At 37.5% G+C, this 134,485-nt stretch overlaps 1 protein-coding gene across 1 annotated transcript; it reads right to left on the bottom strand.

Moving 5' to 3' along the window:
- Positions 1 to 14,286: 14,286 nt before the first annotated feature.
- SP4 (Sp4 transcription factor) lies at positions 14,287 to 98,023 on the bottom strand. Its single transcript, XM_080818302.1, has 6 exons — positions 97,798 to 98,023; positions 97,255 to 97,382; positions 95,197 to 96,751; positions 49,282 to 49,510; positions 41,109 to 41,308; positions 14,287 to 15,204 (listed from the first exon to the last, which is right to left on the bottom strand). The coding sequence occupies exons 1-6, from the start codon at positions 97,802 to 97,804 to the stop codon at positions 14,957 to 14,959; spliced, it is 2,367 nt and encodes a 788-aa protein (XP_080674428.1). The 5' UTR covers positions 97,805 to 98,023; the 3' UTR covers positions 14,287 to 14,956.
- Between the last annotated feature and the right edge of the window lie 36,462 nt (positions 98,024 to 134,485).

Here is a 134,485-nt window from a genome sequence, read left to right as displayed (position 1 = left end):
AGTTTCTCCTCTGGGAAAGTGGGATTTCTGCTAAATACCACCAAGGATGAATTCAAACTTAGCCTTCAGGACCAGCCTCATAAGTAATAGTATATGACTGTTTTCAGTGTCCTAAAAAGGTCTCCTCTACTGTTTGCAAATGCCCGAAATCCCTTCAACCCATTTGCTCCAATCACAATTATTCTGTGAGGGTAAGTGATCCAATTTCACAACTTTTTTCAAGTGTAATGAATAGATTATTTAAAACAGCAGGAGGATACCCAACAAATGAAGGAGGAAGGAGTGCCTTGAGGAGAAGAGTGGAGGAGAACAACAGTGGAAATGAAAACTAACTTAACGATTCCATCACAAGGGACATCAGAAGGATGCTTCGCTTCTAACTGCAGCTCACCAAAACCCCAACTGATAGTGGCATCGAATGAGGACATTTATAACCTCCCAGAAGTCTCACTGTAGTGAAGTCATTGGTTCATTAGTTCAGTGACTCCGGGATGAGACTGTTCATCTCTCTTTTCTCTGGTCTCCAGTAGGTCAGTGATTCTTTGTATCACGGCTGCTCGGTGCAAACTGTGCTTTTAAGTGCTGCATGTAGGTGACAATGTCCAAAGGGAAGAAAAGAGAACATCCTCATTTCTCACTTTTTTTTTAAAGATCTTATTTATTTATTTGACAGAGATCACAAGTAGGCAGAGGCAGGCAGAGAGAGAGAGGGAAGCAGGCACCCCGCCGAGCAGAGAGCCCGATGTCAGGCTCCATCCCAGGACCCTGAGATCATGACCTGAGCCGAAGGCAGAGGCTTAACCCACTGACCTACCCAGGTGCCCAGGAATATCCTCATTTCTGAGTGGAGAAAACTTTACTTCCGCTTACATCAAATCAGCTAGAATTACATCTCATGCCCGGGTCTAATCCTTATATTTGTCAAAGGACATGAGAACTTCTCTGTTAGTTTACCTCATTAAGATCCACCTCCAGCCTCCTCTTAAAGACATGACCACTAGGAGGAGCTTGAGCAAAGTCTGGGTTCTGCTGGTGAGGAAAATGGGAAAAGTAAGTGTCCATTTGGTAGTTAGCCAAGAGACATATTGAAGGTGTTTTTTCCTCAGAAGCCACTGATAACCTAAAACATCATCGAAAATACCACCCTACACTAACACAGTTTCCCATGAATCACAGAGACGTTGTCACCTTATTCCTTCTTTAAGTGTAGCTACACATTTAAGGAAATTTATTCTTAGAGAATCCCTTGACTGAGGCCATCTTAAGATTTTGGAAGAAGAAAAGAAAAACAGGGTAAAACTGAGAAAACCATGCAATTTGAGGAATTTTATTACCTGGATTTTCAGAGATATCATGACATTAAAACAAATTGGTGAAAGACAACTATAACAGGGAGCTGCTGTCTCAGCCCTAATATATGTAACATAGGGGTTGAGAAGGGTGGAAACGCCAGCGAAGAGACATATGCAAATCAGACAGGAATGGAAACCCCTAAGGTCAAGATCATTCAAAGCAGATCTAAAGTAATACTTTAGTTCCGTTTTCTTAACCACTGTTGGGTTTGATTTAAAACAACAACAGCGGGGCGCCTGGGTGGCTCAATGGGTGGAAGCCTCTGCCTTCCGCTCAGGTTGTGATCTCAGGGTCCTGGGATTGAGCCCCGAATCAGTCTCTCTGCTCCGTGGAGAGCCTGCTTTCTCCTCTCTCCCTGCCTGCCTCTCTGCCTACTTGTGATCTCTGTCAAATAAATAAATAAAATCTTTAAAAATAAAAAATAAAAAATAAAAAAAAACAACAGCAACTTAAGTCAGCTTTCCAGAATATAAGCCTGAATGTAAGAGCTAATGGTGTAAATACAGTAGAAAACAAAAGGATTTACAGAAAGAATAATTTCATAATACTTAGAAAATACTGAGTTGTACTGGAAATGACTGACAAAAGCAAGTGAGGAAGCAAACAACCACATGACTCAGGAGAGGAAATCCTCACCCCGTACTTGGTGTAATCTCTTCCTGTTCCAGTGGTCATGTGCTCCACTCGACATTATCGTTACTGGTGGAGCTTTCTTATTTTTTTCTTATTGGCAACTAAGCCCTTTGAGGACAGGAACTATCAGGGATGGGGCCATTTATTAATTTATTTATCCCCTACAGTATCTAGGATAGACCTTCTAGCATTACTATTGTTCAAATATTTGTTGACTTGAAACAGGCCCTTCAAAAAAATGTCAGCAAAGGAAGGACTTCTGTTTTCTAAGAAATTTTAGCCAGAAAAAAGTCAGAGTCTTTGAAGAAGAAAAAAATAAACCTGTAAAAAGAGGTTAATTAAATTACAGGTGATCAGAACAAGAAAGCAGCTTTAAGTTAGGAGCACAAGTTCCAGAGGAGGAAGATTTAGAGATTAAATAAATTCATCAAAAGAATATGAAAGGTAGTCAAGTTGTAGGGGGTATAAACATAATTATTTCAGAATATCTTCTAAGTCACCTTAAACATTATTATTTCTATTCCTGTTTGATAAACCGTTCCTTGAGATCAGAAATAAGGAGAAAGCCTAGAGAAAGTGCTCAGCTCAGGGTGCAGGTGGGAATTAAATGAAGATTAGTGATCCCTCCCAGCGTGGAGGCAGCAGACACGTATGTAATTAAGCCTTATGCTCAAGTTTAGCACTCAACAGTTTACAAAGCCCTCTCATATAAGATATCCTATTTAGTGCAGAGAGATTTAAGGAGGAGAGCAATGTGCTTAGGTCAGATAAATCTCCTTATTCCTTTCATATTTACATTGCTAATGTGCCCACTATAATGTTGCTAAGGTTTTTTTCTGAACCAGTAAGCAATTATTTGCTTTTCTTCCTAAATATACATTTATATTCCTAATAGGTTGGTAGTGAATTGTTCCAGGAGATAGAAATCCTCATAAAACTAGAATATTCCCAAATCTCCAAGAATGGTCATGCTCTTTTTTTTAATGCCCAAACTTTGCCAGCACCAAAAAGCCCCTACCACTTCCCCAGCAATTCCTGCCTCCTACAAAAAGAGCATCCTCTGTGGCTCTCCAAGGGTTGCTTGGGCTGGGACAGGATAGAGTTCATAAAGCATTCTTTCAGTTCACACCAGCAGCCCCTTTCTCAGCCACCCAAGCCTCTCATTTCCCATGTAAACAACAGTGCAAATACAGCAATCCCCCCACCGTGAAGCTCAGTACTTGTCTCCTGAACTGGTCAATAAAACTGCCACTGGCAAGATTAAGGGCTTTGAGAAGAAAGGGGGTGGATGAGAGCAGAAGGGAAATCACAAACATAGTTTGAAGTGTATTTCATCAATTGTGTGGTGCACATGTTTTCACGTCTCTGAAATTGGGGTATGTCTTACATTTGAGGACTGACGAGAACTGTCTGTTATGAGTGTCCCCACCACACATCTATAGCAAAGCTTGCAGAGAAATTCCTGGAGAATAAAAGTAAAGCATTCTTTTATAAATGCTGCATCGTTAATGCTGTTAGTGTCACAGAAAGTGATATTGGTTGAAAATTCATGACTCCTGGTGTCTTAGTTACCTATGGCTGCAAAACAACTCCCCAAATGTAGTAGCCTGAAAGAACAGACATTTTGTTAGCTCACACAGTTCCTGTTGGTCAAGAATCTGAAAGGCATTTAGCTGGGTGCTGTGGCTCAGAGTCCCTCATGAGGTTGTGGTCACGGTGGCGTTGGGGGCCGTAGTCATCTGAATGCTTGAATGGGCTGGAAGATCCACTTCAAGCTCACGTATGTGGCGGCTGTCCAGAGGTCTCAGTTCCTTATCATGTGGGCCCCTCTCTCGGGCTGCTTACAACATGGCAGCTGGTTTCCTCTGAAGTGAATAGAATAATCCAAGAGAAGAACTAAGAAGGAAGCCACAGTGACTTTCTGTATCCCAGTCTTGAGTCTCACACCGTAACATCCACTTTATTCTGTTCATTAGAAGCAAGTCACAAAGTCAAGCCCACACTCAAGGGAGGGAATTAGGCTTCACTTATTGAAGGAAGGAATATCAAAGAATTTATGAACATAGTTTTTTTTTATCGTTTTTTTTTTAAGATTTTTTATTTATTTATTTGACAGACAGAGATCACAAGTAGGCAGAGAGGCAGGCAGAGAGAGAGAGAGGAGGAAGCAGGCTCCTTGCTGAGCAGAGAGCCCGATGCGGGGCTCGATCCCAGAACCCTGGGATCATGACCTGAGCCGAAGGCAGAGGCTTTAAGCCACTGAGCCACCCAGGTGCCCCTATGAACATAGTTTTAAAACTACTACTCTTAGGCACAAACATGATTGAAAAGTGAGTCACTGCATATGAAGAAACTTCTCTTTAGGGTCTTTATTTTTTTTTTAAGATCTTTTTTTAAGTAATTTCTATACCCAACGTGAGGCTCAAACTCACAACCCCAAGAACAAGAGTCACATGCTCCACAGACAGAGCCAGCCAGGAGCCCCTCACTGGGATTCTTAAAATATGCACAGGAGTGATATATGAGAAAATATCTGTCTAAATAGTCTATTAGAGCTCTTTCATAAGTGTAAAATAAAACTTCTAAGTAACATTAAGGCATTGTAGTGTTATTGGCAGAAATTTTTTGTAATATATAAATTAATACACGTAAAATAACCAATTGTGTCTCAGATTCAATAAATATAGTTAACAGGCTTTTAAAAACCAGTGAAAATAAAGTTTAGGAAGCCAACACCTTTGTTACTGTAACAAGCCCTTTCTCTGACTTCCCTTTTAAATTATTCATAACCCCCTGAAACTGGACTTACACAAATATTCCAGCAAGTTTTTAAATCAGTCTCATCTTTAAGTGAAATGGCTTTTCCACTTGCATTTTTCTTTGATTTTTGTGTGTCTTAGTAAAATGCTTATGTAACTGCCTGAGCTTTTTCTTGAACTCAGCAATTAAAAGGATAACTTTGGGACGGGGTTTTCTATCCAGATATTTATAGCTCAGAGTATCAATGCACTGTCCCTGGCTCATATTCAGCAGTATAGCATAATGGTTATTAAGATATTGAGATAATTCCATACCAAGAAGTATATGGGCACTGTGGTTCCTGATCCCTCTCTTACCATCCCATGACCTCCCCAGGATCCAGCAACTGAAGAGTACTGCCTGGCACAAGGGGTTGGGTAGGCGTGTGTGGGGATGGAGGGATAGGAGGGACTTTGGGACCTTCCTCCATTACTATGTCTAGTATCTTTTCTGACTGAGGCATGCTGTGCCATGACTGTTATTAATACTTTGACTATCAAACCTGTATCTACGGCAATGTGAACCAATAATGACTTTTATATTTTTGCCTAAGAGGAATGCACTGAACTTAGAACATGGTAACTCTTAGTTTGACATCTAAATATGTCTGAATTTTGATGGGATGTTGTAGATTCCTGAAGACAAAGCACTGTCCTCAGGATTCATGAGCTGGATGTCTTTTAGGTCGTTATAGCTCAGCTACAAAAAATTAAAGCAGGAGGGTTACTTGATGTGTTTACAGATCATAATTATTTTGGAAGTATTCTGAACAAAGCCAGAGTTAAAAAACATCTTATATTTTTCTAAGTAAGAGACTTAAGTACTTAAATCATAAATCTGACCAGTGTTTCTCTTAGAATGTGAAGCATAAACTGAAGACAAATAATTTCTTTAAATATATTCTTTGGTGATTCTTTGCTCTTTTCTCATACCAATAATTCTTTCAAGAATTTTTCAAGATCATGGATTTTATTAAATAATGGTAATACTTAAAGGAAAATAAATATTTTCTAAACATTTTATAAATAAGGTAACATTTTCCCTAAAAATACAGCAAATATATTTTATATCTGCAAAATGACCAATTTAATAAAAAATCTTTAGGTAGGTTTGCCCTCCCCTGCCCTTTAAGTGGATTTTATCCCTAAGTAATCTCTATATCCAATGTGGGGCTTGAACCCACAATGGTAAGATTAAGAGTTGCACACTCCACTGAATGAGTTGGCCAGATGCTTCCTTCTCCTTTTTTTATGTCAAAGTCTACTTTTACAATTTGATGCAAGAATAAAAGTAAAATAAAAGTACTTAGTGGACATACTTACGAAGACTTTTAATACAAACTGGCACCCCAGGTGTTCTGAAAAACAAAACAAACAAGAAAACAACATATCAAGAACTGAGGCTCTTTCTATAGGTCCCCAAACCCCTTTCTAGTCATAATCTATTCCACAAAAATGAGCATCAAAATAAGGTTAGATATTATCATCAGAATAGGGCTTATTTTTCTCACAATCTTTTTGTCCACATAATAAATTTATACATAATAAAATTATAGAAAGTGAGAGGAAGCAACTATAATACAAAACCACAGTAACTAGTAAATTTACTTCTGACTTCTGACTGTATTTGGAAAGAGACATGATGCTTCACGAAACACGCACACACACACATTTCATATATACATATCTATATTTGACAAAGAAGCAGCTGACATAGAGAGAGCTTCAAAGATGTCAAACAATTAAGTTAAAGTTGTAACCATTCACAATATTCCTGAACTGAGCTGGAATCTTTTTTCCAGTTAACTTATTGTTTGCCTTTAAATTACTTTCCTCAACAGTATTTCTCAAACTTGTTAGGGTGACCAAACTCTTGGAAGCCATGATACCCTCTCCATAGCACAATGAATTACTGATGTATTTAATTCTAGCATAAAATTTAATTCTAGCATAAAATTCAAGCTAGAAATGATTTTACCATAAGATATAACCTTTATTATGGCTCCCACATCTCAAAAATAATACTATCAATAAAATATTTATTACATCACATTTCATAGCAAGATAATAAATAACACAATTTGAGCCAAGCCAACCATCTAGAAATGCATGATTCAAAGACGGATGGGTGATTGAGACAACTGCTTACATTTAATTTCCTCCTCTTCTCTGTAATTTGCTGTTTTTCTGATCTTTGCTTCCAGGGTTTGATTTCTTGGCTGACTCTGACATGAAACCTGTTCATCCTAACTTAGCCTAACATGATCTAAGCCTTGGCTCCTCTCTGCAGATGCAGACTATTTTAATATACTCCCATCTCTGCAACTGCTGGCCAGCAGGTCCCTAGGATTGTGGCAAGAAGATCTTGAGGTGCTCTAGAAATCTAGCTGAGGTACAGATCCAAGGAATCAGGGTTAGTGCAGAAAAGAGGAATAGCACCCCTTGTGCCTGAACCTGGCATACAAGAGGTGCTCAATAAAGTATTGACTAATGGAAAAAAGCATCTCCAAAAATCAGCTTGAGAATGGAAGGGGCAAGTCAGAATTAAGAACAGGATCTGAAGTCAAAGTAAGAGAGTAAGAGGACAAGGCAGGGGAAGTGGAGAGCAGGAACTAGCCCGAGGTGCCCTTGAGCCTGGCAGGACACTAAGCCAGTTTGGACAATTTATTTACTTATATCCTATCTTATTCCACAAATAATCTGGACAGCTAAGTGAAAGTAGCTTAGAGCTCATAAGTGTAAAGCATCCTATTATTCTTTTTCTGAATCAAGTCTGAAAAGTAGTTGTCTAGGGTAGGAAAACCTTTGGACACAAAATTACACATTTTCTTTTTGTGGCTGGAATTTGGTAGGTAGCTGAAAACACAGGAGTACTTTTGCCCTGTAAGTTCGGATTCATTTCATCTATTTAATAAATATAGGGAATGATTTCAAATATAGAACATTTTCCAAACATGTCCAAAAAAAGGTTATTGAATACATGGGCGGCTGTTTCTGTTTTTCACTAATTGGTCTGCTTCTGTTCACTTGTTTGGTTGTCTGCTATTACTTTGGAGGTAGGCAAATTGTAGTTGGAATTAACATTTTAAAATTAGGAAAAAAAATAGGGGTGTCTAACTCTTATTAGGCTTAGGTCACAGTCTCAGGGTCATGGGATGGAACCTCACATCAGGCTCTGTGCTCAGCTGGGAGTCTGCATCTCTCTCTCTCTGCCCCTCCCACCCCCCGGCTCTTTTTATCTCAAATAAATAAAAAAATCTTAAAATTACAGGAAAAAAACGACTTGAAACTTCAATTTTGTTTACATTGGGGAAACAAGACTATCCTCTAATTTTGAGATAGAGCATCCCAAACTAGCTCATAAGCAGATAGTTTGAGAAAAATATACAATTGAATCGAATTCCAAGTTTTTTCCCTCTCTTTCCTTTATGGGATACTGAGAATTAACTTTTCAATGTATTATTATCCATTTCCAAAGCTTTTCAGCATTGGTCCAACTGAGAAATATTCCATGTCCCTTCCCTCACCTTTTGGATTAATTTATAATTAATGATAACTCCTACTGAACGCTATGGTCTTAGGAGCTCGGTAGTTACCTTATTTGATCCTTTAAGAGATCTGTGAGGTATTATCCCCATTGTGCAAAAGAGGAAGAGGGGATGTAGAAAGGTTAATTTGCCCAAGGTGGTGTGGCTAGTAAGTGGCCAAACCAGGAAGGAAGCCCACGCTCCTCTGGCTCCCAGTTTGTGATCTCTGGATCACAGGGCTTTGCTAGGACCAGGGAGATCAACTCACTTGATTGTCAACAGGTCTTCACACTCTGGTGGCAAAGATGGCAGGTCCTGTAGGACACTGCTGTACTGTTGTGTCTTATCTCCTGCTGCCTTCTGGCTCCTCTGGATATCATGCTTTAGCCACAGTCCAATCTTAGGGCTCATCCCTCCTGCTGGAGTCCTCTTCCTCCAACTTCTCAGATGCTCCTGTGCAAGGCTCGCTTCCTCACTCTGTTTTGCTCCGACATCACTTCAGGAATGCTTTCCTGATTACCCTAATTACAACTGCAGCCTTAGCTCTCCTCACCTTTATTCTGCTTGCCCTCCCTCACCCTTACCACTATGGAATATGTGTGATCTCTAGGAGGTCAGTGATAGGGCTTCTGGTCTTTCTTGGTCTCTCTCTGCCACCGGCATTAGTGCCTGGCACAAAGTAGGTAATAGGTGTTCGATGAGTGGAGACTCAAAACTCAACCCATTAGCCTTTGCTATTGTTAAGTCCTACAGCAAATTAATGCTCAGAAATAAAAAAGGTAGTTTCATGGAAACTACTGGTACAAATCTTCATATAGCATTCATTTTAGGCCATGTGTGCACATTTAAGCCTAACTATAATCTCTTATGGTTTTTCCTAAAGCATCTTTAAAAACAAAAGTTGTATTTTGAAGTTTTAACACTTTTTTTTCCTCGAGGATTTTATTTATTTATTTGTCAGAGAGTGAGTGAGCATGTGTGCACAGCAGGGGGAGCAGCAGGCAGAGGGAGAAGCAGGCTTGCTGCTAAACAGGGAGCCTGATGCCGGACTCGATCCCAGGACCTCGGGATCATGACTTGAGCCGAAGGCAGACACATAACAGACTAAGCCACACACACATTCCTTAAGTTTTAACTTCTTAATCCAATCCAAATGTTATGATATATATCTACAATGTTACACATAGCATATACATTATCTATATAAACCTATTTTTTATTAAAATATAGGGAACATCGGGGCACCTGGGTGGAGCAGTTAGCTCAGGTCATTCCCTCAGGGTTGTGGGACTAAACCCCAGGTTGGGCTCCATGTTCAGTGTGGAGTCTGCTTAAGTTTTTCTCTCCCTCTCTCTCTGCCCCTACTCTCAAATAAACAATCTTTTAAAACAGATATAGGGAACAAAAAACCCTATGAATTATGTTTACATTGAACAAAAATTTTAAACAGTGCCAGCTATGCAAAGGGAGTATTGTTAATTGTGGGTAACGCATCTATTGTTTCCCTGAATAAAATTTTTTACTATTTTTTTAATAGAATATTTCATATATAAGGTTACGTGAAAATTTTGTTGACGGTTACCCAATTTTCCTGGTTGACTTCGCTAGGCAATGTACAACGTACTTAAGGCTTCAGTATCTGCACTTGATTGTGGGCAGAATCATAAAACAGCTTTTCTGTTTAAAGAGAACAGATTTTTATGCCCGTATGGTCTAATACATGTACTGCTAATTCAAAACCTTATTGTAAATAGTTGACTATATGTGCATGCATACACAAATTGCTTTTCTGGGCCAGAGTATTATAAGCAGCATATACACATATTTTTTAAATATATGAAAACTTGGGAGTATTATTAAAATTCTGAAATCTAGTAACCTGATTAATTGGAATAGTTTTTCTTTCAGGAAAAATTATCCAAGCATTATCCAAACTATTACCTTAGACAAAAATAGAGGTTTACAAAATCTATCTTCTTTCCTCTCTTCCCCCTCCTTTTATTTGTACTTGAGATTACTTGCAGGTATCCAAAAATAATTACTTCATTGCCACCTGCTACTAGGAAAACATGGCCGAAGATGCGAATTAGCAAATCTGAAAAGAATGAAAATACATATCTTAAAAACCCTGCTACACAATTACAAGTTGGTTGTGTGTATATTAAACAGATATTATTGCTTGGGCAATTAAGACAGTTACCACGATTCATGTATTCAGGAATAAACTCCTTTGTGTTTCTTGCACACACCTTAAGTCTCTGCACCTCTTAAGCATTTGAACTTTTAAATAAATACTAAACAAATGATACTATCTTTTCCCTGCCTTGAGGTTGTCCTCACCAACAGCACTGTGAACCATAGCATATTATAGTACAGTCTTGTTCTTAGCACTGCTTCCACTTTCCCAGCTTATTATACCAATGGTTTCATGTCCACAATCTAGGAAAGCAAAAAGCATTACTTCATGGTCTTTTCTTCAGTTCAGTTTTGTTCATAGTTATGTGGTTGAAGTTCCTAGAAGGCCCAAGAATCAAACCAGTAATATATTAGTAATTTTTAAAAAAACAGTAAAATTTTAACTCTCTCCATTATCACCTCTTTTATGTAGTATTATCCAAGCTTCCAAATGTGAACTTTTCTGGTAATTCTATCATCTTTCATTTTGATACAAATTTTTTGAAAAATTTCTTACTGGTATTGTTTGGCAGAATAGCATACATTTAAGTTGATTCAGTCATTGTCATGAGTACATACTACACTACACAAAGTTGACATACACAAACCATTACCTTAGGGCTTTCCTGTACAAGGCAATCTCCCCATACACTATTTAGCTCTTGATTACTAGAGATGTAAAAAGACTATTTGTGGAGTCTTCTGTGAGTCGGGGTACTTCCCCTGCTGCCTAACATCCCTGGCCCCTCGTGTGGCTGTATCACCTAATCTGGCCTGGGCTTGGAAATCTGATAACTGAACTTGTTACAGTAATGTATTCACTATGTTAGCAAGGTTCTTCATGAGATTTGCTGGGCTCTCCCCTGAGGAAAAGACAACAGCTTTTGCTTACAGATTTTTGTGGCATTTATGTGGTACACTCTGCTTCTTAGTGTTTCTGTGAGCCTAAATAATATTTTAATTATCTTTTCATTTTTAGCTCTTCCTACAATTTCCTAACATTTATTGCTTAAAAATATTTAAGTAAAAAATGTCCCTAAATCAAATTTTAATTTCCATAAATGTCTAGAGCAATGGCTACAAATTAACATGAAATCTGCATTGGTGTTCTTTGGCAGTATGTTCAGAGAAATGGTGACCAGATCTTAATACCAGGAATTATGAAGAGTTGCCAATACGTTTTCTAGTGAGAAGCATTTACTTCCTAGTGTTCATCGTGATAAGAAGATTGATACTTCAAATAATTTATTGCTGCTTTATAGTATACATAATTAAATGAAGAAACATGTTAAACTCAAGGGAATTTTTAATAGTTACTTGCAATTGTTATTGCAGGCAACAACTTGTACATGATTTTATTTCCAAATCCACAAAAAAACAAATTTTATACAAATCAGCACTGTAAAAATGTCAATTACAGCCCCAGAGGCTTTGCTGGCAGAATAATTGTCTAAATTCTAGGATATGGGAAACAGGTTTTTTCTGGATTCATCTTTTTTTTTTTTTTCATTTTCTTTTTTTTTTTTTTACAAAAAAAATTTACAAGTGAAATGTTACTACAAAACTTTTTATAAGGAATTTTTGTAAAACATTTACATTTTACCATCAACTATTTCTGTTTTAAAATCATTATGTAGATTTAATACCCTATGCTGCACATCAATTTATGTGGGATGACAACTTAGTGACATGCATAAAAAAACACCACAAGGCATTAAAATGAAGACTTAAATACAAATATTGTTGCAATAAAACAGTTATAAAATTGAAAAATAGGACCTAAACATCATGCTTATCTAAGTTTGACAAATTAACTTTTTCTCCTAGATTACACACTTTTATTACTGCTCTCATGAGAGTGTGATAAATAATGACTTAACATCAAGTTCTAATGTAATCAGCAACACATACACAAACCTAACCAAAGAAAGTATACTTTAAGAAAAAACTATTCTAACACTGGAGTTCTACCATGATAAATACATAGCTTTGCACTGATAATTACAATAAAGAAAAGTTTTATAATGGTGGCAAAGGGAATGAACAGTGAAATGCCATTAAATATGACTCTACTGCACATCTGTGCCCTATTACTTATAACAGCTATATCCCACTGAGTCAAATAAAGGACATTGAAATTTACGATTCTTATAAGACAGAAAAGTGGATTCAGAATGGTATGCAGAACAGACTGTCAAAATATTTCTAATTTCAGTGGTGAAATGTGCACCTGCTAACACAAATTAATATATTTTATATGCTATAAAGCTATCCAGATTCAGTTTGTTAAATTTATAATAGGCCTCATTGTTGATTAAAAAATAACTTCCATTTTTGATGAGCATACACAGGTATGCATTAAAACTGGTTCTTGGAATAATGGTGCAGAGAGCTCATACTTGGTTTTAACAACAACAGAAAGTGTCACTTTGAGGAAACATGATTCAAACATTAGGAAAGTTTCTTTGCATAAAAAAATTTATAGCACTGATTGTGTAGCATAATGATAGATAAAATATATATTTGATGTTTCAGCTCCTATATAATAAAATTAAAATTAACACTACCAAATGCTCCTCTGTACCAAACAAAACAACAAACTGATTCTGATGTTTTAAAGCCAGATACATCAGTTGTTAAGAGTACATTAAATAAAATATACAAAACAATTTACAAAATCCAACTAAAATTTAAAGACTTTGTTACAAGTCTACAAAAGCTTTAAGAAACTTGAAATTTATAACCACAGTGTAAAAATTTTTTTTCCTTTAATCTCAAAGCTTTTTATACAAACTGAAAGCACAAAAGACCTTCAGTTTTATATAACGCTACAAAGGGCTGGCCTAAAGTGTACATAGTGTAAACAGTGATCATTACAGTATTTCTCCTTCATCAAAAATACAAGAAACATCACAATTTTGGAAGAGAATTCGCATGAGTAGTACTTTTCCTGAAATAATAGAGAATGCACAAGAAAACACGTACCTTTATTCAAACGGTCCCCAAACTACTAATGTTAATAAACCAGGCAGTTAAAAATTTTAGTTTTCAAATGGTCAATTCCAATTCCATTATGCTTCCACGTAAATACATTCTTAAAGTTAGAGATATCTTACTCATACTTAAGCTGTTGGTATAATCCAAATTTTTTTCACAAGACTTTTGGCCATCTTTCCTATAAGACCCTTGCATAAACAATACATTTTTTTCCTTTAGTCGCTTATTTGAACATTATTCTGATTTTCAAAAATTAACTTGCTTTGTAATATGATATTGTTATGTATTTGTTAGGCTGTCTTTTTAGGGAGAACTTAGTTATCAGCATAAAATAAATACATTTCTATGTTATAAATTAGTAACCAGCCTTCTAACACAGTTCTAGAAATAAATGAGGTTGGCTAAAGTTTAGTAGAGAGGAAAATGGAAATTGTAATGTAGTTAAAAGATAATTTTCTGCTGGCCTTAAAAAAAGGTGTGATAATTCCTTCTTTGGCTACCAAGTCAAAGCATAAAGAATTCTGCACATTGTCAACATAACTCATATTTACAGAATATGAAACTACAGAATGATTTATACTCTATGCAAATATTTCCAATATAAACATTTAAAATGAATTTTGTGGTTCAACCTAGGGTTAGGAATATAATCAATCCTAACTTCAAAACCTTACATGTTAAGTTGCCTCATTTTATTTTTCTGAAGCTATTATGAGTTTTGTTTTAACCACCCTCCCCACCCCAGTATTTTCCTAAGGTTTCAATCTAAAATTTAACCTAAAGTTTAGCTCTATCTTCTTCTTGTGTCTCCAAATGGAGAAATTAATTGGACTTCACTGATTGTCTGCATACACACTACTATAATGTAGTGGTAATAAAGATCTGAGCTGCATCTCAGATTACTTTTTTGGAACTTACCTAATTCAACTGTTGAAGAATTTCTAACATTTAGAAAAGACGGCCAAAACTATTTTCAGTTAATTTTCCAAAAACAAGCTAAGGAAATAAAGTATGATTCCTATCATCAGTTAGCTATCTGTTTTCTGTGCTATAGGAAAAAAAAATACATAAAATTATTACTGACCGAATTTGTAACAAAGTACTTCCAAAGAAAACAAGTCCAATTAAGGTCCAGCCTGCAAACTACTGAGGTCTTTTTTAAACATGTTAACACATGATGTTAAAAGAGGGGGAAGATTCAGTTTAAGGATTATGTGATCTATTTCCAAATAACTACAACTTATAGTATGGAGGAAATACTTTTCTATCTGTTTCCAGTACATCAGTTTGCTTTTTGTATTTTTAAAAATTCAACACTTCACATGTTGACCCAGAATCTTGGAATACTTAAAGAAGCCAAGAATGAAAACATGATTTCCTACTCTGTAATCCACTTGACCAGCCCATTTCCAGATTTTTCAAAGGTGTGTAAACTTAAGTGCAGCACTAGAGGTCTCTGTTATAAATAACTTTCTAGAATTCTTCCATGTTGGTTGAAACATTGGGAGTTGCTGGGTTTGAATCTTGAGAAATGGCTGCAACTGTGACAATTCTTGGGGAGCCAAGCACCTCTGTAACAGATGAGTCCAGTTCTCCCGAGGTAACAATGGCAAGAGCTGTCCCACCACCTTTCTTATTCTGGTGCGTTTTGACATGTTTGGAGAGATGATCACTCCGCATAAACCTTTTGGAACATTCTGGGCATTCAAATCTCTTTTCACCTAAACAACAACAAAAAAATAGTAAATGAAGTCATACACATTTTACTTAAATGAAAAAATTTTAAATAATTTCTCTTCAGAGCATACTATACTTTTAACTTTTGACTAATTGCGAAATACCTTCTTTCTGTTTTTATTTTAAAATGCCATCAAACAAGGGGCGCTTGGGTGGCACAGTCAGTTAAGCATCCACTTTTGGTTTTGGCTCAGGTTGTGAGATCAAGCACCTGATCTGGTTCTGGCTCAGCGTAGAGTCTGTTTAAGTTTCTCTCTCCCTCTCCCCACTCCACTCCCTGTTCTCTCTCTCTCTAATAAATAAGTCTTCAAAAAAATAAATAAATAAAATGCTATTGAACAAGCAGTGTGGTACAGGAGAATGAGCATGTGATTGGGAATAAATGACCTGAGTTAAAGTCCTGATTCTGCTAAGGCCTACAAGTAAAAGCTAGAGCAAGTTAAGTAACCACTCAGTTCCCCATCCATGAAATAAGAGGATTTCTAATAGACGATCCCAAAATCTCCTCCCGGTGTAACAATATATAATGTTCAAGGCTTAAGTCCACTTTTCCTTAAAAACTACTGTCTCACATGAAAAAATGCTCCACATCACTCGGCATCAGGGAAATACAAATCAAAATCACAATGAGATACCACCTCACAACAGTCAGAATGGCTAAAATTAACAAGTCAGGAAATGACAGATGCTGGCGAGGATGCGGAGAAAGGGGAACCCTCCTACACTGTTGGTGGGAATGCAAGCTGGTGCAGCCACTCTGGAAAACAGCATGGAGGTTCCTCAAAATGTTGAAAATAGAGCTACCCTACGACCCAGTAACTGCACTACTAGGTATTTACCCTAATGATACAAACATAGTGATCCGAAGGGGCAGCACGTGCACCTGAATGTTTATAGCAGCAATGTCCACAATAGCCAAATTATGGCAGGAACCTAGATGTCCATCAACAGATGAATGGATAAAGAAAATGTGGTATACACACACACACACACACACACACACACACACACACACACATAATGGAATACTATGCAGCCATCAAAAGAAAATGAAATCTTGCCATTTGCGACAACGTGGATGGAACTAGAGGGTATTATGCTTAGCGAAATAAGTCAATCGGAGAAAGACAACTATCATATGATCTCCCTGATATGAGGAAGTGGAGATGCAACATGGGGGGTTTGGGGGGTAGAAAAAGAATAAATGAAACAAGATGGGATCGGGAGGGAGACAAACCATAAGTGACTCTTAATCCCACAGAACAAACTGAGGGTTGCTGGGGGGAAGGGGGCCGGGAGAGGGGAGTGGGGTTATGGACATTGGGGAAGGTATGTGCTATGGTGAGTGCTGTGAAGTGCGTAAACCTGGTGATTCACAGACCTGCACCCCTGGGGATAAAAATACATTATACGTTTATAAAAAAATAAAAATTAAAAATAAATAAAAATTATATATATATATATATATATATATATATATATGGTTAGCAAAAAAAAAAAAAAACTGTCTCCATTTTAATTATAATGCCTAGAGGCATAAACTACCTTAGAACTACTTAAAATAAAATCAGTTAATAATTTAATAGTGTACTGAGTTTCTTTAGAAGGCAAATACTCTATTTCAGATTTAATAGAGTTTTGAGGTCTCACAGAATAAGGCTGTTAGGTTCTTGTATACAAAGTGATGCTTAAATATGCTCTCCTTAAGATGTAAGATAGTTCCACTGGAACTACTTCACTATTCTGGAATAAAAACTAAATGTTAACTATAAAGAAAAAAATGCATTTCACTTCTGTGTTTAATGGGTCGAGTGCACAAAAATTTGGTTAAGTGGTATACCATCATGTGCACAACGGATTAGCTTTAGTCCTTCCCTCTAAAACTTGTTATTTAAGGGAAAGAAATGTTTTCCAAGTCTGACACTAGAATTCCAATCATAAGAAAATTCAGTTTGGGGGCACCTGGGTGGCTCAGTGGTTTAAAGCCTCTGCCTTCGGCTCAGGTCATGATCTCAGGGTCCTGGGATCGAGCCCCGCATCGGGCTCTCTGCTTGGCGGGGAGCCTGCTTCCTCCTCTCTCCCTCTCTGCCTGCCTCTCTGACTACTTGTGATCTCTGTCTGTCAAATAAATGAATAAAATCTTTAAAAAAAAAAAAGATTAAAAAAAAAAAAGAAAATTCAGTTTGGCTGACTTCTTTACTTCGCCCTGCTTTTGACTTATCAGCAGAAAATCTGTAGGCTCAACTCTGTCCATATCAGATAACCCACCATCTTCTTTGTTTGCTTTTCTTTTTAAAAAAATTACACTGAGAGTATTTGATTAAACTTCTCTCTTTCAGTCTTGAAAAATTAAATGAAAGGATAAATACATGGTTTAGGCAAAATTCTCAAAAATGTTTGCATTTTCTGAATGCTGATACTTAGACAAGGGCAAAAAACGATTAAATGTTGGTTTAAGGTTAAGACTGATCTTGAAGTCCTCTGACCTTTCAAGTCTCCCATTTTATTTCCAAAGAAAAATTCACAGCTTAAAGCTAAAAGAAATCTTAAAGATCTTATTTTACATTTTTCATTTTATAAATGAGTAAGCTGAGGCTTAGAAATTAATTAATCTTCTTGGGAATCTTACAACTTATTAATGTCACAGCAGGATTCAAGGCACTGTACTTCTGGTTTGGGCTTTTTATGCTAATTATCAAAGTGCAATTAGAGACCTCTTTTCTTTTATAACAGCAACAGCCAAGAATAATCAGAAAAAACTCAGATGGTGATGGCTGGAAGACACCAGATCATTTAGTAAGCACTGAATCAACTGGGTGATCAACCTGTACATAGCAGCTGTTTAGTAAGTCTTCGTTAGCTGTAATGTTCACGAATTCAATCATTTTGAACAAATACTTCTGCAACATCTATAATGTACCAGTCACTAGTGATACAAAAATGAACAAGTGAGAGTCTGACACTTTAAGAAGATTCTATTATCTTGAGATAGTCATTTGCAACCATGTGGAGCTACCAGTACACCAATTAAAAAATTCAAGTCCATGAGAGACTATGGACTCTGAGAAACAAACTGAGGGTTTTGGGGGAAGGGGTTAGGGGAGTAGGTGAGCCTGGTGGTGGGTATTAAGGAGGGCACATATTGCATGGAGCACTGGGTGTGGTGCATAAACAATGAATTCTGGAACACACACACACACACACAAAATTAAATTAAATTAAATTTAAAAAAAATTCAAGTCCCAGCCAATCTAATGACAAAGTGTATGGGATACCATCGTGACATGGTTTGTATGTGGACCTTTTAGTCTGCCTACTCCTAGCTCCGAACAGCTGAGTTTTCTTCAGCTATAGTCAGTCAGAGTTGCAGCAGGAAAAATCAGAGAGATTAGAATTGGAAGGGACTTTATCTGCTATTGCTGGGAGGGTGTCCCATGGAGAATATGACAAAAAATACGGACAGTTTCTAGGAGCAAACAGCAGCCCCCAGAAGAAAGCCAGCACAGAAATAGGGACCTGTGTACTACAACAGCAAAAACAATTTGGTTGACAGAATTGATGAGTTTGGAAGCAGATTCTCCCCTAAAGCCTTTGATAAGGAATAGCCAGTTGACACCTTGATTTTGACTGTGTGAGATGCTAAGTGGAGGACCCAGGGCTAGCCTACTCAGACTTCTGACTTAAAGAAACTGTGATATAATAAATGTGTACTATTTTAGGCTGTTAAATCTGAGATAGTTTGTTTTGGCAGCAATGGAAAACTAAGAGTTATATAAGATATAATCCTGAAAAAATTAAGGCCTAATAAGATAATAAGTGATAACTGATTTTATTACATGATCCAAAATCTATGAAGTATCTTCATTACAAATATCCAAAGCAAAATACCAAATTTTACTTCTATTAGAAAATATCCAGAGCATAACCCAAAATCTGGTTTAACAAAATGAGTACAGAAAAAAGAACTGCTTGGGGTGCCTGGGTAGCACAGTCGGTTAAACATCTGACCCTTGGTTTCAGCTCAAGTCGTGATCTCAGGGTTGTGGGACTGAGTTCCAAGTCAGACTCCATGTACAGCGTGGAGTCCACTTGAGATTCTCTCTCTCCCTCTCCCTCCATCCTTCCCACTCATGCGTGCACGCTCTCTCTCTCTCTAAAATAAATAATTAAACAAACAAATAAATAAATAAATCTATCTTTTAAAAAAAGAAAGAGGGCGCCTGGGTGGCTCAGTAGGTTAAGGCCTCTGCCTTTGGCTCAGGTCATGATCCTGGGGTCCTGGGATCGAGTTCCGCATTGGGCTCTCTGCTCCGTGGGGAGCCTGCTTCCTCCTCTCTCTCTGCCTGCCTGCCTCCCTGCCTACTTGTGATCTCTGCCTGTCAAATAAATAAATAAAATCTAAAAAGAAAAAAATTTTTTTTAAATAATAAAAAAAGAAAGAAAAAAGAATCGCTACTTTGACCTAGGTTATTAAGAGAATGCCTTGTTATATTACATGACTGTTAAAATATAGTGGTCTTTTAAAAGGACCTAAGTAGAAGATTCATACTTAGAAATCATATTCAATTATTCCCTAGAGTAAGAGTAATTTCTCTCAGAAAAAGCTGCTGAGATTTTCAATGGAATCTTAGATCTGAATAAATGCAATAAATCAGATCTTTTAAGCTTTATTTTTTGAAGTACCATCAAGAGCCAACTATCTTGCTGTCACAATCTGTTTTCAACATGTTGCCCTCAAATCAAGCTAATAAAATGCATAAAACATAATTTATGAATTAATGTTATTTCTGTCATGATAACATTTATAAATTAAAACTCACAAATTAAAATTGATTTCAGGGGCAGACTAAGTGACTATGTTAGTTTCCCTGGGCTTTTGTATGAAAGTAACACAAACTGGGTGGCTTCAAACAATAGATATTTATTCTCTCACAGTTCTGGATGCTAGATGTCCAAAATGAAGGTGTCAGTAGGACAATGCTCCCACCAAAGACTCTATAGAGAAGAGTCTTTCCATGCCTTGTCCTAGTTTTGGTGACTTTTGGCAATCCTTGGCATTCAGTGGCTTGCAGCTGCATCTCCCCAATCTCTGCCTGTGTCTTCACATGGCCTCTCACCCTATGTTTCTGTGTATTCTTCCCTTCTCACAAAGATATCAGTCATTGGATTTAGAACCCAGTAGGTCCTAAATCTTAAGTGGGTTCTAAATCTTAGGCAGTAGGCATGGTATGACATCATCTTTAATTTAATCTGCAAAAAACCTATTTCCAAATAAAGTCATATTCACCAGTGATTAGCATTTGAACATCTTAAGAGAGACAATTCAACTCACTACAGGGACACTGTTAAATGTCTACCATTTGATATAGCTAAGTAAAAAACATACCCCTTGGCTTATGAATAACTTTTACCATATATCCATGTGTAGCATATACAGCAGACCTTGGAACAACAAGGTGTTAGAAGCATGGACCCTCGTATCTGCACAGTTGAAAATTTGTGTGTAACTTTTCACTGCCCTCAAACGTAACTACTAATAGCCTATTGCTGAGTGGAATCCTTACCAATAGCACAGTCAACTAACAAATATTTGTGTTATATATATTATATACAGTATTCTAACAATAAAATAAATTAGAGAAAAGAAAACATCACTAAGAAGAAAAGGAAGAAAAAATCCATTTGTAGAACTTTAAGTATTTAAAAAAAAAAAATCCATGTATTAATGGACCTGCACAGTTCAAACCTTTGCTGTTCAAGGGTCAACTATTTACAACTTTTTAGTAACAATAACAACTTTCATAACCCACGTTAAAGGAGTAATTTTTTGATTTGTTCTGAGAAGCCTAGTTATTCAAACTGGGAGACTTGCTGGGTCCCTCAAACCCTCTCCTCCAACATGTTCAACTTAGTCCATCCTGGACACCTATTTTAACATACACAGCCTAGAATATCTAAATGAATCTTTTCATGAGTACCCACAATTCTATCTAACGTGGATAAAAGTAAATTAAAAGGGGGAGCAATGATAATTTCCAAGAAGTCACATGGCTTAAATTTTCTTGAAGTGGAAGAACTGGGAGTAAAAGGCGGCTGAGTGGGAAGGGCAATGGAATTAAGAGTTGAGTATTTTTAAGTAATCTCTGCCCAAAACAAGGCTCTAACTTACAACCCCAAGACCAAGAGTCACATATTCCACCAATAGAGCTAGCCAGGTGTCCCAACAAGATTTAGATAATTATTAAAATAATGAGAAATTTGACCAAAAAAATAGGAATACAATGCTATTCTGATTTACGGGCTGATTTGAGACTATGATTTTATAGGGACATCAATTTGCATAATGACTAATTTTTCATTTCCTTCTTCAGCAACTATCTAGTTGAATATAGAAATCATTTGATCAAATTTATCACAAAGGCTTTTTAAAAAGCAATCTCACCTACTCTAATAGTTTTAACTATGATCTATAAATGGATAATGGCATCAAGATCCAGATTCCTAAATTAAAATGTGAATTCCACACTCCTTAGGTGTGCCATACACATCATTCAACATGTTACAAAAAAAATTCATCACTGTTTATTAAAGGAAAATGGCTGAATCTTGATTAGAACAGCAAATTTTAAGGTATTTTAACTTCCCTAATTCCATTTTAAATTCTCCAGAAGCCTAGCAGCTACCACACAGAACAGAATGGAGCTGGAACTCTTTCAAAACCTCATGTCCAAGGAATTATCATTATGCGATCTGTCTAGTGGTTCTTCAGAAGACCTCACTTAAAAGACTATTTTAATGAATCTGACTTGTAGGCAGCCCAATGTGAAAAATCTTTTTCCAGGGACAGAAAGGAACATGTGTTTGTCTAAGACAATTGTAGTAAGTGTTTTAACTTCATGGATGCCCAGGGCAATGGATAATATTTGGGACAAACAATAAAAAGAATAAACAAAAAGCTTAAAAGGGAAAACTGGGAGATAAAATATCCAGAGTGGCTTTGAAAAGTTCTGGCATACTCCCTGGAATCTAGGTGACCACATACATGCTTTAAAGCTATGAACATGCCCAGGAAAGATTTGAGAAGCCTCAAACTCTCATGTGTGCTTAACAGTTTGAGAGTCTGCATAGGCAGGAAATGAAGGCTAAGGCAGAGTTGACAATCGTCCAAGTGCTGCCAGGCATTCCAACATACACAAAACCTCTCAGCAAGAGGGAGAGATTTACTGATCCAAGATATTTAAGACTATCTGCAGAATATTTAAGAATATTTGCAGAAAGGAAAGCTGAATACCTCCCAAACTGATGAAAAACAATGTACACATCTAAGAAGCTCAATAAACTCCAAGTAGGTTAAACGCAATGAGATTAACACTGAGACATATAAGCTGCTTAAAGTCAAAACCAAAGAGAATCTACAAACAGCAAGAGAAGTGATGCATCACCTACAAGGGACTGTCAGATAATAGCAGCTGATTTTTTACTGGACTCATAGAGGCCAGAAGCAGTGGGATGATACAAGATGAAAGGAAAATCTTGTCAACCAAGAATTCTACATACAGCAAAACTATCTTTCAAATATGAACAGGGGGTTCCTCAGTGGTTCAGTCAGTTGTGTGTTTGACTCTTGATTTGGCTCAGGTTGTGATCTCAGAGTCATGGGATTGAGCCTTTACTGGGCTTCTCACTTGGCAGGGAGTCTGCTGGAGATTCCCTCTCTCCTTCTGCCCCCTACACCCAGTGCCTGCTCTCTCTCTCGCGCGCATGCATAAATAAATAAATAAATAAATAAATAATCTTTTAAAAAGATGAGAAATTCAGACATTCCCAGATTAATAAAAATGGAAAGAATTTATTGCTAGCAGATTTGCACCTAGATTATTTTAAGATTTGAATTGTAATCCCCAAAGCAGGCAACTAGTAAGAAAATATTATATTAATATTCTAGAAAAATAACAAGGGGATTAAAATAACACACAAGGAATATTTAACACCAAATGCTAGTAACAGAGGAATACAGGAATAAAAAGAAGACACCTAGAAAACAAATATGAAAATAGTGTCAGTCCTCATCAGTAATTGCATTAAATGTGAATGTACTGAATGTTCCAATTAAAAGGCAGAGGTTACCAGAATGAATTATAGAAAAATATGATCCAATTATACATTGTCTAAAAGAGGCTCACTTTAAACTCATCAAGAATAGGCATAACAGGATGGAAAAAAGAAACACCATGCAAAAAAGAGCTGAAATAGTTATATTAATAACAGACCACTATGATAAAAATAGTTACTATAGACAAAGACACCTTACAATGATAAAGACGCACTCCATCGTGAAAACATAGCAATTATAAACATATATGCACTTAACAACAGAGCCCCCCAAAAAACAACCACGAGAAACAAAACTGAGAGAACTGAAGGAAGGTAGACAATTCTACAATATACTTATCTTTCTCCTGTAGTCTCCATTTCAACTGATAGTAGTTATCATTGGTACCTACTATTTCTTTTCTCACGTTTAAAAGATCACCAATCCTGTCAATTTTATTAGCATAATCATTTCTTGATCTGGTTGCACATACTCTTACAACTTTTGTTCTAGTTAGGATCTCGATGACAATCACTGTTGTCCTTACTAAATGGTCTCAAAACCATTCCTTATAAATCTATTCTCCCTACAAATACCAAATGGTCTAAAATAAAAAGATGACTGGGGCGCCTGGGTGGCTCAGCGGGTTAAAGCCTCTGCCTTCGGCTCAGGTCATGGTCTCAGGGTCCTGGGATCGAGCCCCACATCGGGCTCTCTGCACAGCGGGGAGCCTGCTTCCTCCTCTCTCCCTGCCTGCCTCTCTGACTACTTGTAATCTCTATCAAATAAATAAGTAAAATCTTAAAAAAAAAAAGATGACCAATTTGATTAACTGCTGAAAACTGTCAGTGGTTCCCCATTTCTTAAGGCTGTGGAAAAAACAAAATTAAATAGTTCATAACATACAATGGTAACTGACTCCCACCTACCTTTTTTTTTTCTTTTTCCAAATCTATTGTCACAAATACTATGGTTCCAAACACTGAACTGTTTGCATGTCCTGACATATGATACCTTCTTTTTGTAGGAATCAGATTCTAGCTCAGAATAAAAGTTTTGACTCTGGTCTACCTACCAGCCATGTAACTTTGGGCAACTTCTCTCTCCAATTCTCAGTTTCTTCATTTTTAACATAATAACAGAGATAACATTTTAACATTTTAACATAATATTTTAACATAATATTTTAACATAACATTTTAACATAATAACAGAGATACTTATTTTGTGTTACTGTTCAAAGGATTAAAAGAGAAAACGAATGAAAAAAAAAAAGCATTTAGAAAAATGCCTACACAATGAAAGGACTCAGAAATGTTAGCTGTGACTGTTATTGCCTATCTGAATTTGTTCACTCTACTGCTCCCATGGCTCATTCTTACTCATAACTAATAACTCAACTTATCAAGGAACTAAGTCTGGGCCTTAGTAAAAAAATCAAACAGCCTCTTAAAACTTCAGTGTAGGCCTTATTTATAAAATGATAGTGTTGCACAAAATCATTTTTAGGAATTCCTCTGGCTCTAAATACTATTACCCTTAGAAGAGTTAAGAGAAGTGCTGTATGATACTGAGGCATATGCAGAAGGTTGGAAAGAAAATGGTTTTGGATTCTCAAAAAAACAAAACAAAACAAAACAAAACAAACCCCTCTCTCCCTTTTCACATTAGAATGTCTCAAAAAGGGGCACCTGAGCGGCTCAGTGGGTTAAAGCCTCTGTCTTCGGCTCAGGTCATGATCTCAAGGTTCTGGGATCCAGCCCCGCATCGGGCTCTCTGCTCAGCTGGGAGCCTGCTTCCTCCTCCTCTCTCTCTGCCTGCCTCTCTGCCTACTTGTGATTTCTGTCTGTCAAATAAATAAATAAAATCTTAAAAAAAAAAAAGAATGTCTCAAAAATGAGTTTGTCTCCCACTTTAAAACAGGTTTTAATACTTAAAATAATAACTTATACAAAGTAAAATTATTATTTTTGGGACATGGCTCTATGAATTTTAACAAATGTATTAAATCATTTAGTCATCACCAAAATAAAAATATGGAAGTTGCTATCACTTCCAAAAATTCCTTCATGATATCTCTTCATAGCTGAATTCTTTTTCCCTTATGCCTTAGAAAATAATAATCTATTCTCTGTCTCTATGGTTTTTATTTTTCCATAAACTGTCATACATGAATGGAATCATACAATAGGTAACCTTTTGATGCTGGGATTGTTCACCAACACATCTGAGTTTCATCACTGTGGTTGTATATACTAATAATTGATTCCTCTATGCTGGAGAGCAGTACTCTGTTGTATAGATATATGTTGGTTCACCAACTGGCCCTGTACACAAAGGGAAAGGAGAAAACAAAAGAGGCAGACCATGTCTCTTTTGGTAGGTGGAAATTTTAACTTATAAGAAAGGAAATTTTAACTTATCAGAATGGAAACTTACTTATGAGGCTTGTTTTGAATAGCCACCAGATGAATATATCTTTATATCTACCTGCCAAATCTAAAAGTTTACACAGAGGTCTTAACTGGGTTCAGTCATATATACTGTCAGACAGTTTCAACATCTTTCTCTCTCAAAGCTACATCCTTCTAACAGCTCCCATTATGGGAACAGTGGGCAGAAAGTATATTCCAGGGACAGAGGAAGGGGTGAGAAGCCTCTGATTACCCAGGTCCAACCTGCAGGTCAACCAGCAGTCAAGTCTGCTGGATTACCTCTTTCAGCAATATACCACAGTTCTTAACCATTCAACCAGTTGAAGAATATTTGGGTTGTTTCCAATTTGGGGTGATTGTAAGTAAAATCTGGTATATATATTCATTGCTTTTTGTGTGAACATAGTTTTTGTTTCTTTGGGGTGAATACTCAGGAGTGGATTGCTAGGTCATAAACTGAGTATATGTTCAACTTTTACAAGAAAATTCCAAAACGTTTTCCAAAAATGCTGTGCTACATTGCATTCCCACCAGCTTGGCATTCTTGCCAATACTTCTTTTTTTTTCCCCCCCTAAAGATTTTATTTATTTGACAGAGGAGAGAGAGAGATCACAAGCAGGCAGAGAGAGGGGAAACAGGCTCCCTGCTGAGCAGAGAGCCCGATGTGGGGCTTGATCCCAGGACCCTGAGATCATGACCTGACCAAAGGCAGAGGCTTAATCCCACTGAACCACCCAGGTGCCCCTTGCCAGTACTTCTAATTGTCAGGATTTTGGTGTCGTTTTTAATTTTGGCCATTTTAATAGATGTGTATTGATATTTTATTGCAATTTTAATTTGCATTCCTCAAATAAGGTGATACAAAGTACCTTTTCACATGCTAGTCAGATATATGTCCTCTTCAGTAAAATGTCCATATCCTCTGCCAATTTTTAAAAATTGGGTTGTTTAAAAATTGCTGAGTTTGAGAATTCTTTATATATTCTGGATGAAAGTATATTGTCAGATATATTTTTTCATTCTCAGTCTGTGTCTTATGTTTTCATTTTCTTAACAGATCTTTAACAGATCAAATATTTGTAGTTTTTATCGAGTCCAATTCATCAGTTCTTCTTTTCTGGACTGTGCTTTTGGCATTGTATTAAAAATTCTAGCATACCCAAGGTCACAAATATTTTTATATTTTATTCAAAAAGTTTTATACTTTCAGGTTTTAGTCTGAGTAATTTTGAGTCAGCCTTTGTAAAAGATACAAGGTATGTAGCTCAAAGTTCTTTTCCTGCATGTGGCAGTTCTTCCAAGCCATTTATTGAAAAAACTACTGTTTCTCCACAGAATCACTTTTGCATGATACGTATGTGGGTCAATTTCTGAATTCTCTATTTGGTTTTATCTATGTATCCTTTTTTTTACCCAAACTTCACAGTGTTCTAATACTGTAGCTTTATAGGAAATCTTAAAATCATTGAGGGTCAATCGGCTAACTTTTTGTATTTCTTCAGAACTGTTTTGATACCGTTTTGCCTTTCATATAAATTTTACTATCGGCTTGCTAATTCTGCAAAATACTGCTATAATTGTGAGAAGGACTACTATACTGGATCTGTATATGTATATCTGGGAGAAGAGATACCAAAATAATATTGGGCCATGGAATCCACTAACATGGTATATGTCTACATGAATGTAAGTCATCCTTAATTCTTTCACCAATATTTAGTTTTCAGTATACATCTTACATATATTTTGTTAGAGTCCCAGCAAAGTGTTTTACTCTGTTCATCCTATTAAAAATGACACTATTAAGCTACTCGTATCCAGTTGTTCATCGCGAGTATATAGTAAAACAATTCATTGTGTACATTAACCTTGTATCTTGAATTCTTGCAATCTTGCAAACACTGATTAGTATGAACAGCTTTCTTGTAGATGCCAGGGTGTTTCTAAATAGACAACCAAGTTGTCTGCAAATAGACACTTATTTCTTTCATTATAATCTGGGTTGTGTCTTTTTTCTGCTTTATTGTCCTAGGTAGGACTTCCAGTACCAGGGTTAAGAGAGTGATAAAAATCCATCATCTTAGGGCACCTGGGTGGCTCAGCCAGTTAAGTGTCCAACTCTTGATCTCAATTCAGGTCTTGATCTCATGGTTGTGAGTTCAAGCCCTGTATTGGGCTCCATGCCAAATTAAAAAAAAAAAAAATTCAGACATCTTTGCCTTGTTCCTGATCCTATGGATAAGTATTAGGTCCTTCATCAGTAAGTATGCTAACTATAGTATTTTAACAAATACCCTTCACTTGGTTATAAGTTTATTATCTTTGATTCTTAGAATGTGAGAATTTTTATCAAACTAAATGCAGATTTTCCCAAATACTTTTTGTGTATATATATTTAAGTAATCATGTGATTTCTTTCCTTCTCTTGTTCATATGATAAATTACATCAACTGATTGATTTTAGAATCTTCAATCAACCTCTCATTATAGGAATAAACATAACTGAGTCATGATATGTTATTCTTTTACTATTATTACTTTTTTAATTATTATTTTACTTTTACTGTTTTGTTTTTTACTATTTACTTTTTACTACTATTACTGGACCTGGTTTGCTATTTTGTTGAGGATTTTGATATTTGTATTTATGAGAATACTGATCTGTTTTTTCTTTTTCCCTAGTAATGTCTTTGTCTGGCTTTGGTATCATGGTAATGAGGCCTCCTAAAATAGTTAACAGGTATCCCTTCATTTATTCTCTAAAGAAGATTGTGCAAATGGGTATCATTTATTACTTAATAAAGAATTTTTCAATAAAACCATTCTGAGCCCATGGTTTTCTTTGTCCAAAGTTTTTCACTAAAATTCAATTTCTTTTTTTTTTTTTTTTAAGATTTATTTATTTATTTATTTGACAGACAGAGATCACAAGCAGGCAGAGAGAGGAGGAAGCAGGCTCCCTGCTGAGCAGAGAGCCCGATGCGGGGCTCGATCTCAGGACCCCGAGACCATGACCCGAGCTGAAGGCAGAGGCTCTAACCCACTGAGCCACCCAGGCGCCCCTAAAATTCAATTTCTTTAATAGATATAGTACTATTGGTTAATTTGGTCTTTTAAGGAGTTGGTCCATTTCACCTAAGTTCCCTAATTCAGAGTGTAGAGTTATTCATAGCATACTTTTATTATTATATTGTCTAAAGGCCCTAGTGATATCCCCCTCTTCCATTCCTGGCAGTGATTGATAAATTTTCTTGGACAGTCTAGTTAAAGACTAATTCTATCTTTTTAAAGAAAAATAGATTCTGGTTTGATTTTCTCTATTAGATTTTTCTATTTTCAATTTTATTTATTTGTCTTATTTATTGCTGCCTAACTTCCTGTTTGGCGTTTAATTTGTTTGTTTTCTAGTATTTAAGATAGAAACTTATTCTACTTAAGAATAAGTTTCTGCTGACTAAGGGATGCCTGGGTGGCTCAGCTGGTTAAGTGTCTGCCTTTGGCTCAGGTCATGATCCCGAGTCTTGCACTGGGCTCCTTCCTCAGTGGGGAGTCTGCTTCTCCCTCTGCTTGTATACGCTCTCTCTCCCTCTTCCTGGCAAATAAATAAACAAAATCTTAAAAAAAAATTATTGACTAAAACCTTTGTTACTAATAAAAACACTGCCATAAACTCCCTCCAAGCACTGTTATACCTATAGCCCACAAATTTTGATACATATTTTCATTTAGTTGAAAATATTTTCTAATTTCCCTTAAGATATTCTCTTCTGACCCACAGGGTAAACCAGAAATGTGGTGGTTAATTTCCAAAATTTGGAACTCTCAGTTATTTTTGTCACTGACTTCTAGTTTAATTCTATTATGATCTGAGAATATACTTTGTATGATTTCTTTTAATTTGTTAAGATGTAACATATGGCATAAAAATGGTTTATCTTTGAGAATGTTCCATGTGTGGAGTACTCTGTTGCAACTGGCTTGAGTACTCTATGAATGTCAATTAGGGCAAACTGATAATGTTCTATACACTTTCTACTTTTCTGTCTACTTGTCATATCAATTACTAAGAAAAGAGTGTCAAACTCTGCAAGAGTAACTGTGGATTGCTTTATTTTACCTTTTAGTTCTGTCAGTTCTTGCTTTATATATTTTAGAGCTCTGTTGTTAGGTGCCTATTATAATTAGAATTGTTATAGCTTCATGTAAAGTGAGCCATTCCATCATTATAGAATGACGTGTCATAGCTAGTACTTTTCATTGTTTTATGAAGTCTATTTTGCCTGTTATAGTAATATAGTAACTTCAGTTTTCTTTCAATTAGCCTTTGTATGTCATGTATTTTTTTTCTACCCTTTTAAATTTATCCATATGATAGTATTTAAAGTGGTTTTTTGGGTACACAATATATAATTTGGTCTTTATAAATGCAATCCAACAACCTCTATCTTCTAATTGTTAGGTTTAGACCACTAACATTATATATAATTACTGATTTGATTAGATTTAAGTCTATTATTTTGTTTTCCATTTCTGTCCTGTTTTTCATTTTTGTTTTTTCCTTCTCTCCTTTCTTTTGGATTATTTGAATATTGTTTAGCATTCTATTTTAATTTATTCCCCCTTCCCCCCTGAATCTCTGTATTTTTGGTACTTGATAAAGGGATTACAATATACACAGTTAACTTTCATAATACATATATACTGTGCTCTGTATTTTTACACTAAAACAAAGAAGCTTTTCAACCATATAGGTTTCATTACTCTTCCTCCTTTACTTTATATTTACCAAATATATTTTATTTGCATAACATTGAAAATCCACCACTACTTTAAACATATTTTTTAAAATTTAAGCACAGGAGTAATAGCCTGCTGTATTTACACAGGTATTTGCCATTTATTTTGTTCTTCCATATTAAATTCCCAATTTCCTTCTGGTATCATTTCCCTTCAGCCTAAAAAACTTTTTTTTAGCATTTTTTTTTTTAAAGATGTTATTTATTTATTTGACAGAGAGAGAGAGATCCCAAGTAGGCAGAGCAGCAGGCAGAGGTAGAGGGAGAAGGAGGCTCTCTGCTGATTGGGGAGCCCAGTGCAGGGCTTGGTCCCAGAATCCTGGGATCTTGACCTCAGCTGAAGGTAGCTACTTAACTGACTAAGCCACCCAGACGCCCCCTCTTTTAGCATTTCTTTTGGAGTAGATCTGATGATAAGAAATTCTGTTTCTCTTCATCTGAAAACCCTTTGTTTTGCCTTTCTTACTGAGGACACCTGCACTGGATATAAAATGCTGAGCTGGCAATCCTTCTCCTTTTCTGTCCTCCACACAGTTTCTGAGGAAAAATGATTCATCATTCAAATTTGTATTCCTCTATACATAATGTGTCGTCATTATCTTTAGGCTACTTCCCAGATTTTTTCTTCTTTAATTTTCAGCAGACTGATTTCATGTATCTGGGCATGACTTCCTGTCAATTCCTGTTTGGGATTCAGCAAGCTTCTTAAATCCATAATTTGCACCTAATATAGGAAGTCTAAGCCATTATTTTGTCAAATATTTTTCTACATGAATCTTTTCCTCCTTTTCTTCTGGGACTCAAATGTCACTAATTTTGTAAGTTCCACAGTTGCCTGAGACCCAATTAACGTTTTCCCCCGATCTTTTTCTTCTTTGGTCTTCAGACTGTATAACTACTAGTGATCTGTCTCCAACTTCAGTGACTCTTCTATTACCTCTATTTGCTCTTGAGCACATATAAGGAATTTTTAACTTTGTATAATGCATTTTTTTCAGTTCCAAAATTACCATTTAGTTCATTTTTAGAGTTTCAATTTTGCTTCTGAAAATTTCTGCCTTTCTTTTTATTTCAAATTTGTTTACCTTTACTCCATGGCTGATGGTTTTAACAGTTGCTTTATAGTCACTGTCTGATAATTTCAACACGTGGATCATCTTGACACTGTCAGATTTACTTGGGTTCATATTATGTTGAATAATTTTGGGTTGTATTCTAGACATTCTGGATATTATGTTGTGGTAACTCTGGTCCTGTTAAAGAATCCTCTAGGAAATGTTAAGTTTTTGTTTTAGCAGGTAATTGACCCATTCAGTTTCAGATTAGTTCTATCTTGCCTTCTTTGGGCATGAGTTCCAATATTAATTCATTTTCAAGGACTCTGTTATGCTTTGGTCTGCTCAGCACATGCTAGCAATTAGGTGATGGTTTATAAGAGAGTTGAGTTCTTGAAGCCTTTGCTATGGTTGTTTGGGTCTGTTGTGTTACACGCAGCATGGGGGTGAGCCCTGAATTTCTGTTTCATTAATGAAATTTAGGATCACCTTTTACAGATCCCTGCAAAATCTCCCTCATGCTTTCTCAACCCCGAAGTGTCCCTTCTTTTTGGTTCCTATGGCCAGAAAGAATTCTTGAGGCTTCTTATACCATTCTACACATATACATATGACTGCCACAACCTTCAGAGTAAAATGGCAAGAGAAAAATAATAGTGATTCCCTCACATTCAATGGAAAAGAAGGTTCTGGATTCTTTTGGCCAGAGATATGGGTATTTTCTTGGGTTTTTAGGTGTCCCTGCTGCCACTACTGCAGTGGAACGTACAGAGACAGCTGGCCTTAGAGCACAGGAGCCTCTTTTTCAGTCCTCTGGCTGGATATATATGGTGTTTACACCTACTATTCAGGGCCCACAGGGTCAATGCTAGGAGACAAAGGAGGAAAAAAATCCTGTGAAACTCACTCATGTTATGCAATGTTTTACAAGTTTTAACTGTATCAAATTTCTGCAGACTAGAGTAGAGATTATTAAGAAAGAGGATATATCTAGAAGAGAGCCAATCTGTCTTCTGTAGAATTATGCAGAAGTCTCGGACTCAAAATGGTGAGGGGGAGATGTAAAACATATAACAGTAAATTATAGTCTGTGCATGGATTATTTATCCTAATATAAAAAATTTGGTCGGAATATTTGATGATTTGTATCCAGAGAAATGTGGTCCCACAGTTTATTACTGTATTTTGGTAATTAGGTATCTTGCAGTATAACTCACAGTATTCCCGCCCAGTTGCCTTAAATGAAAGTCACCAGTTCATGAAGCTTTTTCCTTTACTTAAAATAGTTATCAATCATCAACATCAACTTAAATAAAAGCTAAGGACCACTGGATAATTCAGGAAAGCCTACAACATTGGGAAAAAAGCAAGGTACAGAGAAAAAATTACCTTGGAGGAAACACAAACATTAAAAAAAAAATCTAACTGGAAAACTCAGAGATTTTCAGAGAGCTCCTGGATCTCTACAATGCGAAGAGTATGCTATAAAAAGAAAACAATAGAAAACACTCTTGGAAATCAAGAGAAAATTCAAAAGAAATATATGAATATATAAAGTTAAGAAATCTCACAGAAAATTAAAAAAGTAAAAAGACAAAAAAAAGCTGTCAGATATAAAAGATCAATATAGGGAGTTCAACTTACACAAAGTAAGACTGCAAAAAAGAATAGAGAATAAAAAGGGGAAAAATGGGGATGGGTAGACATAATATGGGGGAGAACCCAGAGTTAAAGAGTCCAACCAGTTTGCACAAAAAATGAAAAACTATGCAACATACATAATTATGAAACTAACAGAACATAAAAATTAATAGAAGCTCTTCACTTCAAACAAACAAAAAAAACCCCAGAATAGGAGTATGCCATAAGGACAGAGGAGGCAATCTAAAACAACTTCCGGGGCACCTGGGGGGCTCAGCAGGTTAAGAGTCTGCCTTCGGCTCCGGTCACGATCCCCAGGTCCTGGGATGGAGTCTCACAATCAGGCTCCTTGCTTGGTGGGTAGCCTGCTTCTCCCTCTGCCTGACACTCCCCCTGCTTATGCACTAATAAATAAATAAAATCTTAAAAAAAAATAAAAAAATTAAGCAACTTCCAAATGGCCAAAGATGGAACAATGTGAGCAAGAAAATAATGACAATATTGAATTATAACCCCCCAAATAAAATACTCATGGGTCCTTACTAGATTATAAATAAATGATTACATAAACAAATAACTGGGGAAGAAGGTATAAATCTTCCTTGTACACGAATCAAAACTAAAACTGTACAAGCAAAGAGGGAAACAGAAGATGACCTTTAAAACAACAAAGTAATTGCTATAGGCAAGAAACAATGAGGAATGCTAAAAGGAAAACGTTAGAATTTTCTTTTCAGAGAAACAGGATATTTGCATAGACTCAAAGAATTCGCCCTCCCCATCCCGCCCCACACATTTACTAATTACAGCTGTTGTTTTACAGTACATCCATAAATTCTCTGCCACTCCTCCCTCCAGGAGGTGGAGCTTCTCCCTCCAGGAGTGGAGCTTACTTCACCGCCCCGTTAGTGTAGGCTAGACCTTAGTGACTTGCTTCTACAAAACAGTGTATGGAAAGAAAAAAACAACTTCACAGTAGAGACACGTGGCACACACTCTTTTAACCAATTCACCAGCAATAAGACACACTGACATACTTGCTGATATGATGAAAGGAAGAAGGGCAATGATATCTGTGATATTCTTCCTACCAACAATTCATAATTCATAATCTCAGTCTAATCATAACAAAATAAACCTAAACTGGGGGATATTCTACAAAGTACCTAACTTTCAAAACAGCCAAGGGTAAGGAAAAAAAAAACAGTAACAACAACAAAAAGAATAAGTAAAAAAAGAGTAAGGAAATTTCAGATTACAGGAGACTAAACAGCCATGATAAATAAATGCAATGTGGTATTCTGGACTGAATCCTTGAACAGAAAAAGTATTATTTGTGGAAAAGTCAATAATTTAATTACTAGTATTATACCAAAGTTAGCTTCTTAGTTTTCATAAATTATGTGGATTATGGAAGAAATATAGTATTAGAGGAAACTGCATGATAGGAATATATGAACTCTCTACACTACCTTCACAATTTCTGTAAATATAAAATTATTTCAAAGTAAAAATATAAATAAGTAAATAGGCTCTTAAAAATTGACAAGGAAAAATTAAGTCACCTACAAAAAAGGAAGAACTGTACTTCATGTTAGTAAAACAGATGCAAGAAAATGATAGAGCACTTTCTCTAATATTCTGAGCATCATTTTCAACCTAAAATTCTGTATTAGCCATCTATTAAGTTAAGTTGGAAAGCAATGTAAAGACACTTTTAGACCAATTTATTTCCTAGAACTTTATTGTAGGAAGCATTTCAGAATGTTTTCCAGCAACCAAATAAACCAAGAAAAATGAAGGCCAATCTTGAGAACACTGGATCAAAACCAATACAGCAGGGAACAGAAGTCTCAAGATTATACCTATGTAGCAGCCTCAGAGAAGAATCAGGCTGATTAAAAAGCTGGAACTTCCAAAGAAAAGGAAAAATTGGATGGAGCTGATATTATTCTTGAAAACATGAAAGAGCAAAAGGAAGTAATAAAATTAGCCAATGCAAGGGGGGAACAGGCAATTAGAAACTTCAAGAAAAACGACCAAAGGATATGTGTTCACACTCATCACATCAGAGTCATAACGTAATTATTGTTTATTGGTCTTCCACTTTAAAAACTAAGCTACTGGGGTGCCTGGGTGGCAAGTCGGTTAAGGATCTGCCTTTGGCTCAGGTCATAACCTCTGGGGGGAATCTGGGATCAAGCCCCCGCCCTGAAGCAAGGCAGGGCTCCCTGCTCAGCAAGTGAATCTGCTTCTCTCTCTCCCTCTGCCCCTCCTCTCCTCCTACCCCACCTCCCAAGCCAGCTCATGTTCTCTCTCTCTCAAATAAAGTCTTAAAAAAAACAAAACAACTAAAAAAAGGAACAGCGCTTACTGGAGAGAAAGTAAATGTTTTAACATCAAGAGAAAGAGAAGAGAGATAATAAAATTTATGTAAGAGAAGTTAAGAGGTGAAACAATGAGGAATGAAGGACATATATGCTAATATCTGTACCACGGAGTGCTGAGTCAAGAGACAGTGTTAGGCTCCAGTCAGTTAAAAAATCCAAATGTCATCAGATGGTGTAAAGTGAGGTACATTCTTTTTTTTTTTAATTATTTTTATTAACATAAAATGTATTATTTGCCCCAGAGGTAAGGTCTGTGAATCGTCAGGCTTACACATTTCACGGCACTCACCATATCACATACCGACCCCAATGTCCATAACCCAACCATCCTCTCCCCACCCCACTACCCCCAGCAACCCTTAGTTTGTTTTGTGAGATTAAGAATCTCTTATGGTTTGTCTCCCTCCCAATCCCATCTTGTTTCATTTTTTCCTTCCCTACCTCCCAAACCCCCTGCCCTGCCTCTTCATATCAGAGAGATCATATGATAATTGTCTTTAAAGTGAGGTAAATTCTTAACTCTCAACGCAAGAAGTCAAGAGACAGTGTCTACTATTGATAGATCAGTAACAATATAAGCATATTTAGATATATAACAATCATCACAGGAAGAACACAAATGCAAAAACAGTTACAAAATTAAGTATGGTTCTCTTGCGGATTAAACAAGGGATGGGGCAAAGCATCCCCTTAAATATTTGTAAATGACATATTCAAAATATATATAAAGAATTCATACAATTTAATACCAAAAAACCCCAAACAATCTGATTTAAAAATGGGCAGAGGACAAGAATAGACATTTTTCCAAAGACAACATACAAATGGCCAACAGATACATGAAAAAATGCTCAACAACACCCATCATCAAGGAAATGCAAATCAAAACTCCAATGAGCTATCACCTCACAAATGCCAGAATGACTGGTATCAAAAAAACAAAAAATAATTGTTGGTGAGGATGTAGAAAAAAAGGAATCCTTGTGCACTGCTGGCAGAAATGTAAACTGTCACAGCCACAGTGGAATATAATATGGAGGTTCCTTAACAAACAAAAATAGAAATAACATACAATTCAGTAATTCCTCTTCTGGGAAGAAAAGAAACACTAACTTGAAAAGACATATGCTCCCTTACATTTACTACAGCATTATTTACAATAGCCAAGATCTGGAAGCAACCCAAGTGTCCAGTGACAGATAAATGAATAAAGAAAATGTGGTACAGATTGACAATGGAATATTACTCAACCCAAAAAAGAATGAAATCTTGCCATCTGCAAAAGATGGATGAAACCAGAGAACATTATTTGAAGAGAAATGTCCTAAGTTAGACGGAAGATGAATACCATAGGATTTCACCTGTAGGTGCAGTCTAAAGAAGAAAACAAAAGAACAAACAAAAAAGAGGCACCTGGGTGGCTCAGCGGGTTAAGCCTCTGCCTTTGGCTCAGGTCACGATCTCAGGTCCTGGGATCAAACCTGCATCGGGCTCTCTGCTCAGCAGGGAGCCTGCTTCCCCCTCTCTTTCTGCCTGCTGCCCTGCCTACTTGTGATCTCTCTCTCTCTCTCGCAAATAAATAAATAAAAATCTTAACAAACAAACAAAAAAAGAACAAAACAAAACAGAAACAGACTCATAAATCCAGAGAACATACTGGTATTTGCAAGAAGGAAGTAGGGTAGAAACGGGCAAAATAGATGAAGGGGATTAAAAGGCACAAACTTACAGTTATAAAATAAGTAAGTCACAGGAATGTAAAGTACAGCACAGAGAATATAGTCATAACCTTGTACAGTGACAGACAATAACTACATATTGTGGTGAGTATACAAATGTCAAATCACTGTGTTGTACACCTGAAACTAACATATAATGTCCACTATACTTCAAATACAAATTAATTTTAAAAAGCAAGACCCTTAACACTGTAACCTCTTTATGATTTAATTTTTTTTTTTTTGAAGTAAGCTTAATGTAGGGCTTGAATTCACAACCCTGAGATTAAGAGTCATGTGGTCTACAAAGTGAGCCAGCCAGGTGTCCCTATGATTTGAATTTTAAGTACCATATACATGTATCATTTGGAAATTAAAAAATTTATTTCTAAAAAGCAAAAAAATTGGCATTATTTTCAGCAGTGAATAAAAATAACTCATATATTCATTCACAGTATGTACTGAGTTTCTACTTAGTGCAGTGGTTGGCCTTTAAATAAAACATCGTTCTTGCAATGAATGACCAAGGCTTTCAACTTAATGTACTATATGCTTGATTGATACTTATTTGTTTCAAAAGATACTGTTTCATATTCTCTTCAAAAACTTTAATAGGGGCACCTGGGTGGCTCAGTGGGTTAAGCCTCTGCCTTCAGCTCAGGTCGTGGTCCCAGGGCCCTGGGATCGAGCCCCACATCGGGCTCTCTGCTCAGCCTGGAGCCTGCTTCCTCCTCTCTCTCTGCCTGCCTCTCTGCCTACTTGTGATCTCTGTCTGTCAAATAGATAAATAAAATCTTAAAAAAAAAAAAAAAAAGAGAAAAACTTTAATAAATACTTAGAAGTTACTGTATTCTAGTCACTGAAAGTAATTTAAGTATACTGATATGAAGCTTAACTGTTTTCTTTTTTTTTTTTTTTTTTTTTTTTTTTTTTAAAGATTTTTATTTATTCATTTGACAGAGAGAGAGAGAGATTGCAAGTAGGCAGAGAGGCAGGCAGAGAGAGAGAGGGGGAAGCAGGCTCCCCGCTGAGCAGAGAGCCCGATGCGGGGCTCGATCCCAGGCCCCTGGGATCATGACCTGAACCGAAGGCAGAGGCTTTAACCCACTGAGCCATCCAGGCGCCCCTGAAGCTTAACTGTTTTCAATGTAACATGTTTACTTACACAATTTTGTGTATAATGTATTCAAGATGTTTGAAACACTGAAAGTAAGCTTAAAATACATTCAATTCTGAATTGTTTAGGCTTGTAAAAGATTATAATGGTGTGAATCATTAAAAAAAGAAAATATGCCTTCAAATCATTAATAATTTGATTTTTAAGTATATGTGTATATAAATCCTTGGATAAATTTGTTTTGTGTATCTCTATGAGTGTGCATAGGTGGTAAGAGAGACTTTAGAGACACTTATTTCTCAAATAAAATGATGAAATTGCAATGTGAGTTTCTAAATCAAACTAAGTGGCAATTTTTCTTGTCTTCCCTAACTTGACCCACTGCTAATCCAGAGTGGAAATACTGCATCCTATCATACTGACATAAACAGCGGAGTATTTTTTTTTAAAACAGACATCAACACTATTATGGGATTAATCACACCATATCTGCCAATATCAATGGTGAGGTGGCATTATTAGAAGGCCCAATGCAATGCCATAAGAAAACTATTAAAACTGTTTTTTTTTAAACTAAAATTCTTAGTTTTAGTATTATGCAAACTCAGGGATTCCGCCAGTATACTAAGACTCATCTGCCTACTAATTTATGTACTTATCAAACTAAACTTTTAATAAATTTAACAACTACTTTTTGTTCTCTGAGACCATTTTCTAATCTGTAAATGGAGCTAATATCTATCTCAGTGTTACTGTTAGAATCAAAGGAGATAATTTATTTGAAACATGTGATGCCTAGTAGCTGATCAATACATAACAAATCTGTTTCCTCTTCTATCCCACATGTACCCTGGTATTAGTTAAAGGTTAAGGTCTAATTAGAAAATTTATCCAAAGCATTAATTTATTCAACAATTAAATACTGAAACTCAAATGTCTATCAGACCCGTTCTAAGTAGAGAGAGTAGTTGTTCTATGTAAGACTTGGAAAAAGAGACAAATTTTGCATCTTGCGTGCACTTGAACGCTCCTTCTCTCTCTTGAATACATAAATAAAATACTTTAAAAAAAACTTTATGATCTTGGGATAAGAAAAGATTTCATTAAAAATAAAGAAAACAAAGGACAAAAGAAAACATATATTTGACTAAACAAAAATGTAAAGCTTCCATGTAACAAAAAATAGCAAAAAGATAAAAGATTAGCAATACAGGGGGAAATGACAACATATAAATCAGAAAGAAAAATGAAACAACCCCCCCCAAAAAGTGAGCAAGAAATAATCAACAGCAAAATCATATATGTAAATGACCAATAAACATGAAAAGATGCTTAATCTTACAGATAACCAAGAAAGCTGTTACTTAAAAAAATGAGAAATCATTTTAGATATACAAAAACTTCCTTTTCTTCTTCTCCTTCTTTTTTTAAGCAGCAAGCATGTTTTATTTATTTTTTAAAGTAGGTTCCACACCCAACGTGGGGCTTGAACTCACCACCCCAAGAGTTGCATGCTCTACCAAGTGAGCCAGCCAGATGCCCCAGACTGACAATTTTCAAAGGCTAACACTACTGAGTATTGATGAACACATGGCAAAGGGGAAACTCTCAGTCACTGCTAGTGAGGCAGAGGTGTTAACAGCCATTTCAGAGATTCTTTAGCAGTTACGTAGCAAAACACATAAATTCTACTTGATCCAATAATTCTACTTCACATACATGTTCACTGTATGTTCACATTAGCGAAGTGGTAGCAAAAAGCCTAATGACAATTTAAGCAATAGAGGGACTGGATTAACACAGTATGGTACAGTTACGTAACAGCATACTATATAGCAGTTAGAAAGTACTATAAACATAGCTTTGCGCAGTGGCAGTATCGTAGCCAATGAGGTTTGTCCGAGGCGTGATTATTGCTAATAGAAAGTACTATAAACATGTATACATACATTTATATGTACACATATATGAACTCAGATCTTAAAACATAATAATAAATGAAATTATGATACTGTAACACTTATGTAAACTTTCATAACACATAAAATAATATTTTATATATATATCCACCAATAATATATTTAAGAGTATTAAAACTGTACTAAAAACTTATACTTTAAATTCATAGTAGCTATTTTCTTTGAGGGAACAAAAATAATGTCAACTTTGTATAATTTGTCTTATTAAAAAATAATATATTAACAGCTGTCAGTTCTAAGTGAGAGGTATATATTTGTTGTTATATTATCCTTGACACTTTGTTTTTCTAAATTGTAAAAAAACAACAAAACAAACCCAAAACTAATAAAGGTCACCAATAACATCATAATTTAACTCTCTTCACTTATTTAAATACTCATAAAAACTAATATATGTGAATTCAACCTGCTAATACAACAAGATAAGCAAATGGAAATGAATATACTTCATGTTATGTCATTATGTTGATAAACCTAAAAAAGCAGGATAAAATATATCTCAGAAATGAGGTAAAAAATTTGATTTTAGACATCTTTCATAAAATCACTGAAGTGAATTCTTTAATTTGTGTATTTCCAAACTGACAGCTAAACTATCCTACAATTTTCATCTAAACACTAAAAAATAAGTAAAATTTACTTGCCCTAAAATAAACCAACTAACCTGTATGGGTTCTTCTATGTCTCTGAAGCTCATCGCTCCTTGTGAATCTTTTGCCACAAAACATCCAGTTGCATACAAAAGGTCTTTCTCCAGTATGCCAGCGAAGATGTGCTCGTAGGTGAGATGTTTTGCCATAAACTTTTCCACATCCTTCAATGTGACAGATATGCTGTTTCTTTTTTCCTGGTTCATTACTGCCTCTAACAAAAACAAAAACCAAACATTAACTACACTCCCAAACACCAAGCTTGTAATTATGGAAAAATAAAAGGGAATCAAGGTTTTTAAATGATGCATATCTGAATGTGTTTTCAAAATCATGATACTGCAACTGTAGTTAAAAATCAGAAAATTTTCAATTAAAAAAAGAGTTATGTACTAAACCCAAAACTGCTGTGAAAACATGTTTATCCCACAGAGTTCATGTTCACCATGGACTTCATGTTCCTTCCCTAATAGGCTCTTCCCCTGGGGGGGAAAAAATCTGTAAGCTTTTCAAGACACTTGAAAATTCTTGTCTAAATACCAAAAAGAATGGTAATCCCCATTTAAAAAAGTAAGGTTCAGAGTTTCACTTCCTGCAAGAGAGCATGAAGAGCTCCATGGGCTTACTCCCCAGTGAAAATTATAAAAAACAAAACAAATACCATGTACAGTCTCTGGAAATGGTTCCACGAGCATACAGCACATAAACAAATAAATATTCAAGAAAAAGAGTAAGAACAGTGATGGTCTGTGGTACTTGAACCAAAACCCAACCCTCTCTTCCTCTGCCCTGTCACCTCCTTTGACATAAAACAGTCTAGACTGGTACAACCAAGAGCAGGGTTTCCTCTTCTCACCTCCCAGTTGGAGGGTTATCTCCCCAAGAAGGGGCAAGATGTCAGAATTTCTCAGTTACCTGTTGCTGAGGCTAAGTTCCAGGCAAGTATGGCTGACAGGTAGGGAACAGGGAACTCTCCTCTCCCGCCCAAACCCGCCCACACACTCCTGAGACCTTGGCTCTGCCTTGGATAGGGCACAATGAGAGTAGTACAGTATAGATCATCCTTGACCGAGGTCACTTTTAGTGTATACATCAGAACTGTGAAATCAGCAGAAGCAAGCCAAGAAAACCTGAAGCTACTGCTTCTCCCTCGCCACCACTCAGCTCCTAGAGCAGGGACTCCACTCAAGACAGAAATGTGCCACTGTCCCAACCCCAAGTTCAGGAGCCTTAACAAAGAGATCCTAGCCAGAGAGAGAACACAGCATAAAACAGAACTCCAAATTTCTTCCCAAGGAATTGAATTAATTTGCAAACAAAGTGTGAAAAAGTTTGAGCCTAAGGGCACTCTTAAAAATAGTGGAGACTGTTGCAAAACACAAACAGGAGGCGACTAACAGACACACTGGAGAAACAGGCAAAACTATAGGCTGGCTAGGTTGTCAGAAAGGAGAAAAGAGGCAGCTGGGAGTAGTCCTCCAGAGTCAGAATAAATCTCAAACACAGACCTGTTGATCAATATGGAGGTTCCTCAAAAAGTTGAAAATAGAGCTACCCTATGACCCAACAATCATACTACTGGGTATTTACCCTAAAGATACAAATGTAGGGATCCGAAGGGGCACATATACCTGAATGTTTATAGCAGCAATGTTCACAATAGCCAAACTATGCAAAGAACCTAGATGTCCTTCAACAGATGAATGGATAAAGATGATGTGGTGTACATACACACACACACACACACACACACACACACACACACAGAGGAATACTAGGCAGCCATAAAAAAAACGAAATCTTGCCATTTGCAATGAAGTGGATGGAACTAGAGGGTATTATGCTAAGCGAAATAAATCGATCAGAGAAAGACAATTACTATGATCTCTCTGATATGAGGAATTTGAGAGGCAGGGCAGGAGGTCATGGGGGGTAGGGAGGGAACAAATGAAACAAGATGGGACCAGGGAGGGAGACAAACCCTAAGAGAATCTTAATCTCAGGAAACAAACTGAGGGTTCCTGGGGGGTGGGGAGGAAGGGAGGGAGGGGGTAACTGTGTTATGGTGAGTGCTGTGAATTGTGTGAGACTGATGATTCACAGACCTGTACCCCAGAACAAACAATATATTATATGTAATTATGTTAATAAATTAAAAAAAAAGAATCTGAACAGATCAGTCTGTAGAGTAATATATATTACAGGGCACTGTTGAAAACAATAGAGCAATCAGTTGACAATTAGCAGAGTTTAATAGCTGGGTGTGGTCAGGGACAGGACTGTCAAAGATTCTTGCCCAAACCACTGTCATCAAGGGTCACTAAGCAAACCTGATTCTGCATCCACTGAGGAGCAACATGCTTCATGGGGGGCTAAGGGGTCTTCACCAAAATAACCCAGCCAGTCACTAAATAAGCAAGTGAACAATAAGCAAGAGATGGGGAAAGGCAGGGGAGGCAGTACTAAGTTGCTATAATGAACTAAAGGACACCATGATTAAAGAAGCAAAGAATAATAACAATGTCACATCAAATGGAGAATATTAATGAAGAGTTACAAATGATTAAAAAAATGGGAAACTGTGGAGATGAGAAGTCCAAGTGAAATGAAAAATTTACTAGAAGGACTCAAAAGAAGAAATAACAAAAATCAACATAGATCAATAGAGATTATGCAATCCAAAAACAGACAAGAAAAAGAACAAAGGAAAATGAGCAGGGTACCTAAGAAATGTGGGAGAAGTAATAAGTAATAAGTGAGAGAATAAGTGAGAGAAGCAGAGAAGAGAGGAGGGAGCAGGGAGAGGGGGGAGAGAGAATGCAGCAAAAAAAATATTCAAAGAAATAATGGCTGAAAACTTATTAAACTTACTGAAAAACATGGATGTACACATGCAGGAAGCTCAACAAACTCCAAGTAGTGTAACTGCACAGATGAACAAATAGATACTTTATATGCTAAAAATCCTGAAACCCAAAGATAAAATCTTGAAAGCAAGGGAAAAATAACTCCTCACTTACAAGGGAACCGCAGTAAAAGAAAGAACTGACTTCTCAGCAGAACAACAGAGGTCAAAAAGCAGGGTGAAAACATGTGCAAAGTACTCAAGAGAAAAGAAAACTGAAACAAGGAGACTCTATCCAGCAAAAACTACCTTTAAAAAATGAAGTTGAAATAAAGATATTCCCAGATAAACAGAGAGTTTGAGCAGACCTGCTTTGCAAGAAACTAAAGTTCTTCAGGTTGTAGCAACTGAACCCAGAGAGTAATTCAAATGTACACAAAGAAACAAAAGAGCACCAGCAAGGGTAATTATGTAATTACAGAGGACAGTGTAAGTGCATATTTCTTGTTTTAGCAGATTTAAAACATAATTTTATAAAATAATATGTGTAAAATGTATTGTCAAATCCATAACATTATAGAAATGTATGTATTAAATATTTTTCCAGTAACAGCACAAGGCAGGGAGGTGGGAGCAAAGCTGCAGTGGGCTAAGAAAATGATGTCAGAAAGGAACTCAAGTATCAGGAACAAATAAAAAGTGATAAAATATTAGTGATAAAATTAACATAGCAAAAGTTATATATACTTGCTCATCTTCTCTCAACTTCTTGCCCCCCAACCCAAATGTCAGAGTTCTTGGTCAGATGTGAAAACACTTGAAAAGAAGTCCTTAGCAACCTCCAAATTATTCTTGGTGATCCTGATATCCCTCTGGCCTCTCAACTTCTTTTAAAGACATAACATTATATAAAGTAACAATTTATAACAATGTATTATTGAATTGGTAATACTTATAGACATAATGTATACTGTAACAATATACATAATAGTACATAATATATAAAAATAACATCACAAGAAGCAGCAAAAGGGAATAGACCTATAAAGAAATAACTTCTATAATTCACTGGAAGTAAATTACTATTAACCTTAAGCTGATTATGATAAGACATATACAGTGAGGTCAAGAGCAACTACTGTGGAAATAACTAAAATAATACAGGGAAAATATTATTAACAAAATTGAAATACTACTTTACAAATTAAAGTGCTATATTATATTCACTTAATGCAAAAGAGAACAGTAAAGGAGGAAGAGAGAAAAAGACATGAGACACAAAAAACAAAAAGCAAAATGAAAGACATAAATTCAACCATATCAACAACATCCAATGGATTATACAATCCAATCAAAAAACACATTTGGTCAGATTGGATTAACAAAAAAACCAAAAAACCAAAAAACCAACAGGGGCATCTGAGTGGCTCAGTCATTTAAGAGCCCATCAGACTCATGGTTTTGGCTCAGGTCATGGTCTCATGGGCCATTGGATTTAGCCTACATCCAGCTCCACACTCAGCCAGGAGTCTGCTTGAAGAGTCTCTCCCTCTGCCCCTTCCCTCACTCTCGTTCTCTCCCTCTCTAAAAAAATCAATCTTAAGGGTGCCTGGGTGGCTCAGTGGTTTAAAGCTTCTGTCTTCGGCTCAGGTCATGATCCCAGGGTCCTGGGATCAAGGCTCTCTGCTCCACGGGAAGCCTGCTTCCTCCTCTCTCTGCCTGCCTCTCCACAAACTTGTAATCTCTTTCTGTCAAATAAATAAATAAAATCTTAAAAAAAAAAAAAATCAATCTTAAAACAAAACAAAAAAAAAAACACCAAGATCCAACTACATGCTGTCTACAGGTGACACAGTTCACATTTAAAGACAGTAAGATACAGGTAGATTAAAGTAAATCAAGTAGGCAGAAAAGCAGTAAGGAAACAGAAGACTTGATAAATTTGACCTAACAGACATGCACAAAGCACTCCACCAAAAAGCAGCAAAATACACATTCTTTTCAAGTGCACATAAAATGTTCTCCCAAGATAAATCATACACTAGGCTATGAAACCTCAATAAAAGACAGAAATAACGCAAAGTATGACCACTTTGCCATTAGACTAGAAATCAACTATTGGAGGAAACGAAAATTCCCAGATATCTAGAAATTAAACAATACACTCCTAAATAACCAATGGTCAAAAAAGAAATCCACAGTGAAAACAGGAAATACTTTGAGATGAATGAAGATATATCATACCAAAATTCAAGGGATACATGTAAAGCAATACCTAGAGAGAAATTTTTAGCTGTAAATGCTGCATTAAAAAAGATCTTAAATCACTAACCTTCCATCTTAAGACAATGGAAAAAAGCAAATTAAATCTAAAATAAAGCAAACAGAAGGAAGGAATAATAAAGAATAGAGCAGGAACTAATGAAATTGAGAATGCAGAAACAACAGAGAAAAATCAATGAAACCAAAAGCCGATGTGACTTTTTGAAAAGGTCAAAACTGAACAACCCTTTAGGTAGACTGGCCAAGAAAAAAAGAGAAGACACAATCAGAATCTAAAATCAAAGAAGACTCATCATCAACCTTACAGAAATAAAAAGAGTTATAAAAGAATACCAAGAATAACCAATAACCATATAGCAATTACTTAAATAACTTAGATGAGATAGATTAAATTCCCAAAAAGACAATAAGTACCAAGACTGACTCAAGAAAAATCAATCAATCAGAAAAAAACCCTTAAGAGTAAAGAGACTGAATTAATAGTCAAATAAATACCCATAAGAAAAGCCCAGGACCTAGACAGTTTCACTGGTGAATTCTGCAAAACATTTAAAGAATTATTACCAGTTCTTCCCAAAATTAAAAAAAAATAATAAAAATGGAGGGAACACTTCCCAACTCATTCTATGAAGCCCGTATTACCCTTACCAAAAGCAAAGACATTTTAAGAAAACAACAAACCGATTATCTCTCATGAACACATGAACACAAAAATCCTTAACAAAATACTAGCACACTGAAAATAGCAATATATAAATTATGTACCATGACTAAGTTGGATTTATTTCACAAATGCAAAAGTACTTTAACATCTGACAACCAATATAACACACCATACTGAAAGAATAAAACACAGAAACTACACGATCATCTCAACTGATGCAGAAAAGCATCTGACAAAATCCAACAACCTTTCATGACAAAAACCACAATGAAGTAAGAATAGAAGGGAACTTTCTTAATTAAAGGCATATATGAAAAGCTCAGAGCTAACATCATACTTAATGGTGAAAGACTGGACCCTTTCCCCCTAAGATTAGGAACAAAACAAAGATGTCCATTTTCGCCACTTCTTTTCAACATTATACTATAGGTCTGGACAGAACAATTCAGTAAGAAAAAGAAATAAATATCATCCAAAGTGGAGAGGATAAGGTAAAACTATCCTATTTGCAGATGACATGATCTCACATACAGAAAAACCCTAGTGAGTCCACTAAAAAACTACCAGAACTAATAAAAAGAGTTCAGTAAGGTCGTAAGATACAAATCAGTAAACAAAAATTAACTGTATTTCTATACACTTGCAATGAACAATAAAGAAAAAAGTTCCATTTACAATAGCCTCAAAAAGAGTAAAATACTTAGGAATGAATTTAACAAAACAAGTACAGAACCTATACTCTGAAAACTACAAAACAGTATCAAAGGAAATCAGAGATCTAAATAAACAGAAAAACACATACCATGGAAAGTATCAGAGGACAATACTGCTGAGTTGGCAATATTCCTCAAGTTGATCTAAAGATTCCATACCACCCCCCATCAGAATTCCATCTGCCTTCTTGGTAGAAACTAACAAGCTGTTGCTAAAATTCACAGGGAATTACAACTGTCTCTGTCGCTATCAAGAAAGTAAAAAGACAACTCTCAGAACAGAGAAACTATCAGCAAATCATATAACTGATAAGGGACTTGTATCTAAAATATATAAAGAGCGATTACAATTTAATTTAAAAAGTCTAATAAAGATTCATTCATTCATTTTAGTGAGAAAGAGATAGCATCCAAGCAGGGGGAGGGGGAGAGGGAGAGAAATCCTTAGGCAGACTCCCCACTGAGTGCAGAGCTCCACACTGGGCTCAATCCCAGGACCCTGAAATTATGATCCGAGCTGAAACAAGAGTTGGACACTCAACCAACTGAACCATGCAGGCGTCCCGTTTTTGTTTTTTTTTTTCCTTAAAATGGGCAAAAGATCTTAAGAGACATTTCTCCAAAGATATGTAAATGACCAATAAGCAAAGCACATGAAAACATACTTGACTAAAGGACGTCATCAAAAAAATGCAAACTAAAACCATACTGAGATACCACTTCACACACCCTAGGAAAGCTGTAATCAAAAAGCCAAATTAGAACAAGTGTTGGCAACAACTGGAACTCTCATACACTGCTGGTGGGAATGTAAAAACAGTACAGCTACTTTGGAAAACAACCTGGCAGTTCCTCAAATGGTTAAACTTAGAGTTACCATATGGTTAGACTTAGAGTTACCATATGGATCATTAATTCCATTTGTAGGTATACACCCAAGAGAAATGAAAGCCTATGTCCACACCAAAATTTGTAGTGTTTACAGCAGCACAGCAACCAAAAGGTGGAAAAATTCCAAGTGTCTACCAACTGATAAACAGATAAGTAAAATACTGTGTATCCATACACTGGGTTGTTATTTGTTCATTTAAAAGAACGAAGTACCAATATCTAATACATGCTATAATATGGATAAACCTTAAAAAATATTATGCTATGTAAATGAAACCAGTCACGAAAAAATCACATACTATATGATTCCATTTATATGCATGTCCAAAATGGCAAATGCATAATGACAGAAATTTGTTCAATGGTTGCCTAGAGCTGGGAGGACTGAAGGATGAGGGGGTGAGGTCTTAGGAATATAGGGGTTTCTTTTTGAGGTGATGAAAATGTTCTAAAATTGTGATGATGGATGCACAGCTATGTGAACATACTAAAAACTAATGAAATGCAGACTGAGGGAATTGTATGGTATGTGAATTTTATATTAATAAAATTAAAATTTTTACATAATAAATGAAACAAGAAGACCATTTTAAAAAGTACAAGGTACATGGCAGAAGATGACTAAAATTCCACTCCTAGACTAGCTCAATTTAACCCGTCATAACAACACTGTATCTCAACTTCCTGGTACAAAACTAGTGATATTCTAGTGATCAAAGCACCCAGCCAATGGCTTGGTTTTAACTATTTTATGCCTTCCAGAGAGATAAAGTTGGTAATAGAGCATTTACCTTCCTTCTCCTTCCCTACAATTAGGACAGGAACAGGCAACTCTTCGAAGCCTCTTGCCAGGCTGCACCTCTTGATCAGAAGCTTGCTGGCCTTGCTGCAAATGCACTTGTGTGAGTTGGTCAGGACTAACAGCACCTATCGTTGCGTTAGCAATTCCTCCAACTGCTACAGTTACAGGAGCTATGGTGGCTTGTTGGACCTTTACTCCATCTTGTCCTTGCTGCTGACCTAAAAATTGGGGGGGAGGGGGAAAGAGTATTATAATGTTTTCTATTTCTAAAGAAAGGATTAAAAAAAATTCCATGTGGACATTTTTAAGCTAACATACTTGTTCTAATAGTTAATCTGTGTAAAATACAACAGCAAAGGGGTTGATTTTTACTATGCAAATCCTCCTAAATTATAGTATTCTCATTTAAGTAGCTCAGGCTGCCTCTGTATCAGGTTGGTGGGACTATACATAAATCATTTAACCCCCTGGTGGCTTTAATTTCTCCATCTGTAAAATGAAGATAATAATATTTGCCACCTACCTACCTCACCAAAGTGCTCTGGGAATTCATGAGTTATTATTTGAAAAGCACTCTGAGATCCTCAGATGAAAGATGCTGTATCCATTTCCACAGTAAGCAACATACCCATTCACTCCAAGAAAATATAGGAATGAAAAGTAACTAAACAAATGATTAAGTTTTATAGCTATTTCTCATTCCTCCATAATTTAAAATTAAGCAAACATCTCTTTATTGAGGAATCTTTTTTTTATTATGCACAGTGAGTTAAGTAGTTTTTTAAAATGTAAAACCATCCATGATTATTACATACTATCGCTATAATCATAAAACAGACATTTTGGGTATTACTACTTTATTCACTCATATAGCTTAGGACTTAACTTTACTTCTCAGGTTAGTACATATACCAACTGGGCTTTTTCACTTAAAACAAACTATGATAAATAATATATAATATAACCAAAAAAGCCCCATCTACTTTATGGTTTAAACTGACCCTGAAGTGCAAGTGAGTATGCCTTATAATGATCCTTTCTTTCATCATGGTTCTTTCTCTGTATTAGGTTTGGAATAGCAGAAAACACCAATTTATAAAGTAATGCTTCCACCTCTGAGAGTTGATGTAAGAATTGAACAAGTTAATTTTTACAAACCCCTTACCACAGTGCCTGGCACAGAATTGTTCATTTGTTAACCATTACTGCTGAGTTTCCACTGAATTGGGTGGCAACACAAGATAAAATATGGTAGCAGAAATAAACACGTGAGAATTGAGTATAAAATAAAAGGGCTTATTTCAAAGCTGCATATGTAATACTTGAAACACACAGAGCAACCAAGAAAAGAAAAATTAGCGCATGAGCAAAGAGTACACACTTTCTAAACAAAATTAAACCTCTGACTGTCTCAGCCAAAGTCAGTCTCATTCTCCTGTGTATTCGAAACACTCTGAAACCTTTGGAATAGCACCAATAACTATAATACAAATAAAAAATATATGTCTTTTGTACTGTTTTAGTAAGGACACATTTTTTGTTTTTCTACTAAATTTAAATTTCTAATCATTTTTGAATCAACATACTGTGATAGGTAAAGCAACGCAAGTAAAGTCAGATGTTGTAAATTCATGTGTCATTCAAAGATCATGCACTTGAATATCCTCAAGCGTCCTCACCTCTTAATAATGCTGACCTCTCTAAAATTTCTGTCTCCTATCTACTTCAGAGAGTTCTTTATGAAGATAAGTTGATTTCCTAAAGGGTAAAGACTCTGTAAACTTTAAAACAATACACACATGTAAAGTTTAATTTTTATACCTCTACATATCTTCTGAATACTTAATTTTTCCTGCTGTTGTTCATACAACACTAGGTCATTCCTTTCAGGCTGCAGTGGTATTTAAAATGTCCTTCACGGGGCGCCTGGGTGGCTCAGTGGGTTAAGCCTCTCCCTTTGGCTCAGGTCATGGTCTCAGGGTCCGGGGATCGAGCCCCGCATTAGGCTCTCTGCTCAGCAGGGAACCTGTCTCTCTCTCTCCGCCTGTTTATCTCTCTGCCTGCCTCTCTGCCTACTTGGGATCTCTCTCTCTGTCAAATAAATAAATAAAATCTTTAAAATAAAATAAAATAAAATGTCCTTCACTACGTCAAAGAAGTGCTAGGAATCCCCGATCACCGCCTGGTCATTCTTAGGTCCTTCCTTAGATCTTTAGATCCCTTAGATCCCATTCCTCAGACCATTTCCATGATAGATTCCTCAACCCTCCACATTATGAGCATTTATTTGTTCAACGCCTAAACATCTTGGCAAGTTATTCCAATGAATAGTACTAAGCCAATCATATTTGAATTTATATATTTAAGCCTGACAACTCTCTTGACTTCTTCACCTAGCTGTCCTAGACAGTTCAACATAGCTCAGTGTTAGTTTTCTTTCATTTCCACTGCTACCAGTCAATTATAAATCACCAAATTCTTTCATTTTATTTTATCATTTTTTAAGACTTTATTTATTTGACAGAGAGATAGAGCACAAGTAGACAGAGCGGTAGAGAGAGGGAGAAGCAGGCCCTCAGCTGAGCAGGAAGCCCAATGTGGGGCTCAATCCCAGAACCCCGGGATCATGACCTGAGCCAAAGGTAGCCACTTAACCGACTGAGCCACCTAGGTAACCCTAAATCACCAAATTCTTTACCAAGGCTTCCAGGTTACTCAAGTTTAAGGCTACACACCCTCAAACCTCATCACATATTATCAGTCTCTCCCCTGTTCACTCTGCTCCTGACAAACTGGCCTTTTTTTCTAGCCCTCAAACAAATCAAGCTCATTCCCTTCTTGGGGCCTCTGCACATCCTCTCCAGTCTGGATGGGAATGCCTTGGCACCCAAATCTTTGCACCACTGACTCCTTAGTAATATTCTAAGTTCCTGATCATATCATCTAAAATGGACTACCATTTCTGTATCATCACCAAGTTTCACCTTACTTGGATTAGATCATCTTGTCCTTTTTTTAACTTTTTTTGTCTTTACCTCACTTCTGAATGGTTAAGTTCCACGAGAACACAGATCTTGTCTGTCATGTTCACTGCTGTCTCCAGCATATGGAACACTGCTCAACACACAGTACCCACTCAATAACATAAGCTTACTAAAGGAATGTTTAAAAATTAATTCATCTTCAAAAACTTGCTCCTACTAATAATTCTGTTTTGGTAAATGTTAACTACCACTCTCCTTATTACCTACACTTGAAACATTAAAACATCAACTTTTAACTAAAGTTCTCCTTTACCATTAATTATATCCATATGGTAGCCAAGTTAAAAGGCACATAAAAGCATAATAGTAGCTCTTACATTCATCTTATCTTTCTGTCCCCAAAACCATCACCCTGGTCCAAGTTGGTATTACTTTACACCTCTACTAGCCTACATGGGACTCACACCTCCTATCTCATCCTTCAAACTGTTCCCAGAAAATTTTTAAATGCTATTCTGATCATATCAATTCCATGCTCACTAACTTTGAGTCATTCCCCATCAGACAAAGTCTGGCATTCAAAGGACTCCACCACAAAGACCTAATTCCTGGCTCGCAGACTTCCTCCTTAACGGTCAAATCCAATGTGTATTTTCTCACTGCTGCATTTGACACAATCAACCATTCTGTTCTCCTTAAAATTTGACTGAATGAGCTATTAACTCCTTACATTCTGAGAAACCCCTTTCTCTCTGTTAACCATTATCAGCATTTAAATCTAAGCTTTTATCACATTTTTAATTTTTTAAAAGATTTTAAAGTAATCTCTACACCCAACATGGAACTCAAACTCACAACCTGCAGATCAAGAGTCACATGCTCCACTGACTGAGCTTGCCAGGCACCTGTGTCATATATTTAAAAGATTTATCCACACTTGTTGCCTTTACTCCTCATTTCCCATTCCCTCCTCAAACTACTAAAACTGTATGGCCAACCCATCACTCTACTAAAATAATGACAATCAGAATTAACAATTCATAATCTGTAAACCCAAAGATACTCTTTGATCTTGTTTCAGCTCTCTGGAGCACGTGAAGCTGTTTATGCTACACTCTCCTTGAAATGCTCTCCTTGTCCTTCACTGGTAACTACTCACCACTGGTGTTCCTCCTATTTCTCTAACCATCCCCACACTGACGTCTTTCCTAGGCCATTTTTCCAGTTTTCTGAATTTTCTTCTCATTCTCACTCTCTCCTTGGGTTATCTCATGTACTTTCATAAATTTTACTACTACGTGTGAGCTGATGGCTCTCAAATCTGTATCTTCTGCTTAAATATCTCTCAGGTGTCATACTCTTACTGTCATCTGGCAGGGAATATGTCCAACAGATTTCTCACATGCAATGCGTCTAGAAATCAGACCAATTATCCTCCTCTCATAAACCAGTTCCTTCTCACTGCCCAAACTGAAAACTTGAAGCCATTCTTACCTCTCCTCCATCTCCTTCTATCCCCACAATAGGAGCTATCATTTTATAATTAGTTACTGGATGTCTGACATCTGTTATTTTACCTACTCCTCACATCCCTATAGATTGAGTACTGCTGTCCCTATTTTAGGTTAAGAAAACTAAAGTTCTGAGGGCAGCTGGGTGGCTTAGTTGGTTGGGTGTCTGCCTTCAGCTCAGGTCATGATCCTGGAGTCCTGGGATCAAGCCTAACATCAGGCTCTCTGCTTAGTGGGGGAGCCTGCTTCTCCCTTTCCCTCTTCCCCACTTGTACTTTCTCTCTCACTTACTCTCTCTCAAATAAACAAAATTTAAAAAAGAAAAGAAAAAGGGAAACTAAAGTTCTGAGAGGTACATAAAACACCCAAGGTCACAAAACAGGTAAGTGACAGAGCTGGGATTTGAATCCAGGTCTAGATAACTCCAAAAACTATTCTTTCCCCCTGCATGTATTACTTATAATATCAGCAGTCCTTGTTGAGTATACCTCTTCAAGGTATCTCAGATTTGTCCATTTTCTCCATCCTTATTGCCTACACATTAGAACAGGTCCTTATCACCATTTTGCCAGTTCTCCCCTTTCCAATTTCATAATGCAGATGCAAATCTAGTTCCCCAATGAGTCTCCAATACATTCACAGTAAAGTCAACATTTCTTGGCACAGGATGTAAAAAAGCTCTTCATAATCTAGCTTTTGCTTACTTTTATAGCTTCATCTCAGGAATCCTCCACCGTCCCCACTCTCAACACCAGCTACACTGAACTCCTACTTCCTCTAATGTTCCATGCTTAATTGTCTCTGGGCCTTTGACTTATGTAGCCAGTATTCAACATATTTTCCCATTCCAAATCTCCATCTCTGTTGGTCTGACAAAAGCCCAATTCATCTTACAGAACTCAGTTCATGTATCATTCCCTTTGGGAAGCTGACAGGTGTCTTTCTGAATCTAGGTCAGAAACCTCTACTTTCTTTTTCCATAACATTCTGTGCATAAATTTCATTATATCAATGGGCAAACTACATGGTGAACATATACTGTAAATGTTTATTTGTTTTGTCTTCCCAAGAGATCATATACTCTTGTCTCTGAAGAGCAAAATACACCTCCCGTTTTTTCCATTCCTAAAAATGGATTGCCTGAGAATGTTAAACTTAAGAACAAATGACTGGTCCATGTGCTAGTAGATGTTGTCACTGTATTGAGTTGAAATTATGAGTACAGAAATTTCTCCTCAAGTGTCACTTTTTTTATAGGGTAAGTTGGGTACGGGACGACTTATAAATTAGACAATGAACTCTGTATCAATGAGACCACTATTTTACTTATAATTCAATCTGTAAAGTTAGGACTATAAAAAAAAATAAGCAAACAAAAAAGCTGTTACATAGGAAAAGCAGTTTGTTTGTTGCAATGACTTTGTGTTCAATTTGTCAAGGAAAAATTAATAATAATAAAGATGTAAAAAAATGTAAGAAGCTGTGCCAATGATAGTGCTGGTGAAAATGGGAAAGACAAGTAATTACAGAAACAAACCACACATAGTTATTAAAATGTCTGAAGGAAAAAATGAATGCCCTTTTGAAACTCTAGTCTGTAAAGTTTCTGTTACCACATAATCTTACATATAACTCAAGATTTCTTGGTACTGTAACTATGCATCATGATAGAACATAGAGTAACCCTTCTTTTCTTTTCCTTACATGCTATCAGATGTAAAAACAAACAAACAAACAAAAAGCATTCCAAGGCTGCTTGGAACAACCAGGCCATCTTTCCTATTCCTTTCCTTATTTGTTTTGCTCCCCCTTTTTTTTTTTTTCCAAGTACAAAAACTGGGCCAAGGGTAATGGGCACCAGTTGTTTGGTAGGTGACATGATATTAGGTCACTAGATACTCAAGAATATCTAGAATGGGTATTTAGGAGAAACTCTGTTTCTTGCACATTTTCCTTGAGCAACAGCAGGAGTAGTCTTTTGCCTCAAAACAGTACTAAGAGACTTGAATTTAAGCTTAAAGGAAGAAAGGAATGTAGATTTAACTAGTAAAGAAAAATAGCATGTTCCATAAACTGTGACCTAGTTCTCTGAATTTTGAGACAGGGGGCCTACACCTAAGCCATAAATGTATTACTCTGACTTGAGTTTCAGTATATTTAGCTCCCTCAGAGACCTTAGGGATTGAATTAGAATCTGAGTATTCCTGGCTTCTCTTATTAGATACCCTCTCATGCCATCATAATATTAATCATAAGTTATTTCTAACAAAAGCTGCTCAGGACAGAGGGCCTCTGTGTGGTTTTATGTCCTTTGGCTAGCAAACTTCGTGGCACATTGGAAGTACTCGATGAATGTTTCTTAAATAAAGTTAATGGCAATCTAAAATCCATATAAACACAGCGAGCTTTCTTACTAAAGTAGGCCAGCAGTAGGTCACAAAACTACTAAATGATACCAAGCTTGCAAAAGACCCGTTAACATGGGTGGCAAGACAGTAAGAAAAAGAGTTAGGTGGGCATTTACCACAATTATCTCCTGCTTCATCGATACGGAAATCAGATCATTTGAGTGTACATCCCAAAGTGTAAGTCAGAACATGCCACTGAAACTACTGTGTTTCTTTTCTCTCACATTCATGCTTTAGCCTGTGACAGGTGTTATGACATGCAGCAAAACCTGCTGTATAATAGAATATACTTTAAAAAATAATTACAACCAATCTTGACATTTAATGAAATGGGCCAAGATTTCTTCCTTTCCACATATTTCGAAGAGGGTAAATACAGTTTAGTATTACAGATACATACACTTTAAGTTTTTTCTTCTGATTTTAACAATGCATACTTACCAGAGAAAAATATTAAAGAGAAAATAAAATCATGCATATATTTATTCCCAGAGATTATTACTACTACCATTTTGGTGTATCTGCTTCTAATCTATTCTGCATTTTGATAATGATGCAACACTACTACATAAACAATCTGTTGTATTCTGTTCTTTTTTACTTATTTAATAATGTAAATGCTTCCAAGTTATTACAAATCCTTTTAAAATAATGATTGTATAATAGTCCATCATACACATATACCAGAACTTACAAAACCATTACCCTGATATTAAACATTAAGGTTATTTTGAAACACACAAATAACCCAGAGCTATGTAAATAATAAGCAACTTGAACAAAAATATTTGTTCTTATTACTTCCAAGAGATGGAGGCCTGGAAGTGAGATTACTAGGTCAAAGGATATGGAAACACTCTTAAAAGACTTTACATACCCATTAAAAAACCACAGGAGCATATATAAACAGCTGCATTCATTTGAATTTCCACTAGAATTTTACAAGAGTACTCTTGCCATCTCATGCACAAGAGAAATTCAGTAAGAGTAAAACAAAAAAAACCTTTAATAGACAAAAAATTGATATCTCACTATGGTTTTTAACGGAAGTGATTCCTATTCCTGCCTTTAATATTCTATATAACACGAAGGTGCAAGTCAATGCAATAAGATAAAATAAATTCTAGAGGAAACTCTAGAAAATCGACAAATTATTAGAACAAATAAGACATTTCAGCAAGACTGCCAAATAAAAGATAAACAAAAAATCAATAGCTTTCCTCTATAACAGCAATTTTCAATTAAAAAAAAAAAGAAAAAAAATCCATTTGTAATAGCAACAATAACCATGAATACCCAAGAATCAATCTAATTAGAAATGTGCAAGTCTCATGCAGAGAAAGGAGAACATTCTTACACTGTTGGTGGTAATGCAAGCCGATGCAGCCACTCTAGAAAACAGAATGGACGTTCCTCAAAAAGCTAAAAATAGAGCTACCCTATGACCCAACAATTGTACTACCCAGAAACTGTACTGCTGGGTATTTACCCCAAAGATAAAAATTTAGCGATCCAAAGGGGCAACTGTACCCCAATGTTTATAGCAGCAATGTCCACAACAGCCGAACTATTTATATAGAGTCCAGATGTTCATCGACAGATGAATGGATAAAGAATGTGTGTGTGTAGAAGGGAGTTGAGGGAAATTGGAAGGGGAGGTGAACCATGAGAGACTATGGACTCTGAAAAACAATCTGAGGGTTTTGAAGGGGTGGGGGGTAGGAGGTTGGGGGAGCCAGGGGGTGGGTATTAAGGAGGGCACGTATTGCATGGAGCACTGGGTGTGGTGCAAAAACAATGAATTCTGTTACACTGAAAAGAAATTAAAAAAAAAAATGCCCTCTAAAATTTAAAAAAAAAAGAAAAAAAAAGTGTGTGTGTGTGTGTGTGTGTGTGTGTGTGTATAATGGAATATTACTCAGCCATTAAAAAGAATGAATCTTGTCATTTGCAATGACCAGGATGGAACTAGAGGGTATTATGCTAAGTGAAGTAAATCAGAGAAAGACAAATACCATATGATCTCACTCATATGCGGAATTTAAGAAACAAAACAGATGAACATAAAGGAAAGGAAGGAAAAATAAAATAAGAAGAAAATAACGGAGACGAACCATAAGAGACTCTTAGCCATACGAAACAAAATGAGGGTTGCTGGAGCGGAGGGTTTAGCGGGATGAGGTAACTGGGTGATGGACATTACAGGAGAGCATGGGATGTAATGAGCACTGGGTGTTATATGTAACTGATGAATCAGTGAACTCTAACTCTGAAACTAATAATATACTCTATGTTAATTAACTGAATTTAAGTAAATTAAAAAAAAGAAATGTGCAAGTCTTGGGGAAGAAGACATAAAAAACATAAAGTAAGCCCTGAATAAAAGAAATGTATGTTCTTACAGGGAAGACTCCTTATTATAAATGTGTTAATTTTTCTAAAATCAACTCATACGAACACAATAATAAATTAAAATAATAAATTTTCCAAGAAACACTACTAGCTGATTCAACATGTGAAAGATCAGGCAAGACAATTCTCAAAAAGTAAAATACTAGAATAAAAATGTATTACAAAGCTATAATAATTAAAAACAATGTAATAATGGCTTAGAAAGAGAATTAGCAACTAGAATACAGGTTCTAAAATAGATTCATGTCCATATGAGACTTCAATTTATGATAAAAATGACGTCTTAAATCAGAGGGAAAAGAAGAAAATGATTTATTTTTGGCTTGGGACTACTGGCTATCTGGTGTGCTGTGCCGATGGGAAGTGGGGTGAGAAAGTTCAGATCTCAATCTGACACCATTCACAAAAGTAAACTGCAAACAGGTATTTTAAAAAAACAACTGAAAGTAGAAGCAAAATAAAACTACAAACAAAAAATATTAGAAGAAAATACAGAAGAACTACAGGGTTTACTTTCTTTCTTTTTTTTTTTTTTAAAGACTTTATTTATTTGAGAGTAAGAGAAAGAATGAGAGAGAGAGAGAGAGAGCATGAGAAGGGGGAGGGTTAGAAGGAGAAGCAGACTCCCTGCCCAGCAGGGAGCCTGATGTGGGACTCAATTCCAGGACTCTGGGATCATGACCTGAGCCAAAGGCAGTCACTTAACCAACTGAGCCACCCAGGTGCCCCGAACTACAGGGTTTTCTTAAGCAAGATTACAAAACAAAGGAAAATATTGATAAACTTGATCATTATCAGAATTTTGTAATTTTTAAGACAAAGATACAACTTTACCTATGTATCTTCACCTTTGCTTAGATCAAAACCTGTTGAATAATCCTTATTCTTGATTCCTGTCTTTCTCTCATACTTTATTCCCTACCCTGCTGAGTGCTCCTTCATAACAGATCCAGGATCTGAGCACTTCTCCACCCTACTCCACTACTTGCACCTTATTCTAAGCTAAAGTTAATCCAAGCTTTCCTCCTGCTTGACTACTGTAATTGTTAACTGCCACCACTGTCCTACTCCATAAATTCATTCTTAACATAGTTCCCAGAAAGATAGTGTTGCTTCTCTACCTAAAATCCTACATGGCATCCTACTATATTCAGAGCAAATGACAAAGGCCTTATAATCACCTACAAAGTCCTATACATAAACTGGCCACCCATCACCTCTTTAATCTCATGCTCTGGCTCCTCCTTACCATTCCTTGAACACATTAGGCATAATCCCTATTTATGGTCCTTGAACTCTGTTCTTTCGGCCTAGAACGGTTTTGCCTCAGCACATGTATGTTCAACCTTCTTACTTCTTTCAAGTCCTTATTCTAGTATCACCTTCCCAATGTGTCCTATACCCAGAGTGCTCTATTTATAACAGTTATGGCCTTCCCTCTCCAGCAACCCTGTTCTACTTAGTTTTACTTTTTCCAAAGACTATGAAAATATGAATACATTGTATTAGTGTTTAGGACAGTAAAAAATCAGAAACTACCTAAATAGTTATGAATTGGGGAATACTTGAGGAACTGTAAAATAGTTAACACTACAGCAATGTTGTGTAGTAGTTAAAAAGAATGCAAAAAATCTTTACATACAAACCTAAGACAGATCTCTAAAACATATGACTGAGTTAAACAATCAAAGTTCCTGATGATTACATTACAAGCATTACAGATATCCTACAATGATATTCACACGTAATAAATAAATGGGAAAAGTTCTGAAAGGACATGTAACAAACTGATTAAGAGTGCTTACTTCAAAAAGGGGATCTGAAGAATGGAATGTAATCAGCAGGAGCTTTTTTGGCTTTACTTACTCTAAGTACATTTTTAAAAAATAAAGACAATGTTTCCATGTATTAGTAACATAATTAAGATTTATCTTAAAAGAAAAAAACAAGTTGGTAATTCATAAACCCAATATGGCATTTCATTATTGCTTTTATCTGCATTTTTAAAAATTCCTAATGGAGTTGAAATGTTTACTTGCTATTTGAATACTCTTTCTGAATTAAGTGTTCATGTCCTTTGCCATTTGTCTACTTGGATTCTCCTTTTGAATAGCTCTATTTATTAAGGAAACTTTGTCTTATTTGTTGAAAATATTTTATATAATTTGTAACCACAGACATGAAAATTAAAGGAAATAGGCCTTGGTCAAACCCTATGAAGTCGGCTATAAATGACATTTAAAGAAATTATGACCCCGTAATAACATTTAAAAGTAATAGAAACATGAGGGGCGAGTAGAAATAACAAAAAATGAAGGTACAATCTTACCATCCACTTCCATCAACTATTACTGATTTGATTCTTTTAGCATTTCCTACCAACCCTTTGAGGTAAATAGGGCAGTTATTAATATTTCCACATTACTGATAAGAAACAGACTCAAAATAATCCAACTGGCCCTTACTTCTTATGAGAAAAAAAAAAGTTTTACATATTTTTTTCTCAGAGTGAGCACCAGGTAACATTTCTGTGTAGGTAAAATAGACCCACAAATTTGAAAAACAAAAAGATCTATCTTTTTAAAAAATTAAGCCAACTACCAATTCAACTAATAATTCTAAATTATTCTGAAAATAATCTACTTAATAATAGTGAAGCAACAGGTTCATGATGCTACTTTAGGTATACGTGTTTCATAGTTGTGTTTTTTACACATAGACTAGAAATCATGTTTATCTACTAGAACTGATCAGAAAAAAAACAAAACTGTTTATTTCTATAACATAAAACTTGCCACAGAGGGCCAGGGAGACTTCTTACTTTTCTGAATAATACTAAAATGATTCTCAACTCAGCCTATTTAGGTTTATTTCCTCTAGAGATTAAACTTGGTGTCTACCTAAACAAATCTAAGGGCCTTTAAAGGTATACAGAGGAAAGAACAGAAGTCTCTGGACAGGGGCACCTGGGTGGCTCAGTGGGTTAAAGCCTCTGCCTTCGGCTCAGGTCATGATCTCAGGGTCCTGGGATTAAGTCCTGCATCGGGCTCTCTGCTTGCAGGGAGCCTGCTTCCCCCTCTCTCTCCCTGCCTGCCTCTCTGCCCACTTCTGGTCTCTGTCAAATAAATAAATAAAATCTTAAAAAAAAAAAAAAGAGAAGAAGAAGCTGGTTTGCTTTATAATGACTTAACACAGACAAGGAGAGTATATATTCCTAAACATAAAAAGAAAACCAGGTGTGTCTAGGGGTGGAGGACAGGCGGGAGAAATGGGAAATGACTGCTAATATGCCTGGGGTTTCTTTATGAGGTTAGGAAAATGTCCTAAAATTAGACTGTGGTTATGGTTGCACAACTCTGTAAATATACTAAAAACCAGAGAATATAATCTTTAACTGGCTGTCCTCTATAAGAATCATACTTCAATAAAATTGTTCTAAACAGGGGTAACCAGATAAAAAAAAGTACTTTTTTTGGTTCTAAATCTTTTCAAAATAGTGGTTTTCAACGGGAGATAATTTTGTCTTCTAGGGGATATTTGGGAATGTCTGGAGACATATTTGGTTGTTGCAACTTGGTGGATCATGACTGGTATTTAGTGAGTAGAGGCCAGGGATGCTGCTAAACATTTTACCATATACAGGACAAACCCCCAAATCAAAGAATATCTGGCCTAAAATGTCAATAGTGCTGAGATTAAAAAACCCTAATTAAACTAAGTTCCCAAAGAGCTAATGTTTGTGGCTCTCATATATTCATATCTTTATAAACAACTATAACCAAAATTGAAATTACAAAAAATTAAAATATGGCACATTTGTACGATACCAATAAAAACTATAAAAAACTACATGTGGGGGCGCCTGGGTGGCTCAGTGAGTTAAAGCCTCTGCCTTCCGCTCAGGTCATGATCCCAGGGTCCTGGGATAGAGCCCCTCGTCGGGCTCTCTGCTCAGCGGGGAGCCTGCTTCCTCCTCTCTCTCTCTCTGCCTGCCTCTCTGCCTACTTGTGATCTCTATCTGTCAAATACATAAATAAAATCTTTAAAAAAAAAAAACAAACAACTATATGTGTCCACTAAAAAAACCCAGAAACTACATGACTGAAATAAGGCCTTTACAAAGAGAGTAATATAAATTTGGGAATGGGCTTTCCTAGCTTTGACAAATGACTTGGATAGATTCCATAATACAGTGGCAATATAAAAAATAATATCCTAAGTTTGGAAATTATGCTCATTAGTTACAAAATACTTGTTTATTCAAAAAGCTGTAACAAGTGTTTCCTACAGAAGAACTATAATTTGAGAATATTAAGAAATAACATGGGGCACCTAGGTGGCTCAGTGGGTTAAATTAAGCCTCTGCCTTCGGCTCGGGTCATGATCTCTGGGTCCTGGGATCGGCCCCCGCGTTGGGCTCTCTGCTCAGCAGGGAGCCTGCTTCCTCCTCTCTTTCTCTGCCTGCCTCTCTGCCTGTTTGTGATCTCTGTCAAAGAAATAACTTAGTGCTGTCTGCATTCTTTAAACGAAGATGAACCATATCACCCAATGACTTCTGAGACTATTTACACATCATGGAACATGTACAATTTTTACACCAATATCGAGTTTCTGAGTAGGCACAATAGACAGTTTAGCAAAGCATATAAATTTAACAAAGCTTTGGAGTCAGGCAGGCCTGTCTTTGAGTTCTAATTCTCTCTACAGTTTCTTTTTTTAAGGACCTCAGAGTAGGGGGAATTAACTGAGATAACGTATGTAACACACTTAGCGCAATGCCTGCAATAAGATGAACACTCAAGAGAAATGTTAACTCCAATACATTTGAAATTACATAATTTATTAAGTACAAATAACTATAAGAGCCATTCAGATTTTTATAAGTCTTAGATCTTTGAAAGAGAACTTAGGGTACAAGTAAGATTGATTCATTCAACAAACATTTCCTGAGTACCTGCTGTGTGCTTAACACTGCTGGGTAAATAAGACGTGACCTGAAACTCTGACCTGTAAGGGAGACAAGCAAGTAATTATGATACGTACAGCAATAACAAAAAGCATAAGATGCTTAAATAATAAAGAAAGCAATTCACTGTCAAGAAGAAACATGAAGGCTTCATGGAAGAGAAAAAACCACTAACTGATGGAGAGTAAAGGCAAGTAGGAAGGCCACAGGAAGAGTATATTTAAAGGCCTAACTCTGAGACAACATGCCCACAGAGTTAAAGTTCAAAGAAGTGAGGAGCTAAAGACAGAATTGGAGGGACAAATCAAGAAGGATCCTATTCAATTTCTTAAAGCAGTGACTTTTGGGGCAGTTAAGGAGTGGGTTCTTATTAAGGTATCATGCCCATCCCTCCCATTTCAGACTATTCAGACAATACTTGCCATATAATAATTACTTGTGTTTACTGAATTTACTAAGTGGCCAGAACTGTACTCAACTAGTTTACACTTAACTTTGTTATCTAATGCTCTCTCCTACAGCTTTGAGAGGTTATATAAACTTCACTGTCACATAGCAAAGCCAAGGTGTGAACCTAGGTCAGCCTAAATCCTGAGCCCTCTACTCATCTATAGGCTATCCCATTCTCCCTAGGAACCACAGATATTATTTGGGCTTTGGAGGCAACTGGGTTATAAATGGTTTTAAGTAGGAAATTAATGGATTCAAATCCACATTATAGATACGACACTGCAAACTGCTCTGAATGGAACGGAATATGAAGTTCTATTCATCATTTTTAAATAAGACCTATAGAAGATCTACTGTATCCTCTACATTACATTATAGACATGATTAAATCAGTGTGCTAATATGATCTTGGATTAGATAGGAAAGTTGCTTTGACCAAAAATATGCATAAATTCAAGATGTGGGGTTTTCATTATCTTTTATTTAAAAAGTGACTAGATCAAGCTTGATTTACAGACCAAACATCTCTTAAAATTACAGAAATTCAACAATGCCTAATACACAGTAGGCTGCATTTCTAGAGCAAATATCTCAGAGGTATACATAGGCAAAACCTGCCTATCAATTCTGACTCTTGAAGACACTGCTCTGTTGAGCCTCAAACCAGGAAGGAGAGGCAATTCCAGTCACTTAGAATCTGCTCCTGATGAGGGGTGGGAGGTGGTACTTAAGCTTTTTTCTTCCCATTTCAAGTCCCAGAGAAGTTGCCATTACTTATGAAGAGCAGATGTGGGCCATGAAGAGCAGATGTGGACATTTTTGAAAATGTAGCCTAAATTTCATGAGTGACTTGATACCTATCAAATTCAAGAAAGTTTAAAGAAGAACTAACATATTCCTAACAGAATGGATACACTTACGAGGGACATCTAAGCAGAATTAAGAAGCAAGCACACAGAATGTTGATTTTTAAGAAAACAGACACCAGTGGACTCCAAACTTTCCTTACTATATAACCCCAACAGTAAAAATATGTTAACTTTACAATCTATTAATTACATGCATATAGTAAGTACGTATATGCATACATTATACTATTACACAAGAAGCGGACATTTGCAGTTACTTGATTAGAAAAATAAACTCTTAATATTTTCTTTCTACTTCCTGTTTTGGAGATCAATGTCCTTCCAAACAACATGAATAAGATATAAACAGAGAAGTATTAAAAAACAAACAAAACCCAACTAGACACACACTGGCAAAAGTTCACCCAGGGAAACTGCTAAAATCTCACAGCTAAGGCTGCTCAAAACCCACTGTATTGATATGGTTTGAGATGGTTATGATTTGATTTAGAGATCTATCTAAAATGCTAAGGAAAAAAAAAACTGTATCCATGAATACGGAGAACAAACTGATGGTTGCCAGAAGGGAGGGGGATGAAGAGACTGGCAAAGTGGGTGAAGGAGAGTGGGAGGTACAGGCTTCCAGTTATAGAATAAGTCACGGGGATGAAAGGTAGAGGATAGGGAATATGGTCAATGGCACTGTAATAGCACCGTATGGTGACAGATGGTAGCTATAGTTGTAGTGAGCATAGCATAATGTATAGAGTTATCTAGAGAGCTGTAGGAATCACCTTGTTGTATACCTGAAACTAATATAACACATGTGTCAACTACACCTGAATAAATACATAAGTAATAAAAGCAGCCCAGTCATCACAGGAGACTGTATATTTCCCAGAGATGTCACACCAAAATTTGAGGACACTGCTAAAAAAAATTAGCATGTAAAATTGCTTATGACAAGAAGAAACATTAAAATAGTCAATGAAAAAATAATTTTTCTTACAGAATTTCATATGCAGCATTATAACTGAAGTTTAATTTTTTTTAAAGATTTTTATTTATTTGACCGACAGAGATCACAAGTAGGCAGAGAGGCAGACAGAGAGAAAGGGGGAAGCAGGCTCCCTGCCCAGCAGAGCCTGATGCAGGGCTCAATCCCAGGACCCTGAGATCATGACCCGAGCCGAAGGCAGAGGCTTTAAACCACTGAGCCACCCAGGCACCCCTACTAAAAAGTTTAATTTTAAGATGTTCTTCTTGAGGGAATCTAATGCCATTTTTAATGTCTGGTTTAGAATATGGGAAAACCCAGTAAGAAGAATTTATCACTATTTATCATGAACAATCATATTAAGGAAAAACACTAACTGGAAGGAAACAATATCCTAATTACTAGATGTAGAAAGATGGATACAGCCTCAATTCCAAGGAAAATCATAACCACATCAGGCACTGTGTTAAGCACTTCCACTATTTCACACATAACCTGCTGAGACAGGTTATTACTCCAAAAGACTATCTACCCCCTAATGCTCTGATTCCATGCTCACCAATTAATTCTGATTATTACTTGGTCTCTCAGGTGCCTTGACACCAGGACTAGATTAACACCATTCCGGTAATTGGAGAGATTTATTTCTTAGCTTATATTAGAAAGAAAAAATAGTATTCTACTTTATAAGTCAGCCTCTTGCCAATGTTGATTTTATCAAACGATTTCTCTAGGATCTAAACCTGAAAACCAGTCTTGAAATTTCAAAGCTGCAAAAACTAAATCATAGATTATTTTGACGCTATCACAGAACACTTTAGGAAGCCATACTCTAAAAGAGAAAAAGTACCTAATCATCTTAATTACCAACAATTACATGTATACGCGCACACACACATACACACACTCTTCAATAATGCAGTAATAATAAATTAGTTTAAAAGCAGGCTGACAACTTTAAAAGTTTATATGACTAAGTATAAATAGTTTTCAAATTACAAAGAAATATACAAAATATGTTTTGGGTCATAAGGATTCAATGCACCTATATAAGAACTCTGGGAAAACAATGGTAGGGAGCCCCTAATTAATGCCACAGCAACTACCAATACTCTAGTGTCATGAAAAAGTTAACAGACCTCCCTAAATGCCTAATTTAAAAAATATGACACCTATTTTTAAATAAATTTAAGTGTGTCCCACTCATTTCCTAAAGCCCACGTTCCAAAGAACACCTTGTGTATTTTCTTATATTTAACTTGTAGCAGTACTGTTCCTACAATCTACCACTGACAATGATTTTTTTTTTTAAAGATTTTATTTATTTATTTGACAGACAGAGATCACAAGTAGGCAGAGGCAGGCAGAGAGAGAGAAGGGGAAGCAGGCTCCCTGCTGAGCAGAGAGCCCGATGTGGGGCTCGATCCCAGGGCCCCGGGATCATGATCTGAGCCGGAGGCAGAGGCTTTAACACACTGAGCCACCCAGGCGCCCCTACCACTGACAATGATTTTTTTTTTTTTTAAAGATTTTATTTGTTTATTTGACAGATCACAAGTAGGAAGAGAGGCAGGCAGAGAGAGAGGGGGGAAGCAGGCTCCCTGCTGAGCAGAGAGCCCGATGCGGGACTCGATCCCAGGACCCTGAGATCATGACCTGAGCCGAAGGCAGCGGCTTAACCCACTGAGCCACCCAGGCGCCCCTGACAATGATTTTTTAATGATAAAAATATCTGATGTGGGGCATCACATCACAAAAAAAAAATCCTTCCTTTAAAAAAAAAATTTGATGTTACTTTGTAATAAAAATTCACATTTTCAAATAAAAGTTTCCTCTAAAACTACTTAATTATAGACTATTAGGCAGTTCTTAGGGGTTACAAATTAATAACTGGCACACAAACAAAAGGACTCAATTTGTATTTTCCCTCTTCATAATTTAGAAGGTTGACACACAAATAATCCAACATAAAAAGCAGCTCCACTCCATGTATTCAGTTCAATTTACTATAGTAAGTGTTTACTGAGTGCCTCCCATAGGTGAGGAATACACAGACGAATAACACAGGAATTGGGGAGAAAAGCTCAGTCAAAACAAAGACATACACTTGTCTTCAACTCCTACTTATTTCTATTTATTCTGGCCTTAATCCAAATTAAAGGTCAACTCTTCTCAACTCTTTGTCTACACAGGGAAAAGTTAAGTTACAGAAACCCTTCCCAAGAGACAAACAATTAACCCAGAAGGATCTGAAGATTTCCTTTAAAACTGCAAAATTAAGAAAAAAATCCAACTTCCTAGCATCCCATTCATTCTTTATTGAACCATGCCCACTTAAGAAAGTGAAAGAAAAAAAAAATCAAAGGAAAATCTGACTACTTCTACATGGAACTTTCATAGTTTCTAAAGATCTGAAGCTTTTTTCAGTTCTTCAGCAGTAAACTGAGTTACCACAGATCATCCTGAACTGATATAATAGCCTCTATCACAAACTCTATTCCACATTAGCTCTTCCACTTCTTGAAAATGAAATGTATAAAAGTTTAATACCTTGTAAAGTCTACAACTGGAAACCTAGGAAGGTTCTGAGGAAGGGAAAAGGAGTACATGATCATATCTGGGTTTTAGGAAAACTGTGGGATGTCAAGTATGTGACAGAAAAGCTAGAGGCGGAGAAACCAGTTAAGAAGCTATTCTACCTTCTAGATAATGGGGCCCTGGAAAAGAACACTGACAAGAGAAAGACCTAGATAAAATAATAATAATGATAATAATAATAATAATAATAAAAGTAGGGGCTAACACTCAGTGAAAACTTTTCTCTGTTCTAAGCACTATATTTACATACATTATCCCACTAAAGCAACATTGATTATCACCATTTTACAGATGACACTCATATCTAGAGAAAACACTTGATCAAGATTTAAGTGGCAAAACCAAGACTTGAATCAAGGTCTAACTCTAACTGCAGGATTCAGACCTAAAACTAAAAATTTCATTTAAAACCACTGTTATGAAGATCAAATCGCTCTGTAAGAATTCTGATCTGGATCACAAGAAAGAGGATGAGCACTTCCACTGAGAAAAAGAACTCAGGAGGGAAAGCAGGTTGGGAAGGAAAATCAGTTCTATGCTCAAGATGTCTCCCAACGAGCAGAATCCCAACCAAACTTCGTCACCAGTTAGACTCCACCTCCAAGAACTCAAGTTCAGCACTGCCTCTTCTCTAACCACTATCATTTAACCTTCTGCCATCTTCTCTTCCAATACTCTTGAACTTCATCCTCACCTCGTTACACTGTCACTTGACTGGACACACACTCAATCCAGCAACCATCCTGACTTCATCTGACATCCTTTGCTAATCCCTTGCCTCTCTGAACTTTTGTCATATCAGGGAGCAATTCTCCTCAGAAATGCCTTAGGAAACAATACAATTTCATCTCCTATCGCTCGCTGCCTCAGAAAACATACTCAGTTGTTCTCTGAGTCTCCACTCTCTCTCTAGTCCTTCCCTCTCTTCTGGGTTCCTACTGAACCAACCAACCTCCCTGAAACTAGATTAGCCTCCTCTCACCCATGTCCAAACTGTGCAATCCAAAATGTAGATCTGACCATGATATTCTACTTCTTAAGGTCCTTTGAAGGTTTCCCATTGCTTTCAGAATACCATCTGAATTCCTCATCATGGCAAGGGAAGAATCTCCTACCACATGGTGCTTGCCACCATGACTACTGCACATGAAGTCTTGGTCTGAACGCATAAAACTATGTTCCCTTCGCTGATCACATCTTGCTATTACATGACTCTGACCTTTCGTCCGGAATATCCTTTCTCTGCCAACCAGGCTAATTTCTAGTCATTCTACCTGAGCTATCCTTTATTAATCACCTCCTCGAGGAAACCTTCCTCACAAATTCCCTCATCTGATTAAACAGAACACTTGATTTTCACAGAAGATGGGTCCTGCATTTAAAGCATTATCATAGTATATCATAACTCATCTGATTTCTAACCCCCCAAATTCCTGCTCCCAATTATATGACCATATACTCCTTAGTAACTTAAGCTTGTGATATCTATACCTAGCAAAGTACTTGGTAAATAATAGGCCCTCAATAAATACTTATTATATAAATAAACATAAATCATAGTCTTTAAAAAGCTTTTATTTGCTCCCAAGATGATAGTTATCCTTTTCCTGTTTTCATCAATCTTTTCCAAATGTATCCTATACTTGCTAGGTCAGTATTTTCACCATTCGTTCACATAAATGCTTTCAGTTTTGCTGTAGTATTCCCTAAATTTTATAAAGTAGTTCTATCCTGTAAAACTTTCTAAAAGAATGAAAATATTCTGAATCAGGACTGTCCAATATTGTGGCTTCTAGCCACATGTGGCTATTAGCTATAGAAATAGGGTCAGTTCCGGGAAACCCTCTCACACTTTTGGTGGGAATGCAAACTGGTGCAGCCACTCTGGGAAACAGTATGAAGGTTCCTCAAAAAGTTGAATACAGAACTACCCTATGAACCAGCAGTAATTATGCTACTGGGTATTTATCCAAAGGATACAAAAACAGCGGGCACATGCACCCCAATGTTTGTAGCAACACTATCCACTATAGCCAAAATATGGAGAGAGCACAAATGTCCATCGACCGAAGAATGTATCAAGATGTGTTATATGTAAGTCAGTCAGAGAAAGACAAATACCATATGATCTCAGTCATATGTGGAATTTTTTTTAAAAGATCTTATCATTTGAGAGAGGCAGAGAGAAAGAAAGAGAGCATGAGTGGAGGAGAGGGAGAAGCAGGCTCCCTACTGAGCAAGGAGCCTGATACAGGACTAGATCGCAGGATCCTAGGATTGGGCAGATTCCTAACCAACCAAGCCCTTCAGGCATCCCTCATATGTGGAATTTAAGAAACAAAACATAAATATAGGGGAAGGGAAGGAAAAATAAAATAAGATAAAAAACAGTGAGGGAGGTAAACCATAAGAGACCCTTAACTATAAGAAACAAACTAAAGGTTGCTGGAGGGGTCGGGGGTGGGTGATGGGGTAAATGGGTGATGGGCATTAATGAGGGCACTTGTTGTAATGACCACTGGGTGTCACATGCAAGTGATGAAACACTAAATTCTACCCCTGAAATGAATACTCACTATATGTTAACTAACTTGAAGTTAAGCAAAATGTTGAAAGAATTGAAAGAAAGAAAGAGAAAGATGCTCAGTGCCATTGAGGAAATGAATTTTTAATTATAATTAATTTTACCTTAGTCACATGTGGCTGATCGCTTTCATAATGAACAGCACTGTTCTCGGGTCTCATCAAACGATCCAAACAAAATCCATGAACTTTTCCCAATGCTCACTCTCCAAGTCATTTTTCCAGCATTCAACACTCTGAGACTCCTGTTCACTGTTGACATACCATCCTGTACTCCTCCTATCTCTATTTTCACTTTTCTTGACTCAACATTTTCCTTTTGTCCCTAAATGACTGAGCGTAACCCTAAGGCTAGGTCGCATCCTTCTGCACTTCAAACCCAAAACTAACTCCCTCATCAGTTTCATATACTGCCATAATTTCTAACACCATCCGTATGTACAAGACTTCCAAATCCAGATGCTGAGTCTGGGTCCTCTTCTCAGATTCACACTCCAAACACAAACTGGACATCTCTAAAGGATGTCAAACTTAAACAAAAATTCAGGTTTATCACCTTCTTTTTCTCAATGTCATTTCTTTTAATGGTGGAATCACTCTCACAGTGACGTAGGCTCAAACTCTTAAGAATTACCTTTAAGTTGTTTTTCTTCTCTATATTCATGAGTTAAATCTTGTTGACTGTTTTCATAAAGTCTTGAGTCACATGCTTTACAGCCAAGTTCAGATCTCCTATCACTCATATCTGAAGTAACTCTATGGCCCCAAAACTGGCTTTCCTGTATCTCCTATGTCTGCTAAGTAATAAAACGAAAACACCACTTTATACATGAAACTTCCCTTCCCCTAACCCTCCACAAATACACAGTCACATACACCTTCAATGCTTTGTCACCTGTCTTTGGTCTGACACTGTCATTCTAAAATCAGACTTTTACCAACCTTGCCAACTTCATTTTCTATCATTTTCCTCAAAGTCTCCACTAACTCAAATGGCTTACCAACTCTTTCTCAAATACATAAAGCATATTCCAGTTTCCTCTTTTGTACCTGTTGTTTCTTGAGCCTATAATACCTTCCTCCTTCCTTCTTTATTCTTTTTCTTGGGGGGGGGGTGTGGTTTCCTTTCCCTCAAGAATCAGTTCATGCCTCCTAAGCGTCACAAAGACTTTCATTTCTGCCCTGGCTCTCATTTTTCCTGCTCCTAATTTCAACACTGCTACCTTTTACCATTCAGTCTGCTTTTAGCATATACCACTGCATATTACTTCTATGCACTATCTTTAATTTTAATGAATATTCTCTCCTCAATTAGAACAGAAGCTTTTAGGAAGCAAATACTGTGTCTTATACCACCTTTCTGTTCTAGGAGCTTAACCTTGTGCCTACACTTAGTAGGAATTAAGGAATAATCCCAAAAACAGATATGATGTTGAGAGGTTGTAAAGTAGTAAGACAAAAAGAAAATTAGCAACCAAGGACACTAACTACTAAATGGCTAAAATGGGAAATAAGAGGGAAAATAAGTAACCTAACACAAGAGCCGAGAACATGGGCAAAGACAGAGAATGAGGCAACAGTTGTAATAACCACCTGAAAATAGCAAAATCTTATAATGGTCATCATCTAATGACTCAGGTTTTCCTGTTTTATAGGCAGTTCACTTAAACAAGCAAAGCTCAAAATAAATAGGTAAAACACAGGATTTGTGTTTTATTTTTTCTTCCTACAATGGTATTTATTTTAATGAAATCGTATAAATCAAGGCAGGCTAGCAGTTTGTATATATAGGTGGGTATGAGAATTCCCAAAATAATAGAATGATAGCCTTAATTGCATAGAAATTTATAGCTGATCTGTCCAGCCCTGGAAATACAGAACTGGCACTCAGCGCTATGAGGGTATAGTATGCCCTGTCAGTTCTTAAGGTCACAGCTTAAAATAGTTATGCAATTCAGGGCCAACAGAGACTGGGCCAATACTGTTAGACTGTCATGGATCAGTCTAACCCCACAGACATCTATTTTAAGCTACATCTCTAAACAGCAAACTGAGCAACCAGGAAATACTAGTTTTCTACTTTCAAATGCAGATGAACAAGCCAAAGATCTCTAAAAACATGGACAGATCATTCCAACCATATAAGAACCATACATTGTCTGCCATGCAATCCAGACCCATCTAAGGTTGTGGGGAATTCAGTTCTAGTCATCTCTTTTCACTTTCCATGTAGATAAGAAGTATAAGTTCGTCTTTGTAGGGAAAAGATTTTTTAAAATTACACTGACTTTCTTGGGTATAAATTTTGGCACATTTGGGGGGAGGTTAGAACACAAAAAGTTTTATTTACTTACATAAATTCACTATCTGATTTAAAAGAAACCTCATTTATAGAAATAAACCTTAAGTTAAGACAACTGTGCATTTGATAGAAGACACTAACTTAAATAAAGATGTATGACAAGGAAAAAATACACTTCACTGTAAAATTATAGTCAAAGACTAATACTTTTAACAAATATTCTTTATATTTTCTCTTCAAAAGGTATAAGAACTCTTATACACCCAGGGGCGGTCAGTTAAGGGCCTGACTCTTGGTTTTGGCTCAGGTCATGGTCTCAGAGACCTGAGACTGAGCCTCACATAGGCTCTGCTTGTCCCTCTCCTTCTGCTCTTCACCCCACCCCCCACAATGTCACTCTCATAATAAATAAATAAATTTTTAAAAGTTATAAGAACTCTTCAGTTTAACTACTTTGTCCTTTCAGTTTCTTCATCACAATAAAGCTCAGAAGACAATGAATTTATAATACCTCTACTACTGTTTTTTCAATGAGTAGTTTATTTCAGTAATTGCTCATAGTTAAGATTATTAGATCTCAAGATTATATCCACATACATGCTTGCTTAACCATGTTATACGGCAACAGACAGAAACTATATAAAGTAAAAGAACTACTGAAGAGAAGAAACATTGCATCACATTTGTATCCTTTTCCCCTTTATCACATTAGGGAGTTTATTATTTTATATTTCTATTTGGCTGTCCCTTGGAAGAATTCAATGTGCTCTATCACAGCCTGGGCAGGTAATAATCTAGTTATTATCAAAGAATACTCTTTGCCATTATCAAAGAATACCCTTGATGGGGTGCCAGGGTGGCTCAATCATAATCATCTGCCTTTGGCTCAGGTCATGATCCCAGGGTCCTGGGATCTAGCCCTGCATCGGGCTCCCTGCTTTGCAGGAAGCCTGCTTCTCCCTCCCCCACTCCCCCTGCTTGTATTCCCTCTCTTGCTATCTCTCTATCAAATAAATAAAATCTTAAAAAAAAAAAATACCCTTGATGATTCTGAAAAGGAAAGGAACATATATACTTCTAGACCTAGTAAATACTAGAATAAACTAAGAGAACAGCTTGGGGAAAACACTACATTTAATTATTTCTTAGCCTAAAAAGTTCTTAAGTTAGGTTCTTTTGAAGGCTACCAGAATTGTACCATATTAAAATTTTTTATTTCTATTAATATAAAAAAAATTGTGAATGATTTTAAAATCCTCAATAAGAAAGTGTGAATTTTGGGGTGCCTGGGTGGCTCAGTGGGTTAAAGCCTCTGCCTTCGGCTCAGGTCATGATCTCAGGGTTCTGGGATCGAGCCCCACATCGGGCTCTCTGCTCAGCAGGGAGCCTGCTTCCCCCCCTCTCTCTGCCTGCCTCTCTGCCTACTTGTGATCTCTGTCAAATAAATAAAATCTTAAAAAAAAAAAAGTGTGAATTTTGACTAGATTTCAATATCTGGAGTATAGCTGTCCACCTGAGGATCTATGCCTTAGTACAAAAAGGAACTATGATGCTAACACAGAAGAAAAAACTTATTTAACATTAACTTTTATTAGCAGTTATAAAACACAAGGTCAATTTAAAACTGATACATATTATATAAATTCAGAGGATTTTACAGTAACAGAATATTGAGATTTTTTAATACTATCAAAGTTTTATATCAAATATATTATATCAAAATAATTATTTTAAAAAAGATTTATTTATTTGACAGAGAGAGAGAGAGACACAGCAAGAGAGGGAACAAAAGCAGGGGGAGTAGGAGAGGGAGAAGCATGCTTCCTGCTGAGGAGGGAGCCTGATATGGGGCTAGATCCCAGGACCCTGGCACCATGACCCAAACTGAAGGCAGACACTTAACAACTAAGCCACCCAGGCACCCCCAAATAATTATCTTTTAGTCAACTAACAAAAAAGGCAAAGCATTCCAAATGGTGAAATCCAAAGTTTCTGTACACTACAAGTGAAATGAAAATAAGTATCAGTCCTTGAAATAACTGACAAAATTTTAAAGAATGCCCATAAACTTAGGGAAAATGAAATCAAATCATTAAAGCAATTTTTAAAAAGAATTATAAATATTTACCAAGAACCAACTATATGCAAGGCACTATCTATGCACACTGGAGGAAGCCAAGATGATCACAGTACTATCAGAAGTAGCATAGTGGACCATAACTTAGTTACCTTCCATCCCAAACTGTTTGTCATTACAAAAACCGAAAGCTATGGCAATAAGAGCATTTCGGGGCCTCTAGATCAGGTACAAGGATTGGCAAGAAAAGGGTAGATAGGAAATCTGACAAGGAATGGAACATTTTTTTGAAAATCCAAATGAACCAGATTATTCTAGATTACTCCCCCACGATTTAAGGTCATACTATAAAAAGTTGCTAAGTGCTTTACTCTAGGATAAAAAGTATAATTTCTCTTATTCAGAAAATTAGAAGATCCCTGTGGAGCAGCTGACATCCAATTCTAGAACAAGCTAGAAGGCAGTAAGAATATGAGATTTCCATGGGCAGATTCAACAACCTTCCTCAGTAAGTTATATCTCGTTCAATTATTTAATATACTTCCTTAATTCAACCTCAATTTCACCTTCCAATATAATTACATTTTGTTCAGTTTTCTAAGAATATGGAGAACTATCACTAGTATCTGTATGGAGAACCAATTTAAAGCCACCTCTCATGCTTTCCTTCCTTTCTGTTTCTTGGATGTGGAAAACCAAAGTTGATACAGTATTTATATAAAGATCCAGCAAAACGAACACAGCAGAAAACTATTTCACCCCAAATCTTGTTCATTTACCTCTTAATATTGTTTATCAAAAAGCAAAAAAGAAACAAACAAAAAACCCTGCTAAGAGAAAAACCCATGAAAAGCCCTAACCCATTCTTTGTTAACTGTAAGTCACCACTCTCAACAATCTTCCCCATACTATCTCATTCACAGTATGATGGTTTGATCCAATCAAATGTATCATAAAAGTACAAATACTGGAAAATGGGAAAATGTTTACAGAAAAGTAGCTACTAGGGACGCCGGGGTGGCTCAGTTGGTTAAGCCGCTGTCTTCCGCTCAGGTCATGATCCCAAGGTCTTAGAATTGAGTCCTGCATAGGGCTCCTTGCTCGGCAGGGAGCCTCCTTCTCTCTCCACCTCTGCCTGCCGCTCTGCCTGCTTGTGCACTCGCGCGCGCGCGCTCTCTCTCTCTCTCTCTCTCTCTGACAAATAAATAAATAAATAAATAAAGTCTTTAAAAAAAAAGAAAAGAAAGTAGCTACTAGTGTAAAGGCCATTATAATTTCTAAGTTTGTGACTCTAATACCAAAAGTAAAATTAAGGGGGGGAGAAAAGAGAAAAGAGCAGAGACACAAAAATGGGTGAATTTTGGACATAAAATGTCTGGATCTGGACATAAAGTATCTATTAAAATAGTTTATGAAATAAAATTTAAATAAATATATTAAGTTTTACTTTTGCTGATTAAAAAAATTGTATCAATAGGAACAATTACTTAGCAACCAAACCACTGCCACTTGGGACAGGAGAAAACAAAATTAACTTTAAGGCGTTATTCCTCTGAGAAAGGGAAGAAAAATTTGCCTATAATTTTCTTTCTAATAAAAAACCTTGCATGTCTATTTAAGCCTTAAAGAGTTAGATCTAAGTTACCTGGGGTTTGCCAACAACTAAAGGTATGATTTGGGTAAACTATGTATCTGTTTTGGACCTTGGGTTTTTTTCCACTTACAAATAAGAGCTGAACCAAAGATGATCTGTAAAGGTAGCTTGGAAATCAGAATTTGGCATCATCCAATGAGGTTAAAAATAGTTGTATACACATACATACATATTTGTGTGTGTATATTTATATACACACACATATACAGGCACACATTCCCTACACACACATACATAGTTCAGTATCATCCTGAATATTCAAGTTACTTCTAAAGAAAACTTCCCATTTTAATACTGTTTCTTTCCTTCTTTCCTTTTACGTGGGGGAGAAGGGGAGAGAGGGAATCTTAAGCAGGCTCCACACTGAGCAAGAAGTCTGACAGAGGGCTAGATCTCATGATCCTGAGATTGTGACCTGAGCTGAAGAGTCGGACGCTTAACCCACTGAGCCACCCAGGAACCCCAATACTATTTTCTTAATAAGATTCTTTGCTATAAGCATTATAAAAGAAATCAGCAGCTCACTGTTTTAAAATATAATGTGTTAATAGAAAATGTGGGTATAGTAAGGCTGGTAGATGACAAGAATGCCTTGAAAAGACGGTTGTTCAATTCCCAAGAGGAGGGGGCAAGCCATGCCACAGGGGGCCACACAGGGAAACACCAGAATTAGTTAGAAGGCAGGGGGTGGGGGAACTGTGGACAAGAGCCTTAACTGTGATTCCCACAGGAAGGACAAGATAAGACAGGGGAAAACAGGTTTAGAATTGGCTAGTTTGAATAATTTCAGAGGGCCCTGGGGCACTGAGGCTGTCCCTGGTGGTCTGGGCAGGTAGGGGGTAACCTGAAATGTGAGAGCCGAAAAAGGACAGATCAGGGATTGGTTGGTTTGTATTTGAAAAGCACATACAAGGGGCAGCTGTTTACTATCTCTATGAAATGATTAATCCTGGAAGGGGCAGTCCTTTCCAGAGGCAGCAAGGCCCCAGATGTCAAAACATGAGAATACAGAAGATAAAACCACAGTTAACATATCCAATTAAGCTGGGTAACAGAGAAGTCTCATTTCTTCTGGGTACTTATTGAACACTCGTATATACTAGCATTGTACTATATGCTACAGATATAAAAATGACCTTGTAATAGAAAATGAGACTGCAAAATGCTAAATACACACACTATTAATTTAGAAGAAAAGAATAAGGGTAAATTTATTATAATAATAATAATAATACTTTACATCTATTTCGTGCTTTGGTATTTATAAAAACATTTTCACATATTATTCCATTTAATCCTCAGAAAACCCCTGTGCAATAGGCACAGACTTCATTTTACAGGTGCTTATTAATTGCTCAAGAGAGCTAAAGGACATCACCATCTCACAGACAGCAGACCAGGAGACTGGAGCCGGGTCTTGATTCTTGTCCACTGCTATTTTCACCAGCACTCACAACGTCTCCTTAATTTTAAGTTAAAGCTACAGTATTATCATGCAGAAAAAAATGCTAACCTAACCACTGAGCACTGACTGCTCAATGGCCTCTAACAAGGAAAAGCATGCAGGATTCTTAATAACTAAAGAAACACAAATAACTTACTGGGGTACTTTTAACAGTATTTGAGGGTACAGTGTGTGTGTGTGTGTGTGTTTTAAACTTCTGTACGATAGTAGAGTGCTCGACCCCACATAACCTAAGACATAATTTCCAAAGTACTTTTTATTTCTTGGTAATCAGAAGTAACTGAATACTTTTGAGTGTTTCTATAAAATTTAAACGAACTTACCAAATGAAATCAAGCAAATACTATCAGTGCCTTTGAAACTCATTTTTAAGAAAAATCCATTTTGTCACTATTTAATTAAAAAAAAAAGTATTGGGTAGCTCACTCAGTTAACTGTCTGACTCGTGATTTCAGCTTAGGTCATGGTCTCAGGGTCAAGAGATAGAGCCCCACATCAGTCTCTGAGCTCAGCAGAGAGTCTGCTTGAGATTCTTTCTCCTTCTGCCTCTGCCCCTCCACCCTTAAAAAAAAAAAAAAAAAACCCTCCACAGGAGACATTCTACAAATGCGCTCTGACATTAGCATGAACCAGCATTCACAAGGTAACAACTGGAATCTGTTATTAAATGCCAATTGCGCTGAAAATGAGGCTGAGAATGGTGTTCTTCCTGCTCTAATACTTTTAAGCTTAAAATTCTAATGTTCCAGCAGATGAAGATACTTCTGCTCTTATGAGACATCTTTGGACTAGAAATCAGCTGGCATAACCTCCACCTTCCAGAACAGGCAGTAAAAAGTTTTCTCCTTTGAAACTAAGATATAAAGATCCACCTAACTATTCTACTTCAATATTTCTAGATTGGACTCTATTATCCCTGGGGCAGGCTGACTAAAAGTCTAAGTCATGAGGTGACAAGGACTGCAGTAAAATCATTGGTCTGAAGGTAAGGATCTAGCTTTTGGAAAAGTTAGGAGGTAATACTGGGCAAGGGAGCTCTCTGTGAAGTTAACTGTGGCTACAACATTTATTCTCACAGGGCTATCTATGCTGCTTGTTGGCCAGAAGAGCTCAGTCCTAAGCAAGCATACTCCCTGGCTTAAAGGGCAGCTGGTCTCTGACCAGGCATCTTTAATGTCTATATCCACTGGCAAGGGCATTTTGAGGAGTCAGATGAGCTCCCAGATGGCAATCTGAATGCCCACGGGTGTAGAGCCCTGGCCCTCATTTTTGCTGTTGCTGAAGGCTAGGCATGTGCTTAGTTTAAAAGGATGGTAGCTTACCATTTCTAAAAATTCTGCAAATCCTTAATAATGACTCAAACTTAAATGACCGACCTTTTTTTAAAGGACAACAACATTAGACTCAATATTAGATTTGGCTTCAAAAATCTGCCACAACAAAAACAAAACCTTACATATTTAGAAATACAGACATATCTCATTCACAGTTTTACTCCCAAAACTAATCACTTGACTTAAAAACTAGAAACACAGTAAAATGATATTTTTCCTGTTTTCCTCTTGGCTCACTGAAATAAAATAAAATCTAAGTTGAATTTGGTTTTCACATGCTTGTGCTTAAAATTTTTAAATTTTAACACTTAAAAATATCTCAAATATCTTATTTTACAAAATACATAGATAAACAAACATCTCATTGTAACAAAACAAAAAAACTAAGACCTCCATTCCCAAAGGTGACACAACTATTTAGTGGCAGAGTTAATCTGCTAACCAGCAACAGAACTCTTTTCTTAAATATATCATGGTTACCTCTGCTCATCAAACTGCTTATGGCATGAAACATGTTTGTCTTCCAGTTTGAAAATTATACATAGTTATCACTACCTGTTCGGAGAACTACCAGAGAATCTTTTTAAAAGCACAGCACATGAAAGCTGTGAATAATTTGATCTCAACAATCAAGTTTTCTTTGTGATTTGGGGTAGGGGTGGGAGCGTGAGGAAGTACACATTAATTTTTTAGAACTACCCCAAAATGAGTTGGTATCTTTTAATTAAAAGACAGTGTTGGGAGAACAAGGAAGGTGATGAATAGGCCTACAAATATAGAATATAATCTCCTGAAGTTTTTACTCAATGTTTACGAGTAAATATATATGTAAATGTGTACACACACACAAACTTAGAGATAGGCAAAATGAACTCAATCATATCTTTTCAAAATAAAGAGACTAAACTAAATTTACTCCATTCTCATAGACTATACGTTCACTCGAATCTATCCATCTCTTGTAAAACATAAACTGGTCTTTAATTTTCATTGCCAGTTACTTTTAGTTTTGTTTTGTTTTTTTTTAAGATTTTATTTAAGAGCGACATAGTGAGAGAGGGAACACAAGCAGGGGGAGTAGGAGAGGGAGAAGCAGCCTTCCTGCCAAGCAGGGAGCCCAATGCGGGGCTCAATCCCAGGACCCTGGGATCATGACTTGACTTGAAGGCAGACGCTTAACAACTGAGCCACCCAGGTGCACCTTCATTTTAGTTTTTAAAAAAGATTTTGTTTATTTGCAAGAGAGACAGAGAGAGGAGCACGAGTGGGAGGTGGGGGGGAGCAGATGGAAAAGGACAAGCAAGACTCCCCACTGGGCAGGGGGCCCAGAGTGGGGCTTGATCCCAGGACCAGGGGATCATGACCTGAGCTGAAAGCAGAAGCTTAACCAACTAAGCCATCCAGGTAGTTACTTCAAAAAAGAGAGAAAAAAATTTTTTTAAACTTTTCCTAAAAACTAATTTTCCTAGCTGCAAAGATTTAGGATTAAACTGCAGTAAGAGTTTTTGAAGCCAGATGGAATCTGGGTTCTTTTCCCAATACGCCCATGTACTAATTCTCTAACACTGGGCAAATCATTTAACCTTTCTGAGCTATGATTTCCTCATCTATTAAAAAACAGCAATAATCTAACACTGAGATAAAACAAAATTCACCTAAAATAAAGAACAGGACCCATGATTACAGAACATGTCTGTTTTGCTTCCCCAGCACCTAGAACAATGTTTGGTGTACAATGGCAGATATTCAACTATTTATTATTATTTATCCACTAGACAACAATAATAAAGTTAAAGCACCTGTCAATTGAACTAATGGTACACAAAAATGACAAAAGAATTATGTGAAGAACATAAATTCAATACATAAAATTTTTATTGTCTTTGGGTCTCCTAAAGGCGTTTCTTAATATTACCTTTGGAAACTAAATTCCTATCTACTGACATGTCACATGCTGATCAGGAAGCAAGTCATAAAATATAGGCCTCGTAAAGCATACACTTTTTTACATACCTGATAATTTTATTAAATATTCTATCAGTATAACATAAAATTAATATATATAAATAATTAATCTATATTGTATTTAGTAAGGTTTAATATAAACAGTGATGTTACATATTAAATATTGTTAATACATTGCAGTGAATATTAGTATTACTGTATCATAAGTATTAGTGAAAATGAAATATAAGACTCCTCTATGGTTTGTATTCTTAGAATGTTTTAAAAAAACTCATTCAAAATTGATTTACGGTACACATATAGTTAATAAAGGAAATGTTCTTGCTAACCCCAAATTCCCAATCAACATAGGATACACAAAGTAATAAAATCTCTTTTTTTCCCCTAATCCTCTGTGTGGCATTTATGCCCTGTGCCCCTAAAGAGAGATAAAGAGTAGAGTGCTCAGCTAAAGATACAGGAATCAATGCCTTGCTGAATATACTACACGAATTACAGTAAATTACTTAAAACAGTATTGCTTCCCTGTAAAGGTAGGTGATGGTGCTGTTTACCCAGACCAGCCTTATCAAAAGTACTTTCACTTAGTAGCCGTCTAACATACTGGGTGCATAACCTTGGCCAAGGTATTAACCTCTGATAGCCTTGATTTCCTGTTATATAAACTGAAGTCACCATCATTACCTTCTTCATAGAATTGCAAAAATTAAACAGGTTAATATACATAAAATGTTTAAGCACAGTGTTTGACACATAAACAATGAATTAATTCCACAAATGGTCACAGGAAACACACACTGTAGAACATGGGGAGTGTATAGTGAGAGACAATTTAAGCGGTAATGGACAAAGTATATTGTGCATAAAGAGACAAAAAGTGTTTAGATTATGTGACCTCGTTATTTACCATTCTAGGCCTTAGTTTTTGGATATGACCACAATGCTTAACTTTATACAGTGTTCTGAAGAGTAAATGAGTTAATAAATCAAGTGCTGCATACAGTATCTGGCACACTACAAATATGCAGTAAATGTGAGCCAAATGTAAGAGTTAAAGAACCCTTTTACTTGTTTCATTCATAAAAGAAAAATGAACTAATTTCTTTCCCCATTAGAACATTATGGAAAAGGGAGTTCAATCCCATGTTATTTGGTCATATAAGGAACACATTAAGCCTCACGATACAGATGCTGAGTACCCAGTTACTGAATTTATGAATGTAGTCTCCTAGCTGAGAGTTCATGAAATGGATAAAAGTTTATCAAGATATTACAAAAACCATATATCTGCCCTACCATAAGACTCAATTTAGGTACTGATATCCTGCCAATGAGAACAAAGGACGAGAGAAATTCTAGAAATAAAAATACAATGTGTTTTAATTTTATAAAACTGTATTAATAAAATCACAACTGTGATAAAATTAATCAAATTACTGCTTCAACAAGCATATTATCATAATCTGTGGCACTTCTGAAAAATATCCATCAAATGTTCACATCTCAAATAGGTTCACATGTAGATTTAAATGTATGGGAAACTGTATAGGACTTACAAACCACTTTAAGTATAATCATTTCTCCTATATAAATTCAGTTAGTACTTGTCACCATATGCACCTACTCTTTTCTTCTTCCCTCTTCTTTCTCAGCTCCCTGGCCTAGGCACCCTCAACTACAACCAAACAAGAATGTTCCAGCCCCCTCTCCCACCCCCACACCAGTGACAGGTACCCACTTACCACAGCACAGATCACTATCTGGTTCCTATACTTCTGTGCAAAAGCAGCTCCGCTTCTGTGAACAAAAAGCTATGGTGACTTGACTCATTATTTACAGAACTATTCTAAATCCTCTCTGGCTACATTTTGAGGCACCTACATAATAAATTCAGAGGGACAGAAACAACCTGTAAATTTTAAATACCTTTAGATTCTCCTCAAAACTCCCTTCACTGCTAAGATTCTCACCTGTAACTATCTACTACAACATATGGAACAGTCAGATATAAGTTCCTTCTATTTCATTTTACTAATCAATTTTCCTTTTACGAATATAAACTCTCATTCCTTTTAAAAATATGTATCTTGAATCTACTCCAAGGACCTATTGATCTCATTCTCAAAGGAAATCACAGTTCTCTACCTGTGTCCTTTCCCCTAGTTCAATTATCAGGATTATAAGGTACCAAGCAATATTCATCAATGTGCAAGTTGAAAAACACTGTTAAAAGACATAGCTCCTGCCATTGGTTTACAATTCACCTTTAATGTGCGTTAATATTTCTTGATCCCAGTCTGAATTTTGTAACATTTGTAGAAAACTTCTTAAACGGACCTCCAAACTTCATGTAAAATCCAACATAACCATTTAAAATGGCCTTCCTCATCCTGACCTGGCAAAACTTAAATAACCCATTAAGGCCCTGCTCAGTTATAACCCTCTCCATGAAAACATTTCTGGAATCCTAGAAGCAAAACCATTTTTTTTTCCTGTGGGCTTCTAGAACACCTCACTCATAGCCTTTATAAACCAAATGCCATGTTGTAATTAACTATATATTCATCACATCCCACTGAATCCAAGATGCAAGTAAGTAACTGTAAGGACAAAAAAATTCTGCTAATTAAATTACAACATGTCTTTGACTATAAGATGCATTTCAATTTCAAAGATGTTAAAATGTTAAAAAAAAAAAGTACGTCTTAGAAGCAAAGAAATAAAATACAGTATGTCTCTGCAACAGATAATATATTCTGTGAGAGCAGCAAACATGTCTCACTTCATCTTCAATTCCTGAATGCCTGTTACTATACTTGGTATGGAGTAGAGGAAAAGAACCAGCAAACCTGATGTTTTTACCTAATCCCTTACCACTTCTTTCAGGTCAACATTCTCGGTACTAAAGGAAGTCTGACCACCTGTTTTCTGTATTAAGCAAGTTCACTGCCAGTGTTTCTAAAGGCCATTGTGAATTCACAACTAAATTACTCCAACAACGTGTTTTTTTTACTGACCTCCTGATTTTAACTGTTCCACACTTCTATCTATAGAGAAACACTTTAATAGTATCATTTGCTTTGCCAATCTTTCCATTCAAACCCTTCCATCCACTAGACTGGTTTTCAAACTTATTTTTATTATTATTTTGGCAGAGTCCCTTCTTCAAACAAAATGTTAGGAAACAGTCCAATAAACACACTTCTCTGAAGCAGAGGTGGCAGGCTGCTCACTTGGGGTACTCTGAGCTACTCTGTGAGACCTACACTAAGGAGCACAGATGAGAGAATGCTACTTGCTATGTTAGCTACCTGCTTCCACCTGAGGACTTCATGCTTTTTATTTCAAGTTCAGGTGCTTGGCTCAAGACATCCTCTCTCTTCACCTCTCAGTCATCAGTCTCAAATGTCCACTTTCCGCAACAATTTTCAAAGCCTGTTTCAAGTCTTCACCACAGAAAACCTTCCTTGTTTACTCCAATCCATTGATCTCAGCTGTCTCCGAATTCTCATAACTTGTTTTCCATATCTTAAAGCCCAGTATTTAACTGTAAACTTTCACATGCAATTGTAGCTGCTCTGTAATTGTTTCACGCATGTAAGCCTCACCTCCCCACCACGAGCACCTTTTTAAGACAAGTGAGTACTTTCAGAGTCTAACACAGAGCATTCAGCGGACACTTAGCTCTTCTACAATGAATCACATTTTTTCACCTGTAGATACACTTCTCTCCATCCTTAGCTGAACTTCAAAGGTTTCTGATAGTCCATTTATACAACCTTCTCTTTTGCATCTGATATTTAACTCAAGCTAATATCCACATCTAAAACTACTCATTCTCCCACTGTATTTTCTCTTCCTTATGATTTTTTACTTTAAAAATTTTCTTTGTTTACTTTTCTCTTTGTTTACTTTAAGAATACAATATATATAATACATACAACATAAAAAACAGTGTTAAGTGACTCTGTATGTTATAGCTAAGGCTCCCAGGCAACAATAGGCTATTAGTAGTTAAGTCTGGGAGGAGTCAAAAGTTACATGCTAATTTTCAACTATGTGATGGTCATCACCCTTAATCTCCACGCTGTTCAAGGGTCAACTGTACAATTTTCTTTAGAATATTCAAACCTTTTTTGTACATACTATGTCAAATGATCTTTGCAACTCTATTGAGGTAAAAAGGGAATTAGTACCACTAATTTACAAATGAGAAAAGGACAAAACTCCAATTTTAACATGTTTGCCCAGGATGGATAAGCTTACGGGGAACAGCACCTGAGCAAAAATTTAGGAGTTCTAAGTCCTAGTCCTGTTGTACTATAAATTTTAAAGTGTTTTACTGCAGCATTTACATCTTCTCAAGCAAGCTGCAAGCACCCAGCCCAGGCAATCATGTGCACCAGCATGGGAAGGGGGCCTCCTGCCACATGGTTTCCCTTCTTACCTTCCCCTGACTGTGACCTAGTAACATTTAAATGAAATCCCCTCATGCCTTTTCTTGTGTACTCCATCCTGACCTCCTCTCCTCCCCCAAAACGCATATGCCCATGGGTCCTCCCTCTCTGCTCCCCACCTGCTTAGCTGAGCCAGCTCCCTTGGCACTTCCTCTGATGCGATCCCCTCTCAGTGTACAGCGACAGTCTCTCTAGCACATGTGAGTATAATAAACTTTCTTTTTCCTCTGCCTCTCCTGTTTCCTCTTTCAGCCACACCTAACTATCACCTAGAACACAAAATACCCGTGCTCTAGGAAGCCTCTCAGTACAGATGCCTGCAGTAGGAACAAACCTACTACTTGAACCACACCTCTCCGATAAAACAGATAGTCCCTACTCCTAACTTTATTACCATACCTAAGGAAAGGAGAACCTTCATATATCTCAGTTAATACGTTTTCTATTTAAACAGGTCTCAAGTCTCAAATGACTTTTTTTAAGGCTTTCTCCTTTTTATTTTAGCAATGGATTGTAGAATGCTGTGATTTTATTTTGATATGAAAATACTTCAACACACAGTGATCTTGCCTGATGGGTTTAGTATTTTCTGCATAGTTTTTAAAGAAACACCTACGTCCTGGATATTCTGAGCCAAAATGTATGAGATATTGGATCTGTTTACTTCATAGGGTAAATTAACAAATTCGAAGCTGTGAGTGCTTCCAGAGTTTGAACATTGTTAAGGATCCTAGATTTTCCAAATGCTCTCCAATTTCACTAAAGAAAAAGTAATCACATTGTTCATACTAAACTGACAGTATCAGAAACATAACACGGTTAAAGAGCTACTGAGATAAAATATCTTAACTACAAATCAATGTTGGACAATGAAATGTATGTTTAAAATACTAATACTCTGGCATCACCAAATAAAAGTGCAAGTAACATAGAAAAATAGCATCTAAGAATGCAGTTAAGTCTAACAAATAGTGAAGAACAGAAATCTACTCTTATGAATTAAATTATACTTATTATTTAATAGGATTCACCTTAATTATACTCCCTCTATAGTAAGAAAAACTGTAAATGTGCCCCTTAACACCATCCCCAATCCCTAAATATTTGGTCAGTCATGTAGTTTAACTAAGTTTAACTAGTTAAACTTTAACTAAGACAGAGACCTCTCACCATATGTTGGATGGAAATACCCAGAATAGGACCATATAATCAAATATTCACAGAATCTTCAATTTTAGATTAGGAGACTTACAGTTTACCTAATCAAACTTTCTATACAAGAAATTCTTCTATATTCTGCAATGTCTCTGATAGATGGACATCAGCCTCTAAAACAGGAAAAGCACTACTCTCTGAAACAAACCCTTCCATTATTTTATAGCACTAGTCCCTGTGTGTAATATACATATTCTATTGGTTTCCCAGGCCAAGCAAAACAGATTTAAAAAAAAAAAAAAAAAGGCAGACAGTGGTCACACTTTCTCTTGTTTTAACAATTAAACCCCTCACTCTTAAGTTATTGCTAATGAAATGTTTTCCACACTCTGCATCCCAGGAATCCCTCTTGATATGCTTGCCAGTTTGTCAGTGTCTCACTTAAAATGTGCCACACCTAGCAATGAACACAATATTGCAGAAATGGTCTCACAAACACGAAGTAAAGGAGGAGCTTTACTCTACTTAGTTCATATTAAGCCAATAAATCCTAAATCACCTTCACATGTCCTGCTGCCAACCTAGGTTTTTCATCTTGCGGGTATATGATTTTCCCTACCCCTTTAAACAGAGGATCTATTGTATTTATCTTGCTAATTCTAACCCAGCATTCCAGAGTATTAGGATCACTTCAAATCTCAAGTCTATCCCCATCATAATTATTAGCAAAGTCTCCCAGCTTTGCCTCATCTTTAAATTCATTAAATAGGCCATTTTCACTATAGTATTTGTAAAAAATATTCAACAGGACTGTATCAAGGATAGAACCTTACACAATACCAATGACTTCTACTAAAGTAGACTGTCATTTTTCACGTAATTGAGCACCCAGGTATGAATGAGCCTTTAAAGAAATCATGACTATCAACGCTGGAATCAAAATACACTGTGATGCCATTATTTCTTTTCTATACACCTCTGGACACCCTAGAGGAAGATTACATAAACCTACTTTCTTAGTGAACCCATAAGGGTTCCCAGTGATCCCTGAAATCTTTTTCAAATGCTCAGAAGCCAACTACTGGATAATCCACTCAGGGACTTCGTTAAAGAAGTTATCAAATTCATCTGTCTGCAATACAGATTGTTTTCAAAAAGTGAGGTATTTAATTCATGCTCATTTTTTCCATGCTGCATAACTTTTAAGTTATGTATACCAGCCTGAAACTGAATTTGAAAGTTCCTTCTGACCCAAGGATGTCATCTATCTGGATCATTCTGACATCCAAAAAGCAACTAAATGTCCCTTATCTCCCTACTTACCTTGGGCAAATAATCTCAGTGAGTTACAAGTCTAGTCATTTCAGCTGGAAGTGCATTTTCCTTACTGGTTAACAGAAGCACAGTGGAGCATCTCTGTCTTTTCTTCATATTGCACCATTTTGCTCAAGCAGTGTCTTTTGCTATGATCTGAAACCTTACTTATTTTAAAAGCCTACTTTATTATGAGTTTCTGCTTTCCTGACATTATTCTTAAAATGTCAAGCTGCTCTTTGTTTTCATTCTTAATCCTATATCCTTCCTTCTACCTTCCACGTATAGTATTTTAAAATGTGAGTTTAACACAGAGCTCTCCATGCAGCCACAACAGTTTCTATTCACCATTTAACTACTTTTCGTTGTAATTGTCTGTCACTGCCATAGAATGTTAGGACTAAAACAAACTTTAACTACATAGTCAACATTTCTGTTTCCAAAACCACTTACCCTTTATGGGATATAAGGACATATCAGACACAAAAGGATAAAAAATAGCCTTTACCTGTGAACTCATCCTTCTACCTTATGTCTCCTGAACAAAAACCTCAGGATCACAGATGACTTTAAATCATGGTTCTACCACTTACTGGAGGGCAAATTTTCTCAAAGAAATTAAAGCTCATGAGGCTATCTGTAAAACAGGAACAGTAAGACCATCTTACAAAGATATTGTGGGTTTTAATGAGATAATATAAAATACCTATCTTAGCACCTAACACATTCTAAGGTAAATAATAAATGTTTGTTTTTTTCCTCCACAAGTCTCCTTTAAAAAAAAAAAAAGCCATTTCCAAATATAGTTTGGGACAAGATTCAGTATCTAGAGAGCCTGAGGATGTGCTTACCTACATATAGAATTTACTAATCTCATTAGTTCTGAATTTGCTCTTTAAAGAAAGGACGAAATAATACCACTAAGATTCCACCATTAAGCTCAGTAACAAGGAGACCTAGGGAATTGTGCCTTTACCAACACTATATTCAAATTACTAAAGCTGAATATCCAGTGACAACAGACACAGTCCATCTGGAGAAGACAAAGTCAAGATACTCTCTGGTCTCTAAACTTCAGCTACATTTACTCGTTTACTAGCAAAAGACTGGATAACAAAGCCAGCAATATAGCAGAAAGACAACTGGAGCAGCAGTCAAGATTCTAGTCCTCACTCTGCCAAAAAGTACAAGAAATTAAACTTTTCTGGGCTTCAGTTTCTTCATTTCTAAAATACCACTAAGGAATGAGGGAGAGGAAGAGACACTCAATTATCTTTAAATTACATTAGTTAACTACAATTTCATTAAGTTTTTATCTCACCACATACATAAGCAATCTGTGGTTCAACAGGTTTCGCTTTGCCACAATCTGCTCATTCATTAGGTAGCAAACTGACAGGCATTATGAACAGCCAATCTTAAAACTAAGAGTACAGAAGAGCCCATCCATCCCCCCTCAATTATTACTATGCCATCCCCAAGTACTTCATGTAGTGCTGTAGAACCTCTGATCGGTATTTCTGCTCTCACTTAATAAGAGAAAAATAAAACACAAAATTCCTTTATAAAGAGACTTTAGCAGCAATACCAAAAGGCTACAACTGGTGAGCAGTAACCTCAAAGATCCTTTCAAACTAAAATTCTATCATCCTGTAAATCTATGTTATTTAAGATCTTATGTATAGCACTTTCCCCCATCTTCCTTCTTTTTCTTTTCCCCATCTTCCTTCTTAATCAAGCTTCCTTCTTTTTCCTCTTCAACTTGCTTTTATGTCCGCTCCAATATCCTTAAATATTACTTATTATATTGTTCCCTGATTCAGATTCAAAAAACATAATTAAAACTCTTATTTTCCTTTGCACCCCTCTCTATCCTGAAATCCTTCTCAAAGATGCCCTTCTAAAAATTAATGTGGCTTTACAATGGATATGTTTTCATCTTCCGTGAAAAATTTAAAAATTGGTAATGATATTGTTATGTCATCATCAACAAATGTTAAAGGTCGTGCCATACATCATCTAATGGGTAAAACCAACTTGTTAATTCAGAATCTAAATTACTTAGGGTACAAGATATAAGTTCTCCATAACAAATTCCATATGTAAAGAACAGTACTATAAGATTTTAAAGAAATAAAATTACAGGGGCACCTGGGTGGCTCAGTGGGTTAAAGCCTCTGCCTTCGGCTCAGGTCATGATCTCAGGGTCCTGGGATCGAGCCCTGCATGGGGCTCTCTGCTCAGCAGGGAGCCTGCTTCCTCCCTCTCTCTCTCTCTGCCTGCCTCTCTGCCTACATGTGATCTCTGTCTGTCAAATAAATAAATAAAATCTTAAAAAAAAAAAAAAGAAATAAAATTACAAGAGCACACCTGACTTTTTTTAAAACAGAAATAACAACCAAACACAGTAGGGATTTGTATCATTACAAACACAAACACACGTATATGTTTATGTCTTTTATATATGTACAACACATGTATGTTATTTTAAGAAGCCTACTAAGAAAACCCAAATTAACATATATAGCTAAGAAAAATCATATTAGTACTAAAATTCTAGCCGATTTCTACTTTTAGTAGCTCTGTAAAAAAGTCTGGTGTAAGAAGTTGATTCTACTAAATTGTTAGATTTCTAAATTAAATATAAATGTCAATTATTTTCTTTGGCCCCCATTTTCTTTTGTTTGGCCCCCATTTTCCCTAATTACGAAGAATTGGCTTTCCTCTCCTGATTGTGCTACATCCCCGGGTTTCATACTTTAAATCCCCCCAAAACGAAGGTTAGATAGTCAAGTTCGTGAAGGGCCAGCAACATATTTGAGTTTGAACTTCCTCTGCGTAGGAATTAGCCTAAAAATGTGAATTGCCACTGAAATGAAAAAAAAAAAAAACAAACAAACAAAAAACCATCCATCAACCAAAAACATGATCTGTTACAACAGATGACAATTAAAGCCAAAACCAAATCAAATCCTCAGTCAATGCAAGTTAATTACAGATTTAGGTATCAATGGTCCCTACATGTTCTAATTCTTTAACTAAGGAGATATAACTCCTTAAGTTCATTTTATCTAGGGCTCGTGAGCTACCCGAGTACACTGTGCAAACAGGTAGTTCTTTTAGAGCAAAAATCTTTCATCAATTAAAACAAAGGATGTTCTTAAACCAGCAGTAGGATGTTACCTTTGTTCTTAAAAAGGGAATTCTGCTTTTCCTTCAGTCACAGTCAAACTCATAATCCCAACAAGAAATAAACCCTAAGTGTGTAGGGGGAACAGGTACTTAGTTCCTGCTACAATTCCAACTAACTAAATGCTAGATACTCAGCCTGGAAGTCAGAATTCTGAGAGGAGATCAAATCACTGAAACACATTATGTGGAATTCATTATCAAGGAAAGAGATTCCCCCTAGGTTGTCACTAACATTCTCATTTCATAAAATCAAGTATGAAGCTCCTTAGCTTCAAGAACTGGTTTCATTTGATTATCATATAAAATTTTTTTTCCTGTCCATATCATCCAGACCCTTCCTGTATCTCTTGAAGAGTGACATGAGGATGCATGATAACTTACAGCCCACTGTCATTGAGCTAGTCATTACATTCTCTCAAAGCCAGCTATTAATAATTTTTTTTCAAGCCTGGTTAATGATTGTCATAACTATTTAAAGCAAAAATCTTCCATGAAACAAAATTAAATAATATCATTTAGGGGGAAGGAATAGACACATAAAATAATCAAAAAGTACCAAAAGGTGGGGACATAAAGTAAAAGATCAGAACTTCCAGGGCTCATTTATAAAAGAGATATATGGACATTTATTGCTCATTCTCCCTCTTCTAGAGGGAGTGAAGTACCTGGTATCCCACTCTTAATGTCTGAAAAACTCAGAGCCAAAAGAAATTAATGAAAATAGAGCCATTTCATCAGCTTCATTAAAACCACTTCAAGGGCACTGCTCCCAATTCCAAACTGCTATCTTCTCCATCACCTTCTACACCTTATTCAGCAAACATTTGTCAAGCACCTACTATACTAAACAGTAAGGTAAAAATCTATGAACAACTAGGATCAGATTAATTGCACTGACTTGTAGAAGTTAGTAATTCTGGTCTTTATAACATGGCTATCTTAAAATGACTGAGCATACCTATTAGAACATAAACTCTTTAACATCAACGAAATTCAAAATCTTTGGTTTCAGGAGAAAAAAAAATCCAACTAGGTAAAGTTTAAATCTCCTGATTACCTCAGTAACACCCAAATAATTTAAACTCCTTAAATAAAAAAATAAAAAAATATTAGCTTTGAAAATGAAGACTAAACATACCTATTGGGAGTGCGCAGCATGTGGCTAGTCAATATATGCTTGTGAAATAAAAACTCTTAAGTTCTCTTTGCCATCAAAAATCCATTCTACGAGGCACACATGAACTAGCTCCAACACCCATCTGCTGCCAGATTTTGCTTTATGGTTCACTACTGATGTCCAGATCCTTGGTTCTCAAATTTCAGTGAGATTTAGAATGACCTGGAAAGTTTGTCTGAAAAGCAAATTCCTTGACCACACCCCCAAAAGTTACAGGTCCAGAAAGTGGATCCTGCCTTCCTAACAATGCATCATTCAAATAAATCTGAGTTAGGTAGTCAGAAAACCACATTCCTATCAATGACTTACCCTCACAAGGTTAAGGGGGAAACTCTGGGTTGTAACTGATACCAATTACAGTACAGAAAAATTAACTATTCCTAACCTAAATTACAAATTATTCAATTCCCTTAATCATAATTCACAAATGCTTAAAGGGCAAATCAAAATATAAGTGAAATAACTTTTGGTAATGCAAACTGTCATCCAACCAAAAAGAGACATTTTTCATTAATACTTAAGATATTGTCAATTTTTAGGAAAAGAGAATGAACAAAGCAAACTATGGATTGTAATCCAGAGAAATACTTATAAAATTGTGCTGCAATAGCTTTAGGGGGAAAAGTACCACACACAAAATACTCTGATTAGGTTACTGTTTTATCAATACAGAAGCCACTAATCACATGCAGCTATTTAAATTAAAATTAAATAAATTTAAAAGTCAGTTCCTCAGTTCCAGGAGCCACATTTTAAATGCTCAGTAGCTGCACGTGGCTAGTGGCTAACACACTGGATAAGATATGCAACACTTCAACATCACAGAAAAGTCTACTGGATAGATCTAGTTTAGAGGAAATGGGCATCTAAATAAACATAATCTCTGTTCTTCCTTATCAGAGAACTCTATCTGGCAACATCCAATTATAAATATATACATCTATGTTAGGTATTAACTACAAAACAAAAGCCCTTGCATAATTTTTCTGAAACTTGTTTCAAGAAAGGTCATTAAAAGTGATGTGCTTATTCATTTCAGATTATCAAAATAAAAAATATTTGATTCAACATATCTGACAGTATCAAAGGCGCTAAAACCACAACTAGGTTTTCACCGAATCAGAATCAGTAAAAAATGTTTAATTACTGAAAACAAAAGGTATTATTAGGTAAAATAAGACAAATCAAGAAAATTTAAAATACTTAGTAAGACTACTTTTCCAAATACTTCAGAAATGACTTCATATGCATAAAAAATAACTCCTTTATAATTGGTTTTAAAATGACCTTACTACAATTAATTCAAATTAGCCACATTCTACTATTTTCATTTTTAATTGCTTTTCAACAGCTTCACACTAAAAATATCGATAAATAATATAACAACCATAAGATTTAAGTATAATTTTATACGTGAATAATTATTTATTCAAAAATCCTGGGAAAATCCTGGTTTTAGCAGAAAAGCAGACATAAAAATTAATCAATTTGTAACTTACAATTGTATCTCAAAACTGCATCAACATCTACTTTAAAACAACACTATAATAAAACCCAAAAGCATGATCAACAAGATACTGAAGCAGAACTTCCAATTTAAGAAAAAGCCTTTTTACCAAGTAGAATTAAAACTTCAACAGATTCACAACTGTATACTAATTCAGCTTTAAACCTGCTTTCCTTTAAAGAAGATATAAACGTCATTTTTATTAGAGTTCTTTCTGAAAAGTTCAAGTGTATTCAAATATGATCTCTACACAAGACAATTATGACTCTAATTAGGAAGTTTTGCTTCATGGAAGAATAAATTTATAAAAAAGCGTCTAGCAAATTTTACACGTAAAACCTAGTATTAAAACATACAGATGTGAATGGGGTCACACTAATGGCAAAAGTTATGGCAATTAATATTCCAGTGATTTTAGATTTCTTACGATTATGTTTATTTCAGAGGTCTATATCAAACCTAAGAGTTAGCAAAGAAAAACAGTTTAACTAATTGTTATTAAAAACTGCATGAAAGAATGTTATAGAGAAAAGACAGCAGTAGCTTACCTGCAACACTAGTGATTGTAACTGGAACTCCTTGCACTTGAACACCTGCAGCACCCAGGTTGGCAACACTCACTGTCTGAAGGTTAGGCACTGATGCAAGCTGGGCAGTATTCAAAGTTATTGGGGCACCAGCAACAGCCACAGGAGCAATCTGAGCAAGAGTTGTGCCACCACTTGAAGACACTGGGGTGATGGTTAATTGTTGGGATAACCCAGCATTCTGAACTTGCAAATTTGAAAGACTCTGAATATTCTGAACCTGTACAGTTTGCCAACTGATTTGCCCTGAAGGTGTTAAAGTTGGAGCCCTGATAAGCACCTGAGTCGGATTTACTGCTTGAAGTTGAACATTCTGCAAAGGCTGCTGCTGGATGGTCTGAATTGTCTGCCCTGACTGAAGTTGAAATGACTGCGGTGGAATAGCCTGAATGATCTGCTGCTGAGGCTGTTGGATCTGGATCTGCTGTAAGATAGGCTGGCCTACAATTTGCACCTGCTGAAGAGAATTTGATTGATCCTGTGTATTCTGTATTCCATTAGACTGAAGCTGACTGGAGCTCTGTGCTTCAGACTCAGTAGCAGCAGGTGTTTGAGATTCTTCAATAGTGCGTTCAGAACTACTGGCTGATGTGCTTGCATACTGGCCCGTGTCTGCTGAGCTCACTAACGTGTCACTGCTCGTCAGAGATGTTGAAGCAGTGGTTGTGCAGGTAGTGGAGGAGGAGGGAGATTCCGGCATAGTACTGGCAGAAGCAGTGGTGGTGGTGGGTGTGGAAACTAACTGACTCCCATTGGAAGTCCCACTATCAGTAGTAGTAGCAGGCTGGCCAACCTGTCCAGTCCCTCCTCCGGCAGTCACGTTGTTTATCACTGGCAAAGCTAACGTCACGCCTCCAATGTTAATTGGTAGGGTTGTTACAACTTGAGCCTGAGTACCAGGAAGGGTCTGTAATTGCAGTGGTATTGAAACACCAGGTCTAATTTGGACTGGAACGGTCTGATTTGCCAGGTTTTGAGCAAGAATATTCCCAGAAGCTGTCCTGTTAGCAGCTGTGAGTATAGCTTGATTATTACCTGCAGAAATGAGCTGAATTTGACCCTGCAAATCCTGTAGAGATGAACTACTAGTTGGATTGATTTGAATTTGCTGGCCTTCCACAGTCTGAAGTTGTGGAATCACTTGGTACTGCACACTACCGCTTGGATTTTGTACTTGTATGACTTGAAATTGACCAGGGGTGGAAGAATTACCTGATTTAGTTTTTGTAGGAGATGCACTCCCGTTATTACTGCTGGAAGAACTAGATGAACTAGAAGCTGGTTGAGAAACGTTATTTTCTTTTGAAGCAGGAGGAGTGGAGGCAACAAGTTGCCAAGTGTTTCCAGCAAGTTGTGTTGTTACCAGTTCTAGCTGTTGTGGTTGATTTTGAAGTTGCACCAATCCTTGGCTTGGATCTATAATTATTTGTTGTTGTCCAGTTGCTTGATTTTCACCAGGAGTCCCTATTTTGCTGCAAGTAGCTGCCAGTAAAGCCAGAGGAGAGGGCTGAGAGTCCTACCCAAAAATGAGATGGTAAAGGAGAGGGGGGAAAAAAAAGTGGGCGGATTTAGTGGAGCTAGTAGTTGGAAGGGGTTTTATTTATTTATTTATTTTGACAGCTCTATGTTTCAGAACTTAGGAAGTGACAGAAATCAAGAAGAAATAGTAACAAAAGCAGTAAGACAAGAATAAGGATGCAGATACTGTAATATAAAGTTCAAATAAAAGGAAATTTCTAACAAACTTTCTCCAAGTATATTCTCATAAATTCAAAATGCCCTTGGGAAAATACACACCGTTTTCTACTAGTCTGAGTTCTTGATGTAATTTTAATCAACGTTATCCCTCAAACATGTGAAATCTTTATGAATTTACAATTTAACTTCCTCACTTTCAGAAAGATGCTTTGAGTGGATGAACATTTGTATTCTGTTCTTCAGTTCTGGGCAATTAAAGGACATAACTCCCTTTCTCCCCTAACGTTTCGTGATGAATTTTTTTTATATGTTTGCTTTTACCTGGGAGCCTGAGGTTTTGGGTTTTTTATTGTTATTCTCTGGCTCAGAGGTTTTCCCTCCTTCTGTAGCCATCGCCGCTGCTGCTGCCGCTGCCGCCGCCGCCTCCTCCTCCTCCTCCTTCTTCTGATCTGCAACAAACCCCCCCCCCCCGGCCAACGACAACAGGTTATTAGGATTATTATTATTCGTCTTCCCCCCCTCCTCCTCTCCCCCTCCCCCTGAACATTAATCTCCATAAACCCGCGATCCACGCACACCGGCAGGGGGTGGGGGAGAAGGAGGGAAGGGAGGAGGGGGATATCACAAAACGTGGTTTGAAACCCGACCCATCCGCTCCAGAGCAACACCCAGAAGGTTGTTCTCTCTCAGACATTAAGACAAAACACAACCCTCCTTCCCACCCCCTGATACCCTCCCTTCCTCTCCTCCTCCCCTTAAAGCATCTCAGCGGCCCCGGGGGAGGGGGGAGAACCGAGCAGGGTCTGGGGAAGGAGGGAGGGAGGGAGGCGGTGAAGGAGACCGAGGGGGGTGGAGAATACGTACCGCTCATCCCGCATTAACAGGACAAACCCTCAGACGGAGACACAGGGATAGAGGTGGGTGGGGGTGGGGGCGAGGCGGGAGGAGAGGCCGGTCCCGCCCGCCCGCGGTGGCTCGGAGGAGGCTGTAGCTGGCACAGGCTCTGCCTCTTTTTCCGCGAATGGCCGCCGCTGGGCTGTGGCGTAGCAGCTCCTCTCTCCGCCCGAGCCCGGCTGACTCGCCCTTGATTGACAGCGGCGGCGCGCGGCGCGGGCGGCGGCGCGGGCCGGGGGCGGGGCCAGGGCGGTGCGAGCCCGGCCGACTCCCCACCCCCCTCGGCCTCTCTCCGCCGGAGCCGCCGACTCTCCACCCCTTCCCCCAGCGGATTGGCCGCCGACCTGCCGGGGGCCGGGGCGCTGGGGCCGCCTCCTCTCCACCCCCTTTCTCGGGGTTATCCTTTCAGCCGCTTTTCTTTTCCTCCCTTGGATTCTCCGGTGCTCCTTCTCTCGGCGTTCTAGCTCCGGCTCGCTGCCGGTAGGCCTTCCATACAGCCAAACTTGTTGTCTCAGGATATCCCGCCCCCTACTCATTTCCCAGCGCCCTCCCCTCAAAAACCTGCTCCAGCATCCCTCGGAATTGCCACTAAAGAAAAAAGGAGGGCTGTCGCTCAAGGGAAGCGAGTGGGTCGGATGAGGGGGCGTGCGGACCACCGACGACTCGGCGCGCCGGGTGAACTGCCTGCTGCCCCTGCGCAGGGAGCATGGCTTTCCTGAGGCGCATCCGGACCCGGGCGCCCTTTTTCCCTGGCTTGGTCCCCATTGGCTGAGCCCCTGGTGACGCGCGCTGAGTGGTGGGAGAAAGGGGGCGGCTCGTTGCCGCAAAGCCTCTCGGCCCTTGTAGTTTCCGCCGGCCGCTGCGGCCCCTCCGAGGCACCGCCTTCTCTCCCGCCCCCGACCGAGGCCTGGCTGCGGAGCGGAAAGCTGCCCGAGGGGGCGGTGGCGGCAGGGCGTGGCCGGGGCCGAGTGGGAGTTGAACTAAGCGAGGGGGAGGGGGAATGGGTGTTGTTTGTCTGGGCCTATCCGCCGCGCGGGGCTGCCCAAACCACCTCTGCCACCGCCTCCTCGGCTCCAAGCCGCTCCCCGCGGGGCGAGCTCACACCCGGAGCGCTTGGCGATTGAGCGGGCGGCGGCGTGGGGAGGCGGGGTTTACTGTCCTCCGGGTTTGAATGAACCCGGTTTCCAGAAGCAGTGCCTTTGCCTTTCCTTTCTTTGCTCACCTCCCTCCTTCAGGCCTTCCGTTTCAAATAAGAGGCCTGCTTTGCCACAGAGAAGGATCTTCCATTTTATTTGTTGTCTCTGGCTCGCTGCTGGAACAGAGCAATGACCCACCTTCTAAGGTTCACCGTGTTTTGCCCAATAGCCCCTGTGGTTGGCGGACCTCTGGCTCTTACCAGTCTCACAAGGTTCTGGAGGCGAAGTAAAACCCAGCTCCGTCTGCGTCAGCCCCGGTCACAGTTCAGCATAAGCTTCTGGACAGGTGGAATTGACACCTGGCTGCACAAAGCATTTTCATGTCAAATGCACTCTTGAGGAGTCTTCAAAGCTGTCCTTCAAAGTCCTGAAGTCAGGATAACACCATGCAATACAATAAGCGCCTGGTTAAGTGTACCAAAGGTGGAAGTGAATTGCTAATATAAACATTGGCCCTGGGGACAAGGCTTTCTTACCCACCCAGGCTCACAGTCACCCACTCCCTTTTTCACCTGGGCTCCCCCACACACAGCCTTGAGTGGTTTCTGTCTCCTGCTTGAGGCTTAATACGTTGCAAGGGTGAGGAGGTCCCAGGTGCTGCACTTGACTGGCGTTTCCTTTGCTTGTTAAAGTAATTGCAACATTGGCTGATGACAAAGCCAGCAGCGCAGAAAGACAAAGCATTTCAAATAAAGAATTACATAGTATTGTCTACCCCTTCTTTTAAAAATGAGACTAAGATCCTTAAATAACCTGTCCCCCCCACACACACTATGTGCAATATAGAAGCTCAAAAGTGCTTCTTGCGTTTACAGATAAACCGTCTATTCTTGAGCCTATTCTTTTTTTTCTATTCACTATGATAAATGAAGGAAGACATTTTGCAGTCTTATGAATTGGGGCATTCCTTGGCAGTTTTCTTACCTTACAAAACCTGCTTCAGAGGGACAGTGTCACTCTGAACCACCGATTTAAAAAAGAATGTTTATCCATTCAGTATAGATCTACAAAGTGTTTTAAATATTCTGTACTCTATGGATTAGTGGTATTGCTGGTATTCATGAAACATACCATAGAAGAGGAAAACCCCTCTGGTTTCTTAATAGAGACTTATGTAACAACTGACCAACAACAACAACAACAACAACAACAACAAAACCAGAATTTTATTTTATTTTATTTTATTTTAAAACCAGAATTTTATTAACATGTATACCTCATGTATGCATGGGAGAAACCCAGGAAAAAATGATTAACTCCCCAAAATGGCTTAAAATTTAAAGTTAAATCTTTTTTTTTTCTTTCAGCGTTAAATATCTCACTAGGGAAAGGGGATGTAGGCCTTTTAGGGGGAAGGCAAATAACTTTTAGGGAAGACAAACTGGCCAGTAGCCAGTTAGTTGGAAGGCATGATAATTTGTGAAAAAGTTTCCTGGGTATGCTTTAACTTGTAGTCTCCTTTCCTGTGAGTCAGTCTTCCATGGTTGATGAAACTCCCTGGGAGATTTATGATAATTGAGTTCCTTTTAGGAGATCTGTCTTTAGGCAGATAAGGTGGGTTGAGAGAATGTCTCTTGGCATTTGCTGTTTTTCAAGTGCGTACAGCTCAAAATAATCAATATGTCATATTCTGGTACCCTTCAATAGTTAACCAAAATCTTCTCATCCATGGCTGAGCCATAAGACCATGGCTGAGCCATTAGGGCAGGGAGTGAAATTAATCATTTCTCAGGTACCATCATTTTATCTAATTGAAGGTTTAGCTAGATGTATAGTTTATTCTTATACCACCTTTCTAATTTAAGCTATGAAACACCTATACTATGATATACTTAATATTTTCTTTTAAATCGTTTTACTTTTAGTCTTAATGTAATTAAAGAAGTTGATATCAAGGTGGTAAATGGCAAGCCAGTATCATTCTCTATGTGGGTAAGATAAATATAAATTCAACAAAATTCTCCACCTTCGGCCGGTCAGAGTAGTCTTTTCTTTGGAGGAAGTAGTTGGTTTAAAAAGGTTCCTTCCTACATTCATATTGCCTATAGAACAGTGGCTTTCACACTTTTTTTTTTAATCATGACCCAATGTGTATACACACACACACACACACACACACATACAGAGAAAAATGAACATTTTTATTAAAAGTGTTTAACAACACTGAGCACTGACTACTGAGATAAAACACTGCCTCCATGATCTAACCAGTACCTTCAAGGCCCCCTGTCAGGTCTTACCCATATAGTTGCTGGGTAGAGTGCTCCAGAGAGTGGAGAAACAAGGTTGGGCATGGGGAGGTGACTTAGACACCTTAGACACTTTTCATTTGTCCAGGGGCAACAGCTTTTAGAGCCATATTAATATGTATTAGTTGAATATCAATTAATTACATTAACTGAAACAGCTTCAAGAAAAAGAAAATACTTAGTTCTTCCTACTCTGGCCCCTTAAAAAAAAATTCTAGTAACATTTCAGAAGTTGAAAGAACAGTGTCCTATGGACTTTCTTTTCCCCCTCCCTATTACCTTTCTGGAGCAGAAAGTTCATATTTCCAATTATACTGCAGAACAAGTCTAGAATCTGGGTAACTATCCTGTGCATTGCTCTGCATTCCTAAATCAACTCTTGGTTTATATTTGGAAGTATACACAAAGAAGATACAAAAAGAAGATACAAAATATCTCCTGGTCCTCACTTTCTAGGACTGGGCATTTCTCAACTGACCATTCAATCAATAACCCTTGAATGCTCATACCATCACAATGAAACCACCACCCTTCTCTGTGCCCTCTCCCTCACTGCCCCCAGTGTGGCCCTTAGCTCGTTGAGGGCAAAGGCCAAGGCTTTAATCCCCTACAACACAGAGGATACATTTAGTAAAATTTCAATAAATATACTTATAGATGAAGGTGATAGAAGCAGCTCCAGAGGATACTTACCAGAAAAGAAACCAAGGGCCAGACATAAGAGGTGACTTGAATGAAAGAGACCAATTCCGAATGTCCTGCTTCTTACTGAAATAATTGTTAAACTTCTTCATTTTTGTCTTTGGGAAGCAGAAAGCAGAAGTCTGGAGAGGCCCCAAACCAGAGAAAGGTCAAAGTTTAACATGGCCCTCTGCTTCAAAGTGTATTAACTGAGAGTGTAGCCAATTATGAAACAGACATAGAAGCAATGAGCATATTTTGTTGAGAACAAGTAGCTTCGTTAGTACATCTAGGAGACCATGATAAAACCCTGGTAGTGTACCAAAAAACCTTTAAAATAATATCTTAAGTACCAATAATAATTGTTGTCAGAAAGCAGAGAAAGTTTTGGAAATTTTAATTGTAGTGTAACTGGGACCTGGATATAGAACATTTATAGGGGAATAGGTAGAAGAGATGACTATACATGTGTAGGCCTTTAAAGCCGTAAACAGTGTTTGTAACTAACATTGTCAAATAGTGAATAAAGATAAATCTTCAGACTGATTGTGTTTTCTCTAGCAAGAGTTGATGGCGTTGCTGTTCCTCATATACACTTACAGCTGTTTCATGGATTGCTCAGGTAAAACTTCAGATTTAACTTGATTTTTAAATGTGTGATATTTGTGATTTTAAACCAGTTACAATTATTGTTAATTTATATGAGAATATAATTAATTCCCCTATAGCTCTTAGTAGTTAATGGGTGTAGTGTAATTCCCCTATAGTTATATAATAATTCCCCTATAGCTATTAGTAGTTAATGGGTATAGTATAAACATGTATCTAATTTTTATATTAATTTGTATGTGTAAAGGAGTATAATGAGACTCATTGTTGCCACAAAATGAAAGATATTTGGTAAGTGTGGTAGTTAAGACATAGATAAATTTTCCTAAGACTGTGTATAAACTTAGTGATTAAACATCATGGAAACACAAATGCCCAGTGTGTTTGCAAGTGTAACTTTCTAAAGCATGCCAATTTCATATATTCAACTTATATTTTTATTGTTATTTATTTATTTACTTTAAGTAGGTTCCACATCCAACATAGGGCTTGAACTCACAACCCCAAGATCAAGTGTCACATGGTCCACCAACTGAGCCAGCCAGGTGCTCCTTATATTTTTTATTAATAAAAAAATCTTTCATTGGATTTTGGCTTAAGGAGATAAGCATTAGAAAAAAACGACTTGGATTTAAATTCTGGTCTGCCTGTTCCTAAAAGTGCAGCCTTAGACAAGTGACCAACCCCTCAGAGCCTTATTCCTTTGTCTAGAAAATGGTGAAGATGGTAATATTACCATCTTAAGAAATTAAAAGCTCTTAGGACAGTCTCTGCCACATCTTAAACTCTCATTAAATGTTTGCTGTATTTTTATAATCATTATTAATATCATTCCTAAGAGATATTATTTGCAGTAAGCCAAACACAGAGTAAAACCCTCTTTCCATTTACCTCCATTCCAAACACTAAGCAGTAGTAACAAATTGGCAAACACTTCCCCACGTTTATCTGGCTTATATGAGTTTTCTATATTACACACATATATTATACATATATATAATGTGTGTTTTTTAATGTAAAATTTCACATATGGATGTGACATATAGATACATATATATATGCAAACTTGCTTTTTTTAACTTTAATATATAATGATCATATCTTCAGTTCAAAATACAGAAATCAAAATCACTATTTTCATAAAACTTACTGCTCTATGGTAGGGATATATTATATCCAATAAAAATATTCCTACTGATAACTTCTCAAGTTGTTTCCTATTTTCACCCCACCATAAAACAATTTGCAATAAACTTACTTGTACTGGTACTTGCAAAGATTGTCTTTTAGGTTAGTATTTTCATTTTAGCAGAAAGATTTCCAGCAGTGGGAATTCTATAGCTAGGTGTATGCATATTTAAAATACATACAGTCAGATCATTGTACAGAAAGTTATTTTATTCACAAACGCACCTGTTAAGTGTGAGTACTCATTTCCCTATAATTTCTTCAGCACTGATTATTCCCGGCCTTGTAAATTACTACACCTCTAATGGGTGAAGAGTGGATTTACCTGACTGCTAGAGAGGTTGAGCCTCTTTGCATTTGCTTAGTGCCCATGTGCATTTCCCACTGCAGCAAATATTCTATTCCTACCCTTGCCTCTTTAATTTCTTATGGTATTGTTTGTTTCCCTGTTATCAGTTTTTAGGAACTGAATATATATGATAATTTTAAGCCTTTGCTTATCATTTATATTGCTAATATTTGTCTTTGGTTCTTTGCCATATAGTCTGTATAATCTATTTTATAACCGATTTCGGAAAGGATAATACTAACCTAAGTCATTTCTTTTCCTAGTTCATTAAAATATTCCTTATACATGGTTAAGATACCTTTTGTACGATTTAGGTAGAGCTGTTTTCTCCTCTAGAGTAGGACTGGATTATTATCTCCCCACCCACCCTCTACACCTCCACAACCCACCCCTTTCCTGTCCGGTACACATAAGCCTAAATGTGCAGAATAATGCCTGGATCGTCGTAAGTATTCAATACAAATTTATTCAGTCAGTGAACTTCAAAGTTTCAGTACATGGTTTGTAAAAATAAAGTAACCCTGTCACAGCAAAATGACTGGGATTGTTTTATACCAAATTTGGAAGGTATCTGGAATGGTTTGAATTAAAACAGGCTATCAAATTCACCAGGAGTGGGGTTATAGATATGTACATCTCTGAGGGCACCCCAAATATTATAAGCATTTACTCTCCCTGGTAGCTGCAAGCATTGATTTTTAACGATGGTTATGGATTCTCTCAACTATCCCAAGAAAAGCTAGTAATAAAAATATTCAGCTCTATTTCCTTATTTATTTTCATTGATAACATTTTTCTTTTCACAAAGACCTGAGTCATATGTAATAAAATAGTGAAATATAAGTTGAAATAAAAACCAGGGTCAATAAAAAAGAGAAAACAAATACGATAATCAGCAGTGTCAACAAGTATGTCTTATCTGAGCTTTAATTTTAATGTTGAGCTTCCTGGCAGCTCGAGCGTATAGAGAAACATGATTAGTTGTATAATTCTCATCAGAAAAGAGAAAAATGCCAGTTTCTCAGAGAAAGTGAAGCCCTTCCTAGCTCCAAAGATTGATAGCTGTTTTATAAATGTCACTTGCATGTTAGGGCTGTGAATTTGCCAATTTTGAGTATTTAAAATCCTTGGAAGGGGGTGCCTGCTGCCCAGTTGGTGGAGCATATAACTCTTGATCATGGGGTTCTGAGTTCAAGCCCCATGTTGTGTGTAGAGATAAGTTAAAAATAAAATCTTGGGGTATCTGCACAGTTCAGTTGGTTAAGTATCCAACTCTTGATCTCAGCTCAGGGCTTGATCTCAGAGTCTTGAGTTTAAGCCCTGTGTTGGGCTCTCTGCTGGGCCTGAAGCCTTTAAAAACAAACAAACAAACAAAAAAACAAATAAATAAGTAAAATCTGAAAAATAAATTAAAATAAAATAAAATCCTTGTGAGAATTAATTATAGTAAATTTAAGAATATGGTTTGGAATATTTAATGTATTTAATTTCCTATATGAGATTATTTAGACAAATTTTATGTGCTTAAAATTAATAGAGCATTAATCAGAGACCAAGTAAAAGTACTCTTATTTTATTCAAATGCTTCTAGATTTAAAAATTGACCAAGAAGTTCTGAAAATTGGACTTGAAATCTTGAGAAAAAAATTGTGACTTTAATAAATTGAATGCTAATTTAAAACCCAAGAATCTATAAATTTATTGTTCCAAACTATCCAAAAAGCTCCCTTGGACATTCAAAAAAAAAAAAACAAAAAAACCCCACACCTTTTAAGATCACTAAATGAATCAGCTCAAAACTAGATATCTAAGAAATTGTGTCAATGCCAAAGATTTTAATTCTTAGATTTTAGTTTTAGTTCTTCTTTCTACAATATCAGGAGCAGTTACTTACTGAGGCTACTTTGTTTTGTGGTAACACCAAATCCTTTGTCTAAGCATATTAGCCAAATAGGGCTTAGGGGAACAAATAGCCAGGTAACCTAAGAGTGAATTCAAAGTTTAAAGGTACGGTGTAAGGAAGAGGTGAGGTATGTGTAACCCTGCATTTGTTTTAAATTGCTCAGGGTTGGGGCCCCTGGGTGGCTCAGACAGTGAAGCATCCGACTCTTGATTTCAGCTCAGGTCATGATCTCGGTTGTGAGATCAAGCCCCTGGTCAGGCTCCTCATTCAGTGGGGTGTCTGCTTAAGATTCTCTCTCCTTCCCCTTGCTGCTTGCACACATACTTGCTCTCTTTCTCTCTCAAAAATAAATAAATAAATAAATCTTAAAAAAATTGCTCAAGATTGTTTTCTAGTTTGTCAAGCTGCTACTCTGCCTGACTACCCAGATTCTTTTGGAGTTATGAAAATGCAGGTTTCTTAAAAACATTAATAATGGGCTTCCTGCAGCTTGGCTAACAGCCATTCCAGAGTAAGGCAGGCCAGGTAGGATAAGCACTGCCTGCTTTGGAACTTGGAGAGAAGTGCTTCCATCTTGGCTCTCAGGTTGGTTACTTAACTGCTCTAGGTTTCCTCATGTATATGTAAAGTCTTCATAATCATTCCTACTATACAGGTTATCAACAAGATTATATGAGGTCATCTCCATGGCTGGCACTTAATAATTAATTTAGATTTCATTCCTTTCTGGTTCACAGTATTTTTATTATCTTCCACAAAAATTAATTCTTTATTTTGCTATTCTTCTAGTTCTAAAATATAGTAGGCAATCTAAATGAGTGAAAAGTGTTTTCCATGAGCAAATAGTAGCTTGTAGGGTCATCAGTGGCCTTTTCAGGAGTCAGCATCTGTATGTATTTAATTTTTTTTAAGAAGATTTACTTATTCTAGGGAGCAAAAAAGAGAGAGAGGGAGAAAGAGAAGTGAGGGGGGAGGGGCAGAGGAAGAGGGAGAGAGAGAATCTCAAGCAGCCTCCCTGCTGAGCACAGAGCCCCATGCTACCGGGCTGGATCTCCCAATCCTGAGATCATGACCTGAGCTGAAATCAAGAGTTGGATGCTTAACTGCTTACCCGCTTAACTGACAGAGCCACCCAGGCACTCCTTACTTTTTTGAAGCAATCTGCTATAAAACTTATAGAGAGCAATTTAATTAAAATTTAATAGGGAAAAAAACACCTCCACTTGTGTCCAAAAGACCCTGACCTCTGAATTTCTAACTTCTCTACCTAAAAGACACAGTGAGGAGTTTGACAAAAATAAAAGGCATGAGAGAGATAGGAAGGAATCTTTGGTAGATACAAAACAATGTGGAAGAAAACAGGGAAAAGGGCAATAAGAGTACCAGAGCTGAAACCCTGCAGGGAATACATTGTTCGGCTTCCCTCCAAAAGGGCATATCAATGGAGTGTGATGTGCTCACTCAGTGTTGGAGACACACGGGATTGGGGTGCTGCTCTACCCCTACATCACCAGGACAGGACAGAGGGAATCCTAAAAAAATATAAATGAACATGCAGGAAGATGAGAGAAATTCACGTAGAAAGTAATATAAATGGCAAATGGAACTAAGAGGGAAAAAATCATAATTATCTTCCTCAATGAGCCCTTCCTATGAAGATTTTTTCCAAATGTGACAAGCGGCTTGAGAAAACCTAGATTAAGAGTGTGAACTTGGATGTACAGACATGGTCGTCTTATACACAGGGACAGCTGTAGGTGTGCTGTCTTCCCATAGTGTCTGGAATGTGTCAGGGAGCCTTCTTGCTAAGTCCTACTAAATCCAACTCCTGGAAAATCATGTAATGTGAATAGTATCATCACAAGAAAAGTAGGAAGCATCTTTTGAGAAGATGAAGCCTGGGGGGGGGGCGGGGGCACGAAAAGAAGATGAAGCCTGGGGAAAGAAAGAAAACAAGGGTACAACATGATTGGGCAAACCACAACAAAGAGTCAAATACACCAGCAAAGATCAATTTCCACCATGGTAAATGCGAAGTGTTCAACAAGTGAGAGTACCAAGGAAGTTGCTTTGTTCTTTCAGTCAAGATAAACCTAGAATGCTCTTTAGAAGGACATCAACAACTAGAAGAGAAGGTGGGCCAAGATGGCAAGAGATGAGAAACTGTAGTAAGCATTGAGGATGACTTGGAAGAGGGTACTAGAACAGCCTTTAGGTACTGCCAGACCTATTAGATGGAGAGGAATTAGATTTACTTTATGTAGTTTCAGAAGGCTGAACTGAGATCAATAACTGGATACTGTCAGGAGGTAGATTTTTGGCACGATATAAAAAGAACTTCCAAAGAATGAGAACTATCTGAAATGAAACAAACTCCCTGTGGAGTGGTGAGCTCTTCTCAATTGCAGAAATTCAAGTACAGGTTAAACTACTACTTATTTGGATTGTTGTAAGAGATTTCTGTGTCTGATAGCAACAGAAGCAGATTCAACTTTATGGGGCCCTAATTTTTTTAAGTTTAGGAAACCTGTTTAAGAACAAAGAACAGGACACCTAGTTGGTTCAGTTGGTAGACCATGTGATCTTGATATCACGGTGATAAATTCAAGACTCACATTGGCCATGGAACCTACTTTAGGGAAAAAAAAAAGCAAAACAGTTAATAAAAATTAGAGAACCTTGGAAGGTACTTTTATAGGTCAGGAATCCTTGAAACTTAAGCTTCATTAGCTTTGTCATAAATTCACATCAACAGAGTCCATTGATAACAAATGTACGATTTACATTTTTTAAAGGACAATTCTTCTTAATTTTGAAAAAAATATTTTGATATCTATGGGACATCATGGAGGTAGTAGAAAGAAGAGGTGAAATTAGACTTACCTAGGTTCTTATCCTAACTGTTTTTGCATCTGGGTAAAATGAGCAAATTACTTAACCTCTCTGAGCCTCAATTCCTTCATCTGTCAAATGGAAGTGATGATCTCTATTTTGAAATATTGTTTGGAAAAAATCAAAGTTCTGTATGTAGGGGCACCTGGGTGGCTCAATCATTAAGCACCTGCCTTTGGCTCAGGTCATGATCCCAGGGTCCTGGGATCAAGCCCTGCATTGGGCTCAGCGGGGAGCCTGATTCTCCCCCTCCCACTCCCCCTGCTTGTGTTCCCTCTCTCACTGTGTCTCTCTCTGTCAAATAAATAAAATCTTAAAAAAAAAAAGTTCTGTATGTAAAGCACTGGTATATAGAAATTGTGTATTTAATGACCCCTAAATTGGAGGACTAATAAGACTTGGGTAATCATTAGGGAAAGGTTTTTAAAATGACACCTAGGTTTGTCATCTGTCATCCTGAAGATAATACGACACTGTGCCACAGCTTCCACTTTAAGGCATGAACTGCCACCAATGTGCATTGTTCACATTAGGCTTATTTCAGACAGAATAGACAGACTTATTTCAGACAGACTTAGTGGGCAGACTAGAAAAATTACTCACAGGACTGATAGACCATGATAAACATCTTTGTCCTCCTTACCTCCTCTTCACTCTTTCAAAATTTGGGATCAAAGTGAAGGACTTGGACATTTCTTGTCACTCCATCCCCAAGAAGCAGGTCGGCCAAGTTCAAGTGTACACAGATGGGCCACATTATCTAGGGGGTAGTAACTTAGCAGGAGTTTCTATGCATCACACAACTCTAGGTCACCATTTGTCCGGAAGACTCTTGCTACTCAAAGAGAGGTCCTCAACCAGCAGCAATAGCATCACCTGGGAGCTTGGTAGAAATGAAGAAATGAAGATCACCAGGTCATCTGACGCACAGCAAATTTGAGAAGTGTTCATCCAGACTCCAATGCAACTGGCTTTCCCCCAGTGCTGTAAGGTTGAGGTCCTCTCCTTTGGGCTCTCGAATGCATCTCCTCTTTTGAGGTCAGAGAGGTAAGAAGCAGCAGAGAGAGAGAAGCGTCTCCTAGGGAGACGGCCCACTCCACCTATTTCTCATTGACTTTTTATTCTTTGGATTCTCTTCCTTTCCTGTAAATTATGAGATCAAAATAGTTCGAACCTGAAATGGTAAATTATTCTTGACAGAAGGCCCAGCCATTTCTCTCTGGCTACAGCATTTCTTTCTAAGAAGTGTAGCAGAAAGGATGGGACAAGGGGTTGGCTCCTATACCAGAGAGTCTCTAAACCACTTCTCCCCCTCTCCCTTCTCATCCTTCTCCTTCCCACCATCTACTCCCCACCTCTCCTCTACCAGCTGGGCAAAATAAGCCAGGGAACAAATTCTTTGGGAATGACTCCACCAGCCCTGGGAAGATCCAAATGGCAGACCCAAGGAGCACACGGACTCACTGTCTGTATCTTTATCAAGATACAAGTTCTGGGTCTACCTTTCTTAGCCTTGGCTATGGCCTTAGAGAAAAGGGGAAAGAGGAGGAGTAACCAATTAGGCCTATATTACTTACAAACCTCAGGCCTAGACAAAATGAGTCCTCCATCTGTCCCAGAGTCCTCCATCTGTCCCAGGGGTACACTGCTATCTGGAGAGGCTTATCTAGTACCAAAGGACATGCCTTTGCTGGCAATAACTGTGTGCATGTATTACCAGTAAATACTGGGGCATCTGGGTGGCTCAGGGGGTTAAGTTCCCAACTCCTGGTTTCGGCTCAGGTCATGGACTCCCAGTAATCGTCTCCAGTTCCATGGGATAGAGTCCCAAGTGGGGCTCCAGCCTCCGCTCTCAAGGTAGAGTCTGCTTTAGGTTCTTTCTCCCTCCCCTCTTTTCTTCCCCACTCATGCTATCTCTCAAATAAACAAATAAATAAATAAAATCTTAAAAAATAGTTGATACTTATCTAGCACTCACTTGTATTATATATAAGCATTTTACATATATTTACCCACAGTAACCCTATAAGGTATGTACTATAGTTTCCATTTTATGGATGTGAAATCAGGTTCTCAGAGGTTAAGCCATCTGCAAGGTCACCCAGAAAATAGTAGAGCTGGGATTCAAATCCAGGCAACACGAGCCAGACACCCTGCTCTTAACCTGCCTCTGACACACATCTCTCAGAAACCCTGGAGGGAGGGCTGCCTGGTTTGGGTGTTCTTACTGCCCCAGCCAGTTACTGCCCTAATCGCATTACCATTCCCTACAGAGCTCCTTTGTCAAAGTCCCCCAGCAGATTTTAAACCACAAAGATATGTATGACTGCAATTGTTTGTTTAGTATTCCAACCAGATTTGCAAAAGAGAAAAGGAAGGGTATCACTGGCACAAAACACCTTCCACAGCACTAGTAGTTTAAAAAAAAAAAAAAAAAATGAAGGCCACATCAGATAATCAGGATAATCCAATCAAAGTGAAACAAAGAGTTACTCTTTTCCTGAAGCAAATTTTCTAAGGGTAAGATTTTCAAAACAGAACCAATTAAATTTGTTTCCTGTTCTCATCCGCGGTTCCTTGCTTTGGGTGAAGCATGCTGCTTAAAAAGGGCTTTCACAGATGTTTACTCCTCCATCTTTAGGATACCCCAAAGAGGTTGAGTGCTTAAAATAACACACAAACTAAATGGCAGAGTTTAGACCATGGCCTGGGCTCCTGAGGTAGACACCAGAACCTTCACCGTACTGTCCTTCCTTAGTGGCAAAAATAGGGTGGAAAGAGGTATGAGAACCTCATACTTTAAATATGGAAATTTCTAGACACCCACAAAAAACAGCTAATAAGTATTGAGGGCTTTATCATGCCCCAATGTCAACCTAAGAATGTCACATGGTATATAATTCACTTAGTCATAAATAAGTCACAATAAATCAATGAGAAGCATATTATTATAATCCCCATTTTGCAGATGAACAAACTGAGGTGTGTTAAAGTTAAATACCTTGCTCAGGCTCACCCTCCTAGCAGGTGGCAGAGCTCATAATCAAACCAGGACATCCGATTTTAGAAATTCTTATCCACCAAGCTTTCTGGCCTCTGCTAAAAAAAATTAAGACCAATTGTCCAACAGAGATCCCAACAGCATTTGTCGGGAATCATCCGTGAATGGAAAAGGAAGAGTATCTAACACATTTATGGTTAAATAATAATAATAATAATAATATTACAGTGCTGTCACATTAAACAATCATTTGCAGGTAAACAGAACTATCATTTGGGTGTCCGCATGGAATATTAGTGATTAGTAAATTAATATGCATCAATTTGTATGCTCCAAATATCTTCTATGTGTGAGGGTCTATGTCAGATAATGTGGGGCTGCAAAGACAACAAAACTTGCCCTGCCTTCAAGAAGCCTACAAGGAAGCTAGAGAGACAGCAAGACACTATCACACACATGCGCACAAAAACAAAAATTTATTTATTTATTTTTAAATATTTTATTTATTTATTTGACAGAGAGATCACAAGTAGGCAGAGAGGCAGGCAGAGAGAGAAGGAAGCGGGCTCCCTGCCGAGCAGAGAGCCAGATGCGGGGCTTGATCCGAAGACCCTGAGATCATGACCCGAGCTGAAGGCAGAGGCTTTAACCCACTGAGCCACCCAGGTACCCCAAAAACAAAAATTAAAAAAAAAAAGGCAACCCAGAAGGTATAAATAAGAGTTCAATGCAATCATTGAAGAGATGTCACAGGGCAGTAGGTAATTAAATGTTCGATGAAGTCTGTCAATAAGCACTACAGGAGTTTAAAGCAAGAAGCAATTTTCCAGGCTTGGATTGTAAAGGAAAACAGTCCTGGAGATAGGGTTTGAGTTAGGTCCTAAAGGATGCCAAAAATGTGAGTAGTTCTAGGGGAGGAGAAGGACATTCTAGACAGAGAGGGCAGTGTGACCATAATTGTGGAGGCAAGAAAATGCTGGAGGTACACCTCTGAGGTGAGGACCGGAAACACAAAGCCTGACAGTACCTGACATGATTTCACTGCCAACCCATTCCACCTCAGGGCTGCTTCTGTGGAGAACTCTTAGTAGAGTTCCCAGTACTAACCAATTCACCTGCTCTCTGCCTGCCAGGGAGCCCTTGGTAACACATCCGTGGACAGGATGGGCAACTTCTTCCAACAAATCTCCCTCCCACACCCCAGTGAGTGCTGTTGTCTTTCTCATGGATTTCTTCAGAAGTACAAATCAATCCAGATGTACAATCCAAGGGCTGCTGGTTCTAAGTCTTTCCGGAACTCTAAAGCCAGCAAATGTCACCACACCACCCATTCCTGTCATTGTCTTTGGAGACTTCCCAGAAGGCACGTTCCTCCAATCATCTACCCTTGCTGTCTTTGTGTTCCCAAACTGCTCCAGGCTTCCTCTCAATGACCTGTGCCTATGAAAACCCCCAACACTTTCCAGAGTTCCCACTGGAAAGCCATTGCATGGCAACAACCGCTTACCCCTGACATGCTCGCATGCTTCCCTCTGCACCTTTTCCTGCAATTCTCTCACATACTTTCTTCTCATCACCCTCTGCCACTGCCTTCATTCAAAAAAACATTAATTTATACCTCCTACAGCATATAGCAGTGAAAAGAACGATCCCAAATCCTGCCTTCAAGTAGCTTCTATTCTTGGGAGAGTGTTGCTAGGGGAAAAAAAAAAAAGTAAATGTATTTCACATCAGATAGTGATGAGTGCTCTGTAGGAAAATGAAGTAGTGGTATAGAATGGGGCCTTCCTGTCAGAGTGGGCACAGGAGGAGAACTGGAAGGTCTTGCTGAGCAAATGACAGTCAAGCAGAGAGGGGATGAGCAGGCCTCTGGGGAAGAACTTTCTAGGCAATACCATGAGCAAGTGCAAAGGCTCTGAGGTGAGGACAAGTTTTGTCATGTTTGGAGACAGCAAAGAAGCTGGTGGGGCTGGAGCAGGATGGGCAAGGAGAAGAGTGGTACAAGATGAAGTCAGAGAGGAAAGAGAGACAGGCCAGCTAGTGAGGGCCAAGGTAGAGATACTGGAGTTACTCAGAGGGAGGTGGGAAGTCATGAGTAGAAGACCAACAAGATCAAAAGTGCATCAAAAAAATCCAACTCAATTGCTGTGTGAAGAATAGACCAAAGCAGGGAGATAGTTCCTGAATCATTCTTCCATTCTTTTGTAGAAATTCTGCATCTTTAGGGGTCATGTGATCCACTTGTAGAATCCTCTTCACTGGAGCATTACCTTCCTAACTCTTCTTCCTCCCCATCATTCCTGAGGCCTTTAGCCTTTCTTTTCCAGTCTTCTCTCTAAGACTTGCCATCAACCAGGGGAATTTACCATACACTTGGATGCTTCATTCGACTCACTGGCTTCTCGGTTCATTGACTTCCTTGATCCCAATTACCTTCACATGGTTATCCCTATTAGCCACTCAGTCCCATGGCTAGGTCAAGATCTTAGCATCACCTGGGTTTGATCTACTCCTGAAGGCATAAAACAGCACATTCCACTCTCAAATGCCAATCTCCCATCTTTGCAATTTTCTTACTTATTTACTCCTAGGTTAGCTGGTCTCCAAATTCATGGAAAACACCAGTTTGTTTGCTATTCACTCAAGTCATTCCTGCTCAGTCCTTCTACAGTCATTACAACTACTTCAAACATTCGCCACACTCCACAAACCATCTACCTGATTTGCCCCCATCACTGATTTTACAAACGAAATCCATCAAATCCCTGTGGTTCTTTTCGCCACATCCCTCTTTGCCCTTCCTTCAAACCCCACAGAATGTGTCTGAAGGCTTCATCTTCTCAGTCTCTCTCACAGTAGACATCTTGCCCCAGAGCTCCTCCCCCCAGCCTCTCCTGACTCTCTCTTCTTCCCTTCAGCATTGGAACTTGCTAACATCTCTCTTATCTTAGAAACACACGCACGAAATGACCCCAAACACTCCCCTGAACACACACCCTCTTTTGCCTCTTGCCTTATCTTTCTCTCCCTTTCACAGCCAAGCTTATTGGAAAAATGCTAAATCCCCTTTCATGTCCACTTGTCAGTTCTCATTGAGTTTGACTCCTACATTATTCACTGGAACTTCTCCTTCTACTTTAACCAGATTTCGCTCTCCAAGCCTCAGCTCTCTGTGCTCAGTCTTACTGAAGGGGCCCACGGGCAGGTGAGACTCATGCCTGGGATATTCTTCCTTCTACTACACTTTTACTCTTGATGTTGGTTTCAGAAACTAATCCAGCCTCAGAAAAGCCTTTTCAGACACCCTCTACCCTCTACCTCCTACCCCAAATTACTGGCTAAGATGCCCTATGTGCTGCCATAGCATCTTATGCTTGGTCTTTATTCACATTCATCACATTGTATGGAAATTTCTTATTTACCTGTGGGCTTCCCTTGCTAGACCATAAACTAGTTGAAGTCAAGGTCTCTACCTATATCACAATTTTGCAAATAGTGAATACATGCTCTTTTGAATTAAATTTACAGAGAAACTTGAATTATGAGTAACAACATATAGAATTTAGGTTTTCATCTCTTCACATTAAAGAATAATTGAGAGTTGTCCTCCAAAGATGTGACTTGATCAAAGGCATAATTTATTGAATCTCTTTTTCATTTCCCTGTTCTCTTTGGTTCTATAAACCTAAAAACCCCATTTTGGGGGGCCCTATGAAACCACTACTCTACTTTGTACAAAATTGAGCTGACTCTCATAGTCTTTCCCATTTTGGGGGGCTCCTGGGTGGCTCAGTTGGTTAAGTAACTCCCTTTGGCCCAGGTCACGATCCCAGAGTGTTGTGATTGAGCCTCACATCAGGGTCCTTGTTCGGTGGGAGACTGCCTCTCCCTCCATCTTCCTGATGCTCCCCTGCTTATACTCTCTCCCTCCCTCTCTCTCTGTCAAATAAATAAAATCTTTTTTAAAAAAGTCTTTCCCGGGGCACCTGGGTGGCTCAGTGGGTTAAGCCTCTGCCTTGAGCTCAGGTCATGATCTCAGGGTCCCTGGATCGAGTCCCACATCGGGCTCTCTGCTCAGCGGGAGCCTGCTTCCCCTGCCCTCTCTCTCTGCCTGTCTCTCTGCCTACTTGTGATCTCTCTCTGTCAAATAGATAAATAAAATCTTTAAAAAAAAAAAAAAAAAAAAAAAAAAAAAGTCTTTCCCATTTTTCAAGATATGGAGTAGAGGCTGATAAGCTGGATGGAGAAGAAGCAATGTGGACACTTGATTTTGGGACATGTGTGGGACAATCAGGTGGAAATGTCTAGTGGGCAGGTGAATAACAGGGGTTATGCTCAGGGAGGGTCTGAGCTGGGGACATATACTTTGGACCCCGTAAAACATACATAGCAGTTGAAACATGAGAGAGTCTGTGCTCACCAAAAGAGCAAGAAGACTGGAGGGCAGCCCGTGTGTGTCCCAAAGGACACAGATATTTGAAGGATGGCAAGAGAAAGGAGACCATGCTCAGAAAAAAAGAAAGAACCCCAGGAAGGACATATGCTAACCAAGGTCTGCACCCTGACCTTTGGCCCCTTTGAACAAAATCTCTCAGTCTGTTCTCTCTTCCTGTCCTCCAGTCTCTGGGTTAAAGAATTCCGACTTCGCATGCTTGGTATTCCTGGACAGGCACACAATCTAGTTTTAATCGGTTTCTCACCAATGGACAGAAATAGTTTATCTTTGGCTAATTCTTAACTACACTTATGCCAACAGCTATCTTAAACCCTCACTCTCCCAAGGACACTAATCATTCTCTACTCTCACTCTTTTTTTCAGTAATAGCTTTGTTGAGATACAACCACTGAAGGCACTCAAAATGTATAATTCAACTTTTAAAAAGTACACTCACAAAGCTATGTGACTATCACCAGAATCAGAGCATTTTCTCAAAAAAAAAAAAATCTCATACCCTTTGCAATCACCTCACAAACCCTATCCTCCATCCCTCCAGCCCTAAGCAACCATCAGTCTATTTTCTGTCTCCATAGACTTGCCTGTTCTGGAAATTTTACATAAATGGAATCATGTGGCCTTTTGTAAGTGAATGCTTTCACTTAGCATGATGTTTTCAAGGTTCATCCATGTTGTAGCATAAATCAAAACATGAGTCCTTTTTAGGAACACATACACCTGAATAAGATTCCAATGTGTGAATATACTACATTTTCTTTATCCATTCATCAGTCCATAGGTATTCGGGGGTTTCCACCTTCGGCTATTGTGAATAGTGCTGCTATAAACATTTGTGTACAAATTTTTGTGTGGACACATGTTTTATTTCTCCTGGGTATATACTTAAGAGTGGAACTGCTAGGTTATATGGTAACTCTATGTTTAATCATTTGAGCAACTGTCAGACTATTTTCCGAAGTGACTTGCCCATCTTAAATTCCCACCAACAGTGTAGTGTTATGAAGGTCCCAATTTCTCTATATCTTTGCCAAACTTTTTCTTTTCTTAAAGCCATTAAAGCCACATGTGAAGTGGTGTCTTATTATGGGTCTGATATCTCTCATCACTAGAGACACTGAACAAATTTTCACGTTTATTGGCCATTTGTATATCTTCCTCCAAGAAACATTTATTCAGATCCTTTGCTCATTGTTCATTGGATTATTTTTTTATTATTGAGTTGTGTATTAGTCTGCTTGGGATGTCATAACAAAATACCACAGATTGAACCAATAGGATGTGTGGCTTAAACAACATAAATGTATTTTCTCACAGTTATGGAGCCTGAAAAATACAAGATCAAGTTCTGACAGGTTTTGGGTTCTGGCAAGAGCTCCCTTCCAGCCTTGCAAATGAATACTTTCTAGTCACATGGCCTTTTCTCTGAGGAAAAAGATAGAGTGAGGGAGTTTTCTGCTGTCTCTTCTTATAAGGATGCTAATCCTATTGGTTCAGGGCCCCACCCCTTATGATCTCATTTAACCTTACTTACATTCTTAAATGTTCCATCTCCAAATATAGCCACACCAGCATTAGGCCTTCAATACAGGAATTTTGCACAGTCAGAAATTTTCAGCTTATAATAAATTATAAGGGTTCTTTATATATTCTAGATACAGCCCCTTATCAGATAAGATTTTTTTTTCTTTTTTTAGGTAGGCTCCATGCCCATTGCAGACCCCAATGTGGGGCTTGAACTCCTGACCCTGAGATCAAGACCTGAGCTGAGATCAAGAGTCAGATACTTAACTGACTGAGCCACCCAGGTGCCCCTATCAGATGCCATTTTTAATACTGGGTTGTTTTTTTCACTTTCTTGATGTTCCTTGAAGCCCAAAAGTTTTTAATTTTTATGAAGTCCCATTTATTTTATTTCTTTTGTTGCTTATACTTTTGGTGTCATATTTAAGACATCATTACCTAATTCAAGGCCCTAAAGATTACTCTTTTGTTCTGTTATGGGTTATTTTACTCCAGTATTTTGGTAGTTAGGAGCACCTACTTCAAAGGAAGGAAAGACTGGGTTTGAGCTGTGCCTCCCCCTTTATCAGCTCCTTCACCTAAGGCAGAGCGTACTGAACTTTTCTAAGCCTTGTTTCAAACCTCTTCTCTGGAGCAGAGTGAATGAAGGCAAGCGATGTACTTCCTGGCAAAGTTTTCAGGCTCCACTGAGTCTGTATTTGTTAGAGCTCCTAACACAGTGTCTGGTGCATGTAAGCGCTCTGTCTGTGTCAGCTGTTAATGACCACCAACTGTAGCTTCTCAGTATTTGCTCACCTGCCTCATAAACGTCTCTGTTTTCCTTTCACTTTCATATCAGAACCAGTCTGCAACCGACTTTCAAGTTATTTATTGCTAAAACTATATAATCACAGTCGTACTGTTTAATGTGCATTCTATTATCTAAAACTATGATTAATACTTTGCAAGATCTAACTTTTGGGTGCGTTCCTGTATTTGTGTTATGCAGGATGTCACATTATATTGATCATTTTAGCATTGCCATACAAGCTGTGTTTTTCATGAAATGTAATTATGGCAATTTTATATTGTATTATATAAATCTGAATGTAATACAGCTATTAATTTGGATAATAACAACAGCCTATTTATACAGAATGAAAAAGAAAAACCCACCAAAACATTTGGTTTCCACATAATTATACAGTACACTTATTTATGGAATAAATGACCAGCTAACAGTATAATCTACACTGAAGACATGATAATTCTTCATGAACTTGGTGGGGAGTTATTCAGAGTTACAACTCCATTTTCTTTTGACAGATCAATAATGTGAACCATAACAAAGTGTGTTATAAGAGTCCAGCCAGTAATAAATAAAGGAGGTACCTGGGTGGCTCAGTCAGTTAAGTGTATAACTCTTTGTTTTTGGCTCAGGTCATGATGTTAGGGTTCTGGGATCCCCACATTGTGCTCTTCATTCAGTGTGGAGTCTACTTGTACCTCTCTTCCCCTCCATGCCCGGTCTTGTGTGCTCTCTCTCTCTCTCTCTGGAATCAAAAGAAAAAAAATCTTAAAAAAAAAAAAAGTCTGGCTAATAAAGTTCATTTCCAGTCTGGTCTGGATCAGTGGTTCACAAACTTCAGTTGCATTAGAATCAGCTGGATGAGGGGCACCTGTGCAGCTCAGTTGGTTAAGTGTCCAACTCATGATTTTTGTTCAGGTCAGGATCTCAGGGTCCTGGGATAGAGCCCCAAGTCAGGCTCCCCACTCAACGGGGAGTCCGCTTCAGGATTCTGTCCCTCTTCCTTTGCCCCTCCCCTGCTTGTGGTCTCTCTCTCTCTAAAATGAGTAAATAAATATTTTTTTTTTAAAAAATTGAAGTTCTGTTAAAACACAGATGCCAGGCCTCCTCCCCAGAGATTTTGCTTCAATAATCCCAGGTAAGGGTCTGAGAATCTGCATTTCTAACAAGTCCCAGATGTTGCTGATCCCTGCTTATCAGAGCCCAGACTTTGGAAACCACTACCCTAGCACATAGTTGACACACATGAGGAATATCTGGTCTACTACATTTCTGATTTGGCCAGCATCCATAGAATTCCATGGGTCTTCTTGACACCAACCAATCTACCAGAGCTCCCGAGAGGATCCATGGAACCCCAGACATCTCAAACTCTTTGGACTTCCAGATTAAGTTAGGAACATTTTAAAAATTTGAGGAATAGCACATTTTAAATTTCTAGGAAAGCCTCGGGCCCTTGGAGACTCTGCTGACTCCTGAGTCCAGACCATAGAGTTAGTCTTCAGCCTCACTAATAATGTACTTGGTCCAGTTGATTTTGTTTTGACTTGTTCTCCATTGCAGAGGAGATTCTACAGCTGGCTTTTAGCTTCCTACCCCTGTGAAATTATCCCCTTGTGATATTACAGGTCTGTTATATACATTCCTAAATTTACAGCCATTTCAGTGGGTTTTATGATGATTATAATTTGCTTCCTGATCCCACTCATATTACATTTTTTGGCTAACAAGTTTTTATTCCTTTCCTCTTCTTCACTAGGCGTTCTGTTTTTTTTTCTGCTCACAGAGGTTGGTATATAACTAATACTTGGGCAATCTCCTTGGACATGTTTGGAGTTGGAGTACAACCACCCCAAGCAAAAATTAGCGGGGCAAGTTTGTCTTATGGACTCCTAATGTGGAAAGGTATAACTCTGGGGCCTTCATTAACCATTATCTGTGTACCATGGAGGTGGCCAATATACAAAGAAAAGCAGACCCAAGAGAACTTGACGATATTATTTGAACCTGGATTAAGTCATGCCTGGAAACAGAAATCATTTCTGGGAACAGAAATACCCTTGTCATTATGGATTATTTGAGCCAATATATTTCTATTTTAAGTAAGCTAGTTTAAGCTGGGTTTCTGTCATTGTTAAGAATTCCTGACTACATAGATCCTGAAATTAATTACCGTAGAGGGGGGAAAAACTCCTGTGTTTCTCCTCTAGTCTTGATACTACACTCTACTCACAGAATACTTCATCTCTGACCCTTCTAGTCATCAAATGTGTGGGGATATTTCCCCTTACCAAGCAAGTTTCTGATTCTCCAAACACCAGCTCAGTGTCCTACAATTGAACTCAATTCTGACACTACACTATGCTACCCTGAGTTAGCAACACATACCACACATTATGAGTTCAGTCCCACAAAACTGCTCCTTACCTCCCTTCAGATGCCAAACAGATTGTCATCTGGGCTTCTGACCTATCAACTGCCTATGAACATGACCCCCTCCTCGAGTTAATTTATTTACTAGAATGGCTCACAGAACTTAGTGAAACATGTAACTTACTATTAATGATTTACTACAGATGTTAGAGAGAGAGAGAGAGAGAAAGAAAGAAAGAAAGAAAGAAAAGAAAAGAAAAAGAAAGATCAGGCCCTCAGTGGCATCACTTGGTCCAAGACAGTAAACTAAGACTGAATTGAATGAATGTGACCTTTAACCAGTCAATGTGGAATTTCCTGATCAGCGCTAGTGAGGTCATCTGCTCTTCCTCCAAAGGAAGGTGACCTTGCCTGAACTGATCCTTTCCTTTCTTTTACTAAAAACTTTCTTGTCCCACCCTGTTTCTGCTCCCATTTTGTATAGTTCCTAGGAGCAACTTTCCACTTCCCACATGGGACGATGCATGATTTATGAATAACTGAATGGTCAATTAAATCATCAAATTTACTCAGTTGAATTTTTGTTTTTTAACAGAAAGGATATTTGAAAGGATACCAATAAATATCCCAATGGAAGAGATGTGTAGGGCACAGTATGGACGAAGGGCATGAAAAAGATTTTTTGCTTGACCAAATTTTAGGCTCCCCTGAACCTACTCTCCCACAGGTCCCATCCCTTGGGCTGTAGTTCCTTGTAGAATCCAGTTTCAGCAAGAATCCTGTTAAATCATTTTAGTGAAAATTCCCCACCCTTTATACCCCCACTCTTCTGAATCCCCCTACAACCCCCCAGCCAACACACACATACACACACACACACACACACACACACATTATCTTGTCACTCTGGCCTGCCTTCAGCAAGAATCCCATTAGGTCAGTTCAGTCAGAATGCCCCAGAATTAATGACTGCCCTTAGTAATTTCCATCCACCAAGGCTCCTCCCCTCAACTAATTTCTTGGTTATAATTCTCCACTTGTTCTGGTTGTATTTGGAATAGAGCTGAGTTCTATTCTGAGGAATGTCTCTTCCTCTATTGCAATTTCTTTCTTTCTTTCTTTCTTTCTTTCTTTCTTTCTTTCTTTCTTTCTTCTTTCTTTCTTTCTTTCTTTCTTTCTTTCTTTCTCTCTTTCTTTCTTTCTCTTTCTCTCTTTTTAATAAAATCTATCTCTACCACTTAACTTCTGTTCTCAGCTCAGGACAGAGAACTCTCATGGCCTCTCCAAGCACCTTGCCCTCTCAGCACCTCTGTTATCAACAATCCAGAAGTTCTCTAAATCCCATTCTTTTGCATTCTTATGGAGGCTTCATCACAGAGGCATAACTGATTAAATCTTGACGATTAATTCATTGATGATTAATTCAAATTTCAATCCCTTCCTCCTACCCAGAGGTTAGAGGGTGGGGCTGAAAGTTGCAATCCTATAATCAGCGGATTGGTTCCCTGGGCAACCAGCTCTCATCTTTAGGGAATTTCCAAAAATCATCTCATTAACATAAACTCAGGTGTAGTTGAAAGGGTCTTGTTATGAATAACAAAAGATACTTTCACCCTTATCACTGGAGCTATTTGAAGAGGAAAGACCAAAACAAAAGATGCTGAGTTGCTCTAATCATTGAAGAAACCCTAAAGGTTTTAGGAGGTTGGTGCCAGGAATGGGGAATGTAGATCAAATATATATTTCTTATTAAAGATCACAACATCACAACTACTAATCAAAGATCATTTTTCATGTGAAAAGGTTGAACTACGTATGTATAATACAACCAGTTTACATTCACAGTCTTCAAATGAAATACTGACAACCACATTTTGAGCCTTACTTAGTTTCTACTATTACTAAAAATTTTTAAAGAAATCTAAGTTGTGGGGCACCTAGGTGACTCAAGTCGTTTTTAAGCATCTGCCTTCAGCTCAGGTCATGATCCTGGAGTCCTGGGATTGAGCCCCACATCTGGCTCCCTGCTCAGTGGGGAGCCTGATTCTCCTTCTGCTCCTCACCCCACTTTCATGGTCACGTGGGCTCTCTCTCTCTCTCTTCTCAAATAAATAAAAAGTCTTTATTAAAAAAAAAAAGAAATTTAAGTTTTTTGACCATAGTGGCAAAAGTCATAAAGAAGGAGCAAAAGATGTCAAGAGGGTCACCAATTTATTGTTACAACTGTTAGGATAAATATTAGTATGATTTGCCTAATACACCATTGAAAATTAATAATCCCAAATGGTGTTTGAAATACGGAATATCTCATAATTTGAAAACATTGTTTATTTCTACAAAGCTCTCAAATTCACATACCATTTTTTAACTGACATAAATTAATACTACTCAAAGAAGTGTCATTGGAATATTATATTTATCTTCCTAATAGCAAGATGCTCAACTTTATTCTGAAGAAATCAGAGTTAAGCTACTTGAAACACTTGCAACAACCAAATGGCAGCTACGGATGGTTCATTGAAAACTGATGATGACATCTACCTTTGAATTTGGCTTTTCAACTGCTTTCATGAACTACCAATTTTATATTTTGCGTACATAAAGAAAAAAATCAAGGCAATTGTTTGTAGAAAATTTAGGCCTTAAGGTGTTTTTGTTTTTGTTTTTTTAAAGATTTTATTTATTTATTTGAGAGTGAGAGAGAGCGAGAGAGCGTGAGAGGGGAGAAGGTCAGAGGGAGAAGCAGACTCCCCATGAAGCTGGGACCCCAACGTGGGACTCAATTCCAGGACTCCAGGATCATGACCTGAGCCGAAGGCAGCTGCCCAACCAACCCACTGAGCCACCCAGGCACCCAGGCCTTAAGCTGTTTTGTTGTATGAGTGAATACTTCGCATTTTGATTTACAGGTCCTCTCATGATACCCTGTCCTGACCTGAACTTAGTCTCACAGCCATCCGCAGATGGAGCAGAGTACTTCTCACGCTCCCCATGTGGTGAGGCTGCCATTACTCTACCACATAACATCCACCCAGCAGTCCTCATCAGTCTGTAGAAAAACTCTGCCCTGATTCCTGCCTCCATGGAGCTTCTGCTATTCAATTACCTTGATCTAGTGGGTGTAGGGTATGACTGCTGAAACTCAGCAGTGACGGGCTTCTATCTACTTGCTGGAGGAGGAACTGGTTAACTCAATTGAGGAAAGGTTATTTGAACATTAAAAATTCAATCATATGCCTGCATTAAAGTAATTAAACAAGGAGGCCATTAGACTGAGATGGTCAAATCAAAACTTAAGCCAGCAAATGCCTCAAGATTAAGAAATAAAAAACTAAAGAAAACCAATCACAAACAGCCAACTAAGATTTCTAAATAAGGCAAATTCTTAAGCTATAGCCAATTAAATTAAAGTTTCCATGTTTTGTTTCTGCCTTTTTTTATACAATTCTTTCCTCTGGCTCCCGGCTGGGAGAGTGCTCTTAGCGGCTTCCGATCTGGCCCTGCCCAATTCAAATTAGTTTTTGCTCAACTAAACTCTTAGATATTTAATACACCTCAATTTATCTTTTAACACGTTATCAGGCCTTTTTTTTTTTTTTTCCAGTTACAAGTTTTTGTTTCTTAAGAACACAAAAATGTAAGAATAGGAAACAGACGAACACTTTAAACTTCTCAATCAATAAGAATTTATACCAGGAAGGGCAAAACTACAAAATATCAAATAAGTTTTTGTTCATTCTTTAGCCCTAATGTCTATAATTATGTCCTGGTCCAGTTCATCAGGAGTGGCAGAATATTTTGAAATAAGCTTCCATTGAACTACCTAAGAAATTTCTTTAGCAATTCGGGGTCTCTTCTGGTTCCATACAAATTTTAGGATTGTTTGCTCCAGCTCTTTGAAAAATGCCAGTGGAATTTTGATCGGAATGGCATTGAAAGTATAGATTGCTCTAGACAGTATAGACATTTTTAACAATGTTTATTCTTCTGATCCATGAGCATGGAATGGTCTGCCATCTTTTTGTGTCTTCTTCAATTTCTTTCATGAGTGTTCTGTAGTTCCTCGAGTACAGATCCTTTACCTCTTTGGTTAGGTTTATTCCCAGGTATCTTACGGTTCTTGGTGCTATAGTAAATGGAATCCATTCTCTAATTTCTTTTTCTGTATTTTCATTGTTAGTGTATAAGAAAGCAACTGATTTCTGTGCATTGATTTTGTATCCTGCCACATTACTGAATTGCTGAATGAGTTCTAGTAGTTTGGGGGTGGAGAAAGGACAAAGAGAAGAAGGGAATTTTGGAGTATAAAATTTTAGTATAAAAACACTACACCAGCAATAGAGGTAAAGTAAGGCACATCTTTGCTACAGTAGAGACATGGATTATATGCTTAGATTATAGGAGAAAGACTTAAAAGAATTATGACTCCAAAATAAGGTGCGGGAACCTCCTTTTAATTTACATTTTTTAAAAGATTTTATTTATTTATTTGAAAGAGAGAGAGTGAGAGAGAGCATGAGAGGGAAGAAGGTCGGAGGAAGAAACAGACTCCCCGCTGAGCAGGAAGCCTGATAAGGGACTCCATCCTAGCAACCTGAGAGGAAGGCTGATGCTTAATGACTGAGGCACCCAGGCGCCCGGTACTTTAAATTTACATTTTAAATTATCTTTGCAAAGGAATAAGGATAGCATGAAAATTTTCATGATGGATTCTTGGTCAGGGTCAAAAGAGCGAATAAAATACCTACACCCTTAAAGAGGAACCACCTCAAGAGGATTGTGTGATTCCTGGCGAGAGACATTCACTACAGTAGGTCACAAATGCCTTGAGCTGCCTAAAGTACCTTATATACTGTACTGAGAATTACGTAAGATAAAATGGAATCTTCTATAAGAAAATTTAAGATTTTCGACCTACACTTGACAAGTGTACACTAGAGTGTACACTGATGGTACACAAGAGTGGCGAAAGTGGTGTTTTGTTGTCATTTTTGTTACTGTTGTGGTTTTAAAGAACCAGAAAGACTTTATAAAGTTTTCAAGTAAACTAAAAGTGAGGGCTGTACTTTCTAGGTGGAATCATCACTGGAGAGACACAGGTCTAACCCGTCAACTGAACTCCTTCCTTTATCAAACTTTCCAATAGAGTCCATGAGTGGATTCTTTTTCTCTTACAAATACGTATTTAAATGAACAACTTAAATAAAGGGAATCAGTTCATTATAATATTACCTTACAGAAGGGTTTTCACAAATGCATTCATTTCTTAAATTGAAAGTCTCTGTAATGTTTTATAACTATAAAATTGACTGTATTTAATTATTTTAAGTAGCCTGCAAAATATTTTAGAACTTAATCCCATTTAGTGTTTTATAATATACTTACTTCCTGGTGATTTCTTTTTTGCATTTACTAACACTGGGCTGCTAACTATAATTTTGGCTTATAATAATACTCATTATTATTACAATTTTTTAAGATCCATAATGGGGCTACTGTTTCCTTTTTGATAACATCTAGCATGTTCCAATGAGCCCTAGTTCTAATTCCTAAATTTTGGTCAAAAAACAATAATAATTTTGGATTATCAGTCAGAAAAAGAAAATGTAATAATTTCTGTTATTTAAGTTTCTATTTATTTTTAAAAGATTTATTTATTTTTTAGAGAAAGGTTGAGAGAGAGGGAGAGCGCCCGTGCAAAGGGGCAGAGGGAGAGAAGCAGGAGAGAAGCAGACTCCCCGCTGAGTGCGGAGCCCAGTGGAGAGCTCAATCTCAGGACCCATAAGATCCTAAGCCGAAATCAAGAGTCGACACTTAACTGACTGAGTCACCCCGGCATCCCTAAGTTTCTGACTATTTAATAAATACGTGGCTAATTTAAAGCTTTTATAATTGTATCTAATCAATAATACCATAATCTAACTTGAATATTTTGATTCTTTCTGTCAAGTTCACGATTTGCTTAATTCAACTGAATTTATCCAAGCTAGTTTGTGTATTATTTAACACGTGGGTGAGTTAAAGGTCAAAGAAAGAAAGCAATCCACTCACTCATAGAAACAGTAAAACCATAAAATCATTAAGATAAGTAAAGTAGGTCCAACGCAAGTAACAAATGAGGTGGCCAAGGTATAATTAATTAGGTGCTAGGGAACCTAGCCTAAGGGAAATTATTTAAATTCAGCTAAACTTGACTGCATTTTGGGGACAGCCAATTGCGAGTGAAATTGTGACATGTTATAGACTCTCCATAGCTGTGTATCAAGATGAACAAACTTCCCTACTTTGTACTTCAGGAAGTATATATCCTATAGGGATCCTGATTGGCATAATAAAAGATATTCAGGAGTTTTTTAAAGTGACGAATAATTTTATCCCTCTAAAATTTCAATACCACTAATGAAGAACATAAAATGTTAACTCACGGTTCTGTGACATTTCTATGGGGAACTACCATTATCTATGCTGACAGATTACAGATGAATTGCCTTGTACAGGCAAAGAGCTTAGACAATTTAGTGCATTGATCTTTAGACATTTTTGTTCATATACATCCTAAAATAATTTCAAAAAGTCACATGTCAGGGCGCCTAGGTGGCTCAGTGGTTTAAAGCCTCTGCCTTCGGCTCAGGTCATGATCTCAGGGTCCTGGGATCGAGCCCTGCATGGGGCTCTCTGCTCAGTGGGGAGCCTGCTTCTTCTTCTCTCTCTGCCTGCCTCTCTCTGCCTATTTGTGATCTCTATCTGTCAAATAAATAAACAAAATCTTAAAAAAAAAAAGCTACTATTATCTTTAAAAAAAAGTCACATGTCTCCTTGAACATTTTAAAATTAATATCTAAAAGTTTCCATGATGAAACTTTTAATATGCTTTAACTATGGCATTTTACGTGTCATCCTTGCGCAGGGGCCATGCTAATCTTCTCTGTATCGTTCCAATTTTAGTATATGTGCTGCCGAAGCGAGCACTTAACTATGGCATTTTAAAATCAAACTTATACAGCATATTTTTAAAAGTTTAAAAGACTGGGATACCTGGGTGCCTCAGTGGTTAAGCGCCTGCCTTCAGCTCAGGTCATAGTCCCAGGGTCCTGGGATTGAGTTCTGCAGCTGGCTCCCTGCTCAGCAGGGAGTCTGCTTCTCTCTCTGCCTGCTGCTCCCCCTGCTCGTGCTCTTTCTCTCTCTCTGACAAATATATAAATAAAATCTTTTAAAAAAGGGGCACCTGGGTGGCTCAGTGGGTTAAAGCCTCTGCTTTCAGCTCAGGTCATGATCCCAGGACCCGCATCAGGCTCTCTGCTCAGCAGGGAGCCTGCTTCCTCCTCCCTCTCTCTCTCTGCCTGCCTCTCTGCCTACTTGTGATCTCTGTCAAATAAATAAATAAAAAATATTTTTAAAAAATCTTTAAAAAAATAAATATGATCTTTAAGAAAAAAGTTTAAAAGACAACTAAAATACCACATAGATTTAATACCATCATTATCCACTTAAAATACATGAAAAAGATTTTCTTCAGTAGTTAGAAATTTTACATTGTTCCTTATAAAACTTAAGCTCATATTTCCATTCTGCTTCCAACATCAGTTTGTCTCTGGGGATGAATCACTGAAATAACTTGGCATTAAAAGCAAGTGTTCAAAACAATCCGATTATATACATTTTGAGAAATTATTTTAATTATAATTGGTAAATATGGCTGTCTCTTTCCATTCAGACTTTCCTCCTCTCACAATTCCCATTGTGTTGGGTATTTTTGGAGTGGTTGTGGTCACTTTTGGGGAATCAGCTAAAAGCAAGTCAAGGTGGACACAAGTTTGGTGTGTGTTTAGTGGGTCATTTATGGGGTTGACGATCCCTTCCCCAGAGGTAAGTAATAATTAGCCACCTCAGAGTATGAGGAACATGTATACAACTAAGGCAGTTTACCTGGAGTCTTGACACAAAGGTGCAGGGCGGGAGGTAGAATGATGATATGAATGTGTCCTGTAACACAATTTCACAAGCACCAGAAGCATGTAGATAGTAGAAAAGAAACAAAGCTTGAAATTAATGGAGACAAAAGCTAGGCTATGGAAAAGGATTTGGTTTTCAAAAGCACCTGGTCAAAATAGAAATATAATTGAAAACACAGCAGATGTCATTGTAGTTTTTATCCCTCTTTCTGATCGAAATCACAAAAACTAGAATTTTGTCAGTCACGCATCTGTAGCCGTATTACAAACAGCATTTGTGCCTGTGAGTAAGGTCATGTGTTTTATGCATCTAAATGTCAATAGTAATTTTTAAAATTGATCAGTCACATTGGGGAAATCCTGAATCATATTCCTGTTCTTTCCATAATAATAGCATATTGAAATTATCATTATACAAAGACACTATCAAACGGTATTCAGGCCGGAAAAGTGAAAGAAAAAAAAAGAGATGTATCAGCACTGATATGGTCTGAATATCTGTGTCCCCTTAAATGCATATGTTGAAATCGTAATGTCTGATTGATGGTATTGAGAAGAAGGGCCTTTGGGAGGTGGTTAGGTTATGAAGGTGGAGCCCTCATGATTGGATTAGTGTTCTTCTGAAAGAGACCCCACAGAGCTCCCCAGTCCCTTCTACCATGTGAGGACACAGCCAGAAGATACTGGCTATGAACCAGCAAGAGTCCCACCATGACGTGAGCATGCTGGCATCTTGATCTTGAACTTCTCAGCTTCTAGAACCATGAGAAATAAATTGCTGTTGTGAATAAGCTACCCAGCCTGTGTTATTTTGTTACAGGGCAATCTCGGTGGACTAAGACCAGCATTTAATTAAAATATAATATTTCTAGATTTAGAAATATTTGTGTTGTTTCTTAGCATTACAAAACATTTGTGATGTTTTATAATTTTTCATTCTAAATAAATTTTCGCATTCAAACCTAAATTTGTATTCCTTTTCTTAAAGAACACTTCCCCTCTCCCCAAATTATTTAAACCTCTACTCTCATAAAAGCTGCCTGTACTTTGATTTATGGGCTTCTGCCCCAGTGGTGATCAACTGCTTTTTCTTCTTCTGTGTTTTCAATTATTTTTTAACTTCTAAAATTCACATACTACAATAGCATCAAAGATCTCAGTGAGATGGGGCGCCTGGGTGGCTCAATGGGTTAAACCTCTGCCTTCGGTTCGGGTCATGATCTCAGGGTCCTGGGATGGAGCCCCGCATCGGGCTCTCTGCTCAGCGGGGAGCCTGCTTCCCCCTCTCTCTCTGCCTGCCTCTCTGCCTACTTGTGATCTCTGTCCAATAACTAAATAAAATCTTAAAAAAAAAAAAAAAGATCTCAATGAGACAATAGAGTCCTATAGCCACCCAATTTCCTTCTCTAGAGGCAATATCATCACCAGCTTCTTTTTAATCTTCCAAGGTATTCTATATATAAATGTATGTGATTGAAGGCACATCTGGTTGACTTTTATTTATACAATAAAGTTACATGCATTCATTTTGGATTTGCTCATATTTGGTCTAACTGTGTGCATTATACTTGAAATCTTTTGGTTTTCTGTAAAAAGGGCAAAAATAATCTATAATTTTGTATTGACAAGAGCACAGTTGGAATTTTCTGTTAAAATCTGCATCCATTCTTAAAATATAGTCAGGCTGTAGTAAAAGAGGCTTCTGCCCCAATCTACAGCATATTTCAATTTAGAATATCCCCAAATGCACCAAAATAGCCTGTTCTAATGTACAATCTTCCCTTAATGGAAATAAGATTAATCAAAGAATAAAGCACCCTAGAGCCTTGACTAGGAATGTTTTACAGATACCAATTATTTTGGGCTCATGAGTTTTTCCTCCCAATATACATATATTTTTAAATATTTTATTTATAAAGAGAGAGAAAGGGAGAGAGAACACAAGCAGGTGGAGCAGCAGAGGGAGAGGGAGAAGCAGGCTCCCCAGTGAGCAAGGAGCCCAATGCAGGGCTCGATGCCAGGACTCTGGGATCATGACTTGAGCTGAAGGATGATGCTTAATCCACTGAGCCACCCAGGCGCCCCTTTCCTCTCAGTTTTTTATTTTATTTTTTAAAAGATTTTATTTATTTGACAGAGAGATCACAAGTAGGCAGAGAGGCAGGCAGAGATAGAGAAGAAAGCAGACTTCTCGCTGAGCAGAGAGCCTGATGCGGGGCTCAATCCCGGTACCCTGAGATCATGACCTGAGCTGAAGGCAGAGGCTTAACCCACCGAGTCACCCAGGTGCCCCTCCTCCCATTTTTTAATTTGAAAATGTTCAAATGTGCAAATGTGAAAGTTGCAAGTAGAGTACAATGAATATCTATTCAGTCTTCCTAGATTTACCAATTGTTAACATTTTACATCTGCTTTCTCTGTTTTTAATGAATAATAACAATTATAATAATAGTAAGTGTACATTATTGCTGAACTATTTGAGAGTAAGTTGCAAAGATACACCCCTTGACAAACCCTTAAAATCAAAGACATGAGCTTTACTGGCTTTGTCAGTTCACGAGGAAATGTTTTTATCTCCTATTTCCTCTCAAAAGCCATTGTACTTATATGTGAAAAAGCAGAACTTGGAACTTGCTATCCATGTCTTCGCTGGGCATGCTGAGAAGAGGCTAAACAGTGATCTCATTTACAATTTTCACTACTTACCTTAATTCTGAATTAAGATCTAGAGACATATTTTCCCCTGCCTGCTGTTCTCGACTGAGAAAGCAGCCTGGAGGCTGGCACTTGGAGAAAACCCACATTTATTCATGTACCAATGTCCCTTCTTGCAGTATGTGTCCCGGGTGCCTATCACACACTCTCTGTTCCAGATCATGGTTTTCAAAGAGATCATCAGAACAAAACAAAACAAAACAAAAAATCTCTTCTCTAATAGCACAGTGAGGGGATCTTTGGATAATTCTGTCTAGCAATGACCATTTGCCATTGATGACCCTTCTTTCATTTGGGAAAACGTGATTTTTGACAAACCACACCAGGAGAAAGTGGAACTCTAACACTTGGGGCACTTCCTTGCGGAGAGGCAATTTGTGCATATACCACAACAAACGGATGAAAGACCCATGTGAGGTGTTCTTCAGACTTTGCATCTTTCTCCATGTCACAACAAATTTTGCATACTAACTGCTTGGTAATATTTCTCCTAAAGAACATAGGGAAGTTGTCGATCGGCACCCCGAATGAGAAAGAAAAACCTATAGCTGGTTGTCATCTATGTCAATCACCTCAGATATAAACGACGGAGGCAGGTCACTACATTTGGGGGAAGAAGATCTAATTAGGGCCACGAGACTTGACACAAACTGCTTTCTGTCTTTTCCTCCTATGAAAGGGCAACTCTACTGCCAGAAGCATGAGCAATTCAAATCAAGGATCCTACAGCAGACTGCAAAATAAATTAGTTTCCTTGAGGGAGGTTATATATATTATATATTTAAATGGAGCAAAAGCATGGGAAATTTCAAGTTATTATTTCACGAAGCTTCATTACAGGGGATGGGGTAAATGAACTGTCTGTCCAGATGTTCATAACGGCATTTCCTATCTGCGCTTTTCTTTTTCAGTCCTTGTATAAAACCATTCCCCTCATTCTTGCCCAGAAAGAGTCACCCAGGCACCCCTCTGGACATCTCCTTTTAGATGCTGATGTGTGCAGTAATCTTAAAATTGCATCAAAAATTTCAGTATGTCCTAAACATGGTCACCCCATTTGTTTTTTGACAACTATTCAGAAAATTGAGAATTGCTTAGAAATTCTTCCCTTGCCTTCATGCTTCACTTACAAATCAGCCACCAAACCTTGTCAGTTCTACTTTCTGAATATATTGAACCTGACCTCTTCTCTCCACCCCACTGATAGTGCTTTTCTTCAGGACTGTGTAATTTCCTGCCTGTTTCACTGCAATCTCTTCTACATTGGTCTAGCCCTCTTGTTCTTCTCCAATTCATATTCCATTTTGACTCCAGGGCTACCTTTTAAAAAGTGCAAAATTATCATGTCTTAGCTCTACTTAAATTTCTGCAAAAGCTCTACACTGTTTTCAAGCAAAAAATAAATAAATAAATAAAATCCCAAGTCCTTTAATATTACATGAAAATTTCATCATGATTTGGCTTTGGTCCACTTCTCTGTCACTTTCTCAACATTAACATTCTGAACTTTTGACGTTTATGTATTTTGCTATTCCAGACCTTCACTGTTTTTGTGCACACTGTTCCCTCCAGGAGCATCTTGCCTTTTTCTCCCAAGTCAGCTTTTATTTGGCTTACTCCATTCTATAAGATACAGTTCAACACTGATACCTCATCCAAAGAGCCTCCCCTGAGATGCCTTTACTTCCACAATATTTGAAGTAGATGCCCTTCTCTCCAGTCAATTATTCCCTACATAACTTGAGGAGTACCTGGGCGGCTGCATTAGTTAAGTGTCCAACTCTTGATCTCAGCTCAGGGTTTGATCTCAGGATTGTGAGTTCAAGCCCACGTTGGGCTCCACATTGGGCATGGAGCTTACCTAAAAAAAAAAAAAAAGAATAAAAATAATTCTCTATATAACTTGATCATGACATTTTAATTGGTATTTCTAATGTCTAAGCAGTTCTTATTCATCTTTTTTTTTTTTTAAGATTTATTTATTTATTTGAGAGAGAGAGCACGCATGTGGGCAAGGGAGCAGAGGGACAGAGGGAGAACATCGTCGAGCAGGCTCCATGCTGACCATGGAATCTGACTTGGGGCTCCATCTCACGACACAGGAGATCATGACCTGAGCCAAAACCAAGAGTTAGACGCTTAACTGACTGCACCACCCAGGCACCCCCATCTCACTTTCTCTCACTTCTTGATTTTATAACTTCAAAACATAACTCTAGTTATGTTTTAAGATTATGAAGAGGCAGAAATCTGCTGGTTTATATTTGTGCTTTTTAAAAATTTTATTTTATTATTTTTAGATTTTTATTATAAGATTTTATTTATTTACTTGAGAGAGAGAAAGAGAGAGAGGGAGCATGCACACAAGCAGGGGAAAGGGCAGAGGGAGAGAGAGAGAAGCAGACTCCCCAATGAGCAGGAGCCCAACCCAGGGCTCTATCCCAGGACCATGGGATCATAACCTGAGTCGAAGGCAGACACTTAATGAACTGAGCCACTCAGGTGTCCCTTAAATTTTATTTTTATGTGTTTTTTCAATACTCAATCATTTTAAGAAAATGCAGTTAAATAAGGGAATTAACTAGACTTGTAATATTTTCCCCTAGGAAAATATTACAGAAGTCCCCTAGGACTTCTGTCGTCAGGGACTTTATTAAAATAAAGATTTCTATTTGTTACAATGTAAGTTAGTAAAGAAATCGGAGGTACTAAACTCTTCCCTGTTGCATTAAGTTGCTTATCCTAAAGTGTTTTAAGGTCTGAAATCTAAATTTTAGATGTTCTAA

Source organism: Martes martes, assembly GCF_963455335.1.
Source record: "Martes martes genome assembly, chromosome: 11".
Taxonomy (NCBI): Eukaryota; Metazoa; Chordata; class Mammalia; order Carnivora; family Mustelidae; genus Martes; species Martes martes.
This window is presented reverse-complemented; position numbering and strand designations above follow the sequence as displayed.

Coding starts and splice junctions, on each gene's coding strand:
- SP4 (XM_080818302.1), bottom strand. Junction 49,511..95,196: donor TACAATCACTAGTGTTGCAG/GTAAGCTACTGC, acceptor CCCAATTTTTAG/GTCAGCAGCAAGGACAAGAT. Junction 15,205..41,108: donor ACATAGAAGAACCCATACAG/GTTAGTTGGTTT, acceptor GTTGTTGTTTAG/GTGAAAAGAGATTTGAATGC.